This window comes from Pseudophryne corroboree, chromosome 5 (assembly GCF_028390025.1).
Source record: "Pseudophryne corroboree isolate aPseCor3 chromosome 5, aPseCor3.hap2, whole genome shotgun sequence".
In the NCBI taxonomy this organism is placed as follows: domain Eukaryota; kingdom Metazoa; phylum Chordata; class Amphibia; order Anura; family Myobatrachidae; genus Pseudophryne; species Pseudophryne corroboree.
This window is the reverse complement of record NC_086448.1, coordinates 848,349,323-848,493,501: the sequence shown is the minus strand read 5'-3', so window position 1 is coordinate 848,493,501 and position 144,179 is coordinate 848,349,323. Positions and strand designations below refer to the sequence as shown.

The 144,179-nt window shown below is 49.5% G+C and overlaps 2 protein-coding genes and 1 pseudogene across 8 annotated transcripts in view; all 3 read right to left on the bottom strand.

Moving 5' to 3' along the window:
- ASB10 (ankyrin repeat and SOCS box containing 10) overlaps window positions 1-74,293 on the bottom strand; it is a 134,129-nt gene extending 59,836 nt beyond the window's left edge. For 2 of the 4 annotated variants that reach the window (XM_063924687.1, XM_063924689.1), the window contains exon 1: window positions 72,362-74,293. In XM_063924687.1, coding sequence (XP_063780757.1) covers window positions 72,362-72,668 — 307 coding nt within the window. In that variant the 5' untranslated portion in view covers window positions 72,669-74,293. Of the gene's footprint in view, window positions 1-33,809; window positions 34,078-72,361 lie in introns of those variants that run through there. The other 2 variants (XM_063924691.1, XM_063924688.1) reach the window with 2 other exon arrangements.
- Window positions 74,294-75,323: 1,030 nt separating this feature from the next.
- Window positions 75,324-122,937, bottom strand: ABCF2 (ATP binding cassette subfamily F member 2). 4 transcript variants are annotated; one of them, XM_063924682.1, is made up of 14 exons: window positions 122,831-122,937; window positions 121,456-121,626; window positions 120,864-121,076; window positions 120,201-120,383; window positions 119,959-120,130; window positions 119,789-119,884; window positions 115,123-115,225; window positions 114,934-115,029; window positions 95,362-95,481; window positions 92,624-92,713; window positions 92,437-92,547; window positions 90,352-90,543; window positions 75,841-76,044; window positions 75,324-75,737 (listed from the first exon to the last, which is right to left on the bottom strand). In XM_063924682.1, exons 2-14 carry the CDS (start codon window positions 121,592-121,594, stop codon window positions 75,612-75,614), a joined length of 1,845 nt encoding a protein of 614 aa, XP_063780752.1. In that variant the 5' UTR covers window positions 121,595-121,626; window positions 122,831-122,937; the 3' UTR covers window positions 75,324-75,611. The 4 variants fall into 4 exon arrangements, with proteins under 4 accessions (XP_063780752.1, XP_063780753.1, XP_063780754.1 ...); XM_063924683.1 differs by having other exon boundaries at window positions 122,809-122,910; XM_063924684.1 differs by having other exon boundaries at window positions 122,768-122,850.
- Window positions 97,659-97,768, bottom strand: LOC134931287 (U5 spliceosomal RNA; annotated as a pseudogene).
- Window positions 122,938-144,179: the final 21,242 nt, after the last annotated feature.

Here is a 144,179-nt window from a genome sequence, read left to right as displayed (position 1 = left end):
TTCAGTAGATGACGTAACAGCAAAAAGCCATCCATAGCTATACAACATTGGGAGAGGAGGGGATGTACCTCAGTCCAGTGCAGTGGAGAATACTTTCCGTGTTGTGCAAGGTGCTGAAACCATTCGAAGCAGTCACCTGTGAGTTCAGACACTACCAGCTTGAGTCATTTTATTCACCGAATTAGACACTTTGGAAAGCAGCTTGCGAAACTGAAGGAGATGAAACAAAGTGATTCCACAATGTATGTCGGACTTGTAGCGCAAGTCCTTTATTCGCATCTTCAGGACCCAAGGGTTGTCAACATCTTGAAATCGGATCACTACATTTTGGCGACCATACTTGATCCTAGGTTTAAGTCACACGTTGTGTCTTTCTTTCCGACTGACCCAGATCCTAAGAGATGCAAAGAGCTCCCGGTAAGCAAGTTGCCAGTTCAAGGGGTACATGACACAATAGCGTCTCTTCTTTCAGTTTCTCCGGCAATTGCTGCTGCCAGGAAAAATCTCCGCTTTGCTAAGAGACCCAGTGGTGATGCAAAAGAGCAAAAATAACATTTTGACATCTGGTTGGATCTAAAAGAATTGGCCAAAATTAGTGACATCTTTACCGCAACTCCATCTAATATGGTCACCATACAAAGATTGCTGGAGGGTTATGGTTATTTTAATGATAGCATACAAAGGCAGATCACAGAGTCCCTTTGACGTCTGGAAGAAAAAAGGAAATTGGGAGGCCCTTCCACAAACTGGCTTTACTTTACTTAAGCTTCCCAGCCTCCAGTGTGTATTAAAAAAATAATTTTCAGCACAGCCGGGAACATTGTCAGCGATCGGCATAGGAGGCTACTTCCTCAAAATGTGGAAAAGATGATGTTCATCAAAACGAACTACAAATTCCATGAGGAAGACCTTTACAGCCTAAGTACAGAGACTTCTGTAATGGCGGAATCCAGCGTGGATGAATTAATATTGTGTGAAGATGATGTACACTGATGAGGGTGAGGATGGTAGTGACGATTACATCTTGCCACTGCCGAACTGTTAGCTTAGTTTCCCTAAGCCCATTGGTAGCTTGTTTTGTGGGGGCCCAAACAAACCAAGCACTTCAGTCTGCTCTGTCGCTTAGTAACCAGCCAGCTTGCTGCAGCACTTGGCCTAAACTGGATGAAACATTATCATGTGGGTGGTTTTGAAAAAAGCAAAACATGAAGTTAATACAGATTCAAAACATGTGAGGGCGGTCTTGGTAAAACCAAAACAAAGATAAAGTCAATATAGATCCAAACCATGGGGGTCAGTGCACATCTCTATAACATAGTAAATCCATAAAACCATCCTATCTAAGTGTGCAGTGCCCTGTGGCCTGCAGAGCACCACAGAACAGGAGATGCCACCTTTGTTGCAGGGCTCCTGGGCTAGCAGGTCGTCGGCACAGAACCAGAGAAATGTCACTAATAGTACCATAGGTCACAGCGTACCCATAATACACTAGGGGGGGGGTGATCGCTGCAGATGCCTCTGTGCCTGGAAAGCAGTTTGGATCTGTCTGTTACAGACACTAAGCCCAGGACAGCGTAACGGATGCATGCAGTTTAGAGCAGAGCTGGCCAAACCAGTCCTCGAGATCGACCAACAGGTCACATTTTCCAGATCACCTGGCTGGTGCACAGGTGCAGTCATTACTAATACGATGTGCTGCATTCATTCCTAACTGACAATTCTACAGGTCTCCAGGAGGCTGGAAAACATGACCTGTTGATAGATCTCGAGGACCGGTTCAGCCAGCCCTGGTATAGGGGATTCAATTACACAAACTTATATAACATTACATGAACGTGCAAATGCTAATAATGTGTACAGAGGCACCGTGTATACTGTACCTCACTATACATGCAGGTTCTCATACACCAGAGTACTGTGCCATTTATACTAGTGATGTGCACCGGAAATTTTTCGCGTTTTGTGTTTTGGTTTTGGGTTCGGTTCCGCGGCCGTGTTTTGGATTCGGACACGTTTTGGCAAAACCTCACCGAAATGTTTTTGTCGGATTCGGGTGTGTTTTGGATTCGGGTGTTTTTTTCAAAAAACCCTAAAAAACAGCTTAAATCATAGAATTTGGGGGTCATTTTGATCCCATAGTATTATTAACCTCAATAACCATAATTTCCACTCATTTTCAGTCTATTCTGAACACCTCACACCTCACAATATTATTTTTAGTCCTAAAATTTGCACCGAGGTCGCTGGATGGCTAAGCTAAGCGACCCTAGTGGCCGACACAAACACCTGGCCCATCTAGAAGTGGCACTGCAGTGTCAGGCAGGATGGCCCTTCAAAAAAATAGTCCCCAAACAGCACATGATGCAAAGAAAAAAAGAGGCGCACCAAGGTGGCTGTGTGACTAAGCTAATCGACACAAGTGGCCGACACAAACACCTGGCCCATCTAGGAGTGGCACTGCAGTGTCAGGCAGGATGGCCCTTCAAAAAAAGTCCCCAAACAGCACATGATGCAAAGAAAAAAAGAGGCGCACCAAGGTGGCTGTGTGACTAAGCTAAGCGACACAAGTGGCCGACACAAACACCTGGCCCATCTAGGAGTGGCACTGCAGTGTCAATCAAGACAGGATGGCCCTTCCAACAAATTGTCCCCAAACAGCACATGATGCAAAGAAAAAAAGAGGCGCACCAAGGTCGCTGTGTGACTAAGCTAAGCGACACAAGTGGCCGACACAAACACCTGGCCCATCTAGGAGTGGCACTGCAGTGTCAATCAAGACAGGATGGCCCTTCCAAAAAATTGTCCCCAAACAGCACATGATGCAAAGAAAAAAAGAGGCGCACCAAGGTAGCTGTGTGACTAAGCTAAGCGACACAAGTGGCCGACACAAACACCTGGCCCATCTAGGAGTGGCACTGCAGTGTCAATCAAGACAGGATGGCCCTTCCAAAAAATTGTACCCAGACAGCACATGATGCAAAGAAAAATGAAAGAAAAAAGAGGTGCAAGATGGAATTGTCCTTGGGCCCTCCCACCCACCCTTATGTTGTATAAACAGGACATGCACACTTTAACGAACCCATCATTTCAGTGACAGGGTCTGCCACACGACTGTGACTGAAATGACTGGTTGGTTTGGGCCCCCACCAAAAAAGAAGCAATCAATCTCTCCTTGCACAAACTGGCTCTACAGAGGCAAGATGTCCACCTCATCATCATCCTCCGATTCCTTACCCCTTTCACTGTGTACATCCCCCTCCTCACAGATTATTAATTCGTCCCCACTGGAATCCACCATCTCAGGTCCCCGTGTACTTTCTGGAGGCAATTGCTGCTGGTGAATGTCTCCACGGAGGAATTGATTATAATTAATTTTAATGAACATCATCTTCTCCACATTTTCTGGAACTAACCTCGTACGCCGATTGCTGACAAGGTGAGCGGCTGCACTAAACACTCTTTCGGAGTACACACTGGAGGGAGGGCAACTTAGGTAGAATAAAGCCAGTTTGTGCAAGGGCCTCCAAATTGCCTCTTTTTCCTGCCAGTATACGTACGGACTGTCTGACGTGCCTACTTGGATGCGGTCACTCATATAATCCTCCACCATTCTTTCAATGGTGAGAGAATCATATGCAGTGACAGTAGACGACATGTCGGTAATCGTTGGCAGGTCCTTCAGTCCGGACCAGATGTCAGCACTCGCTCCAGACTGCCCTGCATCACCGCCAGCGGGTGGGCTCGGAATTCTTAGCCTTTTCCTCACACCCCCAGTTGCGGGAGAATGTGAAGGAGGAGATGGTGACGGGTCACGTTCCGCTTGACTTGACAATTTTCTCACCAGCAGGTCTTTGAACCTCTGCAGACTTGTGTCTGCCGGAAAGAGAGATACAACGTAGGTTTTAAATCTAGGATCGAGCACAGTGGCCAAAATGTAGTTCTCTGATTTCAACAGATTGACCACCCGTGAATCCTGGTTAAGCGAATTAAGGGCTCCATCCACAAGTCCCACATGCCTAGCGGAATCGCTCGGTTTTAGCTCCTCCTTCAATGTCTCCAGCTTCTTCTGCAAAAGCCTGATGAGGGGAATGACCTGACTCAGGCTGGCAGTGTCTGAACTGACTTCACGTGTGGCAAGTTCAAAGGGTTGCAGAACCTTGCACAACGTTGAAATCATTCTCCACTGCGCTTGAGTCAGGTGCATTCCACCTCCTTTGCCTATATCGTGGCCAGATGTATAGGCTTGAATGGCCTTTTGCTGCTCCTCCATCCTCTGAAGCATATAGAGGGTTGAATTCCACCTTGTTACCACCTCTTGCTTCAGATGATGGCAGGGCAGGTTCAGGAATGTTTGGTGGTGCTCCAGTCTTCTGTACGCGGTGCCTGAATGCCGAAAGTGGCCCGCAATTCTTCGGGCCACCGACAGCATCTCTTGCACGCCCCTGTCGTTTTTTAAATAATTCTGCACCACCAAATTCAAGGTATGTGCAAAACATGGGACGTGATGGAATTTGCCCAGATGTAATGGACGCACAATATTGCTGGCGTTGTCCGATGTCACAAATCCCCAGGAGAGTCCAATTGGGGTAAGCCATTCTGCGATGATCTTCCTCAGTTGCCGTAAGAGGTTTTCAGCTGTGTGCCTATTCTGGAAAGCGGTGATACAAAGCGTAGCCTGCCTAGGAACGAGTTGGCGTTTGCGAGATGCTGCTACTGGTGCCGCCGCTGCTGTTCTTGCTGCGGGAGGCAATACATCTACCCAGTGGGCTGTCACAGTCATATAGTCCTGAGTCTGCCCTGCTCCACTTGTCCACATGTCCGTGGTTAAGTGGACATTGGGTACAACTGCATTTTTTAAGACACTGGTGAGTCTTTTTCTGAGGTGTGTGTTCACATTTTCGGTATCGCCTGCCTAGAGAAATGGAACCTAGATGGTATTTGGTACCGGGGACACAGTACCTCAATCAAGTCTCTAGTTGGCTCTGAATTAACGATGGATACCGGAACCACGTTTCTCATCACCCAGGCTGCCAAGGCCTCAGTTATCCGCTTTGCAGCAGGATGACTGCTGTGATATTTCATCTTCCTCGCAAAGGACTGTTGGACAGTCAATTGCTTACTGGAAGTAGTACAAGTGGTCTTCCGACTTCCCCTCTGGGATGACGATCGAATCCCAGCAGCAACAACAGCAGCGCCAGCAGCAGTAGGTGTTACACTCAAGGATGCATCGGAGGAATCCCAGGCAGGAGATGACTCGTCAGTGTCAGGAATCGACTCACCACTGTTATGTCGGTCCGCCGGAGCGGACTCCGTCTGGGGTCACTGCATGTTGCTGTCACCTGTCGCCCTGCTCATGGATGTCGCCGCGGGCCTGGAGGCGCCTCTGGAGTCAACGGGCGTGTGAGTGCGCCGCGTCCCTGCCGGGCCGCGGCATGGGCGCCGCCATGACAGTATTCCCCAGTGTAAGTGCGGCGGCCAATCCGGAGCTTGGCCGCACCCCCTTGTCTCACTCCAGCCAATGCCTGCCGGTCAGGGGGTATATCAGGAGCTGCTGGGTGAGTCAGAGGTTGTCCTGAACTTTGTGTCACTCCTGCGACTCGTGTGTTTGGACCTGTTATCCTGTTCCTCCGTGTTCCTGGATATTCACCTGATCCTCCGTGTTCCTGGATACTCCCCTGTGTCTCCGTGTTCCTGGATATTCTCCTGTATCTGCTACTCCGTGGAACTACAAGCACCAGCACCACAGCAATACCTTTTTGGCTTCACACCTTCCACACCTGCAGTGTGCTCCAGCCATCAGCAGTAGAGACTCCCTATCCAGGTGCATTCTAACAACTCACCTGTGATTCAGCCTGCAAGCTGATTGTGCTTTCCACCAGCACAGTGGACATTAACACCACGTCTCCTGCATTGCTACCAGGTTTGCTACTACTATTCCTATCTCTGCTGGCTCCACGTTTTAACCATTCCGGTTTTCATTTCCATGCTACAAACTCTGCCATAGACTTTCAGTTTCAAACCATACTATTCCATTGCCATTACCATTGCCGTTACCATTGTCATTTCCATTGCATTCGTTTGTTTACTTTCTGCTGCATTATTATCTGGACTTTTCTGTTATTAATAAATCTACATTGTGCACATGCGCAGAAACCCAGTACAGCCTCCTCACTTCATTCCACCTACCTCCACTGACCCACTAGCGCCCCCTCCGGGGACACAAACAAAACCGTCTCTGACAGTAAGTTCAGGACCGATGGACTCGGACGGTGGTCAGAGTGTGGGGTCAGGGGCCTTAAAAAATCTGGTCTCCCGTTTGGATGGACAAGAGGTTGTGCAGCAGCAGATATTCCAGTTTCTGCAAGGGATGTCTTCCCGGATTGATACGTTACAACAATCTCTGCTAAGTGCGCCTGCACCTCCAGTTCCTGTTACCCCTGCACATGCCAGTGTTGGGGGTTCTTCTTCTTCTCCGGCTGCATCTGCTCCTGTATCTCGTTTGCACTTGCCTGTGCCTAGCAGGTATGATGGCAGTCCGAAGTTATGCCGTGGGTTCCTCAACCAGTGTGAAGTCCAGTTTGAACTTTTACCTCATAATTTTCCCACGCCAAGATCCAAGGTTGCTTATATCATCTCACTGCTCTCTGGATCAGCCCTGAGCTGGGTGTCTCCTCTGTGGGAACGTGCCGACCCGTTGATGAACAACTATGCCGAGTTTGTTTCCATCTTCAGACGCATCTTCGATGAACCGGGTCGTGCAACTTCAGCCTCCGCAGATCTTCTCCAGCTCCGTCAAGGGACTCGCAGTATGGGTCAATACGTCATCCAGTTCCAGACGCTAGCCGCAGAGATCCAGTGGAATAACCAAGCCTTAGTAGCAGCCTTCTGGCATGGACTCTCAGAGAGGATAAAAGATGAACTGGCAACTCGTGATATTCCTGAGCAATTACCCGAGCTAATCTCCCTATGTATCAAGTTGGACTCTCGCATCCGCGAACGCAACAATGAGCGTGCTCGTGCTGAGTGTCGCAAACCAAGAATGGTACCTCCTGTACAGTTGCAGCCTCCACCTTCTGATGAGCCTATGCAAATTAATAGGTCCCGCTTAACTGCTGAGGAGCGGTCAAGGAGACTCCGTGAGAGACTGTGTCTTTACTGTGCGGCAGTAGGCCACCAAATAAGTTCTTGTCCAGTGCGTTCGGGAAACGCCAGATCCTGACTTGTAAGGGAGGAGTCAAGTTGGGATCTTTCAAGCAAGCTCCTTCAACCCAAGATCTCATTCTTCCTGTGACCTTAGAGACGGCGGCTGGACTCCAATCTGCAACTGCGTTGGTAGACTGTGGTGCAGCGGGGAATTTCATCACTCAAGCTGCGGTAGACAAGTTTCATCTGCCGGTCTGTGAACTTTCATGTCCCGTCTACATTACGGCAGTAGATGGTAGCCGTATCTCTAAGGGGTATATCACTCAACAAACCAGGCCAGTGATACTGGGGGTTGGGTTCCTACATTCTGAGTTAATTAAGTTTTTAGTTATTCCACAGGCAACTCAGGAGATTGTGTTAGGTATGCCCTGGCTCCAGCTACATAACCCACAGATTGACTGGTCTACATTACAACTAACTGCTTGGGGGTCACATTGCCGTCAGTCTTGTTTAGCCCAAGTTGTTCCTGTCAAGACTTCTGAAATCAAGACCCCGCCTACTCTTCCTACGGCCTACCAAGACTTCGCTGACGTCTTCAGCGAAAAGGCCGCTGATGTTCTACCGCCCCATAGAGAGTGGGATTGCCCCATCGACCTTGTTCCTGGCAAAAAACCACCTAGGGGGCGCACCTACCCGTTATCTGTTCCTGAAACCGAAGCGATGAGTAAATACATCCAAGAAAATCTACAGAAAGGATTCATCCGTCCCTCATCATCACCTGCTGGGGCAGGTTTCTTTTTTGTTAAAAAGAAAGATGGAGGACTACGTCCATGTATTGACTACCGGGGACTTAATGACATTACCATTAAGAACAGCTACCCGTTACCTCTTATTACCGAGTTATTTGATAGGGTCAAAGGAGCCCGCATCTTCACCAAGTTAGATCTCCGCGGTGCCTATAATCTCATCAGAATCCGCAGCGGTGATGAATGGAAGACGGCTTTCAATACTCGGGATGGCCATTACGAGTACCTGGTAATGCCATTCGGGTTGAGCAATGCCCCAGCAGTGTTCCAGCACTTTGTTAATGAAATCTTCCGTGACGTTCTGTACAAATATCTCGTAGTTTACCTGGACGATATCCTCATCTTCTCTCAAGACCTCTCCTCTCATCGTCTCCAAGTCCGTGAAGTTCTCCGACGTCTTCGTGAGAATCGTCTCTACGGCAAGTTGTCCAAGTGCACCTTCGAAGTTGCCTCCGTACCCTTCCTGGGGTATATAATTTCTGGATCGGATCTTCAGATGGACCCGGCAAAATTGGAAGCCATTGCCAATTGGTCCATTCCGAATACTCTCAAGTCAATTCAACGATTCCTGGGCTTCGCCAATTATTATAGGAAATTCATCCGAGGCTTTTCAACTCTCATTGCTCCTATTACCAGCTTAACTCGAAAAGGGGCAGATCATTCCAACTGGTCAGAAGATGCCCTGGCTGCGTTTCAGAAAATCAAGATGGCTTTTATGACCGCACCAGTCTTGCTACAACCTGATGTTAATAAGCCATTCGAGTTGGAGGTGGATGCCTCCACAGTAGGAGTGGGAGCTGTTCTCTCTCAGATAGGAGCTGACGGGAAGATCCATCCCTGTGGATTCTTTTCCCGCAAATTTCTTCCTGCTGAAGTTAATTATTCCATCGGAGATCAAGAGCTTCTGGCGATTAAACTGGCCCTCGAGGAATGGAGGTATCTCCTGGAAGGGGCGAAGTTTCCATTTAACATCTATACGGATCATAAAAACCTGCTCTATCTGAAGGCAGCTCAGTGCCTTAATCCTCGCCAGTCCCGATGGGCTATGTTCTTCTCCCGTTTTAATTTTAAGCTCCATTTCCGCCCAGGTTCTCAGAATACCAAAGCAGATGCCCTGTCTCGATCCATGGAATCCGAGGACGAGATGTCCGATTCAGCACCACGCTCCATCCTGGATCCTGTGGCATTTGCCTCATCACAAGTTTCTCCAGCTCCGCCCCCTGGTAAGATTTTTGTTGCTCCTGAACTCCGTTCTAAGTTGCTGTCTTGGGCCCATCAGTCTAAGTTTACTGGGCATCCTGGTGTCCTAAAGACTTTTAAATTTCTCTCCGGGACATATTGGTGGCCAAAAATGAAAGTTGACATCAAGGACTTTGTAGCGTCTTGTCCTAAATGTGTGCAGCACAAGACTCCTCGTCAGTCTCCAGCAGGTCAACTACAGCCATTATCCATCCCCAGCCGTCCTTGGTCACATCTGTCGATGGATTTCGTCTCTGACCTTCCCTCCTCCCAAGGATACAACACCATCTGGGTAGTGGTCGACAGATTCACCAAAATGGCTCATTTTGTTCCACTCCAAGGACTTCCTTCAGCTCCAAAACTGGCTCAAATCTTCCTGCGGGAGATTTTCCGTTTACATGGACTACCCACTGAAATAATATCTGACCGTGGAGTCCAGTTTGTGGCAAGGTTTTGGAGAGCTCTCTGTTCTGCCATGCAGGTCCATCTCAAGTTCTCGTCAGCATATCATCCTCAGACGAATGGGCAGACAGAGAGGGTAAACCAGGAGTTGGAAACTTTCCTGAGACTGTACGTATCATCTTCCCAAGATGACTGGGTGGATTTGCTCCCGTGGGCCGAATTCGCTCACAATTTCCGCTACCACACAGCTACTGAAACCACTCCGTTCTTCGCTGTTTATGGGCAACATCCACGAGTTCCTGATTTTCAAGACCTTCCTAGCATCGATGTTCCTGCTGCCACTACTGTCCTCAGTCAGTTCTCAACCATCTGGAGGAAGATTCATACTTCACTCAAAAAGGCTTCTGCTCGGTACAAATTCTTTGCCGACCGCAAGAGACGTGCAGTTCCCAGCTTGAAACCTGGGGATAAAGTCTGGCTGTCAACCCGGAATCTTCGTCTTAAAGTGCCTTCGATGAAGTTTGCACCACGCTTCATCGGTCCTTTCTCCATCGAAAGAGTTCTAAATCCTGTGGCTTACAAGCTCAAGTTACCCTCTTCTTTGCGTATTCCTAATGCTTTCCATGTCTCTCTCCTCAGACCATTAGTCCTGAATCGCTTCCAAAGAGCTCTTCCAGTTGGCCCCAGCATTCCAACTCAGCGGGGCATAGAGTTCGAGATAGAGAAGATCCTGGACTCCCGTCACCGGTATGGTCGTCTGCAATATCTCATCGACTGGGCCGGTTATGGTCCTGAGGAGAGGAGTTGGGTGAACTCTGCTGATGTCCACGCTCCCAGGTTGGTCCGTGTTTTCCACAGGTCTCATCCTTCCAAGCCACGTGGGTGTTCGGTGCCCACCCATAAAGGAGGGGGTACTGTCAGGAATCGACTCACCACTGTTATGTCGGTCCGCCGGAGCGGACTCCGTCTGGGGTCACTGCATGTTGCTGTCACCTGTCGCCCTGCTCATGGATGTCGCCGCGGGCCTGGAGGCGCCTCTGGAGTCAACGGGCGTGTGAGTGCGCCGTGTCCCTGCCGGGCCGCGGCATGGGCGCCGCCATGACAGTATTCCCCAGTGTAAGTGCGGCGGCCAATCCGGAGCTTGGCCGCACCCCCTTGTCTCACTCCAGCCAATGCCTGCCGGTCAGGGGGTATATCAGGAGCTGCTGGGTGAGTCAGAGGTTGTCCTGAACTTTGTGTCACTCCTGCGACTCGTGTGTTTGGACCTGTTATCCTGTTCCTCCGTGTTCCTGGATATTCACCTGATCCTCCGTGTTCCTGGATACTCCCCTGTGTCTCCGTGTTCCTGGATATTCTCCTGTATCTGCTACTCCGTGGAACTACAAGCACCAGCACCACAGCAATACCTTTTTGGCTTCACACCTTCCACACCTGCAGTGTGCTCCAGCCATCAGCAGTAGAGACTCCCTATCCAGGTGCATTCTAACAACTCACCTGTGATTCAGCCTGCAAGCTGATTGTGCTTTCCACCAGCACAGTGGACATTAACACCACGTCTCCTGCATTGCTACCAGGTTTGCTACTACTATTCCTATCTCTGCTGGCTCCACGTTTTAACCATTCCGGTTTTCATTTCCATGCTACAAACTCTGCCATAGACTTTCAGTTTCAAACCATACTATTCCATTGCCATTACCATTGCCGTTACCATTGTCATTTCCATTGCATTCGTTTGTTTACTTTCTGCTGCATTATTATCTGGACTTTTCTGTTATTAATAAATCTACATTGTGCACATGCGCAGAAACCCAGTACAGCCTCCTCACTTCATTCCACCTACCTCCACTGACCCACTAGCGCCCCCTCCGGGGACACAAACAAAACCGTCTCTGACAGTCAGACTTGACAGTGACATGGCCTGCAGGACTATTGGCTTTCCTGGGTAAGGAGGAAATTGACACTGAGGGAGTTGGTGGTGTGGTTTGCAGGAGCTTGGTTACAAGAGGAAGGGATTTAGTGGTCAGTGGACTGCTTCCGCTGTCACCCAAAGTTTTTGAACTTGTCACTGACTTATGATGAATGCGCTGCAGGTGACGTATAAGGGAGGATGTTCCGAGGTGGTTAACGTCCTTACCCCTACTTATTACAGCTTGACAAAGGCAACACACGGCTTGACACCTGTTGTCCGCATTTGTGTTGAAATAATTCCACACCGAAGAGCTGATTTTTTTTGTATTTTGACCAGGCATGTCAAGGGCCATATTCCTCCCACGGACAACAGGTGTCTCCCCGGGTGCCTGACTTAAACAAACCACCTCACCATCAGAATCCTCCTTGTCAATTTCCTCCCCAGCGCCAGCAACACCCATATCCTCCTCATCCTGGTGTACTTCAACACTGACATCTTCAATTTGACTATCAGGAACTGGACTGCGGGTGCTCCTTCCAGCACTTGCAGGGGGCGTGTAAATGGTGGAAGGCGCAAGCTCTTCCCGTCCAGTATTGGGAAGGTCAGGCATCGCAACCGACACAATTGGACTCTCCTTGGGGATTTGTGATTTAGAAGAACGCACAGTTCTTTGCTGTGCTTTTGCCAGCTTAAATTTTTTCTTTTTTCTAGCGAGAGGATGAGTGCTTCCATCCTCATGTGAAGCTGAACCACTAGCCATGAACATAGGCCACCCTCAGCCGTTCCTTGCCACTCCGTGTCGTAAATGGCATATTAGCAAGTTTACGCTTCTCCTCAGACGCTTTTAATTTTGATTTTTGGGTCATTTTACTGAACTTTTGTGTTTTGAATTTTACATGCTCTCTACTATGACATTGGGCATCGGCCTTGGCAGACGACGTTGATGGCATTTCATCGTCTCGGCCATGACTAGTGGCAGCAGCTTCAGCACGAGGTGGAACTGGATCTTGATCTTTCCCTTTAACCTCCACATTTTTGTTCTCCATTTTTTAATGTGTGGAATTATATGCCAGTATCAATAGCAATGGCCTACTACTATATTTACTGCGCAAAACTAAAATGCACCACAGGTATAGAATGTAGATGGATAGTATACTTAATGGATGACGAGTGACGACACAGAGGTAGGTACACAGCAGTGGCCTACCGTACTGCTATATATAGTATACTGGTGGACACTGTCAGCAAACTGCAAAACTGTCTAAAATGCACCACAGGTATACAATGTAGATGGATAGTATACTTAATGGATGACGAGTGACGACACAGAGGTAGGTACACAGCAGTGGCCTACCGTACTGCTATATATAGTATACTGGTGGACACTGTCAGCAAACTGCAAAACTGTCTAAAATGCACCACAGGTATACAATGTAGATGGATAGTATACTTAATGGATGACGAGTGACGACACAGAGGTAGGTACACAGCAGTGGCCTACCGTACTGCTATATATAGTATACTAGTGGACACTGTCAGCAAACTGCAAAACTGTCTAAAATGCACCACATGTATACAATGTAGATATATAGTATACTTAATGGATGACGAGTGACGACACAGAGGTAGGTACAGCAGTGGCCTACCGTACTGCTATAAGTATATATATATATATATAGTATACTGGTGGACACTGTCAGCAAACTGCAAAACTGTCTAAAATGCACCACAGGTATAGAATGTAGATGGATAGTATACTTAATGGATGACGAGTGACGACACAGAGGTAGGTACACAGCAGTGGCCTACCCTACTGCTATATATAGTATACTGGTGGACACTGTCAGCAAACTGCAAAACTGTCTAAAATGCACCACAGGTATACAATGTAGATGGATAGTATACTTAATGGATGACGAGTGACGACACAGAGGTAGGTACACAGCAGTGGCCTACCGTACTGCTATATATAGTATACTGGTGGACACTGTCAGCAAACTGCAAAACTGTCTAAAATGCACCACAGGTATACAATGTAGATGGATAGTATACTTAATGGATGACGAGTGACGACACAGAGGTAGGTACACAGCAGTGGCCTACCGTACTGCTATATATAGTATACTGGTGGACACTGTCAGCAAACTGCAAAACTGTCTAAAATGCACCACAGGTATACAATGTAGATGGATAGTATACTTAATGGATGACGAGTGACGACACAGAGGTAGGTACACAGCAGTGGCCTACCGTACTGCTATATATAGTATACTGGTGGACACTGTCAGCAAACTGCAAAACTGTCTAAAATGCACCACAGGTATACAATGTAGATGGATAGTATACTTAATGGATGACGAGTGACGACACAGAGGTAGGTACACAGCAGTGGCCTACCGTACTGCTATATATAGTATACTGGTGGACACTGTCAGCAAACTGCAAAACTGTCTAAAATGCACCACAGGTATACAATGTAGATGGATAGTATACTTAATGGATGACGAGTGACGACACAGAGGTAGGTACACAGCAGTGGCCTACCGTACTGCTATATATAGTATACTAGTGGACACTGTCAGCAAACTGCAAAACTGTCTAAAATGCACCACATGTATACAATGTAGATAGATAGTATACTTAATGGATGACGAGTGACGACACAGAGGTAGGTACAGCAGTGGCCTACCGTACTGCTATAAGTATATATATATATATATATAGTATACTGGTGGACACTGTCAGCAAACTGCAAAACTGTCTAAAATGCACCACAGGTATAGAATGTAGATGGATAGTATACTTAATGGATGACGAGTGACGACACAGAGGTAGGTACACAGCAGTGGCCTACCCTACTGCTATATATAGTATACTGGTGGACACTGTCAGCAAACTGCAAAACTGTCTAAAATGCACCACAGGTATACAATGTAGATGGATAGTATACTTAATGGATGACGAGTGACGACACAGAGGTAGGTACACAGCAGTGGCCTACCGTACTGCTATATATAGTATACTAGTGGACACTGTCAGCAAACTGCAAAACTGTCTAAAATGCACCACAGGTATAGAATGTAGATGGATAGTATACTTAATGGATGACGAGTGACGACATAGAGGTAGGTACAGCAGTGGCCTACCATACTGCTATATATAGTATACTGGTGGACACTGTCAGCAAACTGCTAAACTAGTCTAAAATGCACCACAGGTATACAATGCAGATGGATAGTATACTTAATGGATGACGAGTGACGACACAGAGGTAGGTATCAGCAGTGCACTCTGCACTGTACTACTCCTATATAATATTAATTATACTGGTGGTCCCCAGTCCCCACAATAAAGCAGCACACTGTGAGCACAGATATGGAGTGTGTTTCAGGCAGACAACGTATACAGGTGGTCACTGTCCGCAAAACTCTGCACTGTACTCCTGCTATAGCTGCTCCCCAGTCCCCACAATTAAGCAGTGTGAGCACTCAGCACAGATATACCATGCAGCACACTGAGCACAGATATGGTATGGAGCGTTTTTTTCAGGCAGAGAACGGATAAAAACTGGTGGTCACTTATCAGCAAAACTCTGCACTGTACTCCTCCTAACAGCTGCTCCCCAGTCCTCCCCACAAATAAGAAATAAAGTAAACCAATCAACTTCTACAATAAACGGAGAGGATGCCAGCCACGTCCTCTCCCTATCATCTCCAATGCACGAGTGAAAATGGCGGCGACGCGCAGCTGCTTATATAGAATCCGAATCTCGCGAGAATCCGACAGCGGGATGATGACGGTCGGGCGCGCTCGGGTTAGCCGAGCAAGGCGGGAAGGTTCGAACCTGCCTCGGACCCGTGTAAAAAAGGTGAAGTTCGGGGGGGTTCGGTTTCGGAGAAACCGAACCCGCTCATCACTAATTTATACATGCACACACTGACACTATACACACACACACAGACACTGACGCTATACTCACACACACACACACACTGACACTATGCTCACACACAGACACACACACTGACACTATACTCACACAAATATATACACACACACACACGACTATTAATTATGGGATCTGTATAGACAGTCATTGGGCCTACCTCATCTGGTCACCATGCATTAGGGTGACACTGACAAAAGGTCAACTTGCCAATACTTTACCATCCACGTGGATTAGGATTGTGAATAGTAACCTGTGCCGAGCGCAACGGTAACGGAACAAGGCACCTTGCCCGCAGCATGGCGACGGAAGCGAGCCGTACAAGGGGACGCGGTGCACTAATTGGGGTTCACTGTGCTCAGACTGTGAAAATTACATCCAAAAAAATATATATATATTGTGTTAAAAAAAATTTGTATGGACTATTTCCCAGTCACCCTAATACACGTCGACCTTTAGTCAGTGTCGCCCATATGGGGTCGACCTAACATTGTACAGTGCGCGTCCAGAAAGTATTCCTAGTGCTTCACTTTTTCCACATTTTGTTATGTTACAGCCTTATTCCAAACTGGAATAAATTACTTTTTTTCCCCCTCAAAATTCTACACACAATACCCCATGATAACATGAAACAAATGTTTTTGAGATTTTTGCAAATTTATTCAAAACAAAAAATAAAAAAACTAAGAAATCACATGTACATAAGTATTCACAGCCTTTGCTCAATACTTTGTTGATGCACCTTTGGCAGCAATTACAGCCTCGAGTCTTTATGAATATGATGCCACAAGCTTGGCACACCTATCTTTGGGCAGTTTCGCCCATTCCTCTTTGCGGCACCTCTCGAGCTCCATCAGGTTGGATGGGAAGCGTCGGTGCACAGCCATTTTCAGATCTCTCCAGAGATGTTCAGTCGGATTCAAGTCTGAGCTCTGGGTGGGCCACTCAAGGACATTCACAGAGTTGTCCTGAAGCCACTCCTTTGATATCTTGGCTGTGTGCTTAGGGTCGTTGTCCTGCTGAAAGATGAACCGTTGCTCCAGTCTGAGGTCAAGAGCGCTCTGGAGCAGGTTTTCATCCAGGATGTCTCGGTGCATTGCTGCATTCATTTTTCCCTCTATCCTGACTAGTCTCCCAGTTCCTGCCATTGAAAAACATCCCCACAGCATGATGCTGCCACCACCATGCTTTACTGTAGGGATGGTATTGGCCTGGTGGTGAGCGGTGCCTGGTCTCCTCCAAACATGACGCCTGGCATTCACACCAAAGAGTTCAATCTTTGTCTCATCAGACCAGGGAATGTTGTTTCTCATGGTCTGAGAGTCCTTCAGGTGCATTTTGGCAAACTCCAAGTGGGCTGCCATGTGCTTTTTACTAAGGAGTGGCTTCTGTCTGGCCACTCTACCATACAGGCCTGATTGGTGGATTGCTTCAGAGATGGTTGTCCTGGAAGGTTCTCCTCTCTCCACAGAGGAATGCTGTAGCTCTGACAGAGTGACCATCGGGTTCTTGGTCACCTCCCTGAGTAGGGTCCTTATCCCCTGATCGCTTAGTTTAGACGGACGGACAGCTCTAGGTAGAGTCCTGGTGGTTCCAAACTTCTTCCATTTATAGATGATGGAGACCACTGTGCTCATTGGGACCTTCACAGCCGCAGATATTTTTCTGTACTCTTCCCCAGATTTGTGCCTCAAGACAATCCTGTCTCAGAGGTGTACAGACAATTCCTTTGACTTCATGCTTGGTTTGTGCTCAGACATGCACTGTCAAGTGTGGGACCTTATATAGACAGGTGTGAGCCTTTCCAAATCATGTCAGTCAACTGAATTTACCAAAGGTGGACTCCAATTAAGCTGTAGGAAAATCTCAAGGATGATCAGTGGAAACAGGATGCACCTGAGCTCAATTTTGAGCTTCATGGCAAAGGCTGTGAATACTTATGTACATCTGTTTCTTAGTTTTTTATTTTTAATAAAGTAGCAAAAATTACAAAAAAAAAAAAAACTTTTTTCACGTTGTCATTATGGGGTATTGTGTATAGAATGTTGAGGGAAAAAAATAATTTATTCCAGTTTGGAATAAGGCTGTAACCAGGCCCGGCGCTACCCGCTCAGCGAAGGGATGCAGTGCAGGGAGGCGCTGGGAGGGAGAGGCGCTCACCCTGCTTTGCATCCCTTCCCTGCTGCGCCGTCCTGTCCCCCCTGCTGCTGCTGCTGCATGCTGCTGCCAGCTGCTGTGCGGCGCTGGCAGCATGAAAAGCACAGTCCCCCCTTCCCCTCACCTGTGTGTCAGTGGCAGAGTGGCTCGGCTCGATACATATCAAAGGAGGGGGCGGAGCTACACGGACCGGAATGGGCGGAGCTAAACGGGACAGAGGGGGCGGAGCTACACGGACCAGGGGCTGCTGCAGTGCTGTACTGAGGGAGACAGTGGCTTAGGTAAGTGGAGGGTGACAGAGAAATGTGTGTGTGTGTGTGTGTGTGTGTGTGTGTGTGTGTGTGTGTGTGTGTGTGTATATATATATATATATATATATATGGTGGGTGTGTATGTGTGTGTCTATATGTGTGAATTGTGTGTGTGCGCACGTGCTTTATGGACGCTACTACTGGGGGGGTGCATTACGTGTAAGGACGCAACTACAGGGGGGGCATTACATATAATGACGCTACTACTACAGGGGCGGCATTACGTATAAGGACGCCACTACAGGGGGGGCATTACGTACAACGACGCTACTACTACTGGGGGGGGGGCATTACGTATAAGGACGCCACTACAGGGGGGGCATTACGTATAACGACGCTACTACTACTGGGGGGGCATCACATGTAAGGACACTACTACTACTGGGGGGGCATCACATGTAAGGACACTACTACTACAGGGGGGGCATCACATGTAAGGACACTACTACTACTGGGGGGGCATCACATGTAAGGACACTACTACTACTGGGGGGGCATCACATGTAAGGAGACTACTACCACTACTGGGGGGCCATTACGTATAAGGATGCTACTACTACTGGGGGGGTATTATGTATAAGGACACTACTACTACTGGGGGGGCCATTACGTATAAGGACGCTACTACTACTGGGGGTGCACTACGTATAAGCACGCTACTACTACTTGGAGTGCACTACGTATAAGGACGCTACTACTACTGGGGGGCATTACGTATAAGGATGCTACTACTACTGGGGGTGCACTACGTATAAGGACGCTACTACTACTGGGGGGTATTACGTATAAGGACACTACTACTACTAGGGGGCATTACGTATAAGGATGCTACTACTACTTTGGGTGCATTATGTATAAGGACGCTACTACTACTGGGGGGTATTACGTATAAGGATGCTACTACTACTGGAGGGGCCATTACGTATAAGGATGCTACTACTACTGGGGGGCATTACATATAAGGATGCTACTACTACTGGGGGGGCCATTACGTGTAAGGACGCTACTACTACTGGAAGGGGCATTATGTATAAGGGCGCTACTACTACTTGGAGTGCACTACGTATAAGGACGCTACTACTACTACTGGGGGGCATTACGTATAAGGATGCTACTACTACTGGGGGGGCCATTATGTGTAAGGACGCTACTACTACTGGAAGGGGCATTATGTATAAGGGCGCTACTACTACTTGGAGTGCACTACGTATAAGGACGCTGCTACTACTACTGGTGGAGGCATTACGTATAAGGACGCTACTACTACTGGGGGGGGGCATTATGCATAAGGACGCTACTACTACGGGTGGGGCATTACGTATAAGATAAATAAGATTGTGCTACATTTTGGCGTAATTTTAAATGGGGGTACTATTGTGTTGCCATGCCCCTTGTGAGACCACACCCCTTTTCCTGGCGCGCGCCAAAGGAATATGGGAGGGCGCAAATTTATAGTTTGCAGGGGGGCGCCGAACACCCTAGCACCGGCCCTGGCTGTAACATAACAAAATGTGGAAAAAGTGAAGCTCTGTGAATACTTTCCAGATGCACTGCATGTCTTCTATACTACACCCATTCACAGTGCCGTTTCTTGCGGCGGGCGAGCCGTGCAACCGCACGGGGCGCCCGCCGCGGCACTTCTTGAGGACTTTCAATCCCCCCTCCCCTCTCCTCCCGAGTGCCCAGCTCGGGGGGCGGGGTTTCGCGGAATGACGCGATTGCGTCGTGACGTCAGGACACAATCGCGTCATTCCGCGAAACCCCGCCCCCCCAGCTGGGCACTCGGGAGGAGGGAGAAGGGGGAGCCAAGCCGGCCAGCGGCGGCGCCGCGCAGACGATGGAGAGGCGGCTGAAGAGCGGGAAGAACCGCTTCAAATGTAAGTCAGTCCCTCTCCCTCCCTCACCCCCACCACCACCACCTGCCGTACTGTGTAAAATGGGGACCCCTGTCTGCCGGAATGTGTAAAATGGGGACCCCTGTCTGCCGGAATGTGTAAAATGGGGACTCTTGCCTGCCGGAATGTGTAAAATGGGGACTGTTGCCTACCGGAATGTGTAAAATGGGGACACTTGCCTGCCGGAATGTGTAAAATGGGGACACTTGCCAGATTCACTACGATATGCCGGCGGTTGGGCTCCCGGCGACCAGCATACCGGCGCCGGGAGCCCGACCGCCGGCTTACCGACAGTGTGGCAAGCGCAAATGAGCCCCTTGCGGGCTCGCTGCGCTCGCCACGCTACGGGCACGGTGGTGCGCTACACTATTTTATTCTCCCTCTAGGGGGGTCGTGGACCCCCACGAGGGAGAATAAGTGTCGGTATACTGTGCGCCGGGATCCCGTCAGTCGGCATACTGAAGACCACCCCACTTGCCTGCCGGAATGTGTAAAATGGGGGCACTTGTCTGCCGCAATGTGTAAAATGGGGACACTTTCCTGCCACAATGTGTAAAATAGGGACACTTTCCTGCCGTGCTGTGTAAAATGGGGGCACGTGCCTGCCGCAATGTGTAAAATGGAGGCACGTGCCTGCCGCAATGTGTAAAATGGGGGCACGTGCCTGCCGCAATGTGTAAAATGGGGACCTGTGCCTGCCGCAATGTGTAAAATGGGGACACTTTCCTGCCGCAATGTGTAAAATGGGGGCATGTGCCTGCCGCAATGTGTAAAATGAGGACTTTTTTTTTTATCCTGTGGTGGCCGTGATGATGAGATCAGATGAGGTCACGCCCATTCTAACGAGGCCACGCCCATTTTACCGAGGCCACGCCCCCTTGCTGGGAGCAGCTGTTCACGTACACTGGGATGCTGAAAGCGAAGGCAGCTGTGTCTCCCAGTAATACGCTGCTGATACACACTGACTCACAATGAACGCACGATATGAGAGAACGGGGGCTCACACCAGGAAATATGATATATAAGAATTGCTGGAAAAGCGGGAGCTCAGCTAGCAGCCCAAACCTTGTTGTGCCGTGTATAAAGCACACTGACTAACACTAATGAAAGCGTAATATATGGGAGTTGCTGCACAACTAAACAGGGCAGACCATCATGATTAGAAATGTCAACAAATTTGGGCAAAATATGTTGAAAAATGCAAAATAACAAAAAACCTTATAACCCTGTTGACCTTTTGACTAACAGACCACACCCATGGTAAGCCTCCAGACAAACGTCATGGAATCCCTGATACTGGAGGTCCCTAATATTAAATCTGGGGCTCGGAAGCCCACAAGCCGGTGAAGGCCAACTTCCCCAGGACAGCACACCAGTGAGAAACTAAGATGTTAGTATACACATTACCAAAGGTCCAGACCTAAGTGGACCCACATAGAAGACTGATCATCTCTGCCAGGCGATCCATCCAGGGGAACTTTTACCTGGAACTGTGTGTAAAAGCTATGGTAGCAATAGCAGAGACACAAGTGACCTTTTATCTGGTCTGACTATGCTTGACTTGAAGGATGTTCTCTGGCGACCATGGGTGTGTGCTAGAGATGAGCGGGTTCGGTTTCTCTGAATCCGAACCCGCCCGAACTTCATGTTTTTTTTCACGGGTCCGAGCGACTCGGATCTTCCCGCCTTGCTCGGTTAACCCGAGCGCGCCCGAACGTCATCATGACGCTGTTGGATTCTCGCGAGACTCGGATTCTATATAAGGAGCCGCGCGTCGCCGCCATTTTCACACGTGCATTGAGATTGATAGGGAGAGGACGTGGCTGGCGTCCTCTCCATTTAGATTATAAGAGAGAGAGATTTACTGGAGCTTAGGACTAGGAGGAGTACTGTAGAAGTGTAGAGAGTGCAGAGAGTTTACTAGTGAGTGACCACCAGACAGTGCAGTTTATTTAATATATCCGTTCTCTGCCTGAAAAAAGCGATACACACAGTGACTCAGTCACATACCATATCTGTGTGCACTGCTCAGGCTCAGCCCAGTGTGCTGCATCATCTATATATATTATATATCTGTCTGACTGCTCAGCTCACACAGCTTATAATTGTGGGGGAGACTGGGGAGCACTGCAGTGCCAGTTATAGGTTATAGCAGGAGCCAGGAGTACATAATATTATATAGGGAGTGACCACCAGACAGTGCAGTTTATTTAATATATCCGTTCTCTGCCTGAAAAAAGCGATACACACAGTGACTCAGTCACATACCATATCTGTGTGCACTGCTCAGGCTCAGCCCAGTGTGCTGCATCATCTATATATATTATATATCTGTCTGACTGCTCAGCTCACACAGCTTATAATTGTGGGGGAGACTGGGGAGCACTGCAGTGCCAGTTATAGGTTATAGCAGGAGCCAGGAGTACATAATATTATATTAAGATTAAACAGTGCACACTTTTGCTGCAGGAGTGCCACTGCCAGTGTGACTGACCAGTGACCTGACCACACTGACCACCAGTATAGTTAGTAGTATACTTATATTGTGATTGCCTGAAAAAGTTAAACACTCGTCGTGTGACTTCACTTGTGTGTTGTTGTTTTTTTTATTCTATAAAAATAAAACTCATTCTGCTGACAGACAGTGTCCAGCAGGTCCGTCATTATATAATATATAATATATACCTGTCCGGCTGCAGTAGTGATATATATATATTTTTTATATCATTTATCATCCAGTCGCAGCAGACACAGTACGGTAGTTCACGGCTGTGGCTACCTCTGTGTCTGCACTCGGCAGGCAGTCCGTCCATAATTGTATACCACCTAACCGTGGTTTTTTTTTCTTTCTTCTTTATACATACATACTACTACGACATCTCTTTATCAACCAGTCTATATTATTAGCAGCAGACACAGTACAGTACGGTAGTTCACGGCTGTGGCTACCTCTGTGTCTGCACTCGGCAGGCAGTCCGTCCATAATTGTATACCACCTAACCGTGGTTTTTTTTTCTTTCTTCTTTATACATACATAGTTACATAGACATCTCTTTATCAACCAGTCTATATTAGCAGCAGACACAGTACAGTACGGTAGTTCACGGCTGTGGCTACCTCTGTGTCTGCACTCGGCAGGCAGTCCGTCCATAATTGTATACCACCTAACCGTGGTTTTTTTTTCTTTCTTCTTTATACATACATACTACTACGACATCTCTTTATCAACCAGTCTATATTATTAGCAGCAGACACAGTACAGTACGGTAGTTCACGGCTGTGGCTACCTCTGTGTCTGCACTCGGCAGGCAGTCCGTCCATAATTGTATACCACCTAACCGTGGTTTTTTTTTCTTTCTTCTTTATACATACATAGTTACATAGACATCTCTTTATCAACCAGTCTATATTAGCAGCAGACACAGTACAGTACGGTAGTTCACGGCTGTGGCTACCTCTGTGTCTGCACTCGGCAGGCAGTCCGTCCATAATTGTATACCACCTAACCGTGGTTTTTTTTTCTTTCTTCTTTATACATACATAGTTACTACGACATCTCTTTATCAACCAGTCTATATTAGCAGCAGACACAGTACAGTACGGTAGTTCACGGCTGTGGCTACCTCTGTGTCTGCACTCGGCAGGCAGTCCGTCCATAATTGTATACCACCTAACCGTGGTTTTTTTTTCTTTCTTCTTTATACATACATACTACTACGACATCTCTTTATCAACCAGTCTATATTATTAGCAGCAGACACAGTACAGTACGGTAGTTCACGGCTGTGGCTACCTCTGTGTCTGCACTCGGCAGGCAGTCCGTCCATAATTGTATACCACCTAACCGTGGTTTTTTTTTCTTTCTTCTTTATACATACATAGTTACATAGACATCTCTTTATCAACCAGTCTATATTAGCAGCAGACACAGTACAGTACGGTAGTTCACGGCTGTGGCTACCTCTGTGTCTGCACTCGGCAGGCAGTCCATAATTGTATACTAGTATCCATCTCCATTGTTTACCTGAGGTGCCTTTTAGTTGTGCCTATTAAAATATGGAGAACAAAAATGTTGAGGTTCCAAAATTAGGGAAAGATCAAGATCCACTTCCACCTCGTGCTGAAGCTGCTGCCACTAGTCATGGCCGAGACGATGAAATGCCAGCAACGTCGTCTGCCAAGGCCGATGCCCAATGTCATAGTACAGAGCATGTCAAATCCAAAACACCAAATATCAGTAAAAAAAGGACTCCAAAACCTAAAATAAAATTGTCGGAGGAGAAGCGTAAACTTGCCAATATGCCATTTACCACACGGAGTGGCAAGGAACGGCTGAGGCCCTGGCCTATGTTCATGGCTAGTGGTTCAGCTTCACATGAGGATGGAAGCACTCAGCCTCTCGCTAGAAAACTGAAAAGACTCAAGCTGGCAAAAGCACCGCAAAGAACTGTGCGTTCTTCGAAATCCCAAATCCACAAGGAGAGTCCAATTGTGTCGGTTGCGATGCCTGACCTTCCCAACACTGGACGTGAAGAGCATGCGCCTTCCACCATTTGCACGCCCCCTGCAAGTGCTGGAAGGAGCACCCGCAGTCCAGTTCCTGATAGTCAGATTGAAGATGAAGATGTTGAAGTACACCAGGATGAGGAGGATATGGGTGTTGCTGGCACTGGGGAGGAAATTGACCAGGAGGATTCTGATGGTGAGGTGGTTTGTTTAAGTCAGGCACCCGGGGAGACACCTGTTGTCCGTGGGAGGAATATGGCCGTTGACATGCCTGGTGAAAATACCAAAAAAATCAGCTCTTCAGTGTAGAGGTATTTCAACAGAAAAGCGGACAACAGGTGTCAAGCCGTGTGTTGCCTTTGTCAAGCTGTAATAAGTAGGGGTAAGGACGTTAACCACCTCGGAACATCCTCCCTTATACGTCACCTGCAGCGCATTCATAATAAGTCAGTGACAAGTTCAAAAACTTTGGGCGACAGCGGAAGCAGTCCACTGACCAGTAAATCCCTTCCTCTTGTAACCAAGCTCACGCAAACCACCCCACCAACTCCCTCAGTGTCAATTTCCTCCTTCCCCAGGAATGCCAATAGTCCTGCAGGCCATGTCACTGGCAATTCTGACGAGTCCTCTCCTGCCTGGGATTCCTCCAATGCATCCTTGCGTGTAACGCCTACTGCTGCTGGCGCTGCTGTTGTTGCTGCTGGGAGTCGATGGTCATCCCAGAGGGGAAGTCGTAAGCCCACTTGTACTACTTCCAGTAAGCAATTGACTGTCCAACAGTCCTTTGCGAGGAAGATGAAATATCACAGCAGTCATCCTGCTGCAAAGCGGATAACTGAGGCCTTGACAACTATGTTGGTGTTAGACGTGCGTCCGGTATCCGCCGTTAGTTCACAGGGAACTAGACAATTTATTGAGGCAGTGTGCCCCCGTTACCAAATACCATCTAGGTTCCACTTCTGTAGGCAGGCGATACCGAGAATGTACACGGACGTCAGAAAAAGACTCACCAGTGTCCTAAAAAATGCAGTTGTACCCAATGTCCACTTAACCACGGACATGTGGACAAGTGGAGCAGGGCAGGGTCAGGACTATATGACTGTGACAGCCCACTGGGTAGATGTATGGACTCCCGCCGCAAGAACAGCAGCGGCGGCACCAGTAGCAGCATCTCGCAAACGCCAACTCTTTCCTAGGCAGGCTACGCTTTGTATCACCGCTTTCCAGAATACGCACACAGCTGAAAACCTCTTACGGCAACTGAGGAAGATCATCGCGGAATGGCTTACCCCAATTGGACTCTCCTGTGGATTTGTGGCATCGGACAACGCCAGCAATATTGTGTGTGCATTAAATATGGGCAAATTCCAGCACGTCCCATGTTTTGCACATACCTTGAATTTGGTGGTGCAGAATTTTTTAAAAAACGACAGGGGCGTGCAAGAGATGCTGTCGGTGGCCAGAAGAATTGCGGGACACTTTCGGCGTACAGGCACCACGTACAGAAGACTGGAGCACCACCAAAAACTACTGAACCTGCCCTGCCATCATCTGAAGCAAGAAGTGGTAACGAGGTGGAATTCAACCCTCTATATGCTTCAGAGGTTGGAGGAGCAGCAAAAGGCCATTCAAGCCTATACAATTGAGCACGATATAGTAGGTGGAATGCACCTGTCTCAAGCGCAGTGGAGAATGATTTCAACGTTGTGCAAGGTTCTGATGCCCTTTGAACTTGCCACACGTGAAGTCAGTTCAGACACTGCCAGCCTGAGTCAGGTCATTCCCCTCATCAGGCTTTTGCAGAAGAAGCTGGAGACATTGAAGGAGGAGCTAACACGGAGCGATTCCGCTAGGCATGTGGGACTTGTGGATGGAGCCCTTAATTCGCTTAACAAGGATTCACGGGTGGTCAATCTGTTGAAATCAGAGCACTACATTTTGGCCACCGTGCTCGATCCTAGATTTAAAGCCTACCTTGGATCTCTCTTTCCGGCAGACACAAGTCTGCTGGGGTTGAAAGACCTGCTGGTGACAAAATTGTCAAGTCAAGCGGAACGCGACCTGTCAACATCTCCTCCTTCACATTCTCCCGCAACTGGGGGTGCGAGGAAAAGGCTCAGAATTCAGAGCCCACCCGCTGGCGGTGATGCAGGGCAGTCTGGAGCGACTGCTGATGCTGACATCTGGTCCGGACTGAAGGACCTGACAACGATTACGGACATGTCGTCTACTGTCACTGCATATGATTCTCTCAACATTGATAGAATGGTGGAGGATTATATGAGTGACCGCATCCAAGTAGGCACGTCACACAGTCCGTACTTATACTGGCAGGAAAAAGAGGCAATTTGGAGGCCCTTGCACAAACTGGCTTTATTCTACCTAAGTTGCCCTCCCACAAGTGTGTACTCCGAAAGAGTGTTTAGTGCCGCCGCTCACCTTGTCAGCAATCGGCGTACGAGGTTACATCCAGAAAATGTGGAGAAGATGATGTTCATTAAAATGAATTATAATCAATTCCTCCGCGGAGACATTGACCAGCAGCAATTGCCTCCACAAAGTACACAGGGAGCTGAGATGGTGGATTCCAGTGGGGACGAATTGATAATCTGTGAGGAGGGGGATGTACACGGTGATATATCGGAGGGTGATGATGAGGTGGACATCTTGCCTCTGTAGAGCCAGTTTGTGCAAGGAGAGATTAATTGCTTCTTTTTTGGGGGGGGTCCAAACCAACCCGTCATATCAGTCACAGTCGTGTGGCAGACCCTGTCACTGAAATGATGGGTTGGTTAAAGTGTGCATGTCCTGTTTATACAACATAAGGGTGGGTGGGAGGGCCCAAGGACAATTCCATCTTGCACCTCTTTTTTCTTTTCTTTTTCTTTGCATCATGTGCTGATTGGGGAGGGTTTTTTGGAAGGGACATCCTGCGTGACACTGCAGTGCCACTCCTAAATGGGCCCGGTGTTTGTGTCGGCCACTAGGGTCGCTAATCTTACTCACACAGTCAGCTACCTCATTGCGCCTCTTTTTTTCTTTGCGTCATGTGCTGTTTGGGGAGGGTTTTTTGGAAGGGACATCCTGCGTGACACTGCAGTGCCACTCCTAGATGGGCCCGGTGTTTGTGTCGGCCACTAGGGTCGCTAATCTTACTCACACAGCTACCTCATTGCGCCTCTTTTTTTCTTTGCGTCATGTGCTGTTTGGGGAGGGTTTTTTGGAAGGGCCATCCTGCGTGACACTGCAGTGCCACTCCTAGATGGGCCCGGTGTTTGTGTCGGCCACTAGGGTCGCTAATCTTACTCACACAGCTACCTCATTGCGCCTCTTTTTTTCTTTGCGTCATGTGCTGTTTGGGGAGGGTTTTTTGGAAGGGACATCCTGCGTGACACTGCAGTGCCACTCCTAGATGGGCCCGGTGTTTGTGTCGGCCACTAGGGTCGCTTATCTTACTCACACAGCGACCTCGGTGCAAATTTTAGGACTAAAAATAATATTGTGAGGTGTGAGGTATTCAGAATAGACTGAAAATGAGTGGAAATTATGGTTATTGAGGTTAATAATACTATGGGATCAAAATGACCCCCAAATTCTATGATTTAAGCTGTTTTTTAGGGTTTTCTGAAAAAAACACCCGAATCCAAAACACACCCGAATCCGACAAAAAAAATTCGGTGAGGTTTTGCCAAAACGCGTTCGAACCCAAAACACGGCCGCGGAACCGAACCCAAAACCAAAACACAAAACCCGAAAAATTTCAGGCGCTCATCTCTAGTGTGTGCACCATCTACATCAAGCCACACAATGATGCTGTAGAAGTGGATTGTCAATCCTTGACAAGGGGCCATATGATGGTCCAACAATTGAAATGACACTATTATTTTTGAGAAAAGTTCTGAAACCCAATCACTTCTCTTATACTGACGAATATGTTGTGCATGTGGAAGGGACAGCCAAGGGTTCCAGTTGGGACCAGCCTATGCAAATGTATATGTGGACTGGTCTGAAAGGAGTAACATCTTAGGTCAGTTTGCTAAAGACATTCATAGACAATGTTTTCATAGGGTGGATCAATTTTCATGAAGAGTTTCATGAAACGATCAACTTCCTTAACCAATTGCATGGTCCTCTTTGCTGTTCTGAAACACGCCCAAGGTTTCCGCACGGATTATTCTGTAAACCTACAGGTTGCAGTAGACGTTTGTTCTTGGCCAGCCAGCTCCCTAAAGTGTAATCTACCAATTACTCAGTTCAGATGGGTTCTTAGTAGTGATGAGCGGGTTCGGATCCTCACGATCCGAACCCGCCCGACCTTCACCTTTTTTTTCACGGGTCCGAGCAACTCGGATCCTCCCGCCTTGCTCGGTTAACCCGAGCGCGCCCGAACGTCATCATCCCGGGGTCGGATTCTCGCGAGATTCGAATTCTATATAAGGAGCCGCGCGTCGCCCCATTTTTCACTCGTGCATTGGAGATGATCGTGAGAGGACGTGGCTGGCGTCCTCTCAGTTTCTATGTTCAGTGGGCTGCAAATTGTGCTGCAAATATCTGTGCTCAGTGTGCTGCAAATATCTGTGCTCAGTGTGCTGCAAGTGCAAATATCTACGTTCTCTGCCTGAAAAACGCTCCATATCTGACTGTGCTCAGTGTGCTGCAAATATCTGTGCTCAGTGTGCTGCAAATATCTGTGCTCAGTGTGCTGCAAATATCTGTGCTCAGTGTGCTAATTGCTTTATTGTGGGTACTGGGGACCACCAGTATATTATATAGGAGGAGTACAGTGCAGAGTTTTGCTGACCAGTGACCACCAGTATTATACGTTCTCTGCCTGAAAAACGCTCCATATCTGTGCTGCATTGTAGTATATAGTAGGAGGACAGTGCAGAATTTTGCTGACCACCAGTATAACTATATATATAGCAGTACGGTACAGTAGTCCACTGCTCTACCTACTTCTGTGTCGTCAAGCATACTATCCATCCATACCTGTGGTGCATATCAGTTTTGCACAGTTTGCTGACCACCAGTATATACTATATAGCAGTACGGTATAGAAGGCCACTGCTCTACCTACCTCTGTGTCGTCAAGTATACTATCCATCCATACCTGTGGTGCATTTCAGTTTTGCACAGTTTGCTGACCACCAGTATATACTATATAGCAGTACGGTACAGAAGGCCACTGCTCTACCTACCTCTGTGTCGTCAAGTATACTATCCATCCATACCTGTGGTGCATTTCAGTTTTGCACAGTTTGCTGACCACCAGTATATACTATATAGCAGTACGGTACAGTAGGCCACTGCTCTACCTACCTCTGTGTCGTCAAGTATACTATCCATCCATACCTGTGGTGCATTTCAGTTTTGCACAGTTTGCTGACCACCAGTATATAATATATATAGCAGTACGGTACAGTAGGCCACTGCTCTACCTACCTCTGTGTCGTCAAGTATACTATCCATCCATACCTGTGGTGCATTTCAGTTTTGCGCAGTATATACAGTAGTAGGCCATTGCTATTGATATATTACTGGCATATAATTCCACACATTAAAAAATGGAGAACAAAAATGTGGAGGGTAAAATAGGGAAAGATCAAGATCCACTTCGTGCTGAAGCTGCTGCCACTAGTCATGGGCGAGACGATGAAATGCCATCAACGTCGTCTGCCAAGGCCGATGCCCAATGTCATAGTAGAGAGCATGTAAAATCTAAAAAAATAAAGCTCAGTAAAATGACCAAAAAATCTAAATCAAAAGCGTCTGAGGAGAAGCGTAAACTTGCCAATGTGCCATTTACGACACGGAGTGGCAAGGAACGGCTGAGGGCCTGGCCTATGTTCATGGCTAGTGGTTCAGCTTCACATGAGGATGGAAGCACTCATCCTCCTGCTAGAAAAAAAGAAAAGAGTTAAGCTGGCAAAAGCAGCACAACAAAGAACTGTGCGTTCTTCTAAATCACAAATCCCCAAGGAGAGTCCAATTGTGTCGGTTGCGATGCCTGCACCTCTTTTTTCTTTCATTTTTCTTTGCGTCATGTGCTGTTTGGGGAGGGTTTTTTGGAAGGGACATCCTGCGTGACACTGCAGTGCCACTCCTAGATGGGCCCGGTGTTTGTGTCGGCCACTTGGGTCGCTTAGCTTAGCCATCCAGCGACCTCGGTGCAAATTTTAGGACTAAAATAATATTGTGAGGTGTGAGGTGTTCAGAATAGACTGGAAATGAGTGGAAATTATGGTTATTGAAGTTAATAATACTATGGGATCAAAATGACCCCCAAATTCTATGATTTAAGCTGTTTTTGAGGGTTTTTTGTAAAAAAAAACACCCGAATCCAAAACACACCCGAATCCGACAAAAAATTTTCAGGGAGGTTTTGCCAAAACGCATCCGAATCCAAAACATGGCCGCGGAACAGAATCCAAAACCAAAACCCGAAAAATTTCCGGTGCACATCACTAGTTCTTAGAAGCAACTAAGGATTGAACCAAGATGTGGGGCAAATGGTGGAAATAAAAACAGGTTTCCTTAAACATGGCTGTGGTAGACATACAGTGGGCAGATGCCTCTGCATGGCAAGTGCACTCTTATCCAAAGATCACCAGCTCACCAAGAACCCAAAACAAGGCGATCAAATGAATGTACCAAAAAGTTGATTTGAGGTTTTTGGGCGATTTTCAGTCAGTATTACAAGCAACCATTTAATAACCGCAAAACCAATATGCCATGATGTACCAAGTGGCACAGCCATCACTCCACATGATGCGCCCAGTGGCGCAGCCATCTCTCCGCATGATGTACCCAGTGGCGCAGCCATCATTCCACGATGTACCCAGTGGCGCAGCCACCACTCCGCATGATGCGCGCAGTCATCATTCTGCATGATTCGCCCAGTGGCGCAGCCATCATTCCACGATGTACCCAGTGGCGCAGATGATGTGAAGCGAAGTTGGAAAATTAGGTTTCCCAGACCCTGCGGTTATAAAATGTCAATGTCAAAATAGATTATCTGTATCCAAATTCCCCCAGATATTCCCCCTGACATATTTATGGGATGAGGCTGTATTTCCGGCTGTTGGGATCCCAGCGGTCATGAATAATAGTGTGACGACTGAAGTTCGCCACCGGGCATGAAGCATGGTGAGCGCAGCGAGGGGACAAGCTGCGAGCGCTGCCGGGATTCTGGCTATTGGGTTCCCGGCTTCACTCTCCTGACCACCGGGATCCCATACTGATCCAATATTAATACCACCCTACACACATGCATTACAAAAATGGTAAAAAGCAATAAAGCCGTAACTCAGTGCTCACCATACAATAGACAGAGCCTCCAGTGACTACTATACAGTATACACAGCATCCCACTAACCGCCATACGGTACACACAACATCCCTCTGACCGCCACACGGTACACACAACATCCCACTGACCGCCATACGGTACACACAGCATCCCACTGACCGCCACACACAGCATCCCACTGACCGCCATACGGTACACACAACATCCCTCTGACCGCCACACGGTACACACAGCATCCTTCTGACCGCCACACGGTACACACAGCATCCCACTGACCGCCATACGGTACACACAGCATCCCACTGACCGCCACACGGTACACACAGTATCCCTCTGACCGCCACACGGTACACACAGTATCCCTCTGACCGCCACACGGTACACACAGCATCCCACTGACCGCCATACAGTACACACAGCATCCCACTGACCGCCATATGGTACACACAGCATCCTTCTGACCGCCATACGGTACACACAACATCCCTCTGACCGCCACACGGTACACACAGTATCCCTCTGACCGCCACACGGTACACACAGCATCCTTCTGACCGCCACACGGTACACACAGCATCCCACTGACCGCCACACGGTACACACAACATCCCTCTGACCGCCACACGGTACACACAGTATCCCTCTGACCGCCACACGGTACACACAGCATCCTTCTGACCGCCACACGGTACACACAGCATCCCACTGACCGCCACATGGTACACACAACATCCCTCTGACCGCCACACGGTACACACAGTATCCCTCTGACCGCCACACGGTACACACAGCATCCCACTGACCGCCATACAGTACACACAGCATCCCACTGACCGCCATATGGTACACACAGCATCCTTCTGGCCGCCATACGGTACACACAACATCCCTCTGACCGCCACACGGTACACACAGTATCCCTCTGACCGCCACACGGTACACACAGCATCCTTCTGACCGCCACACGGTACACACAACATCCCTCTGACCGCCACACGGTACACACAGTATCCCTCTGACCGCCACACGGTACACACAGCATCCCACTGACCGCCATACAGTACACACAGCATCCCACTGACCGCCATATGGTACACACAGCATCCTTCTGACCGCCATACGGTACACACAACATCCCTCTGACCGCCACACGGTACACACAGTATCCCACTGACCGCCATACGGTACACACAGCATCCCACTGACCGCCATACAGTACACACAGCATCCCACTGACCGCCATATGGTACACACAGCATCCTTCTGACCGCCATACGGTACACACAACATCCCTCTGATCGCCACACGGTACACACAGCATCCCACTGACCGCCATACGGTACACACAGCATCCCACTGACCGCCCTATACGGTACACACAGCATCCCTCTGACCGCCACACGGTACACACAGCATCCTTCTGACCGCCACACGGTACACACAGCATCCCACTGACCGACACACACAGCATCCCACTGACCGCCATACGGTACACACATCATCCCGCAGACCGCCATACAGTGCACACCCACTGACAGCCATATAGAACATTATAGCAATGGGCACACAGCACCTACAAGGGGTGGGTAGTAATGTACATCATTTGGGTTCTGCTCACAGACTGCAGCACCCAGAGAAAGGAAAATGTGAGGCTGCTTCTGGGCACCTATTAGATAGTACTCAAGTTTTCTTCATACATTGCCGGGCACAATATCTAGTATATACAGTACATACTAATTATATACATATATATTCACAGTATATAAACACATACACACACAGTTGTCAGTTGGAGGAGAATGGCTGCATTTGGAATAGTTGCTGTATATATTGCTGCAGCCTGTGGTAGTAGAGTACAAGCACTAATGCTCTAACACATCATAGACACATGTGGTATAGACAGAGTCTGGGGTGACGCTGAGCTGTGCAGACGGAGGAGGATGGGGCGAGGGTGCGCCCTAGTCACAGCGCAGTACCAGAATCAGGCTGCACCATAACTGGATGCTATGTGCAGATGCAGCGCCCTTTGTAGCTCAGCGTGGGGCCAATAAGGCCCCTTCAGCTGGATTTGCCCCAATTCTAAATGAGGCTAATACTATAACTTTGGTGACGCTGACTTCCAGACACCCCCATGGTCACACACCTAGAACATGGCAGCCACTCACACTCACAGTGAGGTCACATACTCAGAGCGGTTGGGTTGTAGCGATAGTTCCTCCATTCCTCCACATCACTTGTATCAAACAAAGCGTTGGGGTGAATGAGGTTGTCTGGGTCCTCCAGCAGGTCCTGTACAGCATCTGTATGCCCTGATAGAAGTGACAACCAGTAATCCAGAGCTGGGCCAGTCGCCTTCCGAGTCACAATCACCTCACACATGTCTTTACATGGCCGTCTGTCTCTAATAATGCAGATACATGGCCGTCTGTCTCTCTCTCTCACCCCCAGTCCCCGGCCTCTGTCTGGTTCCTATATTTAGAACCTTCTCTTATGTAATGTCCTCTAGAGTTACAGCATGTACCAGGTTCCTCTCCCCTCTAATAATGGATGTGGCTCTCCTGACACACTGATTAGTGTCCTATAGGTGTATAGCTGTAATGAGAGCGGACTCTGCAATAAGGTATGAGGCACATGAAATCTTTCAAACTATATCCATTTAATATAAACGAATAACATAGTTAATCCATAAACCACTGAGGACCTTTCTTATCTACGTCCTGCAGTGCCCCTGTGACCAGCAGATCATAGGCAGAGCACAGGAGATGCCATCTTTCTTATCTACGTCCTGCAGTGCCCCTGTGACCAGCAGACCATAGGCAGAGCACAGGAGATGCCACCTCTCTTATCTACATCGTGCAGTGCCCCTGTAACCAGCAGACCATAGGCAGAGCACAGGAGATGCCACCTCTCTTATCTACATCGTGCAGTGCCCCTGTAACCAGCAGACCATAGGCAGAGCACAGGAGATGCCACCTCTCTTATCTACGTCCTGCAGTGCCCCTGTGACCAGCAGATCATAGGCAGAGCACAGGAGATGCCACCTTTCTTATCTACGTCCTGCAGTGCCTCTGTGACCAGTAGACCATAGGCAGAGCACAGGAGATGCCACCTCTCTTATCTACATCGTGCAGTGCCCCTGTGACCAGCAGACCATAGGCAGAGCACAGGAGATGCCACCTCCCTTATCTACGTCCTGCAGTGCCTCTGTGACCAGCAGATCATAGGCAGAGCACAGGAGATGCCACCTCTTTTATCTACGTCCTGCAGTGCCCCTGTGACCAGCAGATCATAGGCAGAGCACAGGAGATGCCACCTCTCTTATCTACGTCCTGCAGTGCCTCTGTGACCAGCAGATCATAGGCAGAGCACAGGAGATGCCACCTCTCTTATCTACATCGTGCAGTGCCCCTGTGACCAGCAGACCATAGGCAGAGCACAGGAGATGCCACCTCTCTTATCTACATCATGCAGTGCCCCTGTGACCAGCAGACCATAGGCAGAGCACAGGAGATGCCACCTTTCTCATCTACGTCCTGCAGTGCCCGTGTCCAGCAGATCATAGGCAGAGCACAGGAGATGCCACCTTTCTTATCTACATCGTGCAGTGCCCCTGTGACCAGCAGACCATAGGCAGAGCACAGGAGATGCCACCTCTCTTATCTACGTCCTGCAGTGCCTCTGTGACCAGCAGATCATAGGCAGAGCACAGGAGATGCCACCTTTCTTATCTACGTCCTGCAGTGCCCCTGTGACCCGCAGACCATAGGCAGAGCACAGGAGATGCCACCTCTCTTATCTACATCGTGCAGTGCCCCTGTGACCAGCAGACCATAGGCAGAGCACAGGAGATGCCACCTCTCTTATCTACATCGTGCAGTGCCCCTGTGACCAGCAGACCATAGGCAGAGAACAGGAGATGCCACCTCTCTTATCTACGTCCTGCAGTGCCCCTGTGACCCGCAGACCATAGGCAGAGCACAGTAGATGCCACCTCTCTTATCTACGTCCTGCAGTGCCTCTGTGACCAGCAGATCATAGGCAGAGCACAGGAGATGCCACCTTTCTTATCTACGTCCTGCAGTGCCCCTGTGACCAGCAGACCATAGGCAGAGCACAGTAGATGCCACCTTTCTTATCTACGTCCTGCAGTGCCCCTGTGACCAGCAGACCATAGGCAGAGCACAGGAGATGCCACCTCTCTTATCTACGCCCTGCAGTGCCCCTGTGACCAGCAGACCATAAGCAGAGCACAGGAGATGCCACCTTTCTTATCTACATCGTGCAGTGCCCCTGTGACCAGCAGAGCACAGGAGATACCACCTTTCTTATCTACGTCCTGCAATGCCCCTGTGACCCGCAGATCATAGGCAGAGCACTGGAGATTTCATCTCTCTTATCTACATCCTGCAGTGCTCCTGTGACCAGCAGACCATAGGCAGAGCACAGGAGATGCCACCTTTCTTATCTACGTCCTGCAGTGCCCCTGTAACCAGCAGACCATAGGCAGAGCACAGGAGATGCCACCTTTCTCATCTATGCCCTGCAGTGCCCCTGTGACCCGCAGATCATTGGCCCTCATTCCGAGTTGATCGGTCGCAAGGCGAATTTAGCAGAGTTACACACGCTAAGCCGCCGCCTACTGGGAGTGTATCTTAGCATCTTAAAATTGCGACCGATGTATTCGCAATATTGCGATCACAAACTACTTAGCAGTTTTAGAGTAGCTCCACACTTACTCTGCCTGTGCGATCAGTTCAGTGCTTGTCGTTCCTGGTTTGACGTCACAAACACACCCAGCGTTCGCCCAACCACTCCCCCGTTTCTCCGGCCACTCCTGCGTTTTTTCCGGAAACGGTAGCGTTTTCAGCCACACGCCCATAAAACGCCGTGTTTCCGCCCAGTAACACCCATTTCCTGTCAATCACATTACGATCGCCGGAGCGAGGAAAAAGCCGTGAGTAAAAATACTATCTTCATAGCAAAGATACTTGGCGCAGTCGCAGTGCGAATATTGCGCATGCGCACTATGCGGAATTTCACTGCGATGCGATGAAAAATACCGAGCGAACGACTCGGAATGAGGGCCATAGGCAGAGCACAGGAGATGCAACCTCTCTCATCTACATCGCGCAGTGCCCCTGTGACCAGCAGATCATAGGCAGAGCACAGGAGATGCCACCTCTCTTATCTACATCGTGCAATGCCCCTGTGACCAGCAGACCATAGGCAGAGCACAGGAGATGCCACCTTTCTTATCTACATCGTGCAGTGCCCCAGTGACCAGCAGACCATAGGCAGAGCACAGGAGATGCCACCTTTCTTATCTATGTCCTGCAGTGCCCCTGTGACCCGCAGATCATAGGCAGAGCACAGGAGATGCCACCTCTCTTATCTACATCGTGCAGTGCCCCTGTGACCAGCAGATCATAGGCAGAGCACAGGAGATGCCACCTTTCTTATCTACGTCCTGCAGTGCCCCTGTGACCCGCAGATCATAGGCAGAGCACAGGAGATGCCACCTCTCTTATCTACATCGTGCAGTGCCCCTGTGACCAACAGACCATAGGCAGATCACAGGAGATGCCACCTTTCTTATCTACATCCTGCAGTGCCCCTGTGACCAGCAGACCATAGGCAGATCACAGGAGATGCCACCTTTCTTATCTACATCCTGCAGTGCCCCTGTGACCAGCAGACCATAGGCAGAACACAGGAGATGCCACCTTTCTTATCTACATCCTGCAGTGCCCCTGTGACCAGCAGACCATAGGCAGAACACAGGAGATGCCACCTTTCTTATCTACGTCCTGCAGTGCCCCTGTGACCAGCAGACCATAGGCAGAACACAGGAGATGCCACCTTTCTTATCTACGTCCTGCAGTGCCCCTGTGACCCGCAGATCATAGGCAGAGCACAGGAGATGCCACCTTTCTTATCTATGTCCTGCAGTGCCCCTGTGACCCGCAGATCATAGGCAGAGCACAGGAGATGCCACCTTTCTTATCTATGTCCTGCAGTGCCCCTGTGACCAGCAGACCATAGGCAGATCACAGGAGATGCCACCTTTCTTATCTACATCCTGCAGTGCCCCTGTGACCAGCAGACCATAGGCAGAACACAGGAGATGCCACCTTTCTTATCTACGTCCTGCAGTGCCCCTGTGACCAGCAGACCATAGGCAGAGCACAGGAGATGCCACCTTTCTTATCTACGTCCTGCAGTGCCCCTGTGACCCGCAGATCATAGGCAGAGCACAGGAGATGCCACCTTTCTTATCTATGTCCTGCAGTGCCCCTGTGACCAGCAGACCATAGGCAGAGCACAGGAGATGCCACCTCTCTTATCTACATCCTGCAGTGCCCCTGTGACCAGCAGACCATAGGCAGAGCACAGGAGATGCCACCTCTCTTATCTACGTCCTGCAGTGCCCCTGTGACCAGCAGACCATAGGCAGAGCACAGGAGATGCCACCTCTCTTATCTACGTCCTGCAGTGCCCCTGTGACCAGCAGACCATAGGCAGAGCACAGGAGATGCCACCTCTCTTATCTACGTCCTGCAGTGCCCCTGTGACCAGCAGACAATAGGCAGAGCACAGGAGATTCACCTTTGTTTTCTACTTATTTATTTATTTATTAACAGATTCTTAAATAGCGCAGCAGATTCCGTTGCACTTTTACAATTGGATACAGTGATCAAACAAAACTGAGTAATAACAGACAGACAGAGGTAGGAGGGCCCTGCTCGCACTCTTACACTCTATGGGAAATAGGCATTGATACACAATGATAGGTGCTATCTATTGCATGAAGGGTCACCAGATTGCAGAGGATCTTGGTGGACTGCATAATATATTCAGCGCCGTAACTACCTATGTGCCAGGTGTGCCTGGCACACAGCGCAGTTACACTGAGGGCGCAACGGCGAGCGGCATGTAATGAGTCAAATGGACTCATTACATGCCGCCTCTGCTGGGTGCCGTGCGCCGCGCTGGAGGGAGAGCAGCGCCGGAGGCAGAGGAGGAGGGGGGAGGGGGACTTGAGCCGCAGCAGCGCTATGACATTGGTAGCAGCGCCACTGTAGCACTCCCCTCTCCTTCTGTATTGGCTGCCCGGCGCTGCTGTGAATGCTGGGATGCGGTTCCCTCATCCCAGCATTCTCAGCAGCGGCCAGCCAATACGGAAGGAGAGGGGAGTGCTGCAGCTGCGCCGCTACCAATGACATAGCGCTGCTGCGGCTCAAGTCCCCCTCCCTCCTCCTCCTCCTCCTCCCCTGCGGCTGCCCGGGGTCTCTGCCAGCACAAGGAGCCTGAGAGATAGTAAGTATATAGCTCTCTCTCTCTCTCTCTCTCTCTCTCTTTCTCTCTCTCTCCCCCTTCTGTCTCTCTCTCTTTTTCTCTCTCTCTGGTGTCTGGCTGCCGCAATGTGTAAAAAGGGGGACTGGCTGCCTCAATGTGTAAAAAGGGGGACTGGCTGCCGCAGTGTGTAAAAAGGGGGACTGGCTGCCGCAATGTGTAAAAAGGGGGGACTGTCTGCCATAATGTGTACAAAAAGGGGACGCTGTCTGCCATAATGTGTACAAAAAGGGGACGCTGTCTGCCGTAATGTGTAATAAGGGGTACTCTGTCTGCCGTAATGTGTAATAAGGGGGACTGTCTGCCGTAATGTGTAATAAGGGGGACTGTCTGCCGTAATGTGTAATAAGGGGGACGCTTTCTGTCGTAATGTGTAATAAGGAGGACGTTGTCTGCCGTAATGTGTAAAAAAGGGGACGCTGTCTGCCGTAATGTGTAATAAGGGGGACGTTGTCTGCCGTAATGTGTAAAAAAGGGGATGCCGTCTGCCGTAATGTGTAATAAGGGGGACGCTGTCTGTCGTAATGTGTAATAAGGGGGACGTTGTCTGCCGTAATGTGTAAAAAAGGGGATGCCGTCTGCCGTAATGTGTAATAAGGGGGACTCTGCCGTAATGTGTAATAAGGGGGACTGTCTGCCGTAATGTGTAAAAAGGGGGACTGTCTGCCGTAATGTGTAAAAAGGGGGACGCTGTCTGCCGTAATGTGTATAAAGGGGGACGCTGTCTGCCGTAATGTGTAAAAAGGGGGACGCTGTCTGCCGTAATTTGTAAAAAGGGAGACGCTGTCTGCCGTAATGTGTAAAAAGGGGGACGCTGTCTGCCTTAATGTGTAAAAAGGGGCTCTACCTGGTGTAGTGGCCCTACTGTGCAGCGTAATTTGAATAATGGAGACTACTATGCACCGTAGTATGAATTGGCATTATTTTTTGGCTACGCCCCTTCCCCATGAAGCCACGCCCCTATTTATTTATTTTTTGCGCGCCTGCGGCGCGCACTTCTCCTATCTTGCGTAGGGGGGGCACCAATGCCATTTCTTGCACACAGCGCCAAAATACCTAGTTACGGCACTGGATATAGTCACACAGGAATGTTGGCCCAGGGCCAGAAGGGCGTGAAGGTGAAAAAATACAAAATATGTGATGTTATGTGTACACTGTACAGTGGGGATATAATTGGATAAGGAAGCACTGAAGGTTGTGTGTGTGGGTCTGGAATGTGATAGGCTTGTCTGAAGAGGTGACTTTTCAGGGAACGTTTAAAGGTTTGGAGACTAGAGGCGAGTCTTATTGTGCATGGGAGGGCATTCCACAGAGTGGGTGCAGCCCATATAAGGTCCTGCAATTTTAAGTGGGAACAAGTAATGAGTGTGGATGAGAGACGCAGATCTTGTGCAGAGCAGAGAGGTCGGGTAAGGAGATATTGGCCCTCAATCCGAGTTGATCGCTCGCTAGCTGCTTTTAGCAGCAGTGCACACGCTAGGCCGCCCCCCTCTGGGAGTGTATCTAAGCTTAGCAGAAGTGTGACTGAAAGATTAGCTGAACTGCTCAGAAAAAATTTCATGCAGTTTCTGAGTAGCTCCAAACCTACTTCTTCCTTGCGATCACTTCAGTCAGTTTAGTTCCTGGTTTGACGTCACAAACACGCCCTGCGTTCGGCCAGCCACTCCCTCGTTTCCCCAGGCACGCCTGCGTTTTTACCTGACACGCCTGCGGTTTTTAGCACACTCCCGGAAAATGGTCAGATACCTCCCAGAAACGCCCCTTTCCTGTCAATCACTCCCCGATCAGCCGTGCGACTGAAAAGCGCCGCTAGACCTTGTGTAAACCTGCATAGTTTTGTGTGAAATAACTTTGCGCGTGCGTACTGCGGCCCGTACGCATGCGCAGAAATGCCGCTTTTTTACCTAAACGCTCCGCTGCTACCGAAAGCAGCTAGCGATCAACTCGGAATGAGGGCCATTATGAGATAAGTGAAGTGATGTACGTTGGTGTAGTTTGGTTAATGGCCTTGTGTGTGAGTAAAAGTATTTTATGTTGAATACGGTAGAATACCGGTAACCAATGGAGGGACTGACAGAGCGGATCTGCAGACGATGAATGTCTAGCGAGGAAGATTAGCCTCGCAGCTGCATTCAAAATGGATTGAATTGGTGAGAGCATATGATTAGTAAGACCAGTAAGAAGACTAATGTGTCTATTCAATTGAAGTTGGAACTGCTGTCTAGTCGGAAAGACGGCAATTTCAGACTTTTTTAGGTTAAATCATGATTCGACCTATTCAATGGTCCTGCAGTTTTTCCGACTTGTCAGAAAACATGTGGATCGGTGGATTAGCCGCGGATCCACGTGTTTTGCCGGATTTGCGGCCAAATCCGACAGGTTTTAGTCCCGTTTTCGACAAGGTCAATCCAACTTTAAAAAAACAGGCAAAACCTGTCTGATTTGCCCGCAAATTGAATACTGCATTGTTGGATCGTCTCCGTCGGAGAGGATCCGACATGTATTGAATAGACCCCTATTGCAGTAATCAATGCTGGAGATAATGAGAGCATGGAGTATAATGTGCCAGAGTAGTACGTATTGCTACCGCTGTCCCTGCAGGTTCAGTATTCATTCAAAAGTGCTGCCACTATTCCGAAATAACACATACAGGTACCCTAGTTACCCCTTTGTCTCCTCTCTAACCCTTTCTTCAATTTACACAAGAGTATAGAGGGTATGTATGTGCCTGGTGATTGGCTATAGATTGTAAGCAGTGCAGCCCAGTACCTCATCCAGTTCCTGCATGATCACCATCAGATCTTACAGTTGTGTGGAAAAAATTGTTTTGTATTAACCATAAAATCTATTCTGACTAGTCCATCGGGAGGACGCTGCAGCAATGACTTGTGGGTAAAGGGCTGGCACAGGAGTCTAGCATCTAAAAGGTTAAATGTAAAGTTACACCCCTCCCCCCAACCCATATAACTCCTCCCACTTCCAGCAGACCATGGAACAACTAGAACTATGCAAAAGGAAATGCAACCAAAATATTGGAAAAAAAAACCCACTAAACAGCGTCCCCAGATGTATTATGCGGAAGGGATTTTACTGCGAGTACAAAACTTCAATTTCCTCTTTCATCCAATTTGGTGAACACTGCAGAAATGACTTGTCGGACTTCACAAAGTAAGCATGACTTGGGGGAGAGTCAAGCAAAGATGCACGTAAAACTTTTTGCCTAAAACTGGAACCAGTAAAATTTGGTAACGGTATGTACGAAGGACCAGGTCGCCGCTCTACACAGCTGCTCAACCACACCAGATCCTCCACAGTCTCTCAAGAGCCTTGAAAGAAGGCCCTGGAAGAGCTTCCTAAACTAAATTCAGATCCCACAGAAAGATAGGTGGCATATAAGGAGGTGGAATTGTATATACACCCTGAAGAAAGGTCTGTACCACCGCAAAGGTGACCAAACATCTTGGGGGAAAAAACTGACAGAGCTGACACCTGATCCTTGAAAGAAGAGAGGTGAAGGCCCCGAGTCAGACCATCCTGAAGGAAGAACAAAAGAAGTAGAAGTCTAAAGATAGCAGCCTAGAGACCCCAAACCCTCACACCATGCAATGTAAAGCTTACAGATACTTAGGGAGGAAACCCCTCTGACATTGGGTATAGAACAAGAGGCCCAAGAAAAGCAACCTTTGTGAAGTAACGAGGTTTGACGGGGTAATTTATGATCCAGCCATAAGCCTTCAAGAAAGACGACCACCACCTGCCAATGCTGAAGCAGTAAGACCTCTGAAGGGACCTTTATCAGGTGGTCATCTAATTAAGAAATGATAGTGACTTATCTGCACCTCAACAAGGTAACCACATGGTCGATGGAAGGAAATGTCTATCGATAGACTCTGCAGGTCTGCAAACCAAGGTTATCTCGGCCACACTGGTGCTATGGAGGAGCTTGAAGCCTCCCTTTCTCAAACTTGCGAAGAACTCGCGGAAGTACTGTGACTGGAGGGAAGATGTACACCAGAGTAAAAGGTCCGCACCGTCAGAGCACCCATGAAGGTGGCTGTGGGATCCCTGGTTCTGGACCTGTACAGAGGCAGGTTGTGGCGTGAGGTCATGAGATCCACATCTGCTAGACCCTACTTATCTACTAGAACCTGAAAGATCTTCGGATGTAGAGCCCACTTGCCTGAGTGGATGTCCTGTCGGCTTAAGAAGTCTGCTTCCCAGTTGAGGACTGCTGGGATGAACATTGCCGAGATAGATTGAATATGATGTTCTGTCCAAGAGAGAATGCACTCCATTTCTCTCTGGCGGCCTCGCTTCACTTGAGGTAAACTGGATCTGAACTGGTCAGCCCTGGAGAAGGTTCTGCGCCAAATGAGTGCTCTGTACACTGCCTATAGCTTTAGTATGTTTATGAGCAGATGACTTTTGTGGATTGTCCAACATCCCTGAAAGGACCGCTGACTTGTCACTGCTCCCCACTCACGGAGGCTGGCATCTGTGGTGAGGAGTACCCAATTCAGAATCCAGAAGGGGCAACCCTTGTCCAGGTGGGACTTTTGTAGCCACCACGAGAGCCGGAGTTCCACGGATAACTGGAATGTTTGAGATCTGATTAGATGATGCTGCCTGTTCCAATGTGACAGGATCAGTTGTTGGAGAGGTCTGGAGTGGAACTGGGCGTACTCCAACATGTCGAAGGTGGACACCATGGACCCCAAGACCTGCATGGCTGAGTGAAAGGACACCCACCAGTGTCGAAGAAACCTGCGAAGGCGAGATTGGAGGGCTGTAATCTTGTCCTCTGCTAGGAGAATCCTCCAGACCCGAGACTGTGAGAGGGCTCCTAGATGTAACATCCTCTCAGAAGGAGACAGGGAGAACTTTTTACAGTTGATGATCCAGGCGAGCGCTTGCAGGAAGGCAATGGTCAGACGGAGATGTTGTTGCAGGACCTCCGGAGACTGGGCTAAAATCAGTAGGTCTTCCAGATAAGGAAGAATCCGGACCCCCTGGCACCTGAGATGTGCAGCCATGATTGTCATAATTTTGGTAAAGACCCGAGGGGCCATGGAAAGTCCAAAGGGCAAGGTCTGGAACTGATCGTGAACCTGAGGTATTGCTGATGTTTGTAAGAGATAGGAACATGCAGGTATGCAGCCTGGATAACTAGGGAGGCCATAAAGTCCCAAGGCTCCAATGCTAGGACGATGGAGCGAAGGGTTTCTATGTGAAACCTGGGCACCTGCATAAACCTGTTGAGGGATTCCAGGTTGAGTATGGGTCGAAAGGAGCCACTGGGCTTTTGAATCAGAAAAGGAGTGGAATAAAAGCCTGTCTGTTGTTGTTCTGGAGGAATAGGCAATATGACTCCGGACTGTTGAAGACAGTGAATGGCCTGTTGCAGAGCTAAGACCTTGTTGGGATCTGCTGGGAAAACCATACAAAGGAGCCACTGGGGTCATCTCATGAAAAAGAGAGTGTACCTGTGGGGGACCACGGCTCATACCCAACCTTCTGTTGTAGCTTGACACCCGGTCACTGTAAACTAAAGCAGTCAGCCTCCCACCCTGGGATTCCCCAAGAGGTCCATCCCGCAGGCCGAGGGCTTGTCGTCTGGCTTAGTGGCTGGATGTCTGGCATCCTAGGACTGTTTACAGTGTGGCTGGTTGGACTTCTAAGAGGAGGTCTGCCTGGGAAAGGACTGTCCTTTAGCTTTCCCTTGGGGATGAAAAGACTTAAAAGAGGAAGCCCTAGACTTCAGGGGAACCGCAGCTGATGGCAGAAAAGCAGTTTAAGAAGCTGTGACAGTGGCCACAATCCTATCTAGCTCAGCCCCAAACAGTATTTCACCTGTGAAAGGCAGAGATTCAAGAGCTCATTTTGAGTCAGAGTCCAGCCTCCATAAGCAGAGCCAAAGAACTCATCTAGCTGCCACAGAGGTCGCAGATACTTCAGAGGCGAGAGCTCCTGTATCTATGGCTGCATCCACTAAGTGAGAAGCTGCTACATTAATATGGGATGAGGGCCAGTTGTACCCTGGTGGCATCTGTAGGAAGGAACTCTTCAAGTTCCCCAGCCCAGCCCACAACAGCTTTGCCTACCCAGGCCGAAGCCACCGATGGACGTGTAAAAGCGCCAGCAAAAGAGTAAAGAGACTTGAGGCTCTATTTTTCTGTCAGTGGCATCTTTGAGGAAGGGTGCAGTGGGAATAAGTAATGTAGACCATCTGATTAGACGGGCTACATGATCATCTACAGAAGGGGGAACCTCGCACTTAGTACATGCTCCCGCAGGGAGAGGATAAAAGGATGTAAGCCTTTTTGACAGCTGGAACCACTTGTATGACGTAGTCCCTGACTGAGGAAAGTCTGCTTTAACAACACTGGAGTCTGTGGCTTAGTCGCCGGCTCCTCTTCCTCCATATGCAGGAACAGTGAATCAGTAGAATCATCTGCCTCCTGAGCCTGCGCAGACTGTGATGATGTCACAGCATGCTTATGCGCATTGACAGGTAACGGTCTGTCGCCCCATAACATTTGCTGAAAGGAAACTGACGTCTGAGCCAAACTCTGTACAGAGTGTGAAAAAGTGTCCATCCAGGGAGTCTGTATAGGGTGATTCGCTAATGCATATTGTAAATGCTGAGGGAACCCCTGTTGTGGATGCGGAGTAGGCCCTGAGAAACGATCTACTAGCTGCATCATAACCAGAGATAAGGAAGACACCATGTCGGTTCCGGGACAGGTGGTATAGTGACGGACTGTTGTGGCGGGGTCTAACACCCTAACCGTATGCTGTCATGTACAGAATCCTGAGGGGATAAGCCAGCCGAACGGGATCCGCACGTAGCCAGAGAAGACGCTCCAGCCTCCTTATTACCCTCGCCTGTAGAAGACATTGTAATACTGTATATCTGGCAGCATAAGCCACGCAGTATGTGTACAAGCAAACAACGCAATGTGCCACCCCTCACAAGGACATGTAAATGTGAAGTACTTTTTTCCACCCTTAACCACTTAACCGATGATTCTCCCCCCCCCCCCAAAAAAAAAAAAAAAAACACTCAGAAATTGTCGGGTGTTTTTATGAGTGAATTTAAACTTATCCAAAATGATTTTAGTTTAAAAAAAAAATATACATTATGGTAAGAACCTACCGTTGATTACGGTATTTCTCCTATGTCCACAGGTTTCCACAGGATAACAATGGGATATGACGGAGCGACACTGGATTGGCACCGAACAATCACAAGCTTTCAGTCCTCCCAGGATGCAACAGGCTCGTCCATATATCCCCGCCCACTGGCTCAGGCAAATCAGTTGTTTCCAAAGCATTTAGGCAGGAGCATTATGTAGAACCCTATTCAGGCGAGAAGAACACACATGCACACCCTTCCATACAAGAAGGAAGTTTAGCGAGTATAAAGATTCTCAAATCAGGTGCGTCAGGGTGGGATCCCTGTGGAAACCTGTGGACATAGGAGAAATACCGTTATCAACGGTAAGTTCTTACCATAAGGTATATTTCTCCAGCAGGGTTCACAGGTTATCCACAGGATAACAATGGGACTTCCCAAAGCAATTTTTAGTGGTGTGGACGCTCCTGATTGGACAGGAGAACCTTACGCCCGAATTCAGCGTCATGAGAGGCAAAAGTATCCAAAGCATAATGTCTAATGAATGTGTTAATGGAAGACCATGTGGCTGCCTTACATATCTGTTCTGCTGAAGCACCATATTGTGCTGCCCATGAAGGACCTACCTTACACGTACAGTGCACAGAGACATTAGCCGGAACAGGGAGATCAGCTTGCGAATATGCTTCTGAAATCGTCATCGAAGCCACCTGAAAAGCGGGGACTACAATTTCTTTGTTAAGGTGAAACTTAGATACCACCTTAGGAAGATAACCAGACCTAGATCTAAGAACTGCTTTATCTGGATAAAAGATCAGAAAAGGAGATTTACATGACAGCACTCTTAATCTGATACTCTTCTAGCTGATGCCATAGTCAATAGAAAGAGAACTTTAGCTGTCAACCATTTAAGATCCACTTTCTTAAGTGGTTCAAACGGAGTAACTTGAAGAGCTTTGAGAACCAGACTAAAATCCCAAGGCACTGCAGGAGGAACAAAAGGTGGTTGAATGCGCAGCATTCCCTGGAAAAAAGTATGCACATCCTGTAAATTGGCAATTTTCTTTTGGAACCACACAGTCAATGCTGAAACTTGTACTCTCAAGAAAGCCATCTTCAAACCCTTATCCATTCCTGCCTGAAGGAAATCTAAGACTCTGGATACTCTGAAAGATTTTGGGTCCATACTTCTTTCACTGCACCAATGAATATAGGTTTGCCATATTCGGTGATAAATGCGAGCTGAAGAGGGTTTCCTTGCTCTGAGCATAGCTTGAATCACTTGTTGTGAGAAACCTCTTGACTTCAGGATAGAGGTTTTAACGGCCAGCCCGTCAAAGACAGTCGGTCCAGATGTCTGTGATAACAAGGACCCTGCATCAGTAGATCTGGACGTTGAGAGAGCAGAATTGGAGCATCCATCGACATCCTTTGTAGATCTATGTACCAATGCCTTATGGGCCAAGCCGAAGCTATTAGAATCACGACACCCTTTGCTTGCTTTATTTTCCTCACCACCCTGGGTAACAGGGAGATTGGAGGAAACAGATATGCCAGATGAAAGTCCGATTTCACTGACAGTGCGTCCACAACGATCGCTCTTGGGTCCTTGTTCTTGACCCGTATGCCAAAACTTTGTTGTTTCCGGAGGGACGCCATGAGATCAACCTCTGGCAACCCCCACTTTTCTACTAAAGTCTGAAATACTTCCGTGTGTAGAGACCATTCGCTTGCTTGAATGGTGTGTCGACTGAGAAAATCCGCTTCCCAGTTTAGAACTCCTGAAACGACCACTGCGGACAATGCTGGAAGATGGAGTTCTGCCCACTTTAGTAAGTGACTTACCTCCTTCACTGCTTTTTGGCTGCGAGTTCCTCCCTGATGGTTGAGGTATGCTACTGCCGTTGCATTGTCCGAACGGATCTGGACTGGTTTTCCTTGCAGAATGTCCTTTGCCTGAATCAGTGCCATGCATATGGCCCGGAGTTCCAACGGGTTTATTGGCAGGTGACTTTGTTCTGTGGTCCATTGTCCCTGGAACCATAATCTTCCGGACACTGCTCCCCAGCCCTGAAGACTGGCATCCGTTGTCAGGATCTCCCAATCTGATATCCAAAAGGGTCTCCCTTGTCTAGATGGGATGTCTGTAGCCACCAGGCTAATGACCTTTTTACCTTTACTGGAAGTACCATCATTTGTTTCTTTATTATCTGATGTATTCCATTCCATCTGGTCTTGAGTGGAATTGTGCATATTCCACCATGTCGAATGTTGACACCATCAAACCCATCACTCACATTGCTGCATGAATTGATATTGTCTGTGTAACAATTCCTGAGTCATTAACGGCACCTTGGATATCTTTTCCAGAGGTAAAAATATTTTCTGCAGACTTGAATCCAATACAGTCCCCAAGTGAATCATCTGTTGTGATGGAATCAGAGACGACTTTGCCCAATTTATGAGCCATCCGTGTTTCTGTAGACAAGTTATTGTCTGTTGAAGATGGCTCAAGAGCAATTCCTGGGATTGTGCCAGGATTAGAAGATCATCGGGGTATGGGAAAATTCTTATCCCCTGCTTGCGGAGATAAGCTGCCATAACCACCATGATCTTGATAAATACTCTGTGGGCTGTGGCTAACCCAAAGGGTAAGGCCTGGAACTGAAAATGTTGCTGGAGGATGGCGAACCTGAGATAACACTGATGGGACAATGCTATAGGAATATGCAGGTAAGCATCCTGTATATCCAGAGATACCATGTAATCCCCTGGTTCCATGGCCAAAATTATGGAGCATAGCATCTTCATGTGGAACCGTGGTACCCAAATGTATTTGTTTAACATTTTGAGATTGAGAATTGGCAGGAATGACCCATTTGGCTTCTGAACAAAAAATAGGTTGGAGTAAAAACCCCTGCCCCCGTTGTGCCGGCGGTACTGGAATAATTACTCCGGACTGAAGACATTTCTGAACTGCTTCTTGCAGGGCTCTGGCCTCCACGTCTATATGAAACGGACTGGTGCAGAAAAACCATCGAAGAGGCTGCTTCTTGAAAGGGAAAACATAATAACCCAGAGATACCGCTTCTTGCACCCAAGCATCTGTTGTCGACTGCTGCCATAGGTGTGGTTACTGAAGAAGTCAGCCCCCTACCCTGGGGGTCCCCCAGGCGGAGGCCCACACCATCAGGCTGATGGTTTCTGTTCTGGTTTGGAAGCTGGCCCTCTGGTGGCCCAATGCTTCTTTGTTTTACCAAACTTATTGTACTGGGTCTGCTTAGAATCATTTTTACCTTTTGTTTTACCTTGCCACCGAAATGGCCGAAACCCTGAACCCCTAGGCCTAGGGTTATAACTGGCAGGAAACCTGACCTTCTTGGATTCTGCTTCTGACTCCAGAATATCTGTTAATTCCTTACCAAGGAGAATGTTCCCAACAAAAGGCAAAGACTCCAGAACCTTCTTAGATTCTGAATCAGCTTTCCATGTACGTAGCAAAATTGCTCCGCGAGCAGCTACCGTTAAGGCTGACACTTTGTAGGCAATAGTCAGGGCCAGTTCTAGCCCTTTTGGCGCCTCATGCAGAAAATAGGGGGGTAGCTTCATACAGGGGGCGTGGTCAGTTACGCCCCCTGTAGAGTTGTGCCCTCATTTGTGCCCCCTGTAGGAGTAGCGCCGCTTACACACAAAAAAAAAATACTTACTATCCCCGCTCCTGATTCCCGACAGCTGCAGACCTCCGCCGGCGCCGCTCCTCTGCTCGGATCTATTGGATAGATAGACACTAGAGGTCAATTATGACCTCTAGCGTCTGTGTCAGTCCCACAATGCTATGCGGTGACGTCATCGTGCACCGCACAGCAAAGGTCCTCTCCACGAAGGGAAACTAGATGGGTAGCGTCTAGTCACCTTCACAGCGGGGGACACAGCGGACGCCAGCGGGGGGCACAGTAGCACAGTTGCGGATCTTGCCATGGTGCGGAGCCCTCCGGAAGGCGGCACCCCGGGCAAAAGTCCTGCTTGCCCGTGGCAAGATCCGCTACTGGCAATAGTACCCATATCCATTGCTGCTTCTTCTAAGAATAGCGCAGACTGTTTCATATGAGCTATATGGGATTCCTGCTCCCTAGTAGGTGCTGAGAGCCCATTTTCCAGTTCGTCAGCCCATTCAGCTACCGTCTTTGCCATCCAGGCTGAGGCCATAGCTGGCCTTATGACTGCCCGACAGAGAAAATATGTTTTTCAAAAACCCATCCATTCTTCTGTCTGTGACATCATTTAATGATGTTGATGGAAAAGGCAAAATAGATTTTCACTCTAAACGAATGACATGCGTATCTACCTTAGGAGGCATTTCTCTTTTTAAACAGTCCCCAGTTGGAAAAGGGTAGTAAGAATCCCATTTTTTGGAATTTTACATTTCCTATTGGGTGTAGCCCAAGCTTCGTCCATAATTTCTGTCAGCTCCTCTGACCCTGGAAACTCGACCCTAACTGTTTTGGGACGTTTAAACACCAGTGCTTTAGTTTTTAATATCGGCTCAGCTTAATCCTCTAGGGACAGTATAGCCTCCATTGCTCCAATTTACTCAGCTATATCCTCTGAGCTGATTACTTCACCATATGAAGAACAGGTAGAAGGTGGGTATATAGAGCTATCGTCATTTGATGTATCATCCTGTGTAGCCTGTGAATTTGATGATATATTTACCCTTGGTTTATCAGCTTGTTGATTTGTAAAAGCTGTTGGGGCTATACCATAAGAAGGGAGCTGCATGTATGGGTTAATAGTGTACCCTATTCCTGAGGTTGAAGCTGTAGGGACCAACCTTTCAGCTATACTGGATAAGGTTTGTGCAAACATAGTCCAAGGTGGATCTAATTGTCGTTGAACAGGGATCTGCCTTGCAATCTGCTGAAACGCAAAACAATTTGCACATAACCCATCATGTGCCAGATGCTGAGAGGATAATCCCACCTTGCAGGATAAACATGTTATAAGTGTTGGTGTTACTGTTAATGTAACCTCGTCACCTTTGCCGCTCTTAGACATGATAAATACTCAGCTTTTCACAGTTTACTACACAATCTGTGACTGTAATCACTTTACTGTATTAAAGTGATATCAATCTGACCCCAAGCACCAGCATTGGGCTCAGAAGAAACCACTGACAAACATATATAAAGTCAGCAATCACACTAGCAATCAGTCACATGTTATATATTAGTCATATGAGCAGATTATCAACTACGAACACATTTCAAAGGATGTAGGAGTACATATTACTGACTTCTGTTCTATACAGTTATTTAACGTAATCAGACGCATTGCGAAGAAAACCACAGTAATGTACACAGACTCATATGCAATAGGCGCTAAAGTTAACTATTCATACTAACCAAAGTAGATAGAAATTTAGTGCTGTATAACCCGTACTCAGTAGAGTGGGATACAGGGAGATTCACCCCACTTCCAAGATCGATCAATACGTTAGCGAACGCCGAGTGGATCCAGGCGCTACTAGTGTACACTGCCGCTCCGGGAACTCTAAATGGACACAGACGCACTGTGCATACAGAAGCACCGGTCATACAGACGCCTGTACTGAGACCGGGTCTCCTCACGGTAACCTTAGTGTACACAGATACAGCAGCCTATGCTGCGACAGAGACCCCTCCTGGTAGCGTCTGAGACGGAAGTGAGGCAACAGTTCATGGCGGGAGACTCACGGAACTGGTCATGAACTGGGGGAGGGGCGACCAGGAGAGCGTCTAACTCCCCACCGCTGACATAAACCCCAGGGATCGCAGACTCCTACTAAGCCTTGTGCCTTATGATCCCTAAGGCCTAGCGTTGGAGTACCTGTGGTGGCGGCGCGCCAGCTACTGTTTGATTGTCTCCTCCTAATACAGTGCGTCTGTGTCCGTATTCCCCTTCTAAGAGGAACCAATGCATTACCTTCTCCCCGTGCTCCGGCCACAGCCTCGTAACGTCTGCTGGACCTTCTAGTTATATCCGACACAGACGCCCATCGAGACAGCACTTGTACCGTGGGTAAGCGTTGTTGCGACCCGGCGGAGAGTTGTGGGAGCGACTCTTTCCGATATGCGTGTAAGACGCTGTTAGGAAAGATCACTCAAAAACAACGTAGTAAGACTATAAAAATAAAATAAGATAGCTTAGGGCTGCCAAGAACAGCAGCCCTGTGACTATGGTCCGGCTCCTTCCGCACCAAACAAAAAACTGATTTGCCTGAGCCAGTGGGCGGGGGATATATGGACGAGCCCGTTGCATCCTGGGAGGACTGAAAACTTGTGATCGTTTGGTGCCAATCCACTGTTGCTCCATCATATCCCATTGTTATCCTGTGGAAAGATGTGGACCCTGCCGGAGAAAATGTTTTTCAAAAACCCATCCATTCTTCTGTCTGTGACATAATTTAGTGATGTTGACGGTAAAGGCAATATAGATTTTTGCACTAATCGAATGACGTGCGTCTACCTTAGGAGGCATTTCTCTTTTTAAACAGTCCCCAGTTGGAAAAGGGTAATAGGAATCCCATTTTTTTTTATTCTATATTTTTTATTGGGTGTAGCCCAAGCTTCCTCCATAATTTCCGTTAGCTGATCTGACCCTGGAAACTCCACCCTAACTGTTTTGGGACGTTTAAACACCGGTGCTTTAGTTTTTAATATCGGCTCAGCTTAATCCTCTAGGGACAGAATAGCCTCCATTGCTCCAATTAACTCAGCTATATCCTCTGAGCTGATACGGGGTGTAGTATTGTATTCCGGCGGCCGGGCTCCCGGCGACCAGCATACCGGCGCCGGGATCCCGACCGCCGGCATACCGACAGCGTGGTGAGCGCAAATGAGCCCCTTGCGGACTCGCTGCGTTCGCCACGCTGCGGGCACGGTGGCGCGCTACGCTAATTATTCTACCTCCGGGGGAAGGGGGGCGTGGACCAACAAGAGGGAGAAAAAGTGTTGGTATGCCGGCTGTCGGGATTCCGGCGCCGGTATACTGTGCGCCAGGATCCCGACAGCCGGCAAACTGAAGACCACCCCTGATACCTTCTACCTGTTCTTCATATGCTGAAGCAGAGTATATAGAGCTATCCTCATCTGATGTATCATCCTGTGTAGCCTGTGCATTCGATGATATATTTACACTCGGTTTAACAGCTTGTTTACTTGTAGAAGCTGTTGGGGCTATACCATAAGAAGGGAGCTGCATGTATGGGTTAATAGTGTACCTTACCCCTGAGATTGAAGCCGTAGGGACTATCCGTTCAGCTATACTGGACAAGGTTTGTGCAAACATAGCCCAAGGCAGAACTACCTGGTGTTGAACAGGGATCTGCCTTGCAATCTGCTGAAACACAAAACAATTTGCACATAACCCATTGAGTGCCAGATGCTGAGAGGATAACCCCACTTTGCAGGATAAACATGTTATGAGTGTTGGTGTTACTGTGAGTGTAACCTCGTCACCTTTGCCGCTCTTAGACATGATAATCAGCTTTTCACAGTATACTACACAATATGTGACTGTAATCACTTTACTTGTATTAAGGTGATATCAATCTGACCCCAACCCAAGCACCAGCATTGAGGATCAGAAGAAGCAACTGACAATCATATATAAAGTCAGCAATCACACTAGCAGTCAGTCACATGTTATATATTAGTCATATGAGCACATTATCAACTACAAAACACATCTTGTCAGTCCGGCCTTCCCTGCACAAATACAAAAGCAGCGCACAGCGGCAATGCTTTAATATTTGTGGAGTAACTACCGGCCAGCGCAGCTCCTGCGGCTGGCCGGGAGTTAATTGTCACCGCCACTGGGCGCAGCGGCTGCATGAGACATCACGCAGCCACCGCGGCCTGCCCCCCCCCCCCCCATCGGTCCGGCCATTCCGACCCGATCACTGCGCTGTGACAAACTGCAGCGAGCCATCAGGCCGCAATGACCCCCTCTGTGTCATATGCTGCAGAGGATATGTCCTCTCAGGATGATCCCATTCCATGTAATCAGGATTGCACTGTTTTAGCGCAGATACCAGCAAGGGAGCCTGAATGGTTATCCTCTATCAAATCTATGATTTCTCAGATTTCTACTAGGGCTGCACAGAATGAATCTGCAACTCAGGCTTTACAGAACTGTATGGCAGTCTGGTCTGGTTCTGGTACCTCAGGGCTCCGCGCTGTATATTCATGTAAACGCGCTCTTGCGCAGATCATGCAGGATGATACCGATACCAACTCTGATACTACAGACGGTGACGGGGATGTGCTGCGGGGGTCTGCATCTCTGGCTAAAGGGGGTGCAGTTGATGATAGAGGCTATTAGAGATGTGCTGAATATTGTTGATACAACACCGGAGCAGGGTGAGGAGGCTTACTTCACTGACAATAAGAAAGGCTTGCTAACATTCCCTGCGTCAAAGGAATTAAATGCTATGTTTGAAAAGGCTTGGGAAAACCTGGAGAAAAAATTCCAGATGCCTAAAAGGGTCCAGGTGGCGTTTCCTTTCCCGGTAGAGGATAGGAAAAAATGGGAAAACCCGCCTATTGTTGACGCGTCAGTATCCAGATTCTCAAAAAAGGTGGTTTTACCTGTTCCAAGATCTACCGCCTTGAAAGAGCCGGCTGATCGGAAAATTGATAATATGCTCAAATCCATGTACACGGCTTCTGGGGCCATATTACGTCCCACTATTGCCAGTGCTTGGATTGCCAAAGTGTAATACCCTGAAGTTATTTAAAAAATGGGGACCCCCTTGTTTTTTGTTTGTTTTTTACATTGTGGAACTACAAGTCCCAGAGTAGATCATGGGCTGAACTGTGATGTTCCCTGTCAGATTGGGACAGGGAGTTTGGCGCCACTGTTATTGGAAGAATTCCCACCTCCTCAGCAATAACAGAGCCCGGGAAGCTGTCTCCCCACTGATTGACCCCCTGGGTTGTAGGGCAGAGTGACCAGGGGGTGGTCTGTTGCTGGGGCCCCGGGAGCCAGTCATCATAGAGGAAAGGGGAGGTGGAGGAGCACCAGGACCCTTAAAAGAAGCCCCACAGCTCGGGAGACAGAGAGCCCTGGAGTATGGGAAAGTGTCCAGAGGAGCCCCAGCCATGTAATCAGTAGTGCCTTACCGAGGTCCGCTGGAGAGTGGGAGACGTCACCGTGATGCCAGGAGATCGAAGTGTCCAGCGCCAGGGGGATCGCGGCCAGAGAGCAGAAGACAGGTGCAGACGCTGGGAGCCGGAGACCTGGTCGGAAGCAAGGGACTCCTGGGTGCGGTACGGAGGAGAGGATCCCGTGACCAGTGGCGCGGACCGGAGGCTGCGGCGAGGAGAAGACCCCAGTGCAGAGAGGACGGCGCAGACCGGAGCTGAAGAAGACATCACCGGCAGGAGGAGGGAGACTCCAGACAGCAGAGCTGAAGATGCGGAGGTGGCAGAGGCGCCGCAGCTAGGGGTGAGAACCAGCTACAACCCTTCTGCTGCCACTCTGCAGTTAACCCCTTCCACTGCCAAACTCTGCATATTGGGGAACAAATTAATAAAGGGGGTAGGCTCCCTTCACCGATGCCCAAAGGACCAGTCATTTAAAGGGGGTAGGCTCCCCTATATCGTGTCCTCCAAGCATCTGTGTTTCCCCATTAACCCTTCCGCTGCCAAACTCTACAAATGGGGAACATTAATTAATAGGGGGTAGGTTCCCCTATATGGTGGCCCTGTGATTAAACCCCTTCCGCTGCAAAAACTGCATATTGGGCAACATATTGTTTAAAAAGCGGTAGGCTCCCATTCGTCGGTGCCCCACAGGATATATTTATGCAGCTGTCTGCTATGCTGAAATGTTAATGCATTTATCTTCTATTGAGGAATACTAGCACTTATAGGTGGTTTATGCAAGCTCCGCCCATCAGAGTGAAGGCTGATGTTAATGTATTTATCCGTTACTGAGGAATGCTAGTACATATAGTTCTCTTATGCAAGCTCTGCCCAGCAGTGTCAAAGCTGATGTTTATGTATTTATCTGCTATTAATAAATACTGGTTCTGCTAGTGCATTCATGCAAGCCCCGCCCAGCAGGGATATTCAAGCCAGCATACCTGCTGTAGTGTTCATGCTGGTTGTACGAGACTGTTTATTTGCCTACTTCGGTAACGGTTGCCTTAATTTAGCGAGTCCTGTTAATGTTGTCAGTGTAATAAAATTGTGTTGGATCCTGTACGATTTGTGTTGTCATTGTATCTGAGGGGTAAAGCAGGTCTACCGCTCTGATCACCCGAACCTGATTTATATTAGCACCCCACAATTTAGTTTAAGTTTCCGGCACCGGAATTGTGGGTGTTTCAGTCCATCACAAAAGCTGTAGTAAAGTGGTCAGGCATGTTACTTGAGGACTTGGATGCTATGGAGAAATGTGATGTTGAATTGTTTTTACGTAATTTGGCAGGATTTCTGGTAGAATCCATGAAAGACCTGGGTTCCATGGCTGCAGGAATTTCTTCCATGTCAGTATCAGCTCGTCAAGGACTGTGGTTGTGCCAGTGGTCTGCCGACGCAGAATCCAGGAGAAGTGTGGAGACTCTACCCTACACAGGTCAGGTTCTCTTTGAGGAAGCGTTCGATGCGTGGATCTCTACGGCTGGTAAGTCACCCTTTCTTCCCTCAGCTACACCTGCTCCGAAGAAACCCTTTTCTTCCGTTACATCACAGCCCTTTCGGTCTACCAAGCCCAGAAAGACCAAGCCGTCCAACACCTTCTTTCGGCCCAAGTTCAAGAAACCTGCGGCTGTAGGTTCCCAGGAATAGAAACCTGCTTCAGGTACACCAAAGTCCTCCGCATGAGGGTGGACTGCACGCCCCGGAGGTGGGGCCAGTGGGAGAGAGAGTCAGACATTTCAGTCATGTCTGGGTGTCATCTGGCCTGGATCCCTGGGTACAAGATATTGTGTCCCAGGGGTGCAGGCTGGAATTTCAAAATCTCCCTCCTCACCGATTTTTCAGATCAGGCTTGCCAGCTCTGCTGAGCAGACAGGATTGTCCTGCAAGAAGCTGTCCAGAAGTTGGCGGAGGCACAGGGCATTGTGCCAGTACCGCCTCATATGCAAAACAAGGGTTACTATTCAAACCTTTTCGTGGTACTGAAACCGGATGGTTCGGTCAGACCCATTCTGAACTTAAAATCACTAAACCCCTTTATGAGGGAGTTCAAGTTCAAAATGGAGTCTCTAAGGGCAGTGATATCAGGTCTGGAGGCGGGGGAATTCCTGGTATCCCTGGATATCAAGGATGCGTACCTCCACATTCCGATTTGGCTACCGCATCAAGCTTATCTTCGATTCGCACTGTTGGACTGTCACTTTCAGTTCCAGGCCCTCCCATTCGGCCTCTCCACAGCACCGAGGGTATTCACCAAGGTGATGGCGGAAATGATGATTCTCCTCCACAGACGGGGTGAACATAATTCCGTATCTGGACGATCTGTTGATAAAGGCATTGTCCAAGGAGAAGCTGTTACATAGCACTCACGACCAAGCATCTCAGGGAACATGGTTGCATCCTGAATCTTCCAAAATCACATTTGGAACCAACCAGGAGGTTGTCCTTTCTGGGAATGATCCTCGACACGGAGGTGCAGAGGGTGTTTCTCAGAGAGGAAATAGTTGGTGGCTTCTTACGAGGCTCTGCAGTACGGGAGGTTTCAGGCTTGGTCCTTCCAACTGGTTCTCTTTTGGACAAGTGGTCGGGATCCCATGTACACATGCACCAGAGAATACATCTGTCGCCAAAGGCCAGGATTTCACTCCTATGGTGGCTGCAATCACCTTCTGGAGGGCTGCAAGTTCAGGATTCAGGACTGGATCCTTCTAACCAAGGATGCAAGTCTCCGGGGCTGGGGTAACTTTCGAAGGAAGGTGGTCAAGTCTGGAAGCAGGCCTGCCGATAAACATTCAGTAACTAAGAGCCGTCTACAACAGTCTTCTCCAAGCGGCCCATCTTCTGAGAAATTGGGCCATTCAAGTGCAGTCGGACAACAGTGGCTTACATAAACCGACAGGGCGGAACGAAGAGCAGAGCTTCAATGGCAGAGGTAACAAGAATAATCCTCTGGGCAGAAAAGCACGCTTTGGCGCTGTCAGCAATCTTCATTCTGGGAGTAGACAACTGGGAAGCGGACTTCCTCAGCAGACACGATCTCCATCCAGGGGAGTGGGGTCTCCACGCGGAGGTGTTCAAGGAGGTAACAGATCTTTGGGGCGTACCCCAGATCCACATGATGGCCTCTCGTCTCAACAAGAAGCTTCGGCGGTATTGTTCCAGGTCGAGGGGCCCGCAAGCAGTGGCGGTGGATGCCCTAGTAACTACGGGGGTGTTCCAGTCGGTATACGTGTTTCCTCCACTTCCACTCATCCCAAAAGTTCTAAAACTCGTAAGGAGAACAAGGGTTCAAGTGATCCTAATTGCTCCAGACTGGCCAAGAAGGGCTTGGTCACGGATCTTCTGGATCTACTGCAAGAAAAGCTGAGGACTCTTCCTCTTCGGGAGGACCTGCTGCAGCAGGGGCCATTCACCTAGCAAGACTTACCGCGGCTACGTTTCACGGCATGGAGGTTGAACGCCTGATACTAGCTCGAAAGAGCATTCTTAACCAGGTTATTCCTACCCTGATACAGGCTAGGAAAGGAGTAACGTCTAAACATGACCATCGAATTTGGAAAAAATATGTATCTTGGTGTGAGTCCAAGAAATTTCCTGCGGTGGAGTTTCAACTCGGACGGTTTCTCCTCTTCCTACAAGCAGGTGTGGATATGGGCCTGAGATTAGGATCCGTAAAGGTCCAGATTTCGGCCCTATCAATTTTCTTCCATAAACAGTTGACTGCCCTCCCTGAGGTTCAGACCTTTTTGAAGGGAGTTCTGCACATCCAACCTCCTTTTTGTACTGCCTACGGCGCCTTGGGACCTTAACGTGGGGTTGCAGTTCCTCCAATCGGACTGGTTCGAGTCTCTACAGGAGGTTGAGGTCAAATTTCTTACGTAGAAGGCTGTCATGTTGTTGGCCTTAGCTTCTGCTAGACATGTGTCAGAGTTGGGGGCTTTGTCTTGTAAAAGCCCATACTTGATCTTCCACGAAGATAGGGCTGAACTCCGGACACGTCAGCAGTTTCTTCCGAAGGTTGTGTCGGCATTTCATGTCAACCAACCTATTGTGGTGCCAGTGGCTACTGGCTCTTCAATTTCATCAAAAACCTTGGATGTTGTAAGGGCTCTGAAAATCTATGTGAGGAGGACTGCTCGTCACAGAAAATCAGACTCTCTGTTTGTCCTGTATGATCCCAAGAAAATTGGGTGTCCTGCTTCTAAGCAGATGATCTCTCGCTGGATCAGGTTCATCCAGCATGCACATTCTATGGCAGGATTGCCGTGTCCTACGTCTGTCAAGGCTCACTCTACTCGTAAGGTGGGGTCTTCCTGGGTGGCTGCCCAGGGTGTCTCGGCATTACAACTTTGCCAAGCTGCAACTTGGTCTGGGTCAAACACGTTTGCAAAGTTCTACAAGTTCGATACTTTGGCCTCTGATGATCTGAAGTTCAGTCAATCAGTTCTGCAGGAGCCTCCGTGCTCTCCCTCCCGTTCTGGGAGCTTTGGTACATCACCATGGTACTAATGTGGACCCCAGCATCCTCTAGGACATAAGAGAAATAGGATTTAGGTTACCTACCGGTAAATCCTTTTCTCGTAGTACGTAGAGGATGCTGGGATCCATATTATTACCATGGGGTATAGACGGGTCCACCAGGAGCCATTGGCACTTTAAGAGTTTGAGAGTGTGGGCTGGCTCCTCCCTCTATGCCCCTCCTACCAGACTCAGTCTAGAAACTGTGCCCAAGGAGACTGACATCTTCAAGAGAAGGATTTAACACAGATAGTGGCGAGATTCACACCAGCTCACACATACAAGGCACGTCAAGCTAACTAGCCTGAAACATCAGCAACAGCTGAAACATTACTTACCAAGTAACAACGCAGTACTCAACTAAAACGAAGTTGCACTGAACTAAATAATGAAAGCAGGAAAACGAAGCGCTGGGCGGGCGCCCAGCATCCTCTACGGCAGGCATTCCCAACCACGGTCCTGAAGGCACACCAACAGGGCAGGTTTTAGTGATATCCAGGCTTCAGCACAGGTGACAGTAGCTCAGTTATTTTGATTTAACCATCTGTGCTGCAGCCTAGATATCACTAAAACCTGCACTGTTGGTGTGCCTTGAGGACCGTGGTTGGGAATGCCTGCTCTACGGACTACGAGAAAAGGATATACCGGTAGGTAACCAAAATCCTATTTTTTCTTTCTCCGGCAGGGTCCACAGGTTATCCACAGGATAACAATGGGATATGATGGAGCGACAGCGGATTTGCACCAAACGATCACAAGTTTTCAGTCCTCCCAGGATGCAAAGGGCTCGTCAATATATCCCCGCCCACTTACTCAGGCAATCAGTTTTTTGTTTGGTGCGGAAGGAGCCGAACCATGGTCACAGGGTTGCTGTGTTTCGCAGCCCTAAGTTTTCCTATTTTATTTTTAGTCATCTTTCCTAACAGCGTCCTACACGCATATTGGAAAGAGTCGCTCCAACAACTCTCCGCCGGGTCGCAACAACGCTTACCCACGGTACAAGTGCGGTCTCGACGGGCATCTGTGTCGGATGTTACTAGCAGGTCCAGCAGACGTTTCCAGGCTGTGGCCGGAGCACGGGGAGAAGGAAAGGCATCGGTTCCACCTAGTCGCGGAATACGGACACAGCCGCACTGTATTGGGAGGAGACTATAAAACAGTAGCTGGCGCCGCCACCACGGGAGCTCCAGCGCTAGGCCTTAGGGATCATAAGGCACGAGGATTAGTATGAGGCTGCAATCCCTGGGGTTGATGTCAGTGTGGTGAGTTAAACGCTTTCCTGGTCGCCCCTCCCCCTGGTTCATGACCAGTTTCCGCCTGTCTACTGCCATGAACGGATTGCTTCACTTCTGTCTCAGACGCTACCACGAGGGGACTCGGTCGCAGCATAGGCCGCTGCATCTGTGTACACAAAGCGCTACTGCAAGGAGACCGGGTCGCAGACCGGTGCGTCTGTATGACCGGTGCGTCTGCATGCACAGTGCGTTCACTGAGCGTCTGTGTTCACTAAAAGCTCCCGGAGCGGCACGCGTACCGACACCCCCCAAACACACTGGGCTATAGGGCACAGACCCACAGTAAGGTCCTTCAGGGAGACAGAAAGGGAGTTTGCCAGCTCACACCCAGCGCCTCACCGGTCTGAAGGAATTAAATAACACCCCAGACCTGTAAGCGCTTTTACATCAACAAACACCAAAATTTTGTGCCCCCCCCCTTCTTTTTGTGGACCCTGTTACCTGTGAAGGGCCAGGAGCAGCGTCTCTGCAGCAAGCTGGTTAGAGCTGAAGGAGGAAGCCCCGAGACCTATCCGGCACGCTTCGTTCCTGCTTTTATTTATACTGGCGGGGGTCTGTATACATTGCCTATGCAATGTATACCTTCTTGCCAGTCCCAGAAAGAGGATTTATTGCTGCCCAGGGCGCCCCCCCTGCGTCCCGCACCCATATAGAGCCGCCTGTGTGTGGGAGCAATGGCGCGCTGCACGGTACCTCAGGAAGATCTGAAGTCTTCTGCCGCCTTTGAAGTCTTCATGCTTCTACTACTCACCCGGCTTCTCTCTTCAGGCTCTGTGAGGGGGACGGCGGCGCGGCTTCGGGAACGAACAGCTAGGTGCACCAAGTGATCAGACCCTCTGGAGCTAATGGTGTCCAGTAACCGAGAAGCAGAGCCTTTGAACTCACAGAAGTAGGGCTGCTTCTCTCCCCTCAGTCCCACGATGCAGGGAGCCTGTTGCCAGCAGGTCTTCCTGAAAATAATAAACCTAACAAAGTCTTTTTCTGAGAAACTCTGGAGAGCTCCCGTGTGTGACCAGTCTCCTCTGGGCACAGAATCTAACTGAGGTCTGGAGGAAGGGCATAGAGGGAGGAGCCAGTTCACACCCATTAAAGTCTTAAAGTGTCCATGTCTCCTGCGGATCCCGTCTATACCCCATGGTCCTTTTGGAGTGCCCAGCATCCTCTAGGACGAATGAGAAATATATGTAAGGGATATTACACAGTAAAAAACCATCCTGTGTTATTGCACTGATTGTTATAGCATACCATGCGACTAATTTGTTTCAAAAATAAGATTTTACTTACCGATAAATCTATTTCTCGTAGTCCGTAGTGGATGCTGGGACTCCGTCAGGACCATGGGGATTAGCGGCTCCGCAGGAGACAGGGCACAAAAATAAAAGCTTTAGGACTAGGTGGTGTGCACTGGCTCCTCCCCCTATGACCCTCCTCCAAGCCTCAGTTAGGATACTGTGCCCGGACGAGCGTACACAATAAGGAAGGATTTTGAATCCCGGGTAAGACTCATACCAGCCACACCAATCACACCGTACAACCTGTGATCTGAACCCAGTTAACAGTATGACAAACGTAGGAGCCTCTGAACAGACGGCTCACAACAATAACCCGATTTTTTTTTTTTGTAACAATAACTATGTACAAGTATTGCAGACAATCCGCACTTGGGATGGGCGCCCAGCATCCACTACGGACTACGAGAAATAGATTTATCGGTAAGTAAAATCTTATTTTCTCTGACGTCCTAGTGGATGCTGGGACTCCGTCAGGACCATGGGGATTATACCAAAGCTCCCAAACGGGCGGGAGAGTGCGGATGACTCTGCAGCACCGAATGAGAGAACTCCAGGTCCTCTTTAGCCAGGGTATCAAATTTGTAGAATTTTACAAACGTGTTCTCCCCCGACCACGTAGCTGCTCGGCAGAGTTGTAATGCCGAGACCCGTCGGGCAGACGCCCAAGATGAGCCCACCTTCCTTGTGGAATGGGCCTTGATAGATTTAGGCTGTGGCAGGCCTGCCACAGAATGTGCAAGTTGAATTGTGCTACAAATCCAACGAGCAATCGTCTGCTTAGAAGCAGGAGCACCCAGCTTGTTGGGTGCATACAGTATAAACAGTGAGTCAGATTTTCTGACTCCAGCCGTCCTTGAAATATATATTTTCAATGCCCTGACAACGTCCAGCAACTTGGAATCCTCCAAATCGCTAGTAGCCGCAGGCACCACAATAGGCTGGTTCAGGTGAAACGCTGAAACCACCTTAGGCAGAAACTGAGGACGCGTCCGCAGTTCTGCCCTGTCCGAATGGAAAATCAGATATGGGCTTTTATACGATAAAGCCGCCAATTCTGACACTCTCCTGGCTGAAGCCAGGGCCAGTAGCATGGTTACTTTCCATGTAAGATATTTCAAATCCACCGATTTGAGTGGCTCAAACCAATGGGATTTGAGAAAATTCAAAACTACATTAAGATCCCACGGAGCCACTGGGGGCACAACCGGGGGCTGTATATGTAGTACTCCTTTTACAAAAGTCTGGACTTCAGGAACTGAAGCCAATTCTTTCTGGAAGAAAATCGACAGGGCCGAAATTTGAACCTTAATGGACCCTAATTTGAGGCCCATAGACACTCCTGTTTGCAGGAAATGTAGGAATCGACCCAGTTGAAATTCCTCCGTCGGGGCCTTCCTGGCCTCACACCACGCAACATATTTTCTCCAAATGCGGTGATAATGTTGTGCAGTCACCTCCTTCCTGGCTTTTACCAGGGTAGGGATGACCTCTTCCGGAATGCCTTTTTCCCTTAGAATTCGGCGTTCAACTGCCATGCCGTCAAACGCAGCCGCGGTAAGTCTTGGAATAGACACGGTCCCTGCTGAAGCAGGTCCCGTCTTAGAGGTAGAGGCCACGGATCTTCCGTGAGCATCTCCTGAAGTTCCGGGTACCAAGTTCTTCTTGGCCAATCCGGAGCCACGAGTATCGTTCTTACTCCCCTTTGCCGTATAATTCTCAGTACTTTTGGTATGAGAGGCAGAGGAGGAAACACATACACTGACTGGAACACCCACGGTGTTACCAGAGCGTCCACAGCTATTGCCTGAGGGTCTCTTGACCTGGCGCAATACCTGTCCAGTTTTTTGTTGAGGCGGGACGCCATCATATCCACCTTTGGTTTTTCCCAACGGTTCACAATCATGTGGAAGACTTCTGGATGAAGTCCCCACTCTCCCGGGTGTAGATCGTGTCTGCTGAGGAAGTCCGCTTCCCAGTTGTCCACTCCCGGAATGAACACTGCTGACAGTGCTATCACATGATCTTCCGCCCAGCGAAGAATCCTTGCAGCTTCTGCCATTGCCCTCCTGCTTCTTGTGCCGCCCTGTCTGTTTACGTGGGCGACTGCCGTGATGTTGTCCGACTGGATCAACACCGGCTGACCCTGAAGCAGGGGTATTGCCAGGCTTAGAGCATTGTAAATCGCTCTTAGCTCCAGTATATTTATGTGAAGAGACATCTCCAGGCTTGACCACACTCCCTGGAAGTTTCTTCCCTGTGTGACCGCTCCCCAGCCTCTCAGACTGGCATCCGTGGTCACCAGGACCCAGTCCTGTATGCCGAATCTGCGGCCCTCTAACAGATGAGCACTCTGCAACCACCACAGAAGAGACACCCTTGTCCGTGGAGACAAAGTTATCCGCTGATGCATCTGCAGATGCGATCCGGACCATTTGTCCAGCAGATCCCACTGAAAAGTTCGTGCGTGGAATCTGCCGAATGGAATCGCTTCGTAAGAAGCCACCATTTTTCCCAGGACTCTTGTGCATTGATGCACAGACACTTTTCCTGGTTTTAGGAGGTTCCTGACAAGTTCGGATAACTCCCTGGCTTTCTCCTCCGGAAGAAACACCTTTTTCTGAACCGTGTCCAGAATCATTCCCAGGAACAGCAGACGTGTCGTCGGGGTCAATTGAGATTTTGGAAAATTCAGAATCCACCCGTGCTGTTGCAGCACTACTTGGGTTAGTGCTACTACGTCCTCCAGCTGTTCTCTGGACCTTGCCCTTATCAGGAGATCGTCCAAGTAAGGGATAATTAATACGCCTTTTCTTCGCAGAAGAAACATCATTTCGGCCATTACCTTGGTAAAGACCCGAGGTGCCGTGGACAATCCAAACGGCAGCGTCTGAAACTGATAATGACAGTTTTGCACCACGAACCTGAGGTACCCTTGATGTGAAGGGCAAATTGGGACATGCAGGTAAGCATCCTTGATGTCCAGGGACACCATAAAGTCCCCTTCTTCCAGATTCGCTATCACTGCTCTGAGTGACTCCATCTTGAACTTGAATTTTTGTATGTACAGGTTCAAAGATTTCAGATTTAGAATAGGTCTTACCGAGCCGTCCGGCTTCGGTACCACAAATAGTGTGGAATAATACCCCTTTCCCTGTTGTAGGAGGGGTACCTTGACTATCACCTGCTGAGAATACAGCTTGTGAATGGCTTCCAATACCGTCGCCCTGTCTGAGGGAGACGTTGGTAGAGCAGACTTTAGGAACCGGCGAGGGGGAGACTTCTCGAATTCCAACCTGTAACCCTGAGATACTACCTGCAGGATCCAGGGGTCCACCTGTGAGTGAGCCCACTGTGCGCTGAAATTCTTGAGTCGACCCCCCACCGCCCCTGAGTCTGCTTGTAAAGCCCCAACGTCATGCTGAGGGCTTTGCAGAAGCCGGGGAGGGCTTCTGCTCCTGGGAGGGAGCTGCTTGGTGCACTCTCTTACCCTTTCCTTTGCCTCGGGGAAGATATGACTGTCCTTTTGCCCGCTTGTTCTTATAGGAACGAAAGGACTGCGGCTGAAAAGACGGTGTCTTTTTCTGTTGGGAGGGGACCTGAGGTAAAAAGGTGGATTTCCCGGCTGTTGCCGTGGCCACCAAATCCGATAGACCGACCCCAAATAATTCCTCCCCTTTATACGGCAATACTTCCATATGCCGTTTGGAATCCGCATCACCTGACCACTGTCGCGTCCATAAACTTCTTCTGGCAGATATGGACATCGCACTTACTCTTGATGCCAGAGTGCAAATATCCCTCTGAGCATCTCGCATATAAAGAAAAGCATCCTTTAATTGCTCTATAGTCAATAAAATACTGTCCCTATCCAGGGTATCAATATTTTCAGTCAGGGAATCCGACCAAACCACCCCAGCACTGCACATCCATGCTGAGGCGATGGCTGGTCGCAGTATAACACCAGTATGAGTGTATATACTTTTCAGGGTAGTTTCCAGCCTCCTATCAGCTGGATCCTTGAGGGCGGCCGTTTCAGGAGACGGTAACGCCACTTGTTTTGATAAGCGTGTGAGTGCCTTATCCACCCTAGGGGGTGTTTCCCAGCGCGCCCTAACCTCTGGCGCGAAAGGATATAATGCCAATAACTTCTTTGAAATTAGCAGTTTTCTATCGGGGTTAACCCACGCTTCATCACACACTTCATTCAATTCCTCTGATTCAGGAAAAACTACAGGTAATTTTTTCAGACCCCACATAATACCCCTTTTTGTGGTACTTGCAGTATCAGAGATATGCAAAGCCTCCTTCATTGCCGTGATCATATAACGTGTGGCCCTACTGGAAAATACGTTTGTTTCTTCACCGTCGACACTAGATTCGGTGTCCGTGTCTGGGTCTGTGTCGACCGACTGAGGTAAAGGGCGTTTTACAGCCCCTGACGGTGTCTGAGACGCCTGGACAGGTACTAACTGGTTTGCCGGCCGTCTCATGTCGTCAACTGATTTTTGTAACGTGCTGACATTATCACGTAATTCCATAAACAAAGCCATCCATTCCGGTGTCGACTCCCTAGGGGGTGACATCACCATTACCGGCAATTGCTCCGCCTCCACACCAACATCGTCCTCATACATGTCGACACACACGTACCGACACACAGCAGACACACAGGGAATGCTCTTATCGAAGACAGGACCCCACTAGCCCTTTGGGGAGACAGAGGGAGAGTTTGCCAGCACACACCCAAGCGCTATAAATATATAGGAACAACCCTACAGAAGTGTTGTTTCCTTTATAGCAGCTTAATATATCAATATCGCCAAAAAAGTGCCCCCCCTCTCTGTTTTTTTTACCCTGTTTCTGTAGTGCAGTGCAGGGGAGAGTCCTGGGAGCCTTCCTCGCAGCGGAGCTGTGCAGGAAAATGGCGCTGTGTGCTGAGGAGATAGGCCACGCCCCCTATTTCGGCGGGCTCTTCTCCCGGTGTTTGTGAGACCTGGCAGGGGTTAAATACATCCATATAGCCCCAGGGGCTATATGTGATGTATTTTTAGCCAGAACAAGGTATTATCATTGCTGCCCAGGGCGCCCCCCCCCAGCGCCCTGCACCCTCAGTGACCGCTGGTGTGAAGTGTGCTGACAACAATGGCGCACAGCTGCAGTGCTGTGCGCTACCTCATGAAGACTGAAAAGTCTTCTGCCGCCGGTTTCTGGACCTCTTCACTTTTCGGCATCTGCAAGGGGGTCGGCGGCGCAGCTCCGGGACCGGACTCCATGGCTGGGCCTGTGTTCGATCCCTCTGGAGCTAATGGTGTCCAGTAGCCTAAGAAGCCAATCCATCCTGCACGCAGGTGAGTTCACTTCTTCTCCCCTAAGTCCCTCGTTGCAGTGAGCCTGTTGCCAGCAGGACTCACTGAAAATAAAAAACCTAACAAAACTTTTACTCTAAGCAGCTCTTTATGAGAGCCACCTAGATTGCACCCTGCTCGGACGGGCACAAAAACCTAACTGAGGCTTGGAGGAGGGTCATAGGGGGAGGAGCCAGTGCACACCACCTAGTCCTAAAGCTTTTATTTTTGTGCCCTGTCTCCTGCGGAGCCGCTAATCCCCATGGTCCTGACGGAGTCCCAGCATCCACTAGGACGTCAGAGAAATTGTGGTATACTAATAGATACTATATATATTAAACTACAGCCACAATATATCGAGAGCTGTTTTTCTTATTGGTGCAAAAATACTGTGCATTGAGAGAAATTATCCTTGATTCATGTTTTGCTGGGTGCCTATACAGTATTGTGTTTTGAATTACATGTCAATAATTCCTTGTGCTTATAGTGGGAATAGCTTTTGCTGTATATAAGGCATATATGCTTTTGATTCTTTACGGTAAATGCGGTCTCTCATTTGAGGACCTTGCAATCAGATATGCAAATTGGTTGGCTGATGGTGACACCTTCAGTGAAATACTGGCTGTAGTCCATTTATGTGGAGAAATGATTTATTTAATATCACATTCACGGTTACAAATATCTGTGGCATATATAACCAATTGATCTATGCCAGAGGTTCTCAAACTCGGTCCTCGGGGGCACACACAGTGCATGTTTTGCAGGTAACCCAGCAGGTGCACAGGTGTATTAATTACTCACTGACACATTTTAAAAGGTCCACAGGTGGAGCTAATTATTTCACTTGCGATTCTGTGAGACCTGCAAAACATGCACTGTGTGTGCCCCCGAGGACCGAGTTTGAGAACCTCTGATCTATGCTAATAATACCATTTACCACATATATAGATATATGTTAAATATACCAAATGGAGAGTGAAAGATTTAATCTGCACTGGATGTCATGTGTATAAAAATAAGTATAACACACCAAATTTGATAACAGCACATCCAGTGGTTTGTTTAATTTGTTAATTGGTACCTAAAGCTAGATAAAGTGATAAATTATTATTAAAGTTATTAATGTTTTTTAATTGCCGTGCTATATGTATTGAAACATCTACTTTTAAAATAACACCACTACCAAAAAACTCTTATTGAGCTTTTAATGTATGTATTATATGTATTGTATGTCTTCACACTGTTAGTTTTTTAGATGAGAGAGTAAAAGTTATATTTTAAACCAATTTATTAATCATTTTCATAAAAGAGTGCTCCACAAAGGGAGTGTGTGTCTTCTTGGGATCTTCTCTGGCTCTTTTTTCTTGAGTATATGAATATTTAAGTTTAGTGCCTATTGCATACGAGTCTGTGTACATTACTGTGGTTTTCTTCACAATGCGTCTGAATATAGTAAATAACTGTATAGAACAGAATTCAGTAAATGTACGCCTACATACTTCTAGCACAGCTACGATCAACTCGGAATGACCCCCAGAGTCCCTGGACATTGCTTAATGGAGACTACAGACACACACACACAGGGGAGGAGAGACTGTGTCTCTCTAGCCCTTCTTGGGGGTGAAATTCTGAGATTGGAGCCAATCCACACACAGCGCTTTTAATATAAAGGGAGAACCCGTCAGCGCTGACTGTGCACCTTAATAGGTTACACAGTCGTTTTGCAGCCTCCCCCCCTTCTACAACCCCCTGGTACTGTGAGAGATAGCTGGAGTTGCTTTGGAGGGACTGCTCTTCTTGGACAGCGCTGTGCAGGCAGGAAAATGGCGCTGAACGCTGCTGGGTCCGCACTGAGAAGCTCCGCCCCCAGAATGGCGCCGTCTTCCCGCTCTTCCTAGGATTATACTGGCCTGAGGATTTATGCTGGCTGAGATCCTGGGACCCCGACCGGCTGTGTGACCAGTGCAGGGTTCAGGCGCTGGCTCAGGGCGCCCCCCACAGCGCTGCACTATGTACCGCTGAGCCTCCGGAGTGCAGTTAATACTGCGCTCCTACCCTGTTGCCGCTATCTTCACACCGGCCCCCCGCTTTCTAGGGGGGGGCGGTGACTCACTCGTGACCGATCTTCAGCTCTGTAAGGGGTCGGCGGCATGCTGCTGGGGCGAGCGTTCCCCTTTGGCAGAGAACGATCCGACCTCAGCAGAGTCTGTGGCTCAGACCCCGCAGGGCGGACACTACTCCGCCCCCTTAGTCCCTCTAAAAAAACTCTTCTAGAAAAGCTCCCCTAGCTGTGACCGGCTCCTCCGGGCACATTTTCTAAACTGAGTCTGGTAGGAGGGGCATAGAGGGAGGAGCCAGCCCACACTCTCAAACTCTTAAAGTGCCAATGGCTCCTGGTGCACCCGTCTATACCCCATGGTACTAATGTGTACCCCCGCATTCTCTAGGACGTAAGATAAATTTTTATTTAAAAGAAAAACATTTTTTAAACATGGGAATATCACGACCATCGAAAACATTGCGGCTTTCATTTTGATAGCTGGAGCAGCCTCCAGGTACACAGGTGGGGGGGCTAATTTACACTTCCCAAGCGGCTGCTATCATCTGCAGCCGCTGGAGGGGGTCCTGCCCGATTAGAAGTAAATCGGCAGCGCGGCAATCAGTAGAGGAGCGCGCAGGGAGGCGGGGGGGACCTGTCGGTCCCTCTGACAGCAGCAGCGGAGGGAAGTTTCCCTTCCCTGCCGCTGCTAACACTATTTATCTGGGAGGTAGTGAATTGAGCGCCTGTCAGGATCCCAGCGGTCACAATACAGACCCCAGTATCCCGACACCAGCTGAAATACCAGCGGTCCTGACCGCCGGCTGGTTACCTCCACTTGGGTGGTGGTCCATGCCACCACCCGGAGGGGAATGGCAGTCACATACAATGTGTGTGTAAATAACCTATGCGAGCCTCAATAGGCTGGTGGCCTCAGCGCTGTATAACCTGGCCCGGAGAGGTATACAGGGAGACTGGACCACATTCTCCCGAAACTTGCTTGCAGCTAGTGCCTTGTTAAAATGGCCGCCAGCGTCCCACTGGGGGAGGAGTAGCAGCTCAGACAGGCGTGTTCCTCTTTGTGACTCACCTACAGGAGCTGAGGGCAGAGCGGGAGGAGGATAGACCACACCCTGCTCTGAGCCCTGTAAGCAGGGAGAGGCCCTGGACGTGGCCTACTTCTAAGAGGTTACAGGAGGGCAGAGCGTAACGCTTAATGTTTCAGGCCTATACTCCTGCGCCAGGCCTCTACCCACAAGTCATTGCTGCAGCATCCCCAGAGACTGGAAGCGGTGGATAAGAAATTTAAATATTCAGTGCTGTGTTCCTACGGAAGCCCGTCCATATCCCAAGAGTACTCCAGTGACCCCTAGTGGATGAAAAAGAAATAATAGAGGCTCACAGCACAGGGCTCCCGAACCCATAACATCATAAGGTGCCGATGCGCATTCATAGCTACACCCCCACATGCCGGCAATAGGAACTCCCCAATAACATCAAATTGCAGATTTGTGGTATCAATCACCCACCCTCCAACCTTCCACTTGCCTCATGCCACACCCACCCATATTCCATCCGCATCATGCCACACCCACCCGTATTCCATCCACCTCATGCCACACTCACCTGCCAGCCTTCCACTCATCTCACACCCAACTTCCACTTGCCACAATCCACACCCACCAGCCTTCCACTTGCCTAACCTATCACTCCAAATTTTCAATTGCCTCATGCCACATCCACCCGCCATCTACTCATCTCACCTACCTACCCACCAGCATTCCACTCACCTCACAGCCACTCTCCAACCTTCCACTTTTCTTATGCCACATCCATCCACCTTCCACTCACCTCACCTCCCTCCACACAGGCTTTCCACTCACCTCACCTCCCTCCACACAGGCTTTCCACTCACCTCACCTCCCTCCACACAGGCTTTCCACTCACCTACCTTCACACAGGCTTTCCATTCACCTCACGCTACTCCCAGCCACCAGCCTTCCACTTGTATTATGCCACTCATCCACCAGCCTTCAGTCATCTAACGCCACCCCCCCTCCAACTTTCCACTTGCCTCTTACCAGCCACCCGCAAGACTTTCATTCACACCCACCCTTCAACCTTCCACTTGCCTCATGCCACATCCACCTGCTTCACACCTACCTACCCAGCAGTCTACCATCTCACACCACACCCAGCCTTCCACTCACCTCACGCCACCCACCTGCCAGCCTTCCAGTAGCCTCACACCACACTCACCTTCCACTTGCCTAACGCCCCGCCCATCAATTTTCCACTCACTTCACACCACACCCACTTGCTAGCCTACCACTGACATTATGCTTTACCCACCCACATCACTCCACACCAAACCTCCTATATTACTGATGTGAATGGGCAAATAGAATGTAAAGCGCTGCGGGATATGTGTACGCTATAAGTAACAGGTAATAAATAAATAATATACTCATTACACTCCAAACCTAGCTCCTACTTCTACTTAACATCAGACCTATATCACACTCGCCTGTGTTACCCTTAGCCCCTCTTCACCCCCATCAGACTATGGTCTGCACTCACCCGTCTGCTCACTGCTCCAGCGCAGATCGTGCTCTCGCGTCGGCACCAGCAGGTTTGCAGAGTGCTCCGCAGCTAGGTACTCCTTCAGGATATCCAGATTACCACTGAAAAGTGCACTGTGGATGAGCGGGTCTGTGCAGAGACAGGGGGGTTGCTGGGGAGCTCTGGGTGGGGGCTGTATATGGAGCGAGGGTCTCACAGCAATGCGGCCTATTCTTTTACGAATTTCCCATCGCCGCAGTTCCTCTGCCTCTAACTGCAGAGAGCGCAACGCACAGCTAGAGAAGGGGAAGGAGAGCGAAGACATTCTACACACACTCCTCTATGGATCACAGGTCACCTGTACACAGGTGTATCTCACTATTATGTGTCTGTCACTTATTCACAACTGTCACCAATACACTGACACTAGCACCCGTGTCTAGTCACCTGTACACAGGTGTATCTCACTATTATGTGTCTGTCACCACTACACTGACACTAGCACCCGTGTCTAGTCACCAGTACACAGGTATATCTCACTATTACCTGTCACTTATTCACAACTGTCACCACTACACTGACACTAGCACCCGTGTCTAGTCACCAGTACACAGGTATATCTCACTATTACCTGTCACTTATTCACAACTCTCACCAATACACTGACACTAGCACCCGTGTCTAGTCACCAGTACACAGGTATATCTCACTATTACGTGTCACTTATTCACAACTCTAACCAATATACTGACACTACCACCCGTGTCTAGTCACCAGTACACAGGTATATCTCACTATTACGTGTCACTTATTCACAACTCTCACCAATACACTGACACTAGCACCCTGTCTAGTCACCAGTATACAGGTATATCTCACTATTACCTGTCACTTATTCACAACTGTCACCAATACACTGACACTAGCACCTGTGTCTAGTCACCTGTACACAGGTAAATCATTACATGTCTGTCACTTATTCACAACTCACACCAATATGCTGACACTACCACCTGTGTCTAGTCACATGTACACAGGTTAATCTCACTATTATGTGAATCACTTATTCACAACTCTCACCAATACACTGGCACTACACCCGTGTCTAGTCACATGTACACAGGTATATCTCACGAGCACCTGTCACTTATTCACAACTCTCACCAATACACTGACACTACCACCTGTGTCTAGTCACCAGTACATAGGTATATCTCACTATTGTGTCTGTCACTTAGTCACAACTGTCATCAATACACTGACACTACCACCTGTGTCGTCACATGTACACAGGTATATCTCACTATTACGTGTCCCTCATTCACAACTGTCACCAGCACCTGTGTCCAGTCACGAGTACACAGATATATCTCACTATTATGTGTCTGTCACTTATTCAAAACTCTCACCAATACACTGACACTAGCACCTGTGTCTAGTCACATGTACACAGGTATAGCTCACTATTACGTGTCACTTATTCACAGCTCTCACCAATACACTGACACTAGCTCCTGTGTCTATAGTCACCAGTACACAAGTGCCTCTCACTATTACACTAACACGTGTCTCGACGGTCACTTACAACTCTCACCAATACACTGACACTAGCACCCGTGTCTAGTCACCAGTACACAGGTATATCTCACTATTACATGTGTCACTAATTCACAACTCTCACCAAAACACTGAGACTAGCTCTTGTGTCTGAAGTCACCTGTACACAAGTACCTCTCACTATTACACTAACACGTGTCTCGTCTGTCACTTATTCACAACTCAATAACCCCACTGCCTGGTAGGTCACGAGCTTACTCCGCTGTGTCACACCTATCTGATCTCTCTACATTTCCCTCACTAGAAGGCGGCCGCCGGTTCCGGATTGCTGGCTCTATTCATGTCACCAAACGTCCCCAGATCAGTCAGCTGCAGCACGGTGACACCGTCGGCTCTCCTGCCTGGCTATAAATAACACAGGAATGTCATGTGTCATGTACACACAGTGCGCAGTCCAGGAATCTCCTCCCCGGCAGCCCCCCATTCTGTCTCATCCAGTGTTATACACCGATTGCTTCATATCTGCTCCTAATCTTTTACTACAGATGTAGATTATTATATTAATTTACACACAGATTGTTAGGCTGTATGGCGGAGTCACATTAACGAGCGACATGTAGAGAGCGTCTGGGTATTTGTGATTACCAGTCGTAGTGCGGACAGTCTCCAACCTTTCCATGTGCCAATTACATAAAGGTGGCTAGCAACAGGGGCAATGCCATGACACTGGGGCCATAATCAGCCCGCGCCCGGGAGCACAGCACCCCAATAGCCAGCCCAGGAGCACAGCACCCCAATAGCCAACCCAACAGCGCCCGGGAGCACAGCACCCCAATAGCCAGCCCAGGAGCACAGCACCCCAATAGCCAGCCCGGGAGCACAGCACCCCAATAGCCAGCCCGGGAGCACAGCACCCCAATAGCCAGCCCGGGAGCACAGCACCCCAATAGCCAGCCCAACAGCGCCCGGGAGCACAGCACCCCAATAGCCAGCCCAACAGCGCCCGGGAGCACAGCACCCCAATAGCCAGCCCGCGCCCGGGAGCACAGCGCCCCAATAGCCAGCCCGCGCCGGGAGCACAGCACCCCAATAGCCAGCCCGCGCCGGGAGCACAGCACCCCAATAACCAGCCCGGGAGCACAGCACCCCAATAGCCAGCCCGCGCCGGGGAGGACAGCGCCCAATAACCAGCCAGCGCCGGGGAGGACAGCGCCCAATAACCAGCCAGCGCCGGTGAGGACAGCGCCCAATAACCAGCCAGCGCCGGTGAGGACAGCGCCCAATAACCAGCCAGGGCAGGGGAGGACAGCGCCCAATAACCAGCCAGCGCAGGGGAGCACAGCGTCCAATAACCAGCCAGCGCAGGGGAGCACAGCGTCCAATAACCAGCCAGTGCAGGGGAGCACAGCGCCCAATAACCACGTGCAGAACAAAATTTCTCTTTATTTTTCCTTCCATTACAGATAAATAATTTGCTTAAAAAACAAAAGAAAGACATACTCCATAGATGTGGGGTCAGATGAGCGCGCAGAAAGATTCAGTACAGACGTGGGCACTCTCCACGTCTCTCCCGATAGGCCAGCCGCAAGCTCCCACTGGTCACCCACGGTCCGGCGTTACAGAGCAATGCATTGAACATATGTCAGACAGGAGTCTCTTTCTGATGACAATGTGACACTTTATTACACTCTGCTCGCGATGTGGCAGCGGCTCAGTTTCCCTTGCGCGGCGGCTCGTCGTCAGTCAGTCTGGACTTGAGATGATGTTTGTAGGATAAGATGTCTCCCGTCCATTTGGTAACGGCTTGTTTCTCACACACCCAGATCTCCTGGGCCACCTGTTCAGCCAATCACAATAAGGAGAGAACACAATCAGCATGTCACGTGCAGTCAGCTGGGTGACTCCCGCCACCATATACCCGCCACCGATCGCCACCTCACCTGCTGAATCAGCCGGAAATCGTGGCTAACGAGCATCATTCCTCCCTCAAACTCATTGATGGCATCTGCCAGGGCATCGATGGTCTCAATGTCCAAATGATTGGTCGGTTCATCCAGAAAAAGCATGTGAGGATTTTGCCAGGCCAACCAAGCAAAGCAGACTCTGCACTTCTGCCCATCAGAGAGGTTGCGGATGGGACTCACCTAGACAGCAGAGACAAAACAATCTGTAAGACTGGTGACCTTAGCACAGAGCGATGGGGCCAGACCTTGGTATGCAGGAAAGGCACCGTACATACATGTACAGAATACAGACCATTGCAGGAGAAAGGTCATGCTTCAGAGGGGCACTTACCAGCTTATGTCAGGTAGGGTGACAGAGGATTGGAGGGCCCTGGGCTCCATGTGTCAGGTGGGCACGAAGGACCCCCAAGCCTCATGTCTCCTGGGCAATGAAGGATCCCTGGCCAGTGTGGTATAACCTTCTGGTAGGAGTACGTACATGTACACACGAGATGGACTACAAGGTGGCATTCTTGCCATTACCATGACCTCTAGAGGGACATGACAGGCTGGAAAGGACTGGTGTACCCATGGGTATAGTCTAAGCCACAGAGTGTAGGTAAATAGCTTCTGCCTAGTGATCCCATGGTTCAGATGAGAGCATGACCCCAGAAGGAACTGGTTTGGCCTCAGGAAAATGATGGCTATGGGAAACTAAGAGCACCAATGGCTCTAGGATGGACGCTCGCTCAGTAGTGCCCGCTGCTGGTGAAAGTGTGTCTGAACGGTAACGTATCCAGCTAGAGAATGGCAATACCCCCTGGGCTCTGAAAACAGGTTCTTCTAGCAGAAACTATGACAGGCTCTGGAGATAGTTTCTGCTAGAAGAACCTATGACAGGCTCTGGTGTCCTCACGGGGGAATGTGGACATCTACGGTCATCATACTGCGAGAGTACAGGGTACTCACATGACTGAACAGGAGGACAGAAGAGAGCACTGGGCGCGATTCACAGGTGGTCAATGCCTTAGGACGCAGCAGCAGATCACACAGGCATGCAGGACGCCTGGCACCTCTTTTACATATTTCCACACAGCAGCTGCGCCTATCTCCGCATCAGGCCCATAGAGTGCAGGGCACGGCTGTGGTTCCCAAGGTGGAACAGAGGAACAGCCCATGAACTCAGATTGCAGGGAGGGTAGCGTGTCGTTCAGCGTATAAACGAGGATCTGAAAGAGTCAATTCTGGCCAATGGGCCCTAGGTGCCATTTTAAAAAGGAACACTTGGCTCTAGGCATCATGCGCTATACATAACTAAAAAAATGTTTAATGGTGTTCGCATCCCAGCCATGGACACAGAAGGCTTCTTCTCAGACATGACACAAGAGCAGTGGGTGAAGACTTGTTTTCTAACACTCCGCCATCTACACCGAAATCCAACCCCACTACTGGACTGACCAGAGAAGTCTTATACCCGATGTATCAGAATATTACACTTCAGGTTACTCCATCACATGGTACAGAGGTGTCCAGTTATACCCTTGCTGCGTGTTCTATAGCGGTACTGCGATACTTTCACACCCGCTGCTGGCTCCACTGTAGCTAATGAATAGCGTGAGTACGATGTATATAAGGAGGACACATCTGTACCTTTCCCTATCAATTCCACCTCACACCCGCTGCTGGCTCCACTGTAGCTAATGAATAGCGTGAGTACGATGTATATAAGAGGACACATCTGTACCTTTCCTCATCAATTCCACCTCACACCCGCTGCTGGCTCCACTGTAGCTAATGGATAGCGTGAGTACGATGTATATAAGAGGACACATCTGTACCTTTCCTTATCAATTCCACCTCACACCCGCTGCTGGCTCCACTGTAGCTAATGAATAGCGTGAGTACGATGTATATAAGAGGACACATCTGTACCTTTCCTCATCAATTCCACCTCACACCCGCTGCTGGCTCCACTGTAGCTAATGAATAGCGTGAGTACGATGTATATAAGAGGACACATCTGTACCTTTCCTTATCAATTCCACCTCACACCCGCTGCTGGCTCCACTGTAGCTAATGAATAGCGTGAGTACGATGTATATAAGAGGACACATCTGTACCTTTCCTTATCAATTCCACCTCACACCAGCTGCTGGCTCCACTGTAGTTAATGAATAGCGTGAGTACAATGTATATAAGAGGACACATCTGTACCTTTCCCTATCAATTCCACCTCACACCCGCTGCTGGCTCCACTGTAGCTAATGAATAGCGTGAGTACGATGTATATAAGAGGACACATCTGTACCTTTCCTCATCAATTCCACCTCACACCCGCTGCTGGCTCCACTGTAGCTAATGAATAGTGTGAGTACGATGTATATAAGAGGACACATCTGTACCTTTCCTTATCAATTCCACCTCACACCCGCTGCTGGCTCCACTGTAGCTAATGAATAGCGTGAGTACGATGTATATAAGAGGACACATCTGTACCTTTCCTTATCAATTCCACCTCACACCCGCTGCTGGCTCCACTGTAGCTAATGAATAGCGTGAGTACGATGTATATAAGAGGACACATCTGTACCTTTCCTCATCAATTCCACCTCACACCCGCTGCTGGCTCCACTGTAGCTAATGAATAGCGTGAGTACGATGTATATAAGAGGACACATCTGTACCTTTCCTCATCAATTCCACCTCACACCCGCTGCTGGCTCCACTGTAGCTAATGAATAGCGTGAGTACGATGTATATAAGAGGACACATCTGTACCTTTCCTTATCAATTCCACCTCACTCCCGCTGCTGGCTCCACTGTAGCTAATGAATAGCGTGAGTACGATGTATATAAGAGGACACACCCGCTGCTGGCTCCACTGTAGCTAATGAATAGCGTGAGTACGATGTATATAAGGAGGACACATCTGTACCTTTCCCTATCAATTCCACCTCACACCCGCTGCTGGCTCCACTGTAGCTAATGAATAGCGTGAGTACGATGTATATAAGAGGACACATCTGTACCTTTCCTTATCAATTCCACCTCACACCCGCTGCTGGCTCCACTGTAGCTAATGAATAGCGTGAGTACGATGTATAAGAGGACACATCTGTACCTTTCCTTATCAATTCCACCTCACACCCGCTGCTGGCTCCACTGTAGCTAATGAATAGCGTGAGTACGATGTATATAAGAGGACACATCTGTACCTTTCCTTATCAATTCCACCTCACACCCGCTGCTGGCTCCACTGTAGCTAATGAATAGCGTGAGTACGATGTATATAAGAGGACACATCTGTACCTTTCCCTATCAATTCCACCTCACACCCGCTGCTGGCTCCACTGTAGCTAATGAATAGCGTGAGTACGATGTATATAAGAGGACACATCTGTACCTTTCCTTATCAATTCCACCTCACACCCGCTGCTGGCTCCACTGTAGCTAATGGATAGCGTGAGTACGATGTATATAAGAGGACACATCTGTACCTTTCCCTATCAATTCCACCTCATACCCTCTGCTGGCTCCACTGTAGCTAATGGATAGCGTGAGTACGATGTATATAAGAGGACACATCTGTACCTTTCCCTATCAATTCCACCTCACACCCGCTGCTGGCTCCACTGTAGCTAATGAATAGCGTGAGTACGATGTATATAAGAGGACACATCTGTACCTTTCCTTATCAATTACACCTCACACCCGCTGCTGGCTCCACTGTAGCTAATGAATAGCGTGAGTACGATGTATATAAGAGACATCTGTACCTTTCCCTATCAATTCCACCTCACACCCGCTGCTGGCTCCACTGTAGCTAATGAATAGCGTGAGTACGATGTATATAAGAGGACACATCTGTACCTTTCCCTATCAATTCCACCTCACACCCACTGCTGGCTCCACTGTAACTAATGAATAGCGTGAGTACGATGTATATAAGAGGACACATCTGTACCTTTCCTCATCAATTCCACCTCACACCCGCTGCTGGCTCCACTGTAGCTAATGAATAGCGTGAGTACGATGTATATAAGAGGACACATCTGTACCTTTCCTCATCAATTCCACCTCACACCCGCTGCTGGCTCCACTGTAGCTAATGAATAGCGTGAGTACGATGTATATAAGAGGACACATCTGTACCTTTCCCTATCAATTCCACCTCACACCCGCTGCTGGCTCCACTGTAGCTAATGAATAGCGTGAGTACGATGTATATAAGAGGACACATCTGTACCTTTCCTCATCAATTCCACCTCACACCCGCTGCTGGCTCCACTGTAGCTAATGAATAGCGTGAGTACGATGTATATAAGAGGACACATCTGTACCTTTCCTCATCAATTCCACCTCACACCCGCTGCTGGCTCCACTGTAGCTAATGAATAGCGTGAGTACGATGTATATAAGAGGACACATCTGTACCTTTCCCTATCAATTCCACCTCACACCCGCTGCTGGCTCCACTGTAGCTAATGGATAGCGTGAGTACGATGTATATAAGAGGACACATCTGTACCTTTCCTTATCAATTCCACCTCACACCCGCTGCTGGCTCCACTGTAGCTAATGAATAGCGTGAGTACGATGTATATAAGAGGACACATCTGTACCTTTCCTTATCAATTCCACCTCACACCCACTGCTGGCTCCACTGTAGCTAATGAATAGCGTGAGTACGATGTATATAAGAGGACACATCTGTACCTTTCCCTATCAATTCCACCTCACACCCGCTGCTGGCTCCACTGTAGCTAATGAATAGTGTGAGTACGATGTATATAAGAGGACACACCCGCTGCTGGCTCCACTGTAGCTAATGAATAGCGTGAGTACGATGTATATAAGAGGACACATCTGTACCTTTCCTTATCAATTCCACCTCACACCCGCTGCTGGCTGTACTGTAGCTAATGAATAGCGTGAGTACGATGTATATAAGAGGACACACCCGCTGCTGGCTCCACTGTAGCTAATGAATAGCGTGAGTACGATGTATATAAGAGGACACATCTCTACCTTTCCCTATCAATTCCACCTCACACCCGCTGCTGGCTCCACTGTAGCTAATGAATAGCGTGAGTACGATGTATATAAGAGGACACATCTGTACCTTTCCTTATCAATTCCACATCACACCCGCTGCTGGCTCCACTGTAGCTAATGAATAGCGTGAGTACGATGTATATAAGAGGACACATCTGTACCTTTCCTCATCAATTCCACCTCACACCCGCTGCTGGCTCCACTGTAGCTAATGAATAGTGTGAGTACGATGTATATAAGAGGACACATCTGTACCTTTCCCTATCAATTCCACCTCACACCCGCTGCTGGCTCCACTGTAGCTAATGAATAGCGTGAGTACGATGTATATAAGAGGACACATCTGTACCTTTCCTTATCAATTCCACCTCACACCCGCTGCTGGCTCCACTGTAGCTAATGAATAGCGTGAGTACGATGTATATAAGAGGACACATCTGTACCTTTCCTCATCAATTCCACCTCACACCCGCTGCTGGCTCCACTGTAGCTAATGAATAGTGTGAGTACGATGTATATAAGAGGACACATCTGTACCTTTCCTCATCAATTCCACCTCACACCCGCTGCTGGCTCCACTGTAGCTAATGAATAGTGTGAGTACGATGTATATAAGAGGACACATCTGTACCTTTCCTCATCAATTCCACCTCACACCCGCTGCTGGCTCCACTGTAGCTAATGAATAGCGTGAGTACGATGTATATAAGAGGACACATCTGTACCTTTCCTTATCAATTCCACCTCACACCCGCTGCTGGCTCCACTGTAGCTAATGAATAGCGTGAGTACGATGTATATAAGAGGACACACCCGCTGCTGGCTCCACTGTAGCTAATGAATAGCGTGAGTACGATGTATATAAGAGGACACATCTGTACCTTTCCCTATCAATTCCACCTCACACCAGCTGCTGGCTGCACTGTAGCTAATGAATAGCGTGAGTACGATGTATATAAGAGGACACATCTGTACCTTTCCTCATCAATTCCACCTCACACCCGCTGCTGGCTCCACTGTAGCTAATGAATAGCGTGAGTACGATGTATATAAGAGGACACATCTGTACCTTTCCTTATCAATTCCACCTCACACCCGCTGCTGGCTCCACTGTAGCTAATGGATAGCGTGAGTACGATGTATATAAGAGGACACATCTGTACCTTTCCCTATCAATTCCACCTCACACCCGCTGCTGGCTCCACTGTAGCTAATGAATAGCGTGAGTACGATGTATATAAGAGGACACATCTGTACCTTTCCTTATCAATTCCACCTCACACCCGCTGCTGGCTCCACTGTAGCTAATGAATAGCGTGAGTACGATGTATATAAGAGGACACATCTGTACCTTTCCTTATCAATTCCACCTCACACCCGCTGCTGGCTCCACTGTAGCTAATGAATAGCGTGAGTACGATGTATATAAGAGAACACATCTGTACCTTTCCCTATCAATTCCACCTCAAACCCGCTGCTGGCTCCACTGTAGCTAATTAATAGCGTGAGTACGATGTATATAAGAGGACACATCTGTACCTTTCCCTATCAATTCCACCTCACACCCGCTGCTGGCTGTACTGTAGCTAATGAATAGCGTGAGTACGATGTATATAAGAGGACACACCCGCTGCTGGCTCCACTGTAGCTAATGAATAGCGTGAGTACGATGTATATAAGAGGACACATCTCTACCTTTCCCTATCAATTCCACCTCACACCCGCTGCTGGCTCCACTGTAGCTAATGAATAGCGTGAGTACGATGTATATAAGAGGACACATCTGTACCTTTCCTTATCAATTCCACATCACACCCGCTGCTGGCTCCACTGTAGCTAATGAATAGCGTGAGTACGATGTATATAAGAGGACACATCTGTACCTTTCCTCATCAATTCCACCTCACACCCGCTGCTGGCTCCACTGTAGCTAATGAATAGTGTGAGTACGATGTATATAAGAGGACACATCTGTACCTTTCCCTATCAATTCCACCTCACACCCGCTGCTGGCTCCACTGTAGCTAATGAATAGCGTGAGTACGATGTATATAAGAGGACACATCTGTACCTTTCCTTATCAATTCCACCTCACACCCGCTGCTGGCTCCACTGTAGCTAATGAATAGCGTGAGTACGATGTATATAAGAGGACACATCTGTACCTTTCCTCATCAATTCCACCTCACACCCGCTGCTGGCTCCACTGTAGCTAATGAATAGTGTGAGTACGATGTATATAAGAGGACACATCTGTACCTTTCCTCATCAATTCCACCTCACACCCGCTGCTGGCTCCACTGTAGCTAATGAATAGTGTGAGTACGATGTATATAAGAGGACACATCTGTACCTTTCCTCATCAATTCCACCTCACACCCGCTGCTGGCTCCACTGTAGCTAATGAATAGCGTGAGTACGATGTATATAAGAGGACACATCTGTACCTTTCCTTATCAATTCCACCTCACACCCGCTGCTGGCTCCACTGTAGCTAATGAATAGCGTGAGTACGATGTATATAAGAGGACACACCCGCTGCTGGCTCCACTGTAGCTAATGAATAGCGTGAGTACGATGTATATAAGAGGACACATCTGTACCTTTCCCTATCAATTCCACCTCACACCAGCTGCTGGCTGCACTGTAGCTAATGAATAGCGTGAGTACGATGTATATAAGAGGACACATCTGTACCTTTCCTCATCAATTCCACCTCACACCCGCTGCTGGCTCCACTGTAGCTAATGAATAGCGTGAGTACGATGTATATAAGAGGACACATCTGTACCTTTCCTTATCAATTCCACCTCACACCCGCTGCTGGCTCCACTGTAGCTAATGGATAGCGTGAGTACGATGTATATAAGAGGACACATCTGTACCTTTCCCTATCAATTCCACCTCACACCCGCTGCTGGCTCCACTGTAGCTAATGAATAGCGTGAGTACGATGTATATAAGAGGACACATCTGTACCTTTCCTTATCAATTCCACCTCACACCCGCTGCTGGCTCCACTGTAGCTAATGAATAGCGTGAGTACGATGTATATAAGAGGACACATCTGTACCTTTCCTTATCAATTCCACCTCACACCCGCTGCTGGCTCCACTGTAGCTAATGAATAGCGTGAGTACGATGTATATAAGAGAACACATCTGTACCTTTCCCTATCAATTCCACCTCAAACCCGCTGCTGGCTCCACTGTAGCTAATTAATAGCGTGAGTACGATGTATATAAGAGGACACATCTGTACCTTTCCCTATCAATTCCACCTCACACCCGCTGCTGGCTCCACTGTAGCTAATGAATAGCCTGAGTACGATGTATATAAGAGGACACATCTGTACCTTTCCCTATCAATTCCACCTCACACCCGCTGCTGGCTCCACTGTAGCTAATGAATAGCGTGAGTACGATGTATATAAGAGGACACATCTGTACCTTTCCTTATCAATTCCACCTCACACCCGCTGCTGGCTCCACTGTAGCTAATGGATAGCGTGAGTACGATGTATATAAGAGGACACATCTGTACCTTTCCCTATCAATTCCACCTCACACCCGCTGCTGGCTCCACTGTAGCTAATGGATAGCGTGAGTACGATGTATATAAAAGAGGACACATCTGTACCTTTCCCTATCAAATCCACCTCACACCCGCTGCTGGCTCCACTGTAGCTAATGAATAGCGTGAGTACGATGTATATAAAAGAGGACACATCTGTACCTTTCCCTATCAATTCCACCTCACACCCGCTGCTGGCTCCACTGTAGCTAATGAATAGCGTGAGTACGATGTATATAAGAGGACACATCTGTACCTTTCCTCATCAATTCCACCTCACACCCGCTGCTGGCTCCACTGTAGCTAATGAATAGCGTGAGTACGATGTATATAAGAGGACACATCTGTACCTTTCCCTATCAATTCCACCTCACACCCGCTGCTGGCTCCACTGTAGCTAATGAATAGCGTGAGTATGATGTATATAAGAGGACACATCTGTACCTTTCCTCATCAATTCCACCTCACACCCGCTGCTGGCTCCACTGTAGCTAATGAATAGCGTGAGTACGATGTATATAAGAGGACACATCTGTACCTTTCCCTATCAATTCCACCTCACACCCGCTGCTGGCTCCACTGTAGCTAATGAATAGCGTGAGTACGATGTATATAAGAGGACACATCTGTACCTTTCCTTATCAATTCCACCTCACACCCGCTGCTGGCTCCACTGTAGCGAATGAATAGCGTGAGTACGATGTATATAAGAGGACACATCTGTACCTTTCCTTATCAATTCCACCTCACACACGCTGCTGGCTCCACTGTAGCTAATGAATAGCGTGAGTACGATGTATATAAGAGGACACATCTGTACCTTTCCTTATCAATTCCACCTCACACCCGCTGCTGGCTCCACTGTAGCTAATGAATAGCGTGAGTACGATGTATATAAGAGGACACATCTGTACCTTTCCTTATCAATTACACCTCACACCCGCTGCTGGCTCCACTGTAGCTAATGAATAGCGTGAGTACGATGTATATAAGAGACATCTGTACCTTTCCCTATCAATTCCACCTCACACCCGCTGCTGGCTCCACTGTAGCTAATGAATAGCGTGAGTACGATGTATATAAGAGGACACATCTGTACCTTTCCCTATCAATTCCACCTCACACCCACTGCTGGCTCCACTGTAACTAATGAATAGTGTGAGTACGATGTATATAAGAGGACACATCTGTACCTTTCCCTATCAATTCCACCTCACACCCGCTGCTGGCTCCACTGTAGCTAATGAATAGCGTGAGTACGATGTATATAAGAGGACACATCTGTACCTTTCCTCATCAATTCCACCTCACACCCGCTGCTGGCTCCACTGTAGCTAATGAATAGCGTGAGTACGATGTATATAAGAGGACACATCTGTACCTTTCCTCATCAATTCCACCTCACACCCGCTGCTGGCTCCACTGTAGCTAATGAATAGCGTGAGTACGATGTATATAAGAGGACACATCTGTACCTTTCCTTATCAATTCCACCTCACACCCGCTGCTGGCTCCACTGTAGCTAATGAATAGCGTGAGTACGATGTATATAAGAGGACACATCTGTACCTTTCCTCATCAATTCCACCTCACACCCGCTGCTGGCTCCACTGTAGCTAATGAATAGCGTGAGTACGATGTATATAAGAGGACACATCTGTACCTTTCCCTATCAATTCCACCTCACACCCGCTGCTGGCTCCACTGTAGCTAATGGATAGCGTGAGTACGATGTATATAAGAGGACACATCTGTACCTTTCCTTATCAATTCCACCTCACACCCGCTGCTGGCTCCACTGTAGCTAATGAATAGCGTGAGTACGATGTATATAAGAGGACACATCTGTACCTTTCCTTATCAATTCCACCTCACACCCGCTGCTGGCTCCACTGTAGCTAATGAATAGCGCGAGTACGATGTATATAAGAGGACACATCTGTACCTTTCCCTATCAATTCCACCTCACACCCGCTGCTGGCTCCACTGTAGCTAATGAATAGTGTGAGTACGATGTATATAAGAGGACACATCTGTACCTTTCCTCATCAATTCCACCTCACACCCGCTGCTGGCTCCACTGTAGCTAATGGATAGCGTGAGTACGATGTATATAAGAGGACACATCTGTACCTTTCCCTATCAATTCCACCTCACACCCGCTGCTGGCTCCACTGTAGCTAATGAATAGCGTGAGTACGATGTATATAAGAGGACACATCTGTACCTTTCCTCATCAATTCCACTTCACACCCGCTGCTGGCTCCACTGTAGCTAATGAATAGTGTGAGTATGATGTATATAAGAGGACACATCTGTACCTTTCCTTATCAATTCCACCTCACACCCACTGCTGGCTCCACTGTAGCTAATGAATAGCGTGAGTACGATGTATATAAGAGGATACATCTGTACCTTTCCCTATCAATTCCACCTCACACCCGCTGCTGGCTCCACTGTAGCTAATGAATAGCGTGAGTACGATGTATATAAGAGGACACATCTGTACCTTTCCTCATCAATTCCACCTCACACCCGCTGCTGGCTCCACTGTAGCTAATGAATAGCGTGAGTACGATGTATATAAGGGGACACATCTGTACCTTTCCTTATCAATTCCACCTCACACCCGCTGCTGGCTCCACTGTAGCTAATGAATAGCGTGAGTACGATGTATATAAGAGGACACATCTGTACCTTTCCCTATCAATTCCACCTCACACCCGCTGCTGGCTCCACTGTAGCTAATGAATAGCGTGAGTACGATGTATATAAGAGGACACATCTGTACCTTTCCTCATCAATTCCACCTCACACCCGCTGCTGGCTCCACTGTAGCTAATGGATAGCGTGAGTACGATGTATATAAGAGGACACATCTGTACCTTTCCTTATCAATTCCACCTCACACCCGCTGCTGGCTCTACTGTAGCTAATGAATAGCGTGAGTACGATGTATACAAGAGGACACATCTGTACCTTTCCTCATCAATTCCACCTCACACCCGCTGCTGGCTCCACTGTAGCTAATGAATAGCGTGAGTACGATGTATATAAGAGGACACATCTGTACCTTTCCTTATCAATTCCACCTCACACCCGCTGCTGGCTCCACTGTAGCTAATGGATAGCGTGAGTACGATGTATATAAGAGGACACATCTGTACCTTTCCTTATCAATTCCACCTCACACCCGCTGCTGGCTCCACTGTAGCTAATGAATAGCGTGAGTACGATGTATATAAGAGGACACATCTGTACCTTTCCTTATCAATTCCACCTCACACCCGCTGCTGGCTCCACTGTAGCTAATGAATAGCGTGAGTACGATGTATATAAGAGACACATCTGTACCTTTCCCTATCAATTCCACCTCACACCCGCTGCTGGCTCCACTGTAGCTAATGAATAGCGTGAGTACGATGTATATAAGAGACACATCTGTACCTTTCCCTATCAATTCCACCTCACACCCGCTGCTGGCTCCACTGTAGCTAATGAATAGCGTGAGTACGATGTATATAAGAGGACACACCCGCTGCTGGCTCCACTGTAGCTAATGAATAGCGTGAGTACGATGTATATAAGAGGACACATCTGTACCTTTCCTTATCAATTCCACCTCACACCCGCTGCTGGCTCCACTGTAGCTAATGAATAGCGTGAGTACGATGTATATAAGAGGACACATCTGTACCTTTCCTTATCAATTCCACCTCACACCCGCTGCTGGCTCCACTGTAGCTAATGAATAGCGTGAGTACGATGTATATAAGAGGACACATCTGTACCTTTCCTTATCAATTCCACCTCACACCCGCTGCTGGCTCCACTGTAGCTAATGAATAGCGTGAGTACGATGTATATAAGAGGACACATCTGTACCTTTCCTCATCAATTCCACCTCACACCCGCTGCTGGCTCCACTGTAGCTAATGAATAGCGTGAGTACGATGTATATAAGAGGACACATCTGTACCTTTCCCTATCAATTCCACCTCACACCCGCTGCTGGCTCCACTGTAGCTAATGAATAGCGTGAGTACGATGTATATAAGAGGACACATCTGTACCTTTCCTTATCAATTCCACCTCACACCCGCTGCTGGCTCCACTGTAGCTAATGAATAGCGTGAGTACGATGTATATAAGAGGACACATCTGTACCTTTCCTTATCAATTCCACCTCACACCCGCTGCTGGCTCCACTGTAGCTAATGAATAGCGTGAGTACGATGTATATAAGAGGACACATCTGTACCTTTCCTTATCAATTACACCTCACACCCGCTGCTGGCTCCACTGTAGCTAATGAATAGCGTGAGTACGATGTATATAAGAGACACATCTGTACCTTTCCCTATCAATTCCACCTCACACCCGCTGCTGGCTCCACTGTAGCTAATGAATAGCGTGAGTACGATGTATATAAGAGACACATCTGTACCTTTCCCTATCAATTCCACCTCACACCCGCTGCTGGCTCCACTGTAGCTAATGAATAGCGTGAGTACGATGTATATAAGAGGACACATCTGTACCTTTCCTCATCAATTCCACCTCACACCCGCTGCTGGCTCCACTGTAGCTAATGAATAGCGTGAGTACGATGTATATAAGAGGACACATCTGTACCTTTCCTTATCAATTCCACCTCACACCCGCTGCTGGCTCCACTGTAGCTAATGGATAGCGTGAGTACGATGTATATAAGAGGACACATCTGTACCTTTCCTTATCAATTCCACCTCACACCCGCTGCTGGCTCCACTGTAGCTAATGAATAGCGTGAGTACGATGTATATAAGAGGACACATCTGTACCTTTCCCTATCAATTCCACCTCACACCCGCTGCTGGCTCCACTGTAGCTAATGAATAGCGTGAGTACGATGTATATAAGAGGACACATCTGTACCTTTCCTTATCAATTCCACCTCACACCCGCTGCTGGCTCCACTGTAGCTAATGGATAGCGTGAGTACGATGTATATAAGAGGACACATCTGTACCTTTCCCTATCAATTCCACCTCATACCCTCTGCTGGCTCCACTGTAGCTAATGGATAGCGTGAGTACGATGTATATAAGAGGACACATCTGTACCTTTCCCTATCAATTCCACCTCACACCCGCTGCTGGCTCCACTGTAGCTAATGAATAGCGTGAGTACGATGTATATAAGAGGACACATCTGTACCTTTCCCTATCAATTCCACCTCACACCCGCTGCTGGCTCCACTGTAGCTAATGAATAGCGTGAGTACGATGTATATAAGAGGACACATCTGTACCTTTCCTTATCAATTCCACCTCACACCCGCTGCTGGCTCCACTGTAGCTAATGAATAGCGTGAGTACGATGTATATAAGAGGACACATCTGTACCTTTCCTCATCAATTCCACCTCACACCCGCTGCTGGCTCCACTGTAGCTAATGGATAGCGTGAGTACGATGTATATAAGAGACACATCTGTACCTTTCCCTATCAATTCCACCTCACACCCGCTGCTGGCTCCACTGTAGCTAATGAATAGCGTGAGTACGATGTATATAAGAGGACACATCTGTACCTTTCCCTATCAATTCCACCACACACCCGCTGCTGGCTCCACTGTAGCTAATGAATAGCGTGAGTACGATGTATATAAGAGGACACACCCGCTGCTGGCTCCACTGTAGCTAATGAATAGCGTGAGTACGATGTATATAAGAGGACACATCTCTACCTTTCCTCATCAATTCCACCTCACACCCGCTGCTGGCTCCACTGTAGCTAATGAATAGCGTGAGTACGATGTATATAAGAGGACACATCTGTATCTTACACATGGAGGTAACCAGAGCTCATGGCTATCACGGTGGGTCTACGTAACTACCTGCTGTTTTCCCGTCAGTCCATATCGGCCAATGATCTTCCTCATCTCCTCCTTCTCCTTTATATCTGGGTAACACTTCATCATGTATTCCAGGGGCGATAGGTCCAGCTCCAGCTGTTCTGTTAGGTGCTGGTGGTATCTGCCGATCTTGACGTGAGAATGTTTTCTGATCATTCCATCTGTTGGCAGCAACTGTACAGGAAACAATGGACGGACATCAGGAATGACCGCTCGCTGCCTGACTATAACGTGGTGGGATCACAGTGACCGGTCGCTGCCTGACTATAACGTGGTGGGATCACAGTGACCGGTCGCTGCCTGACTATAACGTGGTGGGATCACAGTGACCGGTCGCTGCCTGACTATAACGTGGTGGGATCACAGTGACCGGTCGCTGCCTGACTATAACGTGGTGGGATCACAGTGACCGGTCGCTGCCTGACTATAACGTGGTGGGATCACAGTGACCGGTCGCTGCCTGACTATAACGTGGTGGGATCACAGTGACCGGTCGCTGCCTGACTATAACGTGGTGGGATCACAGTGACCGGTCGCTGCCTGACTATAACGTGGTGGGATCACAGTGACCGGTCGCTGCCTGACTATAACGTGGTGGGATCACAGTGACCGGTCGCTGCCCGACTATAACGTGGTGGGATCACAGTGGCCGGTCGCTGCCCGACTATAACGTGGTGGGATCACAGTGGCCGGTCGCTGCCCGACTATAACGTGGTGGGATCACAGTGACGGTCGCTGCCTGACTAACGTGGTGGGATCACAGTGACCGGTCGCTGACTAACGTGGTGGGATCACAGTGACCGGTCGCTGCCTGACTATAACGTGGTGGGATCACAGTGACCGGTCGCTGCCTGACTATAACGTGGTGGGATCACAGTGACGGTCGCTGCCTGACTAACGTGGTGGGATCACAGTGACCGGTCGCTGACTAACGTGGTGGGATCACAGTGACCGGTCGCTGACTGACTATAACGTGGTGGAATCACAGTGACCGGTCGCTGCCTGACTATAACGTGGTGGGATCACAGTGACCGGTCGCTGCCTGACTATAACGTGGTGGGATCACAGTGACCGGTCGCTGCCTGACTATAACGTGGTGGGATCACAGTGACCGGTCGCTGCCTGACTATAACGTGGTGGGATCACAGTGACCGGTCGCTGCCTGACTATAACGTGGTGGGATCACAGTGACCGGTCGCTGCCTGACTAACGTGGTGGGATCACAGTGACCGGTCGCTGACTAACGTGGTGGGATCACAGTGACCGGTCGCTGACTAACGTGGTGGGATCACAGTGACAGGTCGCTGACTGACTATAACGTGGTGGAATCACAGTGACCGGTCGCTGCCTGACTATAACGTGGTGGGATCACAGTGACCGGTCGCTGCCTGACTATAACGTGGTGGGATCACAGTGACCGGTCGCTGCCTGACTATAACGTGGTGGGATCACAGTGACCGGTCGCTGCCTGACTATAACGTGGTGGGATCACAGTGGCCGGTCGCTGCCTGACTATAACGTGGTGGGATCACAGTGACCGGTCGCTGACTATAACGTGGTGGGATCACAGTGACCGGTCGCTGCCTGAGTATAACGTGGTGGGATCACAGTGACCGGTCGCTGCCTGACTATAACGTGGTGGGATCACAGTGACCGCTCGCTGCCTGACTATAACGTGGTGGGATCACAGTGACCGGTCGCTGCCTGACTATAACGTGGTGGGATCACAGTGGCCGGTCGCTGCCTGACTATAACGTGGTGGGATCACAGTGACCGGTCGCTGCCTGACTATAACGTGGTGGGATCACAGTGACCGGTCGCTGCCTGACTATAACGTGGTGGGATCACAGTGACCGGTCGCTGACTAACGTGGTGGGATCACAGTGACAGGTCGCTGACTGTAACGTGGTGGGATCACAGTGACTGGTCGTGGTGGGAATTAGACGGCTAGCTCATGCCGTGATATGTGTGTATATCAATCTCCTCTGTTACTTCACATGGAATGGTTTAGGCTACCCGTCGATGGAGAAGGGGTTGAGGGCAGTCTTGTGATATAAATAGCCTTACCTCCCCCGTCAGTAGTTTCAATAAGGTGGATTTTCCTGCCCCGTTGGGACCCACAAGGGCTACACGGGTATCCAAGTCTATTCCAAACTCCAAGTTCCTGTAGATGAGAGGCTGAGAGAGAGACAGAGTGTGATTATACATGGTCTATAATATAGCAGGGATAGAGGTCCCATCCTCCGCGCCTTACCCCATCCTCAGAGTAGCGGAAGCTGACGTTCTGCACCATGATGACTGGAGGAGGAATCTTTCCACAGGACGGGAAGAAGAATGAGAGCGTCTGAAACAGAAGAGGAATCCGGATCGGTCACACGAGTCATTAGAGAAATGATCTCATGTCCTGTCAGGAATAACTTACCTCTATTCACAACCTAACCCATCTCTGACAGACCTCTGACCATTACAATAAGTAGCAATCAGCGTTGTGTCTACAGCTGAACATACAGCAAGATGTTGTGTCGCTGGAGATATATGTAGAAGACGTTCCACTAACAGTAGAAGTGACATTGGCCAAAGTCCCACACGTCATCAGCAATTATATAATCATATAGAGGAAACCCTTCAAACGGCCGCCGGATCCAGAGGACACCTTACACGATTCCTGTAATCTCTAGACCAGGCAATCCCTCACACCAACAGTGCAGGTTTACGTGATATTCAGGTTTAGCACAGATTACTATATCCAAATAACCGAGGTACTAATTAAGACACCTGTGATCAAGCCTGGATATCACTAAAACCTGGACTATTAGTGTGCCTTGATGACAGACGTTGGGAAGCCTAGTCTAATGTGATCCCTACACATCCCACAGACCATTCACTGAGGTCCTAATCTGATCCCTACACATCCCTCAGACAATCCATACACTGAGGTCCTAGTGTGATCCCTACACATCCCTCAGACCATCCATACACTGAGGTCCTAGTGTGATCCCTACACATCCCGCAGACCATCCACTGAGGTCCTAGTGTGATCCCTACACATCCCTCAGACCATCCATAAACTGAGGTCCTAGTGTGATCCCTACACATCCCTCAGACCATCCATACACTGAGGTCCTAGTGTGATCCCTACACATCCCTCAGACCATTCACATCCAGAGGTCCTAATGTGATCCCTACACAACCCTCAGACCATCCACATTTACTGAGGTCCTAAAGTGATCCCTACACATCCCTCAGACAATCCATCCACTGAGGTCCTAGTGTGATCCCTACACATCCCTCAGACCATCCATACACTGAGGTCCTAGTGTGATCCCTACACATCCCTCAGACCATCCACTGAGGTCCTAGTGTGATCCCTACACATCCCTCAGACCATCCATACACTGAGGTCCTAGTGTGATCCCTACACATCCCTTAGACCATTCACTGAGGTCCTAGTGTGATCCCTACACATCCCTCAGACCATCCACTGAGGTCCTAGTGTGATCCCTACACATCTCTCAGACCATCCACTGAGGTCCTAGTGTGATCCCTACACATCCCTCAGACCATCCACTGAGGTCCTAGTGTGATCCCTACACATCCCTCAGACCATCCCATACGCTGAGGTCCTAGTGTGATCCCTACACATCCCTCAGACCATCCCATACACTGAGGTCCTAGTGTGATCCCTACACATCCCTCAGACCATCCACTGAGGTCCTAGTGTGATCCCTACACATCCCTCAGACCATCCATATACTGAGGTCCTAGTGTGATCCCTACACATCCCTCAGACCATCCATACACTGAGGTCCTAGTGTGATCCCTACACATCCCGCAGACCATCCACTGAGGTCCTAGTGTGATCCCTACACATCCCTCAGACCATCCATAAACTGAGGTCCTAGTGTGATCCCTACACATCCCTCAGACCATCCATACACTGAGGTCCTAGTGTGATCCCTACACATCCCTCAGACCATCCACTGAGGTCCTAGTGTGATCCCTACACATCCCTCTGACCATCCATATACTGAGGTCCTAGTGTGATCCCTACACATCCCTCAGACCATCCATACACTGAGGTCCTAGTGTGATCCCTACACATCCCGCAGACCATCCACTGAGGTCCTAGTGTGATCCCTACACATCCCTCAGACCATCCATAAACTGAGGTCCTAGTGTGATCCCTACACATCCCTCAGACCATCCATACACTGAGGTCCTAGTGTGATCCCTACACATCCCTCAGACCATCCACTGAGGTCCTAGTGTGATCCCTACACATCCCTCAGACCATTCACATCCAGAGGTCCTAGTGTGATCCCTACATAACCCACAGACCATCCACATTTACTGAGGTCCTAATGTGATCCCTACACAACCCTCAGACCATCCACATTTACTGAGGTCCTAATGTGATCCCTACACATCCCTCAGACAATCCATACACTGAGGTGCTAGTGTGATCCCTACACATCCCTCAGACCATCCATACACTGAGGTCCTAGTGTGATCCCTACACATCCCTGAGACCATCCACTGAGGTCCTAATGTGATCCCTACACATCCCTCAGACCATCCACATACTGAGGTCCTAGTGTGATCCCTACACATCCCGCAGACCATCCACACACTGAGGTCCTAGTGTGATCCCTACACATCCCTCAGACCATCCACGCACTGAGGTCCTAGTGTGATCCCTACACATCCCTCAGACCATTCACATTCCACTGAGGTCCTAGTGTGATCCCTACACAAGCCTCAGACCATCCACATTTACTGAGGTCCTAATGTGATCCCTACACATCCCTCAGACAATCCATACACTGAGGTCCTAGTGTGATCCCTACACATCCCTCAGACCATCCAGAGGTCCTAGTGATCCCTACACATCCCTCAGACCATCCACATCCACTGAGGTCCTAGTGTGATCCCTACACATCCTTCAGACCATCCCACCCATACACATTAATGGAGCATAGAACGGAAGTCTACCTTGTCATTCACAACTTTCTCTGTCAGCCCAGAGGACATCATCTTCTGCAGAGTCTTCTCTTTGCTCTGTGCCTGACGCGCTAATTTAGCGCTACCGTGACCAAACCGAGCAATGTAATTCTATATACACCAGGGAAGAGAGAAGAAAAAAATAGGATTTTGGTACTTACCAGGTAAATCCTTTTCTTTGAATCCATAGGGGGCACTGGAGTACTCTTGGGATATGGACGGGCGTAGCCGATCAAAGGCACTGAATATTCAAATTTAGGACTCTCCCCCCCCTCCATATCCCCAAGTACCTCAGTGTACTTTGCCAGTGTTTTTTACTGAGCGAACAGGATATAGAGAGGTTGACAATGGAGAATCCCTATAACATAACGGACAACCACAAAGTTGATCCGTAACCTTATTGTCAACTAAACAGTTGACACCTTAACCGATAGAACTTTATAATTTGATCCAATCGGTGAAAATGTGTTACCATAAGCTCCTTTGAGCTTAATACCACCCAAGTAAAATTTGTTCACTAAGCTCCCTTGAGCTTAAACAACCCAGGTAAAACTGCTCTGGGTGGGCGTCCAGTGCCCCCTATGGATTCAAAGAAAAGGATTTACCTGGTAAGTACCAAAATCCTATTTTCTTTATCATCCACTAGGGGTCACTGGAGTACTCTTGGGACGTACCAAAGCTTCCCTCGTGGGCGGGAGAGCTGTTTGACACTTGTAACAGTAGGCAGCCAAAGCTAAATGCTGATGGCGCCACCATTCATAACGTGTAAACGTGCACCAACGTGGTGCACTGAAGGCTATGTAGCCGCGTCGTAGACGCTCCACGACCCGCTGGGTCCGACATTCCCACAGAACCTGTGGAATGAACTATTACTGACGTAGGCGATTGTAACTTAGCCTTAAAGTAAACCTGACTTGTAGTCATTATTATCCAACTGGATAATGTCTGCTGAGAAACTGGCTAACACCAGTTTGCAGTATCATATATAACAACAACGTATTCATATCACGTACTGTAGACGTTCGGTACATATATAAACGCGTAACGCGTGTACCACATTCAGAATTTTAGAATGTGCTGTCCACACAGTAACCACTATTGGTATATTGATGTGATGAATACGAAAGCGGATTTCGTCCGAAGATCTGATTTGTCATGAGAAACTCAAATACGGTGGCTTGGAATACAAGGCACCCAAATATGAAAACAAACCCCTTGCCGAAGCACCCTTGCCGTAGGCAAGGCTAGAAGAAAAATGTTTTCCAAAGTGAGAAACTTAATCCCCATTTTTTTAAAAAGGGTTCCAAAATATGAAAATTTAATTCCCTTTTGTTAAAAAAAAAGGTTCCACAATATGAAAACTGTAAGAAATCTGAACCCAACCTCAAATCGCCTGGCGCTGTAGGTGGGATAAATAGAGTCTGAACTTTGGTGACACCTTGTAGAAAGATGTTCACAGACGTAAATAGAGGCAAACGCTTTGAAAATAAGTTTACCACACAGATACCTGCACTCTTAGTGCAGATGACCGCAGTTTTCCATCCCATTCCGTTTAACAGAATACGGGTACTTGAAGTATGATGTTGGAAACTTCCGAGAGTTACAACCTATGTAAGCACACGAAATTTCTTAATAATGAGCTGCCTTAAGCGGCTTACTATTTCGTAACATGGTTGGTATAACCGATACTGTAACGCTCTATTTTTTAAGAGGGCGGTCTGAACCCTCACCCTGTCAACCGCAGCTGCGGTACATAGATAATAGGTACATAGGTAACTATGGGTAAAAGAAACGTTTCCTGATGTAACAGGTTGGACGTATTATGAGCGGGGCCAGATCGTGTGCAAGTATTCCTTGACAATTCGAGAAGCAAACTTCTCTGAAACCCATGAGATACCACCAGTATGACTGTGACGAACTGTCTTCTGATCCGTTTTGGCAACGAAGAGAGAAGCAGAAAATGGTGGAGCTAGATACACGATGCTGAATGACCCCATGAATGTGATGTACACATACTGAGCTTTCATCATTGTGGCGAGATGCCATCATGTATACTTGAGGGTAACCCCCTTGTGTGGACTCACCTATGAAACACCTCTGGATTTAATGTCCAGTTTCCAAGATCCAAACCCTGACGGGTGAGATCGTGTTTCTTGACATTTTCACATAATGGCGTTCTGAGCCATTAAAGATTTGAGTTACCTGCCGCATAGTCATGCGGCTTCTTGGTTCTCACTGTTGTTGAGTATGCAACTGCCGTTGCTTTGTTTGACTGCTTAAAGGCAGCGTGAGCCAGGGCTGAAAAACAAAATTACATGAAACTCACGGTTGTTTCTCTCCACAGAAATCTTTAGTAAAAAGCGAAAGATTTATTCGTTCTGAAGAGAAACCAGATTCTATCCCTGGTCAGACTGAAAGCGAATCATTTAATGTATTGTAAAATGCACAGAGTTTTAGGACATTTATCTATTGCATTGTAAAATGCACAGAGTTCTAGTACCTTTATCGACAGGAATCTGTCGTGTTTTAGAACCTTTGCGTTGATTTTAACTACAAATCCTGACTCTCTGTGACTGTCGTCCAGAGTATACGCACCCTTGTCCCTCTGTGAGAAACGCGATTGAAAACACATCTTTATTCTTAATAAGTGAATACAGCAATGTACCGCTAATGTGCGTGTACCTTTGTTCTTGCTGGTGTAGTAGGTAAAAGTCTTTGATTTACCGTATTTATAATCTTACCTAGGAATTGACATCGTTTAGACCGACTTAGATGTGATTGTTTTCGAACTTAATATGCTACCGCAACTTAATATGCTACCGCAGTATACCTTAGTAGCACAAGATAGAGGAACTTTGTTGATACATAGTTCTTATGTGAGATTAGCTATCATTTCAACATCACTTTGGTAAATACCGGAAGCGATAAGCAACGGAAGAAATGAACTGGTTAATGGTTGTGGCGATTTGCAAACGCTAGAACCTGATATGAATAAACCTGACTGGGTAAATACGCATTGTGAAAATCAATGCAATTATACAATTGTGTGGCTCCAATAAGCAAAAACTAACCGCAGAAAAAACCATTTTCTAACTGTAGTAAATGACTTGCTGATTGATATTCCACGGAGCTGTTTGATTTTGCTCAAACAGAAGGGAATAAGTAACTTTGACTCTGTTAGCGTACTATTGCCTGGTTTATAAACCAGCAACGACTAAATGACAACCTGCCAAACCGTTCGACAGAAGCAGTTTTGTACTGTAAGCTGTAACTAGCTGCGACATATATGAGTTGAAGTCATGAAACCTCGCAACTGTAACATGAAAAGACGCACTTCCACAATTGTAAAGGCGGTCATCAAACCACTGGCTTGCAGACTGTAACGTCCTGTCGTTACATTTCTTATAAAGGAATAAAACGCCGTTACAAGTATACTGTATGCGTATGCGCTAATGGCAGAATATCCTAAAGGGATAAAATGGCGTTACAAGTATATCAAATTTAGGAGCAAACAAGCTCTGGCCTCGTCGCGCTTAACTAGCGACAATGAAAATAACCGGCGTTAGCAGAAGCTTTACAGATATACTCTGCAGCTTCTTTTAACCGTGATCGGTATGGTTTCATACATAGATCTAGTGACCCAAATGTATCTGGGGTTTTTATAATGTTTGACAGAAACGCATTTACCAATGCCGGATCGCGTCCTTTTGGACACGATTATGTATGGTTGTCCAAAACCCCGCACTATCTGAGTGCTGGACTAATGTACCCTTCTCACTTGTAGTTATCGGTGTGAGATTTGACATAGAATCGTGCATTAAATTATAAGACCAGTGAAAGAAACACTCTGGTACCCAAAGGAAAATTGTCACTTTGGAAAGCTTGTCTTTTGTTAGCGCTGGCGGAGTTATTCTGAGACTCCGATTACCGCTGTTTTAATTTGAATTGCCAATGTTAACATTTTTAGTCTGCACTAGAGCCTTATTTGCTATGTCGACAGACATCATAATAGGCAACAGACAGACACTTGCACGACTTAATAAAGTTATTATATGGCATATATATCTATAGATATATGTTATTGCTGAACAGCATATTTATTAGGAAACTAAAGTGTTCTTTATGTGAAAAGCAGTTCACATGGGCATGAAACCCGAACCAAATTCCTACTAACACCCCTGCGCCTTCTGGTGGCTTAAAGATGTAGGGCAGGAATGTTCTAGAATTATCCTGCACTACAACTTCCCACTAACACCCCTGCGCCTCCTTGTGGAGTAGAGGTGTATGACCGGTGTTATGGAATTATAACTGGAAAACCAGCAATGATTAAAATGGCCGTCATGCCATGCTTTCCCAGACAATCACAGTACAGGTTACCTGCTGCAGTTGTAATATAGGCTTAATAGCCTATTATACAGTTACTATGCTTAATAGCCTTTTATACAGTGATAACCCTGGTGTTGGATACAGTAAAATATATGCAATTAGTCAATTAATATGAACACTCAAAAATAACAGAAAACATGGTTAAACTTGCAATAGGTTATCCACTGGTAACCTATTGCCAGCCAAAGCCTCATATATATATTATATATATATATATATACCAAGTGTTTACACATATAATCACAGTTTATACTGATATCATAGACAGTTCTGCCAGCCAAAGTTTCATTATATATTATATATATAAACCTGCAGAAACATATAATACCCCGTACACAGCTTGTCTTTGCTGCTGCTATAGGTATTATTCCCCCTCCCCCTCCCCCCTGCATCCCCATGTTACCTGCAGCGTACAGGGATCGGGTGCAGGGAGAGCCTGAATTCCGCGCCGGGGAGCCGTCCGGAAGCTGCTTCCTACAGCAGTACACAGTCTCCCTGTGTCTGCGGTGTCTCTGTGGAAGAGTGGCCGGCGTCCTTTAATGACGTGCGGCCACTGTTTAGTACAGGGGAGTCTCGGCGGCGTGTAGCGGTGCCGGGCCATCAGATCAGTGAGAGCGGCCGGCGTCTGAGTGCCGAGCGGCCGCTCTCTTAGTTGAGCACACAGTGCGTGTCGTTAGAGCAGTGAGAGCGGCCGGCGTCTGAGTGACGTGCGGCCGCTGTGCTTTAGGCCAGCGCACGGAGAGTCTCGGCGGCGATCAGCGGTGCCGGGCCATCAGTGCAGTGAGAGCGGCCGGCGTCTGAGTGACGTGCGGCCGCTCTGCTTTAGGTCTCAGCGTGATTAGCGGTGCCGGGCCATTAGCGCAGTGAGAGCGGCCGGCGTCTGAGTGACGTTTGGCCGCTCAGCGCGTATAATGTGAGGAGAACTCTCTCATTCTCCCCAACTATCAGGTGGAACTTCATATATAAGAAGTGCTCCTCTACTTCAGCGGGACCCGTCAGCGCCTGTACAGTATAACACACACAGCAGGGCGGCAGCGTGAGCTGACCGCCCTGACACACATACCTTGCTTTCCTGGCTGTGACGAGCTTCTCTGTGTAAGCTACGTTTCAGCCTCCAGCTTCTCTCCTCGTGTCTGCTGTAAGCTCTTTCTTCCAGCTCTTTGTCTCATCCTGGCTGTAACGGATCTTCTTTCTGTAAGGTCCGTTCAGCTTGCAGGAGACAGTGGCTGCCTGTGGCTGTGAGGGTGCTCGTTGTGAGGACCGACACGCCATGCGCTTGCTTATAGCGCCTGTGGCTGTGAGGGTGCTCTTTGTGAGGACCGACACGCCATACGCTGCCTTGCAGCGGCACCATCCCGGACCCAAGTTTTTCAGAAACTGGGACGGGAAGTGTAAAAATTAAAAAATAAAAATAAAAAATAAAAATCTTCTGAAAAGTGGCCATTGCCACAAGCCGATGATCATGCTGTGAGCACCGAAAAAACACTGGCAAAGTACACTGAGGTACTTGGGGATATGGAGGGGGGGGAGAGTCCTAAATTTGAATATTCAGTGCCTTTGATCGGCTACGCCCGTCCATATCCCAAGAGTACTCCAGTGACCCCTAGTGGATGATAAAGAAAAGTTAATCAATGTACAGATGCGTCCTCATACATCTATCCTCAATGTGCCATGAAGCGTGAGTGACCCGCAAGATCCTGTGCAACTCCACTAGTGTTGGGTGCACAAGAAGACTGTGCTGAGTAATGTGATATATGACACCTGTATACTGTGTGACTGAGGCTGTATACGGAGCACAATGTGACTAGGACGCACCAGGAGACTGCGCTGAGTAATGTGATATATGACACCTGTATACTGTGTGTGACTGATGCTGTATACGGAGCACAATGTGACTAGGACGCACCAGGAGACTGCGCTGAGTAATGTGATATAGGACACCTGTATACTGTGTGTGACTGAGGCTGTATACAGAGCACAATGTGACTAGGACGCACCAGGAGACTGCGCTGAGTAATGCGATATGTGACACCTGTATACTGTGTGTGACTGAGGCTGTATACGGAGCACAATGTGACTAGGACGCACCAGGAGACTGCGCTGAGTAATGTGATATGTGACACCTGTATACTGTGTGTGACTGAGGCTGTATACGGAGCACAATGTGACTAGGATGCACCAGGAGACTGCGCTGAGTAATGTGATATATTACACCTGTATACTGTGTGTGACTGAGGCTGTATACAGAGCACAATGTGACTAGGACGCACCAGGAGGCTGCGCTGAGTAATGTGATATGTGACACCTGTATACTGTGCGTGACTGAGGCTGTATATGGAGCACAATGTGACTAGGACGCACCAGGAGACTGCGCTGAGTAATGTGATATATGACACCTGTATACTGTGTATGACTGAGGCTGTATACAGAGCACAATGTGACTAGGACGCACCAGGAGACTGCGCTGAGTAATGTGATATATGACACCTGTATACTGTGTGTGACTGAGGCTGTATACGGAGCACAATGTGACTAGGACGCACCAGAAGACTGCGCTGAGTAATGTGATATGTGACACCTGTATACTGTGTGTGACTGAGGCTGTATACGGAGCACAATGTGACTAGGACGCACCAGGAGACTGCGCTGAGTAATGTGATATGTGACACCTGTATACTGTGTGTGACTGAGGCTGTATACGGAGCACAATGTGACTAGGACGCACCAGGAGACTGCGCTGAGTAATGTGATATGTGACACCTGTATACTGTGTGTGACTGAGGCTGTATACGGACCACAATGTGACTAGGACGCACCAGGAGACTGCACTGAGTATTGTGATATATGGAGATTCCCCTTCCCACGCAGCGTATAATGGAGATTCCCACGCAGCGTATTATGGAGATTCCCACGCAGCGTATTATGGAGATTCCCACGCAGCGTATTATGGAGATTCCCACGCAGCGTATTATGGAGATTCCCACGCAGCGTATTATGGAGATTCCCACGCAGCGTATTATGGAGATTCCCACGCAGCGTATATGAAGATTCCCATGCAGTGTATAATAGGATTTTAATTACCTACCGGTAAAATCTTTTCTCGTAGTCCGTAGAGGATGCTGGGGTCCATTTTAGTACCATGGGGTATAGACTGTTCTGCAGGAACCTTTGGCATGTTAAGACTTTTTTACAGTGTGAACTGGCTCCTCCCACTTTGCCCCTCCTCCAGACCTCAGTATAGGAACTGTGCCCGAGGAGACGGACAACTTCGAGAGAAGAATTTACATTAAACTAGTGGCGAGATTCACACCAGCCCACACCATACCAAAAACATGTCACCTAACATGGCCTTTAACATAACCCATGCTAACGTAACCGCAACTGCTGTAAAAACATCTCAACACATCAGAACCTGTGTAAAAAGATAAAACGTAATTTGCAGGATCCTCTACGGACTACGAGAAAAGGATTTCCCGGTAGGTAATTAAAATCCTATTTTCTCTTACGTCCTAGAGGATGCTGGGGTCCATATTAGTGCCATGGGGATGTACCAAAGCTCCCAGTACAGGCGGGAAAGTGCTAATGTTCCTGTAGAACTGACTGACCAAATTAATGGTCGTCAGCAGCCAAGGTGTCAAACCTGTAAAACTTAGCAAACGTGTTTGCCCCTGACCAAGAAGCTGCTCGGCAAATTTGCAACGCAGAGACACCCCGGGCAGCCGCCCAGGAAGAACACACTTTCCTTGTAGAGTGGGCCGTTACCGAACTCAGTAATGGCAATCCTGCCGTGGAATAAGCGCGCTGAATGGTACCTCTGATCCAGCGCGCAATAGTCTGCTTAGGAGCAGGACTCCCAATCTGTTTTCTTTATCTGAGCCGTTCTTGCAACATAAGTCCTCAACGCTCTGACGACATCCAAGGACATTTGAAACGGCTGAGGTGTCAGATGCCACTGGCACCACCACAGGTTGGTTGATATGGAAAGAAGACACAACCTTTGGAATAAAATGCTGACGCGTCCGCAGTTCAGCTCTATCTTCATGAAAAATCAAATAAGGACTCGTGTGTGACAGAGCCCCTAATTCAGACAATCGTCTGCCTGAGGCCAAGGCCAACAGCATGACCACTTTCCTCTTGTAGAGGCTCAAACCAGTCCGATTTAAGGAACTGCAACACTACATTAAGATCCCATGGCGCCGCAGGAGGCACAAAGGGAGTCTGGATGTGCAGAACCATCTTCACGAACATCTGGACCTCAGGAAGGGAAGCCAACGGTTTCTGAAAGAAAATGGAAAAGGACGAAATTTGGACCTTGATAGACTCTAATCTCAAGCCAGCATCCACACCCACCTGTAGAAATAGGAGAAGACGTCCTAATTTAAACTCCAGCGCAGGAGACTTCTTGGATTCACACCAAGATACATTTTCTCCAAATACGATGGTAATGTTTGGACGTTACCCCTTTCCTGGCCAGAATAAGTGTGGGAATGACTTCATTGGGAATACCCTTACTGGCTAGGATCTGGCGCTCAACAGCCATGCCGTCAAACGCAGCCGCGGTAAGTCTTGATAAACAAACGGCCCTGCTGAAGCAGGTCCTCGCGAAGAGGAAGAGGCTGAGGATCTTCCAGTAATAACTCCTGAAGATCTGGATACCAAGCCCTCCTTGGCCAGTCTGGAGCAATGAGAATTGCTCGAACCCTTGTTCTTCTGATGATCTTGAGAACTTTTGGTATTAGTGGAAATGGAGGGAACAGATACACCGACTGAAAACACCCACCGGGTCACCAGTGCATCCACTGCTATTGCTTGTGGGTCTCTCGACCTGGAACAATATTTCTGAAGCTTCTTGTTGAGACGTGATTCCATCGTATCTACTTGAGGAACGCCCCAACAATCTGCTACCTCTGCAAAGACTTCTGGGTGGAGGCCCCATTCTCCTGGTCTGCTTCCCAGTTGTCCACTCCCGGAATGAAAATTGCCGACAGAGCTTTTGCATGTCTTTCTGCCCAGAGGAGTATCTTTGTAACCTCTGCCCATTGCCGCTCTGCTTTTTGTTCCGCCCTGGCGATTTATGTAAGCTACTACCGTTACATTGTCTGACTGGATCTTTATGGGACGACCTTGAAGAAGGTGTGCCGCTTGATGAAGGCTGTTGTACACAGCTCTCAATTCCAGAATGTTTACGTGAAGGAGTACTTCTTGACTTGACCATCGTCTTTGGAAGCTTTCCCCTTGCGTGACTGCTCCCCAACCTCAGAGGCTTGCATCTGTGGTCACCAGTATCCAAGTCTGAATCCCGAACCTGCGTCCCTCCAGGAGGTGAGAACTTTGAAGCCACCACAAGAGTGAAATACTGGCTTTTGTTGACATGATTATCCTCCGGTGTATGTGTAGGTGCGATCCGGACCACTTGTCCAGTAGGTCCCATTGGAACACCCTGGCGTGGAATCGGCCAAATTGTAGAGCCTTGTAGGCCGCTACCATCTTCCCCAGCAGGAGGATGCACTGATGAATCGATACGTGTGCTGGTTTTAAAACTTGTTTGACCAGCCTCTGGATCTCCAGAGCCTTTTCCACCGGTAGGAATACTTTCTGTGCTTCCGTGTCCAATATCATTCCCAGAAATAACCTCATTGTGGGTTTCAATTGTGATTTTGGAAGGTTTATGATCCAACCGTGCTGTTGAAGCACCTTCAGGGAAAGTGCAATGTTCTGCACTAGTTTCTCCCTAGATCTCGCTTTTATGAGGAGATCGTCCTAGTATGGGATGACTGACTCCTTTCTTGTGAAGAAGAACCATCATCTCCGCCATCACCTTGGTGAATATTCTGGGAGCCGTGGAGAGCCCGAAAGACAATGTTTGGAACTGGTAGTGGCAGTCGTGCACCGCAAACCTCAGGTATGTCTGACGCGGCGGGTAGATGGGAACATGTAAATAAGCATCTTTGATGTCCATCGATACCAGAAATTCCTTTTCCTCCAAGCTGGAGATCACCGCTCTCAGGGATTCCATCTTGAATTTGAACCTTTTCAACTAAAGGTTCAGTGTCTTTAGGTTTAAAATCGGTCTGACCGAGCCATCTGGTTTCGGCACTACAAACAGACTTGAATAAAACCCTTTTTTCTGTTGTGACACAGGAACTAAGGAAATTACATTGTCTTGACATAATTTCTGTATTGCGTTCAGCACTTTTGCTCTGTCCTGAACAGAAGCTGGTAAGGCTGATTTGAAAAATCGGCATGGGGGAAGGTCCTTAAATACCCAAGTATCCAGATCTGAGTGAACCCAGACCTGGCTGAAAGACAGTAGACGTGCCCCCACCCGATCGTACTCCCGCAGGGGAGCCCCAGCGTCACGCTGAGGTTTCAGCAGAAGTAGCTGTTGACTTCTGCTCCTGCGAGCCTGATGGTGTTGTAGATTTTTTACCTCTTCCTCGCCCTCTTCCTGCGAAGAAGGGGGAACCCTTTGCCTTTTTGGACTTGTTGGGCCGAAAGGATTGCATCGTATGAGAATGAAATCCTTTCCTAGGTGGAGCAGCTGCGGAAGGCAAAAATGCTGACTTGCCTGATGTAGTTGTTGAAATCATGGCATCCAGCTTGTCTCCAAAGAGGGCTTCTCCATTGTAAGGAAGCGCCTCAATATTCTTTTTGATTCCGCATCAGCATTCCATTGGCGGATCCACAACGCCCTGCGGGCTGAAAACGCCATAGCGGAGGATCTTGAACTCAGCAACCCAATATCCTTCAACTAAGTAACCTGCAGCATCTTTGATATGGCCGAGAGTTAGGACTATTTCATCCCTGTCAACTGTGTCTATGTTAACAAGCAAGTTGTCAGACCAATTTTTCCACAGCGTTACCCACTCATGCACAAGCAATGGTGGGCCTGAGCACCGTTCCGTTAGCCGTATATATGGATTTTAGGGTTGTTTCTAATTTACGGTCAGCTGGATCTTTTAAAGCGGCTGAACCAGGGGCAGGCAAAACTATTTTCTTAGACAGCCGAGAAACTGAGGTGTCTATCATTGGGGGAGTCTCCCATCTGTGCCAGTCTTCCTCTGGGAAAGGGTACGCTACACGTATCTTTCTGGGAAGGGTAAATTTCTTCTCAGGGTTAGCCCAGGATTCTTCAAAGAATGCATTCAAATCCTTTGAAGGAGGAAAAGTCACAACCTGCTTTTTATTTAATTTCAAATAATCCTTTTCCTCTGGGACCAGTGTTTCAGGAAATTCCCCCTAGTACTACCCCTCTCAAATCCCCAGTGTCGGCGTCAGAGTCGGAATCTGTGTCTGTGTCCCCTTGCATTATCTGGGCCAGAGACCTTTTCTGGGAACTGGATGGGACCCGTGTGGATGACATGGAGGGGTCAGTAAGCAGTGCATCCTCCACAGACTGCCTCCAATATTTAGTCTGTTGTTCAGAATTTCTTTGCAAGCATTGACATTCCTTTGCAACATTCTCACCCGCTTCGGCTCCTTCTGAGAGGGAAGGGCCACCACATTACCCTCTTGTGCATCTAAAATGGGTTCTTCCTGGGAAGAACCCTCCACAATGTCTGACATGTTACACACTTGTACACACACACCCCTATCACACAGGGGAGCTATTTGGGACAGAGCCACATTAAAGTCTGTACTTGTATCAGCGTTGTCATGAGGAGAAACCGCGTTCAGGAGCTTCACACTGGAGTTTCTGCAGGAGAAAATGGCGCCCAGTGAGTGTTCTGGCAAGTCTGAGGAGAAGCCCCGCCGTTCAGCCTCAGCAATGTAATATTTATACTGGCTGGGGATGGCACATCAGCGGCTGTACATGCATGTACCCTTTTTGCCAGTGAGAGTAAGGTTTTAAAACATGCCCTCAGGATCCCCTCTCTACAGGACTCCGGTAATATACTCACCAGCCTTCTGACTTCTGGCTCTGTTAGGGGGTGGCGGCAGTGCTGTGGGAGTGAACGCTGGCCAGGCTTGGGCTGTGTTCAGTACCCTTCAGGAGCTAATTGTGTCCTGTCAGAGGAAGCAGAACCATTAACTAATTGAGAAGTTGGTTCCTACTCACTCCCCCCCCCCCCCCCCCCCCCCCCCCCCTTAGTCCCACGAAGCAGGGAGACTATTGCCACCAGCTTCCCTATAAAATAAGAAAAAATAATAAGAATTTACTTACCGATAATTCTATTTCTCGTAGTCCGTAGTGGATGCTGGGGACTCCGTCAGGACCATGGGGGAATAGCGGGCTCCGCAGGAGACAGGGCACATCTAAAAAGCTTTTTAGGTCACATGGTGTGTACTGGCTCCTCCCCCCATGACCCTCCTCCAAGCCTCAGTTAGGTACTGTGCCCGGACGAGCGTACACAATAAGGAAGGATCTTGAATCCCGGGTAAGACTCATACCAGCCACACCAATCACACCGTACAACTTGTGATCTGAACCCAGTTAACAGTATGATAACAAAACGAAGTAGCCTCCGAAAAGATGGCTCACAACAATAGTAATAACCCGATTTTTGTAACAATAACTATGTACAAGCATTGCAGACAATCCGCACTTGGGATGGGCGCCCAGCATCCACTACGGACTACGAGAAATAGAATTATCGGTAAGTAAATTCTTATTTTCTCTAACGTCCTAGTGGATGCTGGGGACTCCGTCAGGACCATGGGGATTATACCAAAGCTCCCAAACGGGCGGGAGAGTGCGGATGACTCTGCAGCACCGAATGAGAGAACTCCAGGTCCTCCTTAGCCAGAGTATCAAAATTTGTAAAATTTTACAAACGTGTTCTCCCCTGACCACGTAGCTGCTCGGCAAAGTTGTAATGCCGAGACTCCTCGGGCAGCCGCCCAGGATGAGCCCACCTTCCTTGTGGAATGGGCATCTACATATTTCGTCTGTGGCAGGCCTGCCACAGAATGTGCAAGCTGAATTGTACTACAAATCCAGCGTGCAATAGACTGCTTAGAAGCATGAGCACCCAGCTTGTTGGGTGTATACAGTATAAACAGCAAGTCAGACTTTCTGACTCCAGCCGTCCTAACTATATATATATATATATATATATATATATATATATATATATTTTTAGGGCCCTGACCACGTCTAGTAACTTGGAGTCCTCCTAGTCCCTAGTAGCCGCAGGCACCACAAGAGGTTGTTTCAGGTGAAAACGCTGACACCCCTTTATGAAGAAACTGGAGACGAGTCCCAGTTCGGTCCTGTTCAAATGGAAAATTTTAATATGGGCTTTTGTAAAACAAAGCCGCCCATTCTGACAATCGCCTGGCCGAGGCCAGGGCTAACAACATGGTCACTTCCCATGTGAGATATTTGTCAACAGCATGGTCACTTTCCATGTGAGATATTTCAAATCCACAGATTTGAGCGGTTCAAACCAATATGATTTTTAAGAAATCCCAACACTATGTTGAGATCTCACGGTGCCCCTAGGGGCACAAAAAAACTGTATATGTAATACATCCTTTACAATCTGGACTTCAGGAACTGAAGTCAATTCTTTCTGTAAGAAAATCTACAGGGCCGAAATTTAAATGTTAATGAACCCCAATTTGAGGTCCAAAACACTCCTGTTTTCAGGAAGTGTAGAAATCGACCTAGTTGAATTTCCGTCGTGGAGCCTTCCTGGCCTCACCCACGCAACATATTTTCACCACATGTGGTGATGACGTTGTGCGGTCACCTCCTTCCTGGCTGTGACCAAGGTAGGTATGACCTCTTATGGAATGCCTTTTCCCCTCAGGATCCGGCATTCAACCGCCATGCCGTCAAACGCAGCCGCGGTAAGTCTTGGAATAGACATGGTACTTGCTGAATCAAGTCCCTTCTTAGCTCCCCAGGCCCTTAGTCCTCTGTGAGCATTTCTTGAAGTTCCGGGTACCAAGTCCCTCTTGGCCAATCCGGAGCCACTAGTATAGTTCATACTCCTCTATGTCTTATAATTCTCAATACCCTGGTTATGAGAAACAGAGGAGGGAACACATACACAGACTGGTACACCCACGGTGTTACCAGAACATCCACAGCTATCGCCTGAAGGTCTCATGACCTGGCGGAATACCTGTCCCGTTTTTTGTTCGGGCGGGACGCCATCATGTCCACCTTTGGTCTTTGCCAACGGTCCACAATCATGTTGAAAAACTTCCCTATGAAGTTTCCACTCTCCCGGGTGGAGGTCATGCCTGCTGAGGAAGTCTGCTTCCCAGTCGTCCACTCCCGGAAAGAACACTGCTGACAGTGCTATCACATGATTTTCCGCCTAGCGAAAAATCCTTGCAGTTTTCACTGCCCTCCTGCTTCTTGTGCCGCCCTTCTGTTTACGTGGGCGACTGCCGTGATGTTATCCCACTGGATCAATACCGGCTGACCTTGAAGCAGAGGTCTAGCTAAGTTTAGAGCATTATAAATTTGCTCTAAGCTTATTTATGCGGAGAGAATTCTCCAGACTTAATCACACTTCCCTGGAAATTTTTTTTTTTTTTTTTTTCCTTGTGTGACTGTTCCCCAGCCTCTCAGGCTGGCCTCCGTGGTCACCGGCATCCAATCCTGAATGCCGAATCTGCGGCCCTCTAGAAGATGAGCACTCTGTAATCACCACAGGAGAGACACCCTTTTCCTTGGATATAGGGTTATCCGCTGATGCATCTGAGGATGCGATCCGGACCATTTGTCCAGCAGATCCCACTGAAGAGTTCTTGCGGGAAATCTGCCGAATGGAATTGCTTCGTAATAAGCCACCATTTTTACCAGGACTCTTGTGCAATGATGCACTGACACTTTTCCTGGTTTTAGGAGGATCCCGATTAGCTCGGATAACTCCCTGGTTTTCTCCACTGGGAGAAACACGTTTTTCTGGACTGTGTCCAGAATCTTCCCTAGGAACATTAGACGTGTCGTCGGAAAAAACTGCGATTTTGGAATATTTAGAATCCACTCGTGCTGTCGTAGAACTACTTAAGATAGTGCTACTCCGACCTCCAACTGTTCTCTGGACCTTGCCCTTATCAGGAAAGCGTCCATGTTTCTTTTAAGAAAAATCCTCATTCCGGCCATTACCTTGGTAAAGACCCGGGGCGCCGTGGACAATCCAAACGGCAGCGTCTGAACTGATAGTGACAGTTCTGTACCAGGAACCTGAAGTACCCTTGGTGAGAAGGGCAAATTTGGACCTGTAGGTAAACGTCCCTGATATCCAGTGACATCATATCGTCCCCTTCTTGCTGGTTCGCTATCACTGCTCCGAGTGACTCCATCTTGATTTGAACGCTTGTATGTAAGTGTTCAAATATTTCAGATCTCACCGAGCCGGTTGGCTTCAGTACCACAATATAGTGTGGAATACTACCCCCTTCCTTGTTGTAAGAAGGGTACTTTGATTATCACCTGCTGGGAATACAGCCTGTGAATTGTGTGAGGGGGAGACGTCTCGAATTTCCAATGTACACCTGGGATATTACATGTAGGATCCCGGAGTTCCCTTGCGAGTGTTGCTGAAACTCTTGAGATGACCCCCTACCGCACCTGAGTCCGCTTGTACGGCCCCAGCGTTATGCTGCGGACTTGGCAGAAGCCGTGAGGAGCTTCTGTTCCTGGGAATGAGCTGCTTGCTGCAGTCTTCTTCCCTTTCCTCTCCCCCTGGGCAGATATGACTGGCCTTCGCCCGCCTGCCCGTATGGGGACGAAAGGACTGAGACTGAAAAGACTGTGTCCTTTTCTGCCAATATGTGACTCGGGGTAACAAAAGGTGGATTTTTCAGCTGTTGCCATGGCCACCAGGTCCAATGGACCGCCCCTTTATACGGCAATACTTCCATATGCCGTCTGGAATCTGCCTCACCTGACCACTGTCGTGTCTTCGTCTGGCAGATATGTACATCACATTTACTCTTGATGCCAGAATGCAAATATGCCTCTGCGCATCACACATATATAGAAATGCATCCTTAAAATGCTCTATAGACAATAAAATCCTGTCCCTGTCAAGGGTATCAAAATTTTCAGTCAGGAAATCCGACCAAGCCCCCTCAGCGCTGCACATCCAGGCTGAGGCGATTGCTGGTCGTAGTATAACACCAGTCTGTGTGTATATACTGTTATGATATTTTCCAGCTTCCTATCAGCTGGCTCCTTGAGGGCGGCCGTATCTGGAAACGGTAACGCCATGTTTTTTATAAGCGTGTGAGCGCCTTGTCCACCCTAAGGTGTGTTTTCCAACTCGCCCTTAATACTGGCGGGAAAAAGGGTATACCGCCCATAACTTTCTGTCGGAGGAACCCCACGTATCATCACACACTTCATTTAATTTATCTGATTTAGGCAAAACTACAAGTAGTTTTTTCCCACCCTACAAAATACCCTTATTTGTGGTACTTGTGGTATCAGAAATACGTAACACCTCCTTCATTGCCCTTAACATGTAACTTGTGGCCCTAAAGGAAAAATACGTTTGTTTCTTCACCGTCGACACTGGGGTCAGTGTCCGTGTCAGTGTCTGTCGACCGACTGAGGTAAATGGGCGTTTTTACAAGCCCCTGACGGTGTCTGAGACGCCTGGACCGATACTAATTTGTCCGCCGGCTGTCTCATGTCGTCAACCGGCTTGCAGCGTGTTGACATTATCACGTAATTCCATAAGTAAGCCATCCATTCTGGTGTCGACTCCCTAGAGAGTGACATCACCATTACAGGCAATTTTCTCCGTCTCCTCACCAACATTTTCCTCATACATGTCGACACACACGTACCGACCTACAGCACACACGTACAGGGAATGCTCTGATAGAGGACAGGACCCACTAGCCCTTTGGGGAGACAGAGGGAGAGTTTGCCAGCACACACCAAAAGCGCCATAATGTATATAACAACCCTAGAAGGTGTTGTTTCTATATATGGGCTCTTAATATATAATTATATCGCCAATTTATGCCCCCCTTCTCTTTAACCCTGTTTCTGTAGTGCAGGGGAGAGTGGGAGCCTTCCTCACCAGCGGAGCTGGTCAGGAAAATGGCGCTGAGTGCTGAGGAGAATAAGCTCCGCCCCTTTCACGGCGGGCTTTTCTCCCGGTTATTAGGAAAACTGGCCTGGGTTAAATACATACATATAGCCTTAATGGCTATATGTGATGTATTTATTTGCCAAATAGGTATTTATATTGCTGCCCAGGGCGCCCCCAGCAGCGCCCTGCACCCTCCGTGACCGTGTAGCAACAATGGCGCACAGCTGCAGTGCTGTGCGCTACCTCTCTGAAGACTGTGAAGTCTTCTGCCGCCTGTTTCCGGACCTCCGTTCCGCCGTCTTTCTTCAGCGTCTGTAAGGGGGATCGGCGGCGCGGCTCCGGGACGAACCCCAGGCTGACCTGTGTTCCGACTCCCTCTGGAGCTCAGTGTCCAGTAGCCTAAAACTTCAATCCTCCTGCACGCAGGTGAGTTGCAAGTCTCTCCCCTAAGTCCCTCGTTGCAGTGATCCTGTCGCCAGCAGGAATCACTGATTAGAAACCTAAAAAAAAACTTTACTAAACAGCTCCTTAAGAGAGCCATCCAGTTTGCACCCTTCTCGGACGGGCACAAAAACCTAACTGAGGCTTGGAGGAGGGTCATGGGGGGAGGAGCCAGTACACACCATGTGACCTAAAAAGCTTTTTAGATGTGCCCTGTCTCCTGCGGAGCCCGCTATTCCCCCATGGTCCTGACGGAGTCCCCAGCATCCACTAGGACGTTAGAGAAAAGAAAGTCTTTTTCCAGCAAAGCTCTGTAGAGCTCCACTGGTGTGTATCCAGTCTCCCGGGCACATTTTCTATACTGAGGTCTGGAGGAGGGGCATAGAGGGAGGAGCCAGTTCACTGTTAAAAAGTCTTATAGTGCCGAAGGCTCCTGCGGAACAGTCTATACCCCATGGTACTAAAATGGACCCCAGCATCCTCTAGAACGTAAGAGAAATGAAGATTCCCCTCCCCACGCAGTGTGTATGAAGATTCCCCTCCCCACGCAGTGTGTATGAAGATTCCCCTCCCCACGCAGTGTGTATGAAGATTCCCCTCCCCACGCAGTGTGTATGAAGATTCCCCTCCCCACGCAGTGTGTATGAAGATCCCCACGCAGTGTATATGAAGATTCCCCTTCCCACGCAGTGTATATGAAGATCCCCACGCAGCGTATATGAAGAGTCCCACGCAGCGTATATGAAGAGTCCCACGCAGCGTATATGAAGAGTCCCACGCAGCGTATATGAAGAGTCCCACGCAGCGTATATGAAGAGTCCCACGCAGCGTATATGAAGATCCCCACGCAGCGTATATGAAGAGTCCCACGCAGCGTATATGAAGAGTCCCACGCAGCGTATATGAAGAGTCCCACGCAGCGTATATGAAGAGTCCCACGCAGCGTATATGAAGATCCCCACGCAGCGTATATGAAGATCCCCACGCAGCGTATATGAAGAGTCCCACGCAGCGTATATGAAGAGTCCCACGCAGCGTATATGAAGAGTCCCACGCAGCGTATATGAAGAGTCCCACGCAGCGTATATGAAGAGTCCCACGCAGTGTATATGAAGATTCCCCTCCCCACGCAGTGTATATGAAGATTCCCCTCCCCACGCAGTGTATATGAAGATTCCCCTCCCCACGCAGTGTATATGAAGATTCCCCTCCCCACGCAGTGTATATGAAGATTCCTCTCCCCACGCAGTGTATATGAAGATTCCCCTCCCCACGCAGTGTATATGAAGATTCCCCTCCCCACGCAGTGTATATGAAGATTCCCCTCCCCACGCAGTGTATATGAAGATTCCTCTCCCCACGCAGTGTATATGAAGATTCCCCTCCCCACGCAGTGTATATGAAGATTCCCCTCCCCACGCAGTGTATATGAAGAGTCCCACGCAGTGTATATGAAGAGTCCCACGCAGTGTATATGAAGAGTCCCACGCAGTGTATATGAAGATCCCCCTCCCCACACAGTGTATATGAAGATTCCCCTCCCCACGCAGTGTATATGAAGATTCCCCTCCCCACGCAGTGTATATGAAGATTCCCCTCCCCACGCAGTGTATATGAAGATTCCCCTCCCCACGCAGTGTATATGAAGAGTCCCATGCAGTGTATATGAAGATCCCCACGCAGTGTATATGAAGATCCCCCTCCCCACACAGTGTACATGAAGATTCACCTTCATATGTGAAATCTGATCCTGCTCCCAATTAAATCTCTTCATCTGATTCTCTTCCAGTTCCAGACGGGTTTTCACATATTGGTCATAATTGCCCTGTGCGGATTATAGATAGAAAGTGTACTATAAACATACAACACGACACGGCGTGTAATCGCCACCTGCAGGCTGTATACGTGACACACTCACCGTGTAGTATTTCAGTTTCCGGTTGTGCAAGTGCATAATGTTCGTACAGACGCCATTGAGGAAATCCTGAGAGTGAGACACAAGGACCAGGATTCTGCGGAAGCTGAGAAGAGGAGGAGACATGAAGAGAACTGGTCTGTATGCCGCTACGCCTCCTGCACCCCATACACCGCTACACCTCCCGCACCCCATACACCTCCCGCACCCCGTACACCGCTATGCCTCCCGCACCCCGCTACCCCTCCCGCACCATGTACATCCCATATGGGCCAATCCATTTAATTCTGGACCATATGATATGAATTGGTTACTAGCCATTTTTTGTATTTGTTGTGTGTGATGACCCCTGTAAGTTAGTAGTCAGAAACCACCCCTTATTTTATTTACCTTCCTATGAAGATGGCGGCCATATTTGTATCATGGCGTATGCCATTTTTCACTGTTCCACGGATATTTGGGGTAAATGCAATATCTCAGCTCAGAAAAGTCATAGGGGTCGATTCTATTCGGCAACTTAAGAATAGCGCCGGGAATTAGCTCCCGACGCTATTCAATTCAGCTCCAGTTAAGTCGGCGATGTCCCGTTCTCGCCGACTTAACAGGTAGTTTTGTCGGGAGAACGGGCATTCTCCGACTTAACTACCCGCGGCGATGCTGATTCCCGACAGAATCAGCCTCGCGCCGGCCGCGAGGCAGCACTTTTGTCGGGTTTCTTCTCTCATCCCCCGGGGATGAGAGAAGAATTCCCGACAATTGCGGGTCACTAGCAGCTGAATTGAATAGCGTCGGGAGCTAATTCCCGGCGCTATTCTTAAGTTGCCGAATAGAATCGACCCCATAGACAGCTGGGATCAAAACCATTATTTTCAGCACATTTCAATCTACATTTCTTGTAATTAAACTATTTCCTTATGTCACTTCCTTATGATTGAAATTTAAGGCCAAAGTTAATTGTCAGGTTTGAAAAAAAAGTCTATTTTTTGGATTGTATTTCAGTGGGAAGGAATAAAATGTCAGAGCTGTCATTTAGTTTGGGAATAGCTATATACCCAGATTCGACAAACACATTCTGAGTTACCCATCTAATCTACTTTTATTATTACGGCACTTTTACATTTTTCACATTAACCGACGTCTGATATCTCTGGTGAGGGAACTGCTAATGTCAAATTCACAGCGTACACTGCACTCTATGAGGGGGGGGCGGCAACTGATAAATTAGCGTCTGATATTCTCCTCCTGTAGCTTTGTTACACATGGAATCAGACATGTTTAGGTAATAAGGATATATGTGGATAGTAGTCACATCCACATTGGAGGTAGAGATTAGGAATTACAGCCGTGTAATATGCAGCCCCCTCTGTCTCAATGGACCAAATGTAACTGGACACGTGACTCAATTTGAAGCTGTGTCATGGACAGGTCTGAGCTATTCCTTTATCAGTTAAGCGGCAAGAGGTCTGGGGCCGATACCAAGTGTGGCATTTGTATCTGGATGCTGTTGCTGTGAGCCCACAACCTGCGGTCACAGGCGCTCAACTCTCACAAGGGACACAGGCCGCCCTTAGGCTGCAGACACATACTATCCATAAGGGAGATAGCAGGAACATTAGGAGCGGCCAAATCCACAGCTTAGTACATTGGGGGTCATTCCGAGTTGATCGTAGATGTGCTATATTTAGCACAGCTACGATCATCTTCCCTGACATGCGGGGGGACGCCCAGCACAGGGCTAGTCCGCCCCACATGTCAGTGCCGGCCCCCCTTCCCGCACAAATACAAAAGCATCGCACAGAGGCGATGCCTTTGTATTTGAGGAGTAACTCCCGGCCAGCGCAGCTTCTGCGGCTGGCCGGGAGTGAATTGTCGCTGCCGCTGGCTGCAGTGACTGCGCGAGACGTCACGCAGCCACCGTGGCCCGCCCCAACGGTCCGGCCACGCACAGCAACCGCCTCTGTCTCAGAGGCGATCGCTAGGCAACGAAGGCTGCCATGCGCCGGCGCACTGCGGCGCAGTTCCAACCTGATCGTTGCGTCAAACTGCAGCGAGCGGGTCGGAATGACCCCCATTGTGAGAGAATAAGAATGAGCTCTGCAACACAAAGAGGCCTGGATATCCATGGACAACAGTGGTGGAAGAACGCAGGATCCTGTCTATGGTAGAGAAAAATCCCGTCACAAGGAGTAGTGTTCACTCTAAGCTTCTTTTGCAGGGCGCTGCGCCCTGCCCCTTTTTTGAGTGACAGAATGCCGCCCTGCCCGTTTGTGCCCGCCCTGCCGCCCTGCTAAGGACTGCTCTTCTCCCCCCGCCGCGCTGTCACTTCTTTCCCCCGCCGCGCTGTCACTTCTTTCCCCTGCCGCGCTGTCACTTCTCCCCCCCGCCGCGCTGGCACTTCTCCCCCCCGCCGCGCTGGCACTTCTCCCCCCCGCCGCGCTGATAGCTCTCAGCTGAAGGCGGAGACAGGGCCAGCGTGCAGTGGGGAGGAGCAGCCAATCAGAGCCTGCGGTGTCTCCCGCCAGTCCTCCGGCATGGTTTGATTCCCCCTCACCATGGCGCTGCGCGCTGACCTGGGCTCCGCCGTCAGCATCAAGAGACCGACCCCGCTGACCCGGCACAGCGCTTTCCTCCGCAACTGTGAGTGCCGCTCTGCATCTGCCCTGTGCCCGTCCTCCCCTTCCTCCTAGTGTTCTCTCCCTGTTACAGTGTGCCTCAGTGTTCTCTCCCTGGTGCAATGTGCCTCAGTGTTCTCTCCCTGGTGCAGTGTGCCTCAGTGTTCTCTCCCTAGTGCAGTGTGCCTCAGTGTTCTCTCCCTAGTGCAGTGTGCCTCAGCGTTCTCTCCCTAGTGCAGTGTGCCTCAGTGTTCTCTCCCTAGTGCAGTGTGCCTCAGTGTTCTCTCCCTGGTGCAGTGTGCCTCAGTGCTCTACCTGCCGCAGTGTGTATAGGAGGTTCTACCTGGTGCAATGTGTATAACGTGCTCTATCTGGCGCAATATGTATAACGTGCTCTACCTGGCGCAGTGTGTATAGGAGGTTCTACCTGGTGCAATGTGTATAACGTGCTCTACCTGGCGCAATGTGTATAACGTGCTCTACCTGGCGCAATATGTATAACGTGCTCTACCTGGCGCAGTGTGTATAGGAGGTTCTACCTGGTGCAATGTGTATAACGTGCTCTACCTGGCGCAATATGTATAACGTGCTCTACCTGCCGCAGTGTGTATAGGAGGTTCTACCTGGTGCAATGTGTATAACGTGCTCTATCTGGCGCAATATGTATAACGTGCTCTACCTGGCGCAGTGTGTATAGGAGGTTCTACCTGGTGCAATGTGTATAAGCAGCACTATTGTGTGGTATAATGTGATTTGGTACTATTATGTGGTCACGCCCCTTCCCCACGAAACAACTCCCCTAAATTTTTGCTGCACGCCTCCGGCGCGCACTGTCCATGCTTTCACCTATAGGAATGGGAGCACCAAGCATTATAGTATGTACCTGATTTGGCCCTTCTAACTTAAAAATGTGCCCTCACGAATGAAAAATGTGCCCTCACGAATGAAAAATGTGCCCTCCCCGTGATCAGCACCCTGCCCTAAAAAAATCCTAGAGTGAACACTAAAGGAGGTAGGCATATCATTATACAAGTCCTTCACCACAAGGAGCAAACCATACATAAGCCCCAATAATAGAAAGGCCAGATTAGACTGTACCAAATAACATCTAGAAAACCCAGCCCTGGAGCAGCGTTCTATGGACAGAGGAAACAAAGAACAACATGCACCCAAATGATGGGAAGAAATAAAGTCTATAGGCGGCTAGGAACGGGCATGCCGCATTATCTGTAACACACGGAGGAGACGGTGTGATGGCGTGTTCCTGCAAAGCTTCCAATGGCAGGGGGTCACTAGTGTTCCCTGATGAGACTGAAGCAGCCGGATGAACCCTGAAGTGTACAGGGATATACTATCTGCTCACATTCAGTAGAGTTCTGCAGAGGTGATTGGACAATGACCCGACACGTACTGCGCAAGCATGTCACCGGCTGAGGACGATACTGAAAGACCCAGGAACACACAACTGCAGTAAACGCCTGGCAAAGCCTAACAGAGGAGGAAACCCTGCATTTGGGGCGAGATGTAATGGCGTCCGAGATCGCCGGAAGTGCAGGATGAAGGCCGATCGTGGTCGTTTTTTTTAAAGGGGCAATCATTTACAAGACAAAAGCATGCCTTGTAAATGAATGCCCCTTTAAAAAAAGATAGACTGCCCTTCATCCTGCACCTCCGGCGATCACGGAACCATTACATTCCGCCCTTGGTGATGTCCGTGGGTTCCAGACTTTAGGTGGTCATTGCCTGCAAAGGATTCTCAACAAAATGCTCATTTGTCCAATTACATTTGAGCCCCTGATAACAGGGGACTGCTCCTAACAACTCCCTACGTTACTTTATTTTACCCCCTTGAACTAAAGCTGGAAGTCTGCTCATGGACGACATCGCCACTGATGCATTTTATAACACAAACGGGATATTTGGGGAGTATTGTGAATCCCACTACAGGGATAAATGGTATTTGTGCCGTTAAGTCGCCATTCGGCTCAGCAGACGCCTGGAAACAGTATGTAGGTAATACATGGGACACTGCACAGGGCACATGAACGGATACTAACGATTTGAGTTCTTCCTCCAGCCACACACACGCCTCCAGATCCAGGTGATTGGTGGGCTCATCGAGAAGTAACATGAACGGGCGGATGAAGAGAGCTCTGCAGAAGGGGAACACGAGACCAGTGAGGCCATGCTGAGGTGTATGGACAGAGATAACAGGACTGAGCCGTACCTGGCTAGGGCCACCCGCATTCTCCAGCCTCCACTAAAATCCTTCATCTTCTTCCGCTGCATGGCCGGGGTAAAGCCCAGCCCATGCAGGATCCGAGATGCCCGCACCTCAGCCTTGGCAGCGTCCAGTTCCTCCAGCCGCTCATAGAGCTCCAGCAGCTTCTCACACTCAGCTGGGAGAGAAGGACAAGGTCAGTACGGGAAGGTAAGTGAGCGGAAACACACCCGAGAGTAACCTCCTACCGTCTACATGCGCCAGCCGCTCCGCCTCCTTCTCCAGCATGGTCCGCTCCGTGTCCACCTCCATCACACAATGCAGAGCAGTCTTGTCGCTGGGGGGCATCTCCCGCGTCAAGTGATAAATATCAATGTGTTCTGGTATAGGCACCTCGCGGGCGCCCACCGCCGACAGCAGCATGGACTTCCCTGGGGAGGAAGAGAGAGAGAATGACGGGGTGGGCACATTCACTGACACAGGAACACAGCTCGGAACGGGATGTCATTGCTCCGTTATCACCGATAAGCCGTATCCACTTTTACCTGGACCACTAATATATTACATGCGCTGTACAGCGGGCCTGGTGAGGGTAAACCGCTCCTTTTATACCAGTCCACGCTGATCCTCTTGCACACTCCAATAAAGATGTGGTTTAGTTGTAAAGGCTGAAATGGTGATAAGCCGGGGCTGAATCTCAATCAATACTAAAGAGGCAATGTTGTGTATGATCACTCTATAAAGTGATATCCCTCATTACGCGAAGCAGAGACAGCTGAGGTGGTAGAGTGCCGTATCGTACATTAATCAGTGATTGTGGTACAGACACACACACAAATATGGCAGTGTGCACCAGGAGCGCTATCTGTACCTTCACCCCCTTCTACATTGATCTGCTGCCAGGTTCCTACCAGTGCCATTGAGCCCGATCAGTCCGTATCTTCTGCCGGAATTGAGCTCTAGCGTGGTGTCGCTCAGCAGCTCCTGTCCGTGGAATGTCAGGGACATATTGATGATGTGGACATCGGTGCTGTTGGGGTGTGAGGCCAGAACACCAGTAACTGCCCGGGCAGCGGCTTTCCGAAGCTCAAACTCCTCCACCTGAGGCACCTCATCAATGCCATCTGGGAAGAGAAAGCTGATTTTAGAAGCGGTTTCCATGTGGGCGGAGATGGCAGAGGAAAACAATACCACCGTGTGGATCACAGGACCTACATGGAAGCATCTGGGTGCATCAACATAAGAGGTGTAAACAGGATGATCCTTCTATATGGAGAACGTTCTAGTGATCAGGGCTCAGTGCCACAACGTAACGATGCTCAGAACTCAGCCAGATGCTGCTACCGCAACAAGTTATTTTACCAACAGCGACTCACAAATATGGCAGCAAGCAGTGAGCAACTTAATGACTTTCCACTCTGAAGAAAAGGCGAGGCACCAGTGTTCCCCACCTCCCAGGACTCTGGTGCCGCCACTGCCTAGAACAATCAGACACTGACTCACCGGCAACCAGGCTTCCATTAGACGGCTCCACATCGGCCTCCTCCGAGCCACACTCTCCATTCTCCTTCTTGGGCCTCTGCCGTGCCTTGGCGGCCTCCTTCTTCTTGGCAGCTTTCTTCTTAGCCAAGTCAGAGGGCATGTCTGCAGTGTAGGGTCAGATGATGGGATAACCTAACGGTGGGATACAGAGAAAGCGACTCAGACAGGGAGCAGAGGTCAGTGATGTACTAACAACTTACCCAAACCTCCCACGTCACGCACGCTACCCTTCCCACCACACATAGTACACCTTCTCCCCAGTAGCCCTCCTCACTCCTACACACCACTCTTCACTCCCCCCCCCACACACACACATCATGCCCAGTAGCCCTCCTCTCCTCCCTCCTACACCCTCTCCCCCCACACACCACTCTTCACTCTCCCCCCAACACACAGGGCACACCACCTCCCCACCCACCATACGCGGTACCTACCCCTACACATCACACACGGTACACCTCCTCCCCAGTAGCCCTCCCCCCCCCACACACATCATGCCCAGTAGCCCTCCTCTCCTCCCTCCTACACCCTCTCCCCCCACACACACGGTACACCACCTCCCCACCCACCATACGTGGTACCTATCCCCACACATCACACACGGTACATCTCCTCTCCTCCCTCCTACACCCTCTCCCCCCACACACAGCACTCTTCACTCTCCCCCCCAACACACACAGTACACCTCCTCCCACACATCATGCCAAGTAGCCCTCCTCTCCCCCCGCCATACGTTATACCGCCCCCCAAACACATCATGCCCAGTTACCCTCCTCCCCCCTGAACACACACACACACCACTCTCCCCCCTAACACACAGTACACTTCCTCTCCTCCCCCCCACTATGCGTGCTACCTTCCCACACATCATTCCCAGTAGCCCCCCCCCCCCCCTCACATACAACACACGGTACCCCTCTCCTACCCCTCACATACCGTACAACCGCCCTAACCCCTCACACACACCTTACTGCCCCTCCTTCTTACACCTCCCTTCAAACACTGTACCCCCACAGTCTCTTACCCCACACCGTAACCCCCCTCCTTACCACTCACACACCGTACCCCCCACCTCTTACTCCTCCCACACCGTACCACCCCCCCCTTCTTACCCCTCACACACCGTACCCCCCCCCCACCTCTTATTCCTCACACACCGTCCCCCCTACTGTTACATCACATACTGTCACAATGTACCACCCCCCCCATAGAGGTGACGCACTAACAGCCCCCCTCAATTACACACACGGTTCCCCCCTCACATGTCACCCACTGTGTCTCCCCCCCATACATGACAGGATCCTCCCGGCTCACCGGCCTCGGTCCCGGCTCTCACCTCTCGCCCGGCGTCTGCCTCACTCTCTCCCCCACGTGCCGCCGGCTCCCCGACCAATCAGCGCCCTCCTTACTGCGAAGCTGGCGCTAATACCGCTCTGCATTCTGGGAGTAGTAGTTTTATTTTCCATCTCGCTAAACAAGATGACTGAGACATCACTACAACTACCAGCATGCCCCGCGGCCCTGAGTCCAGGTACGCCAGGCCTGACGTCACAGTGTGGTAATGCTGCGGCGGGAGAGTGTGCACCGGGAATATCTTCCCCCTCTCAACAAGTGCCACGTCATTCACAGTCCCCCCGTACCCGGTGTCACACCGATCACCGCCACCACCTCACCCGGTGTCACACCGATCACCGCCCCCACCTCACCCGGTGTCACACCAATCAGAGTCCCAACCTTCCCGGTGTCACACCGATCACTGTCCCCCCCCCCCCAATCACCCGGTGTCACACCAATCACTGCCCCCCCCCTCACCCGGTGTCACACCGATCACTGCCCCCCTCACCCGGTGTCACACCGATCACTGCCCCCCTCACCCGGTGTCCCACCGATCACAGTCCCCCCCACTCACCCGATGTCCCACCGATCATTGCCCCCACCTCACCCGGTGTCCCACCGATCACTGCCCCCCCACTCACCCGGTGTCACACCGTCCACAGTCCCCCCTCGCCTGGTGTCACACCAATCACTGTGTCCCCCCTCACCCGGTGTAACACCGATCACAGTCCCCCCTCGCCCGGTGTAACACCGATCACTGTACCCCCTCGCCCGGTGTCACACCGATCACCGCCCCCCACCTCACCCGGTGTCACACCGTTCACTGGCCCCCTCACCGGGCCCATTACCCAGTGTCACACCGATTATAGTTCCCCCTCGCCCGGTGTCACACCGATCACTATCCCCTCACCCGGTGTCACACCGATCACTGTCCCCCCTCACCCAGTGTCACACCGACCACAGTCCCCCCTCCCCCGTTGTCACACCGATCACTGTCCACCCCTCACCCGGTGTCACACCGATCACAGTCCCTCCTCGCCCGTTGTCACACCGATCACAGTCCCCCCCACACCCGGTGTCACACCGATTACAGTCCCCCTCACCCAATATCACACCGATCACTGTCCCCCCTCGCCCGGTGTCACACCGATCACCGCCCCCACCTCACCCGGTGTCACACCGTTCACTGGCCCCCTCACCGGGCCCATCACCCGGTGTCACACCGATCATAGTTCCCCCTCGCCCGGTGTCACACCGATCACTATCCCCTCACCCGGTGTCACACCGATCACTGTCCCCCCTCACCCAGTGTCACACCGACCACAGTCCCCCCTCCCCCGTTGTCACACCGATCACTGTCCACCCCTCACCCGGTGTCACACCGATCACAGTCCCTCCTCGCCCGTTGTCCCACCGATCACAGTCCCCCCCACACCCGGTGTCACACCGATTACAGTCCCCCTCACCCAATATCACACCGATCACAGTCCCCCCTCACCCGGTGTCACACCGATCACAGTCCCCCCTCACCCGGTATCACACCAATCACTGCCCCCCCTCACCCGGTGTCACACCGATCACAGTCCCCCCCCCTCACCCGGTGTCACACCGATCATTGCCCCCACCTCACCCGGTGTCCCGCCGATCACTGCCCCCCCCCCCCCCACACACACACACACACTCACCCGGTGTCACACCGATCACAGTCCCCCCTCACCCGGTGTCACACCAATCACTGCCCCTCACCCGGTGTCACACCGATCACTGCCCCCCCCCACCCGGTGTCACACCGATCACTGCCCCCCTCACCCAGTGTCCCACCGATCACAGTCCCCCCTCACCCGGTTTCACATCGATCACAGTCCTCACTCACCCTGTGTCACACAGATCACAGCCCCCCTCACCCGTTGTCACACCGATCACAGTCCCCCCTCGCCCGGTGTCACACCGATCACTGTCCCCCCTCACCCGGTGTCACACCGATCACAGTCCCCCCTCGCCCGGTGTCGCACCGATCACTATCCCCTCACCCGGTGTCACACCGATCACTGCCCCCCCTCACCCAGTGTCAGACCGACCACAGTCCCCCCTCCCCCATTGTCACACTGATCACTGTCCGCCCCCCCCCCCTCACCCGGTGTCTCACCGATCACTGCCCCCACCTCACCCGGTGTCACACCGATCACAGCCCCCCTCACCCGTTGTCACACCGATCACAGTCCCCCCTCAACCGGTGTCACACCGATCACTGTCCCCCCTCACCTGGTGTCACACCGAACACAGCCCTACCTCACCTGGTCCAGTGTCACACCAATCACTGTCCCCACTCACCCGGTGTCACACCGGTCACAGTCCCCACCTCACCCGGTGTCACACCGGTCACAGTCCCCCCTCACCCTGTGTCACACCGATCACTGTCCCCCTCACCCTGTGTCACACCGATCACTGTCCCCCCTCACCCGGTGTCACACCGATCACAACCCACCTCACTTGGTGTCACACCGATCAGTGTCCCACATCACCTGGTGTCACAACGATCACAGCCCCCCCTCACCAGGTGTCACACCGTTCACAGTCCCCCCTCACCCATTGTCATACCGATCACAGTCCCCACCTCACCCAGTGTCACACCAATCACAATCCCCCTCCCCCGCTGTCAAACCCATCACTGTCCCCACATCACCTGGTGTCACAACGATCACAGCCCCCCCTCACCAGGTGTCACACCGTTCACAGTCCCCCCTCACCCATTGTCATACCGATCACAGTCCCCACCTCACCCAGTGTCACACCAATCACAGTCCCCCACTCACCCGTTGTCACACCGTTCACATCCACCACCACCCTCACCCGGTGTCACAATGATTACAGTCCCCCTCACCCGGTGTCACACAGATCACTGTCCCCACTTCACCCAGTGTCACATCGTTTACAGTCTCCACATCACCCCTTCACATAGGTCATGCCCCCTTTTGGACGTGGGTGCGTCTTAGCCGCGCAGTTGTCCCGCGCACTGATTCATAAATGTTGGGAGGGATGTGATTGGGACACAGCAGGAGATAATGGTTCACAGTGATGTGGTTCCTCTACACACTGGCCGATTGCCGGCTGAGGTGCCCGGCGGCCGATACCGGGGGGGGGGGGGGGGGGGACGACTATACTTTCTTCACCCCCGTGTCACCCGACCCCATAGCCCTGCATGCTAATATGGACGAGATTGTCCATATTGGCTTGCAGGCATAAAGGAGGCGGCACCAACTGTGGCCGGAGACCCTGGCAGCCACATGATTGATGGCGGCCACGGCACGCAAGGGGTTAACCCTTAAAGTTCCCGGCGCCATTTTAAGGACAATAGGCGCTGGGCGCCACTGCTAAATGTACTTACGGCGCTGGACGCGGACTTTTTAAAAATATGTTTAATAATGTGTTTTGACATGTCATATGTAGTGCTCTGTGCACAGTTGTAGGACTGCATGTTTGTGACCGGACGCCTTTCGTTCGCGTTCCCAGTGCACAGAATGGAAGGTTAGGTCACACGAGGCCTGACCACATAGGGGATTCCAGCTTACCGTCAGTAACCGCCTGTTACTGACTCCACCCACTGCGCTGTGGGCGGGTTTATGCTGCCACCACCAAACTCCTAACCTGCTGTGGCATTTGGAACCACGGTTCTTCTCTGTATGTGCCGACGCACTGCGTTACCACACCTGTGTGGTATTGACGAATCCCCACTAGCCACTTGCTAGGCCTCTACCGGTAGTTGGCGGAGGGCGGAACTTGGAGACATTAGGTGCTTCCCTGGACAGCCGGAGGACGGGGCTATGTTTGGCATAACCCTGTAGGTCACAAGATGAAGCAATCTCCTTGAGGCAGATGATGTTTATTTGCTCAATAATAGTCTTAAAAAAGACTCTTCCCTATTGCTAGGGGCAACAGCATACAGCAAGATGTTCCAGCAGAATGAAGATGGTACAATACACTCTGGAGGCACGCAGGCCTCCTTTTTATGTCAATTTTCCACACAGTACAACAGGGGGTCATGTCCTCCCTGAGCCCTTTCTATCCAATCAAGATATCTTAGAAAATACAAATAAATAAATTACATTTCAAAAGGAGATAAGTGCAATAAAACAATATCCTCCTTCCTGTGACACAGACAACGTTTGGTATCAGATTAACATTCACTATTGATAAATTTATCACATAGCTTCAAAATACAAATGTTTCTGTCTCAGTCACATCTCCAGGCAAACCCAGTGTTTGGGGTTACAACAGGAAAGGCTGCAACACAACAATCAGTCTTCCTTCCTGCATCTGCCATCCATATATCAATTAAATCACTTACATGAAACAGGTTCCAAGCCCAGAACTACTTTACATATGGGATAAGGAGATCCCCCGTGATTAGCATCTTTCTCTAAGGAACTTGCACATCAAAAGGTATTGTCATTCACACCTCTCTGCTAGGACAGGGCCATTAGCATGCCACTTCCTACTGACAGGAGATGATTATTCAGACAGCTATAGTAACTGAATTTTTCCTTTAAATACATTTAATTTAAACACGTGTTTCCCTTTAAATATACACTGAGCCGATGCCCTGCACAGGCTCCACATACCCAGGCACTGTAGTGCCTCATAGCACAATATATATATTACATTTGTAAACATTTTAAACACCTGGCACCTAGCGCCCTATACATTTAAAATTGGCGCCAAGCGCCCATTGTCCCCATAATGGCGCCGGGCACTAGGGGTTAACCCCTTCAGTGCCACGGCCGCCATTACACGTGTGGCCACTAGTGCGGTCCGGCCACAATGTTTAAATGTATTTATATTTAAGATGTGCTCACCTGTATTTTAAAGGGATAAAATGCATTTTCCCCTGTCTTCTGGGAATAGGAAGTGGCATGCTAATTGCCCTCTGCTAGCAGATGGGGGGAAATGACAAAACCTTTTGATGTTGGACAGTGCACTGCAGGTAAAGGCTGGGTGTGAGTTCCTTAGAGAAAGATGTTAATCACGGGGAATTTCCTTATCCCATATGTAAAGTGGTATGGGGATTGGTATGGGTTTGGAAACCTGTATTTATCTATGTAGCTGATTTAATTGATATATGAATCCTGAATGGTATATGCAGGAAGGATGAGAAACATTTGTATTTTGAAGCTATATGTTAAATGTCTCAAAGTGGAAGTGTAAACTCCCAAGTGGTAAGGAATTTAAATGACACCAAACGTTGTGTGTGACAGGAAGGAGGAAATTGCTTCATGCACTTATAACCTTTTAAAATGTAATTTATTTATATTTTGTACGTCATCCTGATTGGATGGAAAGGACTCAGGGGGAAACTACCCACTGAGATGCATTGTGATATACTTGTATAAAAAGAGGAGGCCTGTGAGCTCCAGAGGTGTATTATACCATTTTCATTCTGCTGTAACATCTTGTTGTATTGCTGAGTCTTTTTGAATGCTGTATTTGGCAAATAAACATCATGTGCCTCAAGGCCGCTTCATCTTGTGACCTGCAGGGCTAGGCGAAACCTAGCTCCGTTTTCCGGCTGTCCAGGGTGTAACCAGTGTATCCAAGTTCCGCCATAGACCTAGTGGGGATTCGTCAGCGCCACACAGGTGTGGTAAGGCAGCTTGTCGACGCATACAGAGCAGAACCGTGGTTGCAAATGCCACGGCAGGTTAGGAGTTTGGTGGTGGCAGCGTAGAACCCGTCCACTTCGCAGTGGGTGGATTCAGTAACAGGTGGTTACTGGCGGTAAGCGGGAATCCCCTATGAGGCCAGGTCCCGTGTGACCTAAACATCCATTCTGTGTACTCGGGACAGGACACAAAAGCGATGAGGGCTGTCGTACGGGACCGTCCAGTCACAGAAATGATGAGTGAGCGCAGGGCCGTGCACCGTTCATCATTAGTACCTACACACTGAAAGATATGAACGAGTTCTCATTCATTAATGACTGAGATAGTTTATATCTTTCAGTGTGTAGGGCTTGTTAGCCTGAGGGCGAAACAATATCACTTTCTCCTGCACTCACCAGCCAGTCACTGCACTTTTATGCTGACAGCAGATGCAGCTGTATACACTTAGATAAAGGGTCTCTCCGGCCCTCTCATTCTTCCTCCTCTGCATAATCAATGGAAGCCAGAAGGAAAGTAGATGCCGGACCCTTTTACTATATTCTGCCCACTATTATAACTGCAGCTGGGGGTTGGGAGCACTCATCCATTATTCTATACCTACATGGCAGATAATGGACAATAGTCGTTCATCCTCCACCCTGCACTTCTTTTATGACTTTACTCATACCTCCCAACATTGTAGCCTCTGAAGTAGGGACTCCCTCCCAAAAAGGGGTGTGGCCAATGTAAAGTGAGTGTGGCTTTGCGGGAATGGCCGCAATCACAAGCCACGCCCCTGTTTTCGTTACTGTAGGGGCATGCTCAGCGCTCGGCGAGCTACTGGCATGCTCCCAGTCCCCCATGTCTCTGGTGAATAGATGCTGCAGCATATGCAGAGCGGAGTTACAGGAGCCTCCCAACTGCCCACTGCGGGACATTGTGGCCCACGGGTAGGACAGTGGAACAGTGCCCAAATAACGGGACTGTCCTGTGAAAATCGGCTCCCATACACACCCCTCCCAACATGACTTCTCCAGGAGGACACAATGCTCTGGTCCTGCACTTCCCTCTTACTGTATGATTACCATCACCTGTGCTGTGCCCTAATACTGATCCAGTGCTCATACCTATGTCATACCTCCCAACATGACCCTCTCCAGGAAGACACAATTCTCTGCTCCTGCACTTCCCTCTTACTGTATGATTACCATCATCTGTGCTGTACTCTAATACTGACCCAGTGCTCATACCTATGTCATACCTCCCAACATGACCTCTCCAGGAGGACACAATGCTCTGCTCCTGTACTTCCCTCTTACTGTATGATTACCATCACCTGTGCTGTACCCTAATACTGACCCAGTGCTCATACCTATGTCATAATTCCCAACATGACCTCTCCAGGAGGACACAATGCTCTGCTCCTGCACTTCCCTCTTACTGTATGATTACCATCACCTGTGCTGTACCCCAATACTGACCCAGTGCTCATACCCATGTCATACCTCCCAACATGACCCTCTCCAGGAGGACACAATGCTCTGTTCCTGCTCTTCCCTCTTACTGTATGATTACCATCACCTGTGCTGTACCCTAATACTGACCCAGTGCTCATATTTATGTCATACCTCCCAACATGACCCTCTTCAGGAGGACACAATGCTCTGCTCCTGCTCTTCCCTCTTACTGTATGATTACCATCACCTGTGATGTACCCTAATACTGACCTAGTGCTCATACCTATGTCATACCTCCCGACATGACCCTCTCCAGGAGGACACAATGCTCTGCTCCTGCACTTCCCTCTTACTGTATGATTACCATCACCTGTGATGTACCCTAATACTGACCTAGTGCTCATACCTATGTCATACCTCCCAACATGACCTCTCCAGGAGGACACAATGCTCTGCTCCTGCACTTTCCTCTTACTGTATGATTACCATCACATGTGCTGTACCCTAATACTGACCCAGTGCTCATACCTATGTCATACCTCCCAATTTGACCCTCTTCAGGAGGCCACAATGCTCTGCTCCTGCTCTTCCCTCTTACTGTATGGTTACCATCACCTCTGCTGTACCTAATACTGACACAGTGCTCATAACTATGTCATACCTCCCAACATGACCTCTCCAGGAGGGACAGAATGCTCTGCTCCTGCTCTTCCCTTTTACTGTATGATTACCATCACCTGTGCTGTACCCTAATACTGACCCAGTGCTTATACCTATGTCATACCTCCCAACATGACCCTCTCCAGGAGGACACAATGCTCTGCTCCTGCACTTCCCTCTTACTGTATGATTATCATCACCTGTGCTGTACCCTAATACTGACCCAGTGCTCATACCTAGGTCATACCTCCCAACATGACCTCTCCAGGGGGACACAATGCTCTGCTCCTGCACTACCCTCTTACTGTATGATTACCATAACCTGTGCTGTACCCTAATACTGACCCAGTGCTCATGCCAATGTCATACCTCCCAACATGACCACTCCAGGAGGATGCAATGCTCTGCTCCTGCTCTTCCCTCTTACTGTATGATTACCATAACCTGTGCTGTACCCTAATACTGACCCAGTGCTCATGCCAATGTCATACCTCCCAACATGACCACTCCAGGAGGATGCAATGCTCTGCTCCTGCTCTTCCCTCTTACTGTATGATTACCATCACCTGTGCTGTACCCCAATACTAAGCCAGTGCTCATACCTATGTCTTACCTCCAAACATGACCCTCTCCAGGAGGACACAATGCTCTGCTCCTGCACTTCCCTCTTACTGTATGATTACCATCAGCTGTGCTGTATCCCAATACTGACCCAGTGCTCATACCTATGTCATACCTCGCCACATGAACTCTCCAGGAGGATACAATGCTCTGCTCCTGGATTTACCTCTTAATGTATGATTGCCATCACCTGTGCTGAAACACCTCTCTTATCCATAAACCTGTTCAATACAGGTGCCAGCAATCATACATTAAGAGAAAAGTCCAGAAGCAGAGCATGTTGTCCCTCCTGGAAAGGGTCATGTTGGGAGGTGTGATAACATGTGCAGAGGGAGTTAGATTTGGGTGGGGTGTGATCAAACTGAAATCTAAATTGCAGTGTAAAAATAGAGCAGCCAGTATTTACCCTGTACAGAAACATAACCCACTGGGGCCGGACAGCCCCTGGTGGCCACATGGACAATGGCGGCCGTGGCACTGAAGGGGTTAACCCCTAGTGCCCGGCACCATTAGGAGGACAATTGGCACTTGGCTCCACTTTTAAATGTATGCTGTTGCTAGGCGACATCTCTAAGATGTGTGGGCGCTAGGCGGCGTGTATTTAAACGTGTTTAAAAATAGGATTTTGGTTACCTACCGGTAAATCCTTTTCTCGTATTCCGTAGAGGATGCTGGGGTCCATATTAGTACCATGGGGTATAGACGGGTCCACCAGGAGCCATTGACACTTTAAGAGTTTAATAGTGTGGGCTGGCTCCTCCCTCTATGCTCCTCCTACCAGACTTAGTGTAGAAACTGTGCCCAAGGAGACGACATACTTCGAGAGAAGGAATTACACAGATAGTGGCGAGATTCACACCAGCTCACACAACAGGCAAATCCGGCTAACATGCCGGAACAACTCAGCAACAGCTGAAACAGTAAAGAACGCAGAACTTACCTAGGAACCAGGCAGTACTGAACTAAATAACCACTGCAGGAAAACGAAGTGCTGGGCGGGCGCCCAGCATCCTCTACGGACTACGAGAACAGGATTTACCGGTAGGTAACCAAAATCCTATTTTCTCTTACGTCCTAGAGGATGCTGGGGTCCATATTAGTACCATGGGGATGTACCAAAGCTCCCAGGACGGGAGGGAGAGCGCGAAGACTCCTGCAACACTGCTTGACCAAACTTGAGGTCATCAGAGGCCAAAGTATCGAACCTGTAAAACTTGGCAAACGTGTTCGACCCAGACCAAGTAGCTGCTCGGCAGAGTTGTACCGCCGAGACACCCCGGGAAGCCGCCCAGGAAGAGCCCACTTTACGAGTTTACAGATTTCGGACACGGCAATCCTACCGTGGAATAGGCATGCTGGATAGTGAACCTGATCCAGTGCAAAATCGACTACTTATAAGCAGGACATCCAATTTTCTTGGAATCATAGAGGACAAACAGAGAATCACTTTTCCTATGACGAGCCGTCCTCTTCACGTAAATCTTCAAAGTCCTCACCACATCCAAGGCCTTTGAATTAATTGAGGAATCAGTTGCCACTGGCACAATAGGTTGGTTGATATGGAAAGCCGACACAACCTTAGGTAGGAACTGTGGAGGAGTCCTAAGTTCCGCCCGGTCCTCATGGAAGATCAGATAGGGGTTTTGACAAGATAAAGCCCCCAATTCCGACATGCGTTGTGCAGAAGCCAAGGCCAACAAGGCGACTGCCTTCCACATGAGAAACTTGAGATCGGCCTCCTGTAGAGGCTCAACCAAGCAGATTGCAGGAACTGCAACACCACATCAAGATCCCGTGGTGCCGTAGGCGCCACAAAGGGAGGCTGGATGTGCAGAACCCCTTTCAGAAAGGTCTGAACCTCAGGAAGAACAGCAATTGTTTTTGGAAGAAGATGGACAAAGCAGAGATCTGGACCTTGATAGAGCCCAATCTCAGTCCCATATCCACCCCTGCTTGCAGGAAAAGGAGAAAACGTCCAAGTTGAAACTCCACCGCCGGAAACTTCTTGGCCTCATACCAAGAAACATATTTCTTCCAAATGCGATGGTAATGTTTAGACGTTACCCCCTTCCTGGCCTGTATCAGGGTAGGAATGACCTCACCCGGGATACCTTTCCGAGCTAAGATCTGGCGTTCAACCGCCATGCCATCAAACGTAGCCGCGGTAAATCTTGATAAGCGAACAGCCCCTGCAGGAGCAGATCCTCCCGAAGAGGTAAAGGCCGTGGATCTTCCAGCAGAAGATCCAGCAGATCCGCATACCAAGCCCTCCTTGGCCAGTCCGGAGTAATGAGGATTGCCAGAACCTTTGTTCTTCTCACGAGCTGAAGAACCTTTGGTACCAGAGGAAGTGGAAGGAACACATACACTGACTTGAACACCCACGGTGTTACCAGTGCGTCCACCGCCACTGCCTGTGGGTCTTTTGACCTGGAACAGTACCTCTGTAGCTTCTTGTTGAGGCGGGAGGCCATCATGTCTATGTGAGGAACCCCCCCACCAACCGGTTACCTCCTCGAACACCTCCGGATGGAGGCCCAACTTCCCTGGATGGAGATCGTGTCTGCTGAGGAAGTCTGCTTCCCAGTTGTCTACGCCCGGAATGAAGATTGCCGACATCGCCACCGCGTGCCTTTCTGCCCAGAGGAGGATTTTTTACACCTCTGACATGGCAGCCCTGCTCTTCGTTCCGCCTTGTCGGTTTATGTAGGCCACTGTGGTCACATTGTCCAACTGCACCTGAACAGCCCGATCCTGTAGAAGGTGTGCTGCTTGCAGAAGGGCGTTGTACACGGCCCTGAGTTCCAGGATGTTTATTGGGAGGAGTGATTCTTGATCTGACCATCGTCCCTGAAAAGTTTCCCCCAGAGCGACTGCTCCCCAACCTCTTAGACTTGCAACTGTGGTTAAAAGGATCCAGTCTTGAATTCCGAACCTTCACCCTTCCAAAAGGTGCGGAAGTTGCAGCCACCAGAGGAGTGAAATCCTGGCTTTCGGAGACAGGTGTATCCTCTTGTGCATGTGTAGGTGAGAGCCCGAACAATGGTCCAAGAGGTCCAGCTGAAAAGGTCGAGCATGAAACGTGCCGTACTGCAGAGCCTCGTAGGCGGCAACCATCTTCCTCAGAAGGCATATGCATTGATGAACCAATACCCGGGTAGGCTTTAGGACAGCCCGGACAATTGTTTGAATCACCAACGCTTTCTCCACCGGAAGAAATACCCTCTGCACTTCCGTGTCGAGGATCATTCCCAGGAAAGACAGCCGCCTTGTCGGCTCCAGATGAGACTTTGGAAGGTTCAGGATCCAACCGTGCTTCCTGAGCAGCTGTGTCATGAGCGCGATGGACCGCAACAACCTCTCCCTGGACGACGCCTTGATCAGGAGATCATCCAGATATGGGATTATGTTCACCCCTTGTTTGCGGAGAAGAACCATCATCTCCGCCTTCACCTTGGTGTGATCCTCGATGCTGTGGAGAGGCCAAACGACAGCGCCTGGAACTGATAGTGATCGTCCATAAGTGCAAACCTGAGATATGCTTGATGCGGCGCCCAAATGGGAATGTGGAGGTAAGCATCCTTGATGTCCAGAGACACCAGGAACTCCCCCTCCATCAGTCCTGAGATGACAGCTCTCAGAGATTCCATCTTGAATTTGAACTCCCTGAGATAAGGGTTCAAAGACTTTAAGTTTAGAATAGGCTGTACCGAACCATCCGGTTTTGGTACCACAAAAAGGTTCGAAAAATAACCCTTGTTCCACTGCTGAAGTGGGACCGGAACAATGACCTCTGACACCACCAATTTTCTGATGGCCTCCAGAAGAATTGTCCTGTCTGCCAGCAGGGCTGGCAAGCCTGACTTGAAGAAACGGTGAGGCGGGGATCTTGAAACTCCAGTCTGTACCCTCTGGACACTATATCCAGGACCCAGGGGTCTAGACCCGACGACACCCAGACGTGGCTGAACTGCCGGAGTCGTGCCCCCACCTGACCCTCCTCCAGGCCTAGCTGTCCACCGTCATGCGGAGGACTTAGTGGTATCAGAAGCGGGCTTCTGGGTCTGGGAACCTGCGGGAGCAGGCTTCTTTCCTTTGGCACGACCACCTCTGAAGAAGTTGTTCAAAGGCTTATTCTTTCTAGGCCTCGCGGGCCGAAAGGACTGTGACGTGGTAGATGAAAAAGGCTTCTTCGTAGCCGGTGCAGCTGAGGGGAACAAGGAGACTTACCCGTGGTAGCCGTGGAAATCCACGCATCCAGCGCCTGGATCCGCAGACCCCGACAGGCTTGTAGTGGACAGTTTAGGGTCTGGAGCTGGACCAGGGCGCCCCTCCCAGCGCCGTACCGCAGTACCGCTGAGCCTTCCAGGAGTGCGGTTAAGAACACGCTCCTACCCTCTAGCCAACCTCTTCACAGTGTCCCCCCGCTTGCAAGGGGGGACAGTGACTCACTCGCCACAATTCAGCTCCCTGAGGGGGTGGCGGCTGGCTGCCGGGGGTGAGCGTTCCCCTGCGGCGGGGCGCGATCGGACCCCTCTGGAGCTCAGTGTCCAGTCAGTGGGAGTAGTGGCTCAAGACCCCGCAGGGCGGACACTGCTCCCCCCCCCTCAGTCCCTTTGCTGCAGGGAGGCTGTCGCCAGCAGCCTCCCTGTAAAATAACAAACTCTGAAAAGAAAGAAAAAAATTTTTTCTAAGAGAACTCTGTAGAGCTCCCCTAGCTGTGACCGGCTCCTCCGGGCACATTTTCTAAACTGAGTCTGGTAGGAGGGGCATAGAGGGAGGAGCCAGCCCACACTATTAAACTCTTAAAGTGCCAATGGCTCCTGGTGGACCCATCTATACCCCATACCTCCAGCACTGAGAGAACCCTAGCAGCCAGGCTGCAGGGCTAAGGGAGCCCAGTGCTGAGCACTGGTCAGAATAAAAACCAAAACCATGTTTTAAAATGAAATATATGTCTATTGTGATGTTAAGCACTGAGCTGGGGATAGCAGATCCCCCAGCTGCAGTGCCTGGGAATGTGGAGCCTGTGCAGGACACAGGCTCAGTGTATATTTAAAGGGAAACACATACAATGTGTTTAAATGTAATGTATTCTAAGGTAAAATGCACTTACTTGGTTGTGTGTCCCAGGAGGGGGGAATCCATGGCTGTGCAGGCTGATGGATTCTCCCAGACCTTTTCCCCAAAAACGGAATACTTTCCCTTCCAGCCTCACACTTGAAAGGGGCATTGGGAGAGAGAGAAGAAGCTCAGCTTTGAAACAAGCTGAGTGGTTTTCTGGAGCTCCATGGAGATCACCCGTAATGGCCAGGAAACCCTGACCAGGGGATCTAGGCTGCCCAGCTCTGGAGCCCGAATCCAGGCTGCAGATGGTGAGCTAGGTCCCGGGCAAGTTTCTGGAAGTAAGATTAGGCGGGAAAACTTCCCCCAACCTAGACTGAACGGCACCAAGGCGTATCCCGAACCTCCAGGATGGGACGGTCAAAGGAGAGTGACCACTCCCCACTGTCCATAGAGGACAATGTTAGCTGTGCATGTGACCAAGGCATGCACAGCTCATGGGTAAACATTGATTGGTTGTAAACCACAGTGCGGGCTTACCCCCTGTGGTATGGTTTGGAAAATGGACATAAAAAGGAGGCCTGCGAGCATCCAGAGTGTATTATACCATTTTCTTCTGCTGTAAATATCTGATGTATTGCTGAAGTTCTTTTCAGAACTATTTGGGCAAATAAAGATCTTCTGCCTCAAGACGACCGTTTCATCTTGTGACCTGCAGGGCGAAACCTAGCTCCATTTTCCAGCTGTCCAGGGTGTAACCAATGTCTCCAAGCTCCGCCTTCAGCCAGCTACCGGTAGAGGCCTAGTCAAGCGACTAGTGGGGATTCGTCAACACCACACAGGTGTGGTAAGGCGACATGTCGACGCATACAGAGCAGAACTGTAGTTTCAAATGCCATGGCAGGTTAGGAGTTTGGTGGCGGCAGTGTAAACCCGCCCACTGCGCAGTGGGTGGAGTCGGTAACAGGCGGTTACTGATGGGAAGCGGGAATCCCCTATGTGACCAGGTCCAGTGTGACCTAAACATCCATTCTGTGTACTGGGGACGGGACGCGAAAGTGGCGAGGGCTTTCGTACAGGACCGTCCGGTCACAGAAATTGGTGGCATAGCGGTGAGATAGTCCCAGGCAGCTTTTGGGTCACCCGATTGGAGAAGCCGAGTTACTCAGGAGAGGAGTAACTGAAGCGCAGGAGAACGCACAAGATGGCGGATTTCGGCAGAATGTCCAAGGATGATTTGGAGATCGTGTGTCAGCAGAAGGGTGTGGAGATCCTTTACAACGCGTCCAAGAGCGTCATGAGGGCGGCACTTGTGAGCTTTAAGGAGTCCCGCCGGGCGGAGGTAGAGAGCGCTGAGGGCATCAGCGAGGACAGCCCACCAGTGGACCTTCGTAAGGAACCGGTGAGACCCACAAGCACTGCCCTCTCTAGCAACAGCCATGTTTCTCAGCAATCCCTAGCAGGGCCAGGATCCCAACGTCCCAGGGGGGGCACAGATAGCCTAGCAGATCGGCTAGCGAAATTGGGGGAAAGGGCAACAGAGGAAGAACGCATGCTTGTCATTCAGATGTGGTATGCGGAGCGGGCACCACAGGCCATGGTACCTCGGGAGCCGTTGTCCGCTGCTGCATACAGATTGGGACGCATTCAGTTTGCCAAGTTTGCAGACAGTGATGGGGACATTGATGGACATTTATAAGTTTTTGAAAGGACTTGTAAACTACATGATTTATCCAAGTCGGAGTGGGTGAGACACCTTGTGCCCACTCTGCATGGAGAGGCCTTGGAGGCCTATCGAGGAGTGGCCACGGAGGACTGTGGGGATTACGACGAAGTCGCGAAGGCCCTCCTCCAGCGATTCTTCATCACTCCAGAGTCATACAGGAAGAAATTCCGGGACTTGCCGAAGAATCCTAGCAGCACCCATGAGCAGTTCGCCACCCAGCTGCGGCATTACGTGGTGAAGTGGGTGAAAGATTCTGAAGCCACTACATGGGACGCACTGATCGACCGGATCTGCAGGTAGCAGTTCTATCACAGGTGCGCCCCAGAAGTGAAGGAGTGGGTGCTAGACCAGGAGCCACCCAGCTTAAAGATGGCTGCCCAGTTAGCCGACAAGTATGTGGCAATTCGGCCACAGGGGCAGAAGCGCCCAACTAGCAGCCAACCCCAAAAGACTGTACCATCAGGGGGACACCCCTCTTCAGCTCATCCCCCCCAAAGCAAGCATCTTCCAACCCGGGTGCTCTTGGCCAGCAACAGCATCGCATTGTCCCTGCAAGTGATCAGAGATTATTGGTGCCACGACTGGAGAAGAAGTGCTACGGCTGTGGGAAAATCGGACATCTGAGGATGAACTGTCGTGCATCACAAGCACCGCAGACTCGTGCCCCAAATCCGAGTGCTGCAGCCCGGCTTGCTTGTTTGACGAGTGGAGATGAGCCTACAGAGACTGTTCCCCCTCCAGTCAGTCCGATGGAGTGTGGCGAGAGACAGGTACACTCTGCGGAGAGAGTCACCTGCATGGCCAACCAGCCCCTACACAATATGTGGAGGCACCTGCAGCCGGTCCATGTGGGACCCCTGCAGGGGGAAGGCCTAAGAGAGTCTGGGGCCTCAATCACTGTGGTGAGCCCCCACCTTATAGATCCTGCTGCAGTATTGCAGGGTCGTACTGCCAAGATCACCATGGCAGATGGAATGGAAAAAGCGGTTCCCATGGCAAGAGTCTACCTGGACTGGGGAGCTGGACCAGAGTTGCGAGAAGTTGCCGTCATGGATGGTCTCCTAACTGATGTGGTCCTAGGAAATGATCTGGGTGGTGGGATCGTCACCAGTTTTGCTGGCGCCATTTCCCGGAGTCAAGTTCCACAACCATCATTGACATCAGCTACTCCAGCAAAGCCCAGCCCAGGGGAAAAGACTACAGCTGCTAGACAACTGCCAGCACAGCCAACCACAGCATCAACCAGCCCAGAGGAAAAAATTACAGCGGCTAGAACAGTACATCGACCTCGCATGCCTTTTGCCTCTGATATGCCTACATCCCCTAGCAATGCAGAGGATGTTGGTTCCAGCTCGTTAGATCCTGTGGGGGTGCCCAATGATGCTCCTGACCCAAGTGGTTTGCCAACTCCGGCGGTGAGTATGAGAAACTACACTGACTTTTCCGTGACTGACCCCTACCAGACTGACCCTAGTAGTCCCCCCCCCTAGAACCCCCTGTAGAGTGTCCCAATTTAGGAGAAATTGAGGGCCGCAGGCAGGAGTTTAGGGAACAAGACAAAAAGTTGCTCCCTGCGCTTAACCTGAAATAGGAAAGTAATCAAGAGACTTAATAGTGCAAAAGAAAGGATTTATTTTGTAATAAATTAAAAAAACATTACTGGCATTGTGCCTAAATAGAGAAAGTTGTGCCAGATATCTGTGGCTTCTGTGTATATACAAGGAAAGAGTTGTTCTAAAAAGATTTACTTTGGTATGTTAAATAATAAGGGGGTCGCCTAGTACCGGTACACTAATAGACAAAACAAAGATTTACACAACATGTAACATATACTATGCAGAAAGAAGCGCTGGATGCGTCTTACTCTGTCTGCAGTATAGAAATGAGCAGTCTTTATCCCAATGGCAGGGGTTAAATAACAGGCAGTCTTTATGTGTCCCAATGGGAAGGGTTAAGTCTGTATGAGCACTCTGTGCTGTGGTCCACGGGTTTAAAAATCGTCTGTTAATGCATACTGTGTACCTCAAGGAAAATCCTCAGTAGCAGAGTTAAAGAAAACCCACGGGTTCTCCCCGTGCGTCGGGAGTCTTAACCGTTCCGTGTGGAGTGAGGCAGGGGTCAGATTCTTACCTCCTCCGATGCAGGTCCCAAGAGTCCCAGAAACCTCCGATGGTGCAAATCTTTTTGGGGCTGAGGTGGAGATGTCTGCCGGCAGACTTCCTCACAGCACGCTGCAGACGTCTAGCGTTGCTGTCAGGGAATCCAGTCAATCGGTGGTCGACGCGTTTCGCCTGAAAGGCTTCGTCAGGATGACCGATGTCCTGGTCTCCTCTCCTCTCTCCGTTATAAGGTCTTCCTGCGTTCCATCTGTTAAAAGCTTCCGGATTTCTTGCGTTCCAACTGTCCAAGCCGATCTTAGCTCCAATGGCTTCCACAAATGTATTGCTCCCTGCCCAATTGGGGAATAGTGATTCTGTATACTATAATTCACGTGCTCTGTATAATATCAATACTAATATAAGGCTGGTTTAGGGAGGCTCAACTCTCTGACCCATCCCTGAAAGGCATGAGGCGCCACTCTGGCAGCGGGCTTGACAGGGTTGGGGCAGGAAGTGTAATCTGGAGGGAAGGGTTAAGGTACAGGGTAGCCAGGAAAGTGGGAGGGGATAGACCAGATAGGAAACGTGTCCGACTGGTTCCCTCAAGGAACTTTCCTGCGCAACCGGTGTCGGTTGCCAGCGAAACCCCTTTGGACAGCAACTCTGAGATAGACCATACCCTGAAGTGCCTGTCACAGAGCTTACCCTGGTCTGGAATTTCGGATGACGCCCAGACCAACTGTAAGGCTGGTGCCATGCATTGGCAGCTGGGGCATGCCAGCGTTCGTGTTGTCTCCGGGCCTCTGCCCATAGGACAACCCTTACAGCAAGTTGCTGTGGACATAGCAGGTCCTCTGTCTGGGCGCAGTAGATCAGGGAAGACACGCAGCCTACCTGTAGTGGATGCCACACAGGATCCAGAGGCTGGTGGTCTGGCCACCATCACTGTGGCACAGGTAGCGGACAAGGAGGAAAGAGTAGGCTTAGGTGACAGGGTAGGTTTCCCGAGTCCTAGGTCGACAGAGGAGGATTGGAGGGCAGGTCTGACAGTACAGACAAATGCCATATAGAAATGACAGAGGTGCAGTGCCTGGGGCACCGTGTGGGAGGAGACAGGGGTAGGTCCAAACCAGAGGGACTGGAAGCGACCAGAGTCTGTCCCTGACCCACATCACCCAGACCGGTATTGACCTTAGAACCTGTAAGGCCCTACGTACCCGTTGTCACCGACTTTAGTCCTGTAGTGAACCCCTTTACAGAGATGGCTAGGAAGGGCATTCCCAAGTCAGTGGACTTTGCACCCGCTTGTGAGTTGGCATTCCTGTCATTGGAGGAGGCTCTGGTACCCGCTCAAGTGCTGATGGCGCACATTCTTGATGAGGACATTGTGGTACAAACTACTGCACCACGGCACAGACTGGGAGCAGTACTGAGCCAGGAGGAGCCATATGGGCAGGAGCACGCTGTGGCCTGTTTGAGCAGAATACTGCTATTGTGGGAGGTGGGTATGCCACAATTGGTACACCTTGGGGGGCACTTGTGTGTACATTGGACCAGTTTTTACTCTGCTTGTGTAACTGGCCCCCCACAGTGGTGTCTTAAAACCAACCTGTTAGGTGGCTGCAACCTTCATTGGGGAAAATTGACAGACTGTTGTGGAGACTTGGACTTGATGTGGACTATTTCGACATTGTCCCCACGAAGATCGGCCCACCATAATATGGATGAACTGTCTAGGCTAGAGCCTAACCCCACCAGGTAGCGTCCACTTCAACCCCAGAGACTGCAGGACCAGGAGCCAAATCGTTGGGACATGGCTCCCTGGTTTTCCCGCTTGAATTGGGCATGGGGTGGGGGGGGGGAGTGTGGCCGGACAGCCCCTGGTGGCCACATGGACAATGGCGGGTGCCATTAGGAGGACAATGGGCGCTTGGCGCCACTTTTAAATGTATGCTGGCGCTAGGCGCCATCTTTAAGATGTGTGGGCGCTCCTGCACACTCAATCCCCCTAGTATCCCTCTCCTTCCCCGACCTGCACCAGGCCTCCCAAGACCCTCTACTATAACCCCCTGTACGTGTCTGCAGCGGCTGTGGGGGACCCGCGGAGTCGGGGAGTGCTTTTTAGCACTCCTGCGGATTGCGGCCTTCCCCCGGCCTGAAGCCTGGGGCTCGAGTTCGGAGCCGGGCCGAAGTGGTGAGCCGGAGCCGAGACATTATCGGGCGCCGCTGCTTCCCTCCCGTCCTGCCTGTGCCCCCCCCTTACCCGCACCTGGGGGCGGGGAGCTGCCCGGCCGGAGGACGTTCCTTGGAGGCCGCATCACGAGCGGCGGCTGTCTCACCGGGGGTCGCCGGGGGCCGGGCGGCTGGTCCTACAACCGGAGGGACCCAGGACTGAAGGCGGACGACGGGATCCCCTGGGGTATGTACCGCTCTCTGCGGCCCCTGCCTTCCGACCTCCTGAACGCTGCGCGGGCTCCCGGCGCTTCCCGGGGGTTGAGGCCTACATCCCGATCCTAAGCCGGGGCCTCGATTTTGGCGGCGGCCCGCCCGGGACATCAGGACCCGACTCACACTCACGGGGAGCTCCCGCGGGCGCCTGGTGGATCCCTCCCTCCTCTGCACATACCTGCTGGCTGTCCCGTGCCCCCTGGGGCCCCCAGACACCCTCCTGAGGAGCTCTGGATTAGCCCTGCTCCACCTTCCAGCTCCCTGTCTGCTACACCAGAGGCAGCCATTCTGCAAGCCCCCAGACTCATCTCTTTCACTATCTGCAAGCAGCTCACTGGGGCACGCACTGTATCCCGCCTGTAGGCCGTTCCCATTGCTGACTGCAAACCTCTTTCCCCACTGCTATCCGGCCACGGTACTGCCCCGGTCACTGGCTGGTCCGTGCCCGGGGCTCATATCCGCGGTTCTTGAACGGGGTAGATCCTACACAGAGCCCCGCCTCCCACGATCTCTGTCTGCCTGCCTCCACTCCGGGGCCACGTGGGCCCCCTGCTCTCCTGGGGCTCCCTGGACCTACCTCATCTGCCGGGCTCGGCTGACCACACCATGATGCCTCCTTAAGGCCCTCGCCATACCTTCCCTGGTCCTGAGCCTCACCACTGGAGCGCCACCTCTATCCCCCACCCTGTTACCCATCCCCTCCTCCATATGCTCACGATGACCAGGGGGAGCAAGAAGTCACAGGGGTCCGACCTCACACCATTCCTTACCAAAAAAAACACCCCGGCCAAGAACAAACCTGATACTCCCGGACCCCCCCGGGCTCCCTCCAACTCGGAGACCGAAGATGACGACCTCACGCCCCTTACCCGCAAGGACTTTCTCTCCCTCCTTAAGGAGATGCGGGACATCAAGACCTCAGTCCAGGCTCTTCACTCCCTGAAATCCGATATTGCCGACATCGGCTCCAGAACCGATCATCTTGAACGACGAGTGGAGGAGGTGGTGTCGTTCCAACAAACGGTCGAGACCGACTTCCATCAACTCCGCCAAGATGTTGCCCACTTGCGGGAGGAGCATGAGGACCAAGACAATAGGGCGAGGCGAAACAACCTGAGGATTCGGGGTGTCCCCGAGGAGGTCGAGGCGGTTCATCTTGACCTCTACCTCAAGCGCCTCTTTGCATACCTATCACCTGACACCCCTGAGGAACATCTCCTCCTAGATCGAGCGCATCGAGCCCTGCGGCCCCGCTCTCATGACTCCTCCCAGCCCAGGGATGTCATTCTCCGACTGCATTATTTCACTGCGAAGGAGGCGGTCACGAGGGAGGCCCGACGGCTGGGGTCTGTGACTTTCCAGAATACCCCTCTTCAGATTTTCCAGGACTTATCTCCGCTCACTCTGGCTAAACGCAGGGACTTCAAACCCATTACTTCCCTACTCTCCCGTCATAATGTAAAATACCGCTGGGGTTTCCCTTTTCGTATCCTGGTTTGGCACCAAGGGAAGCTCCTCACGGCCAGAGACCAATCCGAGGCTCAAACGCTGCTCTCCAAGCTGGGCATCCCCGCCGCCGAACAGGATATCCACATCCACCGCCAGCCGCTACAGTCACAGCGGGATTCGCCCCAGCCCC

What these genes read in the sequence shown, in the direction of transcription:
- ABCF2 (XM_063924682.1), bottom strand. Translation starts at nt 121,594, where the DNA reads ATGCCCTCTGACTTGGCTAAGAAGAAAGCTGCCAAGAAGAAGGAGGCC. An exon ending in GATCGGGCTCAATGGCACTG is followed by an intron (nt 120,384 to 120,863) that starts GTAGGAACCTGG and finishes CTTCCTCCCCAG; the next exon opens with GGAAGTCCATGCTGCTGTCG. An exon ending in ATCAGATTTCACATATGAAG is followed by an intron (nt 95,482 to 114,933) that starts GTGAATCTTCAT and finishes TGGTGTATATAG; the next exon opens with AATTACATTGCTCGGTTTGG.